Consider the following 144,179-nt stretch of genomic DNA (forward strand, 5'->3'; position numbering starts at 1 on the left):
ATGATTTGTAAATGCTATAATATGATATTGACTTATGTTGACCAATGTTAACTAATATTGATAGATGAAATATTTATATTACAAGAGTTATGAATTGCAATTGTTATAATACAATTATATTAGTATTGATTAGTATCAAAGTATTGCTATAAAATAATATTGACTAAATATAAAATGCTCAAATTATAGCAGTTATAAATTATAACTACTATAATATAATTTATTTGAGTTGATTAGAGTTAGTGTTCGTGTTGTAGTGAGCTTAAAAAATAAGAGCAATTTTGAAAAATAAAATATCTTGACATGGGATCTTTTATAATAAATGAAAATAAGATGCACCCTTTTGCATAATTTTTATCTCATTCGAGCCTTCCTATTGACTTGATAAAATTAAGTTAAAAAGTTTTAATTAAATGACAAAAACAAATGATTAGAACAAGGAAAAATTGGAACTAGACTAAAAATATCAGAACTAAAAGGTATAAATTTTAAAAATAATGATAGAAAAAAATTAAGGAGTGTTTGGTCCTCTCCTAACCTACCATAGAGGCTACCATCCTTATCTCATTTAAACATTTGGATGAGTTTGCATTGGTGACTACAATGAGGCTCTTATGATTTCCAACAAGAATTTTAGGCATTAAATTTGTGGGAGTTGATCCCCGCAAATTAAATAAATATGATTCTTATGATTGTACTTGGCCTTCGTACTCCACTTGCGGGCATTCTAATTATGGATTATACACTCAATCGATCCACTTAAATAAATAATAGTGCAATGTAATTAGCGATAACAATTTCCTCCAATTGTGATGGAAGATTCCATATCCTTCATATTTTTTTGACCCAATTAAATAATTGGGTAATCAATTATAAAAATTTATGAAAAAGGGTCTGATAAAATTCTATTCATATCCGATCCTTTGATGAATACGATGACGAAGATAAAAGGTGAATACTTGAGGATGAAAATGCGAAAAATGCAATGTAACTGATTGATTGATATTAAGAAGATAATTTCTAATAAAAAATATCAAACACAATGAAATTTACTTATGTAATATTTTCAAAAAGAACAAGATTTCATTCGACAAGCTTCTTATTTTTTCACTTACTATAAATTAAAAAATGAAATATATATATATATATAAGAACATAAAATTCTAGAGGTAAAATAAATAAAAATTATATTTTTCATTTTTTTAAAAACTTTTGCTTGAGGAGAGCGATAACAAATGTAACATTTAATTTGTCGTCGTTCCTCCAATCAAAGAAGGGATCACCATTAGGATGACGTGGATAAATACGCATTATCTATGTATTTATATGATTACTTTGTTTGGCAAAAAGAATCCATAACATGGGATGCGTACAGATCCCCGACATGGATCGTGTGTCTGCATGTGCATGTGGTTAGATTCTGGGCCCACTCCTTGGATACTGAAACTCGTCCTTTTTGGCCGCGCATGGCGGCAACATAAACTTTTTGCTGCTGAGATTAATATTTATTGCCATCCTTAATCATCAATATATCATAATTGAAAAAACAGGAAATTTGAATTAATTAAATAATTTATTTAACCCACCTTATTTAATTTATAGAATCCAACTGATTTAGCTTGCCATAACTCACCTGGGCAACGTGGCTTACTTCACCTGACAAACCTATCAAGTTGACTTGCTCCATTTATCTACAATGAACAAATTATTTAAAGATAGTAAAATTTTATTTATAATTTATTGAAAATATTGTTAAAATGTTATTAGTTAATGATCTGGTTTGAGATTAGTGGATAGGCTAACTCCTCGATGTATCAACGATCGAGCTTTTTTGGTAGGTCGGATGCATGCCAGGTCGACTCCTCTTGGATTGACCTATGTTGGATCGATTTATGTCAGGTCGATTTTTGTCGGATCAATAGTTATCGAGTCAAGAAATGCAAGAACTTTGGTAAAAAGTTTTGATGACAACTACCTTGTAAAGGAAATTGAAATGATTAAAAAAATATTCAAAGAGAGATTAAGATGGACCTTGACGAGACTCACGCTCAAGTCAAATTTAGGAGAGAAGATAGCAAAGAAGTAAAAATAATAATATCAATGTCATAATGTACCTCTCGATGTTGTCACCATTACTTTATATAGGGAGCGAAGAATTGACTAGGGTTTCCAAGGAATGTACATTTTTCCTCTTTACCAAAGGGCTCCCTTTTTGGTAACTGGTGTCATTATAACCGTCGTGTTGCGTTCAAACTCGGGAGCAATTTGATTTAAGTCAAATCTTAGATCTAACCGATTGGACTTAACTCGGATGTGACTCAGGCTAACTCGAATCGAGCTCAACCATGAGTCGGCTACTTGACCTGAGTTCGACCATGAGTTAACTGGCCCCTGCTATTTCCATTTCCACATCAGCAGTTAAGTTCGATAAAAGCTCCAACTCAACTAAGATTTTTACTAAATAAATTTAAACAAATTCGACAAGTAAATAAACAACCTAACTTACACTAATAATAAATGTGGTCAAGGTATCTTGAGCACGAGAGGGAAAAAAACCAGAAGCATAATGTTGCAAGTTCTTCCACAAATCAATCATCCATTGATTCATTTGATATTTTACATTCATCAATTATTGCATTGGTGCAATCCTGCCCACTTTTACCTACCCTGCCATTTCATGAACCAAAAGCGATTAATTATGCAATTCACTAAAGAGAACCCAACCTTGTTCTTGGCCCTCCTCACAAGCAAATCACTAATTGCAAGTTAAGTGTGTTATTTTCCCTGTACACGCACCATCACACATAACCCAACAAACTCATTGTTCTACATCTGCCTCTTCAGCAAGCTACTTGAATTGCTGCAATTATAGTTTGGATATTTTTGTTGGAGCCTCTGTGAGTTTCTGTTGTTGTTTCCATTTTCCATGGATGCAGTGGGTCGCCTTGGCTTGCCCTTCCTTCTTGGAGCAGTGGATTTGGGGATGAACACTCCAGTTCCTTTGCTCTCCCTTCTTTGGGCCACCTCATTTATGTATGGTGGCATCAACATCGTCATATGGGGCATGTATGCAATCTCCTGTTTATACTGAACATCGAATTAAAATTGATTTAAAACACAAAAATGGATTTTAAAAAAAGTATTTAATGTGAAAAAAGAGTCCTTGGTGGTCCTATCACAATGGATAACTTCAGCAAGGAAAATTTTTATTGGTGGAGAACCCTTTTCAGGTGAATATAGTTGAACTGCTTCCGAAAAAGAATCTAGTGAATCTCTCTTGATTGGTTGGGTTGTAGGTGCAATGGTTTAACAAATGAAATGGATTTTATGATGAACAGAAACAGTAAGAAAGCATGGATTCATGGCAGATCCTCTGATGAAGAAAAGAGAAAAGAAAAGAAAGATTGTCAGTAGTAATAATAATATACCTGAACTGGAAGGGGAGGATACTGAATTGGGAGTTCTTCCTCATCATCAGTGATAAGCATGGCGATTTGCTTGCTAAGCTCTGCAAAAAACACTTCATCTTCCACCTCTAGAGCCATATCCAACAGCTAGTGATGGAATTCTTTCACTGAAAAGAGGAGGAAAAGGGAGAGTTTGAGGAATTCAAGTCTACTGCTCAACTGCTCATTGCTCTTCTCTTCTACTTGTTTGGTTGGCGATGGACTTTAATAGGCGAAGGCATGTGGATTGGGAGCAATTTGGGGCCCAGTGTAAGTTGGCCAATCCCATTAAGGCCTAAAAGTATTTTAAGGTTTTCCATATATGTCCTTGGGCAGAGAATGTTGTTTCAATTTGATGTGTTTGTATGCACACCTATAAGTATGTGATCAGAGTATTCTTTTTGCACATCGATTCAAACCTAAGGATCAATCTATCGAGGTAATTGTGAGAGTGAGCCAAGGTTTCCTCTTTGGAACCTTCAATAGATAGCTAAAAGCCTATGTCACTTCCAAAATCAATTGACACATAACTTGTACTCATAGCACAAACTTTGTTGTCTCACCAATGTTATTTAATATGCTCTTCAAAGGGTTTGAAAGGTGATATTGAAACTTTTGGCTCCCTTGGCTATATAGTCTAAAGCCCTGCCCTCGAAGCTCCCGAACCGGAACCAAAAGGATTCTTCTGAATGGTGCATCCATGCTACTATTAAGCAAATTTGCAAATTTTTGGAAAGACGAGTAGTAAATGGACAAAGAAACTATTTCACAGGACTCCTAGTTAGAGTTTGAAATGGATGAGGGAGAAGCTTATGGTAACAAATGTAGCCAACAAAGACTCTCAAGTTCAAGAATTGATAGCCTTTCAAACTTTAAATGGCGGCCATTAAATGTTGCAGCTGATGCCAATCCAAGAAATTGGAGGCAAGCAAGTTACATAGAGTTTCTGACCACTAACTTCGATTGCTCAATTTTTGGACTACTTCATGGTGGATTATGTCAACAGACTCCACTTTTGTCCTGCTGAAAGTTTCACTAGAAAAGCTTCAGATGCTGCGTGTCCAGCTTGTGTTCTTTGATGGTTTGACATCCAGTCAAACATAGTCAAAATTGCCATAAACTATTGACCAAGTTTTCTTTTTTATTTTTAGGCAAAAGAATATTTCAAATATATTGTTAGCTTGGATGGCAAGGTTGCTAGTGATGAACAACCCAAATGAGCACCAGAGCTTTTGATAGGGATTTGACTGGATAACAAAAGTTGGTGTGAGAAGTTCAACCTCCTTTTCCAAAGTTTAGAGGGAATTAGGAATCCATGATCACCCAAATAATTGGAATGCCACGTTTCATTCAGATATAGGGTATGCATTGTTTACACGCCTGTATATTTGTTGATCAAATTGCAACTCGACCAAAGTTTACACAAGTTGTTCAACTACCTGTTCCTGGTGGCAAAAATTAAACAATTGCACCAAAGTAATCAATCCCTGCTATATTTCCTGATAGGTCAGGGAGAGAATGAGTGGATGCTGCAGCAGGTACTCGGCGCTATCAAGTATGGACAGCTGAGCTGCTACACAACCTACCTCATTTCTTTGTTATTTTTTTCTTGTTCTAAAAAAAAGTAATCATGCATTAAATTTGTTTGGCCTTCATGCTGCATGAAACTGGGACCAGTTAAGGCCCCAGTCTAATGACTCAGCCTAATGGCCAGCACTGACAGTGTTCTTTCAGTATTCGAAGAGACTTACAGATCATATGTAGCTGGCCTGACAAGAATAATGGAACCATAGCTGGGTCTACTTGTGTCTGACGTTTCTTCAACTTCAAGTGATGGAAACTAGTTGTGAATTCGTGATGGAGAATGGACTCAACTTGCAGTGGATTGCATCATAATATCACACCCACAATTATCATATCACAAACATCTGCAGGGAGCTCACTGTCTGGTGATGAACAGAACCATATTTCAACACTCTGGTGCTATTAGAATACTCTGCAAAAACAAGTAACTTGTTTTTCCATCATCTAATGGACTTAGAATACAATATTTATTCTGCTTAAACCTGTATGAAATTCATATGCATATATATTTCAGCCACAATGAAATACTAGTACAATCACAAGAAGAGTTACCTTGACATCATCAGAGATCTGTCGAGTTAAATTAGAAATCTTAACGTTTTAGCCAGTACTAGGCTACCTGTGCAATTCATAAAACAATCGTTTCCAAGGCTAAAGTTGATAATTTAACTCTCTTTATCTAAATCACACACACAAAAAAAGACTGAACATTACACTGAAGTAGGTTTACTTTTAGCTCTGCAAATAAAAAACTGAATGCCGACCCTAACTGTTGTTTGATTTGGGCTCGCATTCTGAAAACTCCTTGACCTACATAATTCCACATAATAAAGACAATGACATAGGAAGCCCAAAGAAAATACAAAAGTAGAATTTATAGCTGAGATAATTTATGAGCTCTCAGTGGTATCCATTTTTAAGGCCTCATCAGTAACCCCTTTGAAGACAACACGGAGTTTCCTCAGGCACGATGCTTTCTTGTCATTTTTCTCAGATATACCACTAACATGGAGAGTGTCCTTTGGAACTTTATCCATCAGGTCAAACATGGGAAGCTGGAGATTGGATCGTGTCATTTCTTCCAGTATCGGGGGAGATTGCATGTAAAGATTTTTGCCCCTGTATGTGACGCTAGCTTTTGACACAAGAAGCTTAGGGTGTTCGCCAAGCAGTCCAATGAACTATAATAGACAAAATAAAAATAAATAAATAAATCAAACAATGGAGCAATCAGGCAAAACAAAAAAACTTCCACAATTATAACATGAACATGTTGAAAAACATTTTTTTAAAGAAAAATGAGTTGCTTATGGAGCTACAGTAAACATATGCAGGGGAACCCAAAACTATTTTTTCTTGGAAGGTAAGGACAAGGGAACACCCAAAACTTTTCTCTGACACATTAATCTTCAATATAACCTTACTAGCATCAAGCTGTGAACACTCGAAGTGGAATGATTGTAAATCCACGGAAATACTTCAGTGGCTTTCTCTCTCCCTGTTTAATGCCTTTGATCAAAGAATTTTAAAGATATTTATAGGGTAAGATTTTCCATAGATTGAAAAAGGCGGGATGCATATGCTTTAAGATTCTTTGAATCGCAGACTAGTTAGTTGTCAAGCCATAGTATTAACATTTAATGAAGAAGAGTAACCATGATAAGATAGTCCAAAAAAGGAGAGAAAAAAAATCAAATATTATAACATCCAAAAAATTTCTAAGTACAAAATTAAAGGGCTTGGAATTACCAATCGATCCCCATTAGATATGACTAAATAGTTAATTACATAAATTCTAACTATATTCACATTGTATAGTGCGAAACAAATGCCAGACAAAGATTTCTTATAGGAAGAATAAGAGCAAAACCACTTTTTGCTAAAGGCAGAAGCAGGAGGACTCATGGTGAAAATTTCTTTCTCTATCACAACCCACTGAAGGATATCAACAATAACATTCTATGATGTAAACAATTATAGTTTAGAGAGAAAAACAATTATAGTTTAGAGAGAAAACAATATAATAGAAAAGTTCCAAGTATGAAGGAAGATAGTCAACACTCTGAAATTGTAATATTGAGAATACTACAGTGATTCAGAAGATTTCTGCAACTTGCTTTATAATAAATGTCCTTGAGAAATATGGCAAGAGCGCACCACCGAGGAACAGGGAGTGTTAACAATGCTACCACCACAAACTACAAAGAACTGTACTGTAATTTGATGAAGCTATAGTGATCAATCCAACACTCACTTGAAAACATGGTTATGCATGCATGAGCTTTGCATACATCGAACTGTAGTGCTTTCTAACTATTTCAGCAAGGGAGGCCTAGGTATTATACTTAGGAATTACCATTTACCACATCTCACATGGCCCAGTATCAGCCTTGCCTATTGTATCTAGAACCCAAAGTATACACCTTGAATCAAAGTCATATTCAGTGTCCAAAATTACTCATTAATTATTATCCAGTCAGTATCCATAGTCTAGCTCAAACTTAGATTTCCACACTATTAACCTTAGAATCGGGAATAGGACTTGCCTATCTCCAAAAAGTCATGAGAAATCATAAAGATTTCAATGTAGGATAGAGTGAAGAGGACACTTTTGTAAAATCAAAATACTGGAAGCAAAACCTCACACGTCTGCATGGATTATTGCATTGAGACAATTGCTGAACTTGTCACCAGCAATTACAATGGTCAAGTACACGTAATCACTCAGTCAAACCTTAACTTTGCAGATGGTTAGTTCGTTAATTGGCACATTTTGTTTTGCTACATGTTAATACTCAATCATTTTAAAAGATTGACACAATAGAAGTAAAATTGTTGTCTCCAAAATAAACTTTTTACATAGTTATGCTTCAAAATATGGGAATGAGAATGCAGAAAATATTTGGATACCTAAATATTCTCAGAAAATTAAAATCAATTAATTGGACAGCCCAATTAATCAACTGGCCATAGATCAGTGAAGACTTCAAGATAGCAGAAAAAAAAGACTTGACGTGAAATAGTCCCTCCCACTGATTATTAGAATTGGGCTGACCAAGTCAACCAATGGGACACAGGTTTGATTTGGATGACTAAGATTAGACTCCAGAATATGGCTTCACAAAAATGATAAGTATGAAAAATAAAAATAATGATGAATTCATGGTCCAATTAGATGCACATCACTTAAATCCTTTTATGCAAACCTTTATCTTGCAAAAAATGTCCAATTAGATCAAATTTCAAATTTGAGCCCTGTTTTCTTAGGTTTCATATTTTCCTCTATAACTAATTTAATTAGGTAGATCCACGAGATGTTTTTCACATGCATTCTTTTTTATTGGGGAAGAACAATGAAATCAAACAAAAAGTTCATCCATGAATTCCAAAAAGTTCATCTTGAATCCTTCATTCTGGAAGAACAAATTAAAGAGGGACCTGCAAGCTGCAAACATGAGTAAAGAAAGAGAATAATTGCATTATATATGATTGCAATATTTCTTGTACTTAAAAAAACAATTTTTTCATAAATAGTTCCTACTTCCTAGGGAGTCATCTCTCTATGTTTAGCAAATAGGAATGTGTCAATTAAGCAGATGGCATCTTCAGAAGCTCATGACAAAACCAAAGTGAAACAAACAATAAAAATCAATAGTGAAAATCTCAACAGAGAGAGAGCTCTTAAAAGGTTAAGTCACCTGCGAAAGAGTAGTGGAAGTGTCAAGTTCAAGGAGAGTTCCAGGTCCACACACAAGACAATCTGTGTCTCTGACAAAATCAGTTACTTTTATGTGTGTTCCATCCAGACCATTGTATCTGGAAAACATGGCAACAGAGTAGTTAGAAGAAATATGGTCTGTACATCTATTAATAACATAGCCACCAGGCAGGGAGAAATATGTGTCATCCTTTTTTATAACTCAACTAGACAAAGTGTTTAGGCAGTTCATATCATCCATACATAGTGTTTTGATCTAAGATTTCAATTCTTCCATGTTTCAGCAGTAGCATATTGTTCCATGGAGCTAAGGTCCAAAATATGGAATAAAAAGTGTTTCCACGACTCTACCACCCGGCCAATCCTGTTGGCCACATATCTTTACGGCTAAGGAATGGGAAATCTTTCTCCTGTTACATGAATCAAATGTTTCATTTCATCCGGGAAAAGCCATCCCCTTCTCAACACTGTCTTTGTCATTTGATACAATAGCGTTCCCTTAGATAGGAAGAGATTTGATAAATACTGATAACTCTCGGATAGAATATTAGAACGGAAAGATCCATTAGATAATGAACTCTTGCTTCTAAGCCATTTCTGGCGATGAATCAACAATTCGCAGTACTTTTCTTGCCTATTCCCGATGAACCAGCGTGTATACATAGATGTAGGAGAATCCGTTTGGGAAGTAATAAGCACCTTTGACATCTCTTCATATGCAAAGAATTCTCGACGTGAAAACACAGAGACAAAGGACTGATCTTTGAATAGGAAAAAGAATGGATCTGCAGGGTCCCAAATGAATTGGCTTATTCGAAAAAAGCCTTGTTCTTTGGAAAATCTATCTGGTGTCCGGTACTGCATGGTTCCCCTCTGCAAGAACTCCTCCTCATGCTCTTGAAGCTCATCCTCTTCATGATAAATGCTCCGCTTGCCCCGAAATGATCCGGCCCGATAGGGAAATCCCAATTCAGTGGGCCTTTCAATACAATCAAATAGATTGGTCCAAGGGCGCCATATTCTAGGAGCCCAAACTATGTGATCGAATAAATCCTCCTCCATTTGTTGCGGGTCGATGTCCTCTTCCTCTTCTTCAAACTCCGATTCGTATTTTTCATAGTTTTGAATCATATCTAACTGATTCCTTGGTTCGGACCGAAGAAGTAATGTCACTCGATTATTATCAAACTGACTGCAATCTTTTTCTGTCCGTGAGGATCCCAACAGAGCGCCTTCTAGTTCTAATAGGCCATGAACCGGCAGAACAATTCAAAAGATAAAGAAGTATCGTTAATTTCTTCATGCTCGTTCCAAGTTCGAAGTACCATTTGGTAAATGGGTTAGGCCCAGTCAAGCAAGATGCTAATATGCAGAACTAGGATTTGAGTAATGAATAAAGGTTGTTACTTCTCCTTTATTATAAAGCTAGTCAACTACAAAAAAGCCAACATCACAATGCTTATCATTCTTCTTTTACATGTTGTGATTTCAGCATTTTTGCTGCCAGAAAGTTATAAAAATTTAAAGATATCAGGATAGTCAAATGAATGAAAATGAAATGCCTCCACTTTATGTAAGTGAATAAGCATCACCAAGTAATTTATTAAGTACTCCATCAATTTAAACAAATAATATGCTTTAATTAGGACTAAACCATCCAAGTCATCAATTTATGCAACCATCAAAAGTATCACCTGGTACCCTAGTTACAGAGAGATTTTGGAAAGGTGCATAGATTGTCTTGAAAAGAAGTCTCTCTCAAGTAGCAAGAAGGCATTCTCTGCATCATTAATATATCACTTGTCCTCCTCCCTAGCAAAAATCTACAAAACCTCCATAGTTGCTCCTGAGCAAAAAAGGTCAAAAGGAAAGAAACTCGATGGGCATCCCCAATGTCACCACCCTATAAGAACTACAAGTTGAGACCAAGGAATGGACTATCCCCAATGTCGCCACCCTATAAGAACTACAAGTTGAGACCAAGGATGCTAAGTACTCCATCAATTTAAACAAATAATATGCTTTAATTAGGATTAAACCATCCAAGTCATCAATTTATGCAACCATCACCTGGTACCCTAGTTACAGAGAGATTTTGGAAAGGTGCATAGATTGTCTTGAAAAGAAGTCTCTCTCAAGCAGCAAGAAGGCATTCTCTGCATCATTAATATATCACTTGTCCTCCTCCCTAGCAAAAATCTACAAAACCTCCATAGTTGCTCCTGAGCAAAAAAGGTCAAAAGGAAAGAAACTCGATGGACATCCCCAATGTCACCACCATATAAGAACTACAAGTTGAGACCAAGGAATGGACTATCCCCAATGTCGCCACCCTATAAGAACTACAAGTTGAGACCAAGGATGCTAAGTACTCCATCAATTTAAACAAATAATATGCTTTAATTAGGATTAAACCATCCAAGTCATCAATTTATGCAACCATCACCTGGTACCCTAGTTACAAAGAGATTTTGGAAAGGTGCATAGATTGTCTTGAAAAGAAGTCTCTCTCAAGCGGCAAGAAGGCATTCTCTGCATCTTAATATATCACTTGACCTCCTCCCTAGCAAAAATCTACAAAACCTCCATTGTCGCCCCTGAGCAAAAAAGGTCAAAAGGAAAGAAACTCAATGAACTATCCCCAATGTCACCACCCTATAAGAACTACAAGTTGAGACCAAGGAATGGACTATCCCCAATGTCGCCACCCTATAAGAACTACAAGTTGAGACCAAGGATGCCTTCAGCATCCAAGGGTCATGCACCGACCATAGATCCTGTTAAAAGAGGTACACATTAGCTGTAGTGATGTCAAAATGGGTTGATCAGGTCAGGCACAGTAAGTGATCAACCCTGTATGTGTTGTGTCAAACCAAGTTCACCCCCCATTTGAATAAGATTCCAATTTAGCACATTTTAAGATTTGGAAAATAGTTGCTTTTTGGCAAGCATAACATAATGAAAATTGTAAGCCACTTGAAGGCATCCCACTAATGATCAACTGGGGTACTTTTTGGAATGGTGGAGAACGTTTTAGGGTGAGACATTCACATTTGCTGTATTCAGAGAGAAAATAGCGCAAGGGAAGATTCAAATAAACTCAATTTCTTCCTATATATAATATGCAATATATGATTAAATTAGGATACAAACAGTTTAATTTTTTATAGTTATAGTGTACAATAATCAAGCTTTTATTCCACTAAGTGGGATCGACTTATTTATAGTTACAGCATATAGTCAATTAATTTTCTGTAATTGTTCTATGAAATTTTAAATATACAATTACAGCATTTGCTCTACCCATCTGACCTTTCCTTTTCTATTCCGCCGCTTTATTATCGCTCTACCAATCTGCTACTCTTGCTCAACCTCCACATGTGTTAGTTGCTTTAGTGTTATGCTTAGTGTCATATTATTCTCAACTTCCATCTTCGCCCATTCGTCTAACACTTCTTCAAAGCCTAGACTCTGTAAATTTCCTTTGCTCCTCTCCTTTTCATGAGTCTTCTCCTTTCCCTTACCACTCCTTTTATAGATATAGATGTCCATTTTCCCGTAACCACCAAAATCTAGCATAGCCAAAGATTCTTCTGTCTTAACCCTCAACCAGTAAAGGTCAAGATGAGTGATATTCAATAGATAGGGATTGATAAGAGCAATACCCGTATACAGCATGTTCAGATTTTGCTTGATCTGCGGTACTGTAAGATTTGCCCATGCTATAAAAAATGGAACAATTTTGAACCCTGAACTAGCATTTTTTTGGTGTCTGATGTATGTGGAGGATGTGATGCACCCAAAAGGTAACTAGAGGGATAATGGTCTTTAATTAGTTCTAGAATTTCTATCCTCATTTGTCTATCTACATCTATCTTCCTATAAAGTGAACAGCTCTTGCATGGTTTCTTTCCCTCCAATATTCTATCCCTCCATCAATCTATACTTCCTACTACTATTCTCCAAGTAAACAGATCTAAGATTCTCTCAAAGAAAAAAAAGTAACAAGCATGAAAAAAAAGGAGAAAGGCACTAACGTGAGATAATTGGATAATGTTTTGCTGCATCCAGATACTATCTTCAATGCTTCCAATGCGCAGGCAGCAGAAACAATTGCATTCGTGGATGCAATAGCAGGAATTATATTCTTCACAACACCCTGCAAAATGGGAAGTTGAGTATACAATACAATGAACACTACAAGAGGCTGGTTGGAGCTAAAATAACACCACAATCATGTGCTGGCCTGCTTTCTGCTTTAAGATTTATATTTATGGAGATCAGGAATTTCTCATACTATAAAAGATGTGGTTATAGACTAGGATTGAGCATTTAATTAAGTCTTTGACCGAAAAACCACTACATTTCAACCTAATCAGTCAAATACAGCAAGGAGTTCAAGCTTTTGGGGGGATACAACTCAAAAAAAAAAAAAGTTCATTGCATGCATCAATCAAATATAAGTATGCTGTTGGTAAACCTGGTAAAGTGTTCAGATAGGATGACATTATTTTCAGAATCCTTCCCTGCTGATCCACCATATGTTAAATAAAAGGTAAATGGGATGCTCAAAATCAACTTGACTACCAAGTTCTAAACTTAAAATGTTAGTTTTTTATAATGCAAAGTCAAAATGACCATACAATGTAGACCTCTAATTTCATATAAGAACTCAGGTCACTTGAAAATATTCACTCTAGTAGACCATCTCTAATGAAGGTTGTTATTTTTGTTTAAATGAACCTAATAGCTTAGGTTTAGTTGTAATTTTCTCCAAAAATAACCCATAAGAAATGGACAAAGAACTCTCATATAAACACTAAATAGAAATAGGACTAGACAATGGAGTCCAGCTTGTGTTTTTCCTTCAACTGCTAGACAGTTATGTCTCCAAGAAAAGGCATTAGCTGAGGTCACTTCGACTGAACTCTTGACTAAATTAAAGAGATTTTTAATTAACGCTTCAATTCCCAAACGTTGGAAATTAAAAATCATCGGAATTGCTGGACTTTCAAAGCTTGGAATTGCTGGACTTTATATCACTTCCCACATAAGCTCATTGTTTTCCAATGTATGTCAAATTAAATTCAATTAGGCTTTGGAATCCTTATTTCTGCATTTATAAGCTTTTAGGGGAAACTGCTACATGTCTCCATCACTCCCACAACTATAATCCATCCAAATAACCAGCAATTTTAAAGCAACATTACAAATACCTACATGAAACCAACAATCACATGTATCAGGCAACGGGACATAAAATATCTACATTATATAGGTAGAGATGTCATCGCATATTAAATTCAAATAGTGTCTGTGACATATTCCATAATAACAAATTAATTTCAAATAGTGGCTGTTATGTATTCCATACAAACAAACTAATCTAAAGGAGAACTCATTCATCCATCAATAGAAATCATTGAACTAGAAAAAAAAAGCATATGGAAGCTTATCATACCTGTGTCAAAGAATATGTTACACCAGTAATGCCAAAAAGTTCAGCTCTCTTCAAAGCCTGTCAAGATATAAAGAAAACATAAATGAAAATTTCATATTAGTAAAAAAAAGATATACACCGTGAGCAATCAACCTCTAAGTAAACCCACTGCATATGCTCAGGATCATCAGCATCAAAAGATTTCCCATGATGGACCTATCAAACCAAAATAATGATAAGAATAGTGGAACTGAAACACAAAATACAAGAGATTGAAAGTAATATTGCAATACCTCCCCCCATTTGATCAGATGTGCATACTCAATACAGTGAGCAGCAGTTCTAGGGGTCTCTGCAAGAGTACATAATGGAAACTTCACTTGTGGTGGGAAAAGCCATATGTTGCATTCAAAACAAGGAGTTCTTCCTGGTAAGATTACTCTAGCATGACCCTTAAAGCCTTCAGTTCCACCATCAACAATAGGTTTAATTGTCTCGAGCAAAGGCTTGTCATCCTCATCATACTCTAGATTTCCCAGAAAAATGAGATATACAATGCCATATAGAGTAGTAAGAAATGTTAAAATAGAAGAAAAAAATGATTTACATCGAGTTGAGCATGCCATTATAGTGATATAGCTAAAGTATCCACTAAAATATAAAGAAGCAATCAAATGAGAACTGGATTGTGAAAATAAAATAACTAAAAAACTGATATTCAAAGAATACTAAGAAAACACATCTTATTAATACTCAACTGTGCATTGTGTAATCCTTGCCTTTTTGTTACTTAAAATCAATATTGTAATCATTACTACAACAACAATAATGAAGGCAGCATTATATACTTGTTGTCCTATTTTTTAATTGTACATTAACACAATGAACACTGTAACCCTTACTACAATAACAAGTCATGAATGCCAACTACATGAATCTCAACCTAACATTGAACTCTATGTAATAGGGCTATGTCCCATATCCAATGAATAGCATTTCATTCCTTGCTGACAAGTGTAATTTTTTGCATATTTTGTACAAATTTGTAAATTACCAACCAAACTTTATTTGTATCTAACTGTCTGACTTATTTATGTAAGTCTGAATCAGCAATAACCAGTTAGAACTGCATCTAATTTTAGAAACATATACTTAGTACCTTCACTAATGGTTTATATTTTGCTTATGATTGTATTCCAGGGTGTAATTGAGTTATTGCCTACATTCTAGCCCTAAATTACAAGAATTATGCAGTTGAGCTAGGTCTATTAAATATTTGGATAAAAGAACGCATTTAACTAGTACACCTATATTTCATTCTCAATTTAGATCTCATAAGAAAATCATCTCTTTTTGAGTAAGTGGCAGCATCACAACCATGGTAACTTAAGTCAACATAGCAATTAGATCACTTACCAAGGAAGCCACAAGCAATAGAATTTATGTAGCTTCGAGCTTCAATTGAATCAAGACCAAGGACAATTATATTGAAATCATTATAGAAGCTTAAGTCCTTGTCCTCAATCCTGCAGAAATGAGGTGTAATGTTCACTCCATTAATTCTTTTCATCACTCGTTCAGCTGCTACCTCTGCCTTGGACTTCCCGACATCGTGAATTCTAACACCAAAAATTAATAAGTAGATATAAATTGAGAAATGGTGATGAATTCCTAAACTATATAATTACATAATAAAGTTTTGCGTTTCAGAAATGTGGGGGAACTAAGCAAGTTTGCTAAGACCACTGACTGAGGTATGTTCATCTCTTAGCATTACTTGCATTTAAAACAAAAACATCCCGGTTCTTATCGGTACATGAGAAAGAACAGTTTGCCTGCTCGAAAAACCATGCAAACAAGGAATTAATATTCCCTCAGAACAAACAATTCCATCTTTTCAATCTCTGAATCCAAAATACCAAAGTAGAATCTTCAGGAAAAAAAACAGTGTGAAATGTACTATGCAAAGAAGAGAATAAAATTGCAAAAGCATATAAATGAATACTGATCGAATTATAGCTTCATCCGTCTAATGCACAAAACATCAAACAGTTAAGGGACATCGTACATAAACATTTGCGACTACTGTACAATCTAAATCCGAGACCTGAAAAGGAACTGGCGGTTCAGATTGGAGACCTCAATTGTATCCATGTCAATGACGTCGATGTTCTTGAACCCGGACAAGGCCAAGTCCTTCAGCAGCTCGCAGCCCAAGCCGCCGGCCCCAACCACGAGCACCCTCACGATATCTCCGATGTCCTCCCTAAGCTACGGCGATCGACCCAGAAAACGGTCACACCAAACCAGGAAGCCGAACGTGACGCGGATCGATTTCGGAATAATGATACTCACGGTGGGGCTGGGTTCGAAGTCCTGGCCGACGATGTTGCCGGGTCGGCTGAGGAGCTTGTCGACGTCCCTCCACCTTCGCGGATCAAAGGAGATCCCCTCCATTTGGTGAGCTCCCACGCAGTCTTCTCCTGCAACTCCTCGAGCCCTCGAGCAGGGCAAAGGCACCAATGCAGAATAAATTGCTCATCGGTACCATTTGAATTTTACAAATAGGACCCTCAAAGTTAAGTCCTGGTTGCACAGTGGAGCGGAGTGGGTGGGCCGGGCCTGCAGGTCAGGCCCAACAAAGAGGGCTACGTGTGATCTAAGATTGGCCCATTTGATTTATATGAAATAAAGAAACATAACCTTAAAAAATTAATAGGGAATTGCTTGTTGCAATGGACTAACGAACAAAAACTATACAACGTGAATTCGTTTTTCACTTTACAATTCTATTCCTCAGCGACAGGGAGACAATGAAGGTGTTCGTTATACCAGAAGAAGGCTACCATCTCCTCCGGAGCTCTAGTGGAGTAGCACTAGCCTCTAGCTCGAGAGGGTTTCACTGACTGACAGTAGTTTGTCTTCTGTTACTGGTAGCAGACGACTTTGAGATGACTGCTCATGAGCCGCCCATACCTCGAAGGAGAGAACAACCAGCACACAGAGGTTTTCACCTTCCCCTTTCACCCCGATCCGATTGATTGATTGATTGATGCAGGCTGATGGGTGCTCTTCTTTGTTCTTGCATGATTCTAAGCCAAATTGATCGAATCCTCTCCCTCAGTCCTTCCACGGCCTCCGCCATTATTACCCACCCCACTCCCCTCCATCTCCGTATTTTAAAGAGAAAAGAAAGGACCATTGATTGGATTGGACAGCCCTTGAACGAGTCCTCAAGGTTACTGTGGCGAACTTGACTGGTGCCCTCCGTACGTGCAAATACTGACACCGTTGCATGCCTAGATTCATGCACTAATGCACTAGATCACAGACTTGTTGCATGCTCTATCCTCCTCGTCCAGAGTCAAGATGCCCGTGCTCTCCCACCCTGTCCACCACCCTCGCCGACTCTTCGAGTTCCAGCGCGGTATCGATCGAAGGAGAGAGTGTCATGTTATGTATCAGCTGGGCAGTACGTTTTGGGTCAAAGTTCTGGGGAGGCGAGTTGCATGGAGGGGAGTGAGTAACTAAAGTAATGAAAGAAAACTGAAGAAAGGCATCATTCCATGCTCCTCAGCTCTTCCCCCAATGCTCGCAAAGCATCATTCTCTCGCTCTCTCTCTCTTTCTTTCTTTCTTTTCTTTTCTTTTTTGTTCCGTTTAAATATCTTGAGGAAATAGTCTCCGTGATTGCTTGGTCCAGAAACAAGTTTCTGACTTTTTCGTCTTCGAATTCACGGGGAGAATATGTGTCCATCTCGAAAACTGTTTACGTTTTTGTTCAGCTCGTTCTTATGATACAGACTATTCTTGGATCGAGACGGGTGAGCGAGCAGGCATCTGATCATTCCTGATGTGTAATGTTCTCTGAAATTGACTTTGTTGGATCTCTGCGAGAACCTGTGCTGCATGCTTGCAGGATTTGCGTTTAGCTGTGAATTAAAGGTCTAATAACTTTGAATCTAGATTTCATCTCTCAACTCCTCCCTGAATGTTTGATCCTGTTTGATACTGGACCTTGGACGTCACAGCCGGTGGGAAATGAGAAGACAGACACAGAAATGGAACAGAGTTGACTATTTTGCTTTTGCTGTCAATGTCGATCGTTATTACTGCGATTCTGAAACTTGCGAACCCAGACACATAAAGGAGAGCTTCAACGCTCTATATGAACAGTTTAAACTAGTTTTCAATCTAAACTTGCAGTTGAAATATATATATATATATATTGACTTTTACCTAGAACAAAGGTGAGAAATATGGGGGAAAATAGAAAATTACTGATTTTTCATGTGGTATTTGCAGCATGTAAAGATGACGCCCCACAATTTTCCTTTGGATGACAGTTTCCTCACCCGAAGAACTTGAAAAGAGAGATCAAACTGGATCATGGATGCAATCCAAGTGGCAAATTACAACAACACGAACAGCGAAGCACCGATCACAATTGAGAGCAATAAAGGTTGGATTTTTCACATGATTGTGCATCCGCCGTCGGTGTTCTCATCGCTGAAGTAGGTGTATGGGTCGCCGTGGTGCGGCGGCGCCATCGTCGGCGGGGGCAAATTCATGCTGTAGTACGCCGGGATCGGCGGCCGAGCATAACCCATCATGGGCGGCTGAAAGGCGCGATCTTGCGCGGCGTTCATCATCATCATCCTCTGCTGCTGCTGCTGCTGCTGTTGCATCATGGCGGCCATGTACTGCTGTTGCTGGTAAGGGTTGGCGGCCGCGATCGCCTCTGCTGGAGGCGGTGCCATGCCTACTTGGTAGTAGCCAGGGGGATGCGGCCCTCCGGCAGGGAGTCCTTGTAAGGCCGCGGCAGAGGCTGCAGCTGGAATGTTTCCCATATGACCCATGGCAGGATGGGGATGCATATTACCAGCGATCTGATTTCCCATGGCCATGCACGGGAAGCTTTGCCCCATCATCCTCGGATTGACCAATGGGTGGCCGCCGCCGCCGACGCCAGCCTCATTCTTACCGCCTCCTTTCTTACCTCCATTGCCGCCAGTGTTAGGGTTGTCGCTACCGGCCCCGTTAGCATTTCCCGTGCCCTTGTTATTATTTGCTCCGTTTTTGCCCTCTTGCGGTCCGCCGCCGCCGCCGCCATTACTCTTGGTGGCAGATCCACCTCCGCCGCCGCCCTTTTTACCGTTCTTCCCCTCATTATTATTCCCCACGGCTTTCCCCTGCACCGGAGCTTCTCCCCCTTTCTTCCCATTCCCACCCTTTTTATCTTGTGCCGGCACAGCGACCGCCGGCTTGATCTTGATGTCCTTGAAGTCGTCCTCAAGATCATCGTCGAAGCAGTCAAAGTCATCCATCTCGTCATCGTCGTCCTCATAATCGTCGTCGTAGTCGTCCTCGTCGTCGTAGTCGTCGTCGCAGCCCTTGGGGGGCAAGGCAAAGTTGGCGGCTTTAGGGTTTTTCTGCGGGGCGAAATTGAAGCCCCCCTTGAGTTGAGGAGGCGTCTGCAGGTCTTTGGCCCCCTTCATCTGCTGCAGTTGTTGCTGGAGCATCATCTGCTGCTGCGGTGTGAGCTGCGGAAGCTGGGCTTTCTGCTCCTTCCCGCCACCATTTCCACCACCGCCCTTTGGCGGCTTTCCGTTCTCCTTGGGCTGCCCCTTGCCGTTCTGTGGCTGAGCCTTCTGTCCCTCCTTGTTGTTGCCATTCCCACCACCAAGCAGCTCCGCATGCTTGCCAGCCTTCGCAAGCTTTTTGATGAGGGTTGCGGGATCAACATTGCCCGACACAGTCACCTTCCCCTGCTCTGCATCTATACTGGTTGTGTACACCCCTGCTCGCACAAGCAATCCAAACCAAAAACCATGAAACAAATGGAATCAAGCAAGAAGAAATCAGAACCAGATTATGCAATTGCGGAGAAAGAAGGCAATCAAACTGCAATCTTGCTGGTGCATCACCTTCAATTTTCTGGAGCAGTTTCTTAACCTTCTTCTTACACCCATCACAGTGAATGTTCACTTTAAGCGTGCACGTCTGCAAAGAACGAAAGCCATTGCAAGTCAACATCTTGATCAGTGCGAGAGACAGCAAGAGAGAGAAAGAGCATAAAGCATAGAGATCTACTTGTATCTTGAGGAACTTGATGTCTTCTTCTTTACTCATCCCTCACAGCTCCGAGAGACCTAGAGAAGGTGAGATGCGCTTCAAGACCAAGCGCAATTGCGCTGTGAAATGAAGACAAGAAGAAGAAGAGAGACAAGCGAAAAAGATCAAGAGACAAGCTCGGTGAAGCTTGTCAAGGAAGAACAGAGAAAAGGAATGAGAGAGAGATCATGAGATCACAAGTTCTATCAGCAAAGTTGCAGGCTTTGGGTTTTCAGAAATGCTGATACTTGACAAGTAACAATATGACAGCATGCTGCTGCCATTCCACAGCTGGTGAGGTGTGTACTTAACTATGTTCTTCATCACGTGACATGCACGTGGTATCTAGTCCTTTATTTCTCTTTTTTTATTTATTAATTTTTTCCCCACAAAATGATAAAAAAGAGTACCTGATATTATTTTTTAATAAAAAAAGCTCTGTGTTTATGAACAGATTATCAACAAGCTTTCCATCTCTCTGTTTTTTCCCATTTATTTATCTTTGTCTTCTCTAAATTATGAACGGAGGAAGGACTTTTGGATATTTGTATATTGTACCCGAGATTATAATTTATTATTATTATTATTTTTATTATTATTTTGACTGGGCTAATGCCAAAGAAGACATCTTCAGTGGAGATCTCTGCACAGTCCATAAACTTGTTTCCTCATTTCTGGAGGATCTCCTCGAACTGTGCATGAGCAAGGTCAAAGTCGAGAGTAGATTCAACTTACGACATGAACAAAAATAACTCCGAACAGTAGTAACCTTGGAAAGCATTAAAGCTCTGCATTAACTTGACAACTCGAATAATACAAACTTCCAACATTTCTAAGAGAAATCTCTCAGATTTTGTGCAGACTTTCACAAAGTTTGCGTCCATGACCTTGATCCTAGCTCATGGCGATGCACAGTTGCTGCCAGCAGCTGAGTCTGAGCATATCTGTGTCGCAACTACTCAACCCATTTCATGCTGCAATGGATTTATGCACTCTAACAAATATGACATCAGAACAATTTATACAGCATTAAAGGTTTCAGAGCTGTAATTAATGGCATGAGTTACTGAAACTGCAAGGGCTGTTGTTACTGTCTCATCCTGCAAAGGCTTTCAGGCTGATAAATAAACTTCCTAATTCATTTTCACAATCTACGTTCTATATCAGATTAACCTGTCCAAACCATGAGAAGCACAAAAGAAATAGAATTATTACACTTTACACTGCTCCAGAATTCATAAATAAAGAAGAATGATGCAATCAATCAAACACTTGCTTTCATGCAAAGCATAAAAGCCACTCATTTCTTTTTGTTGAAGAAAGGTAAATCTACAACAGATATTTATAGTTGTTTACCTTTATATATTTTGTAGAAATGGCTTCATTCAAGTTTTACTTCAGAAGGCAAAGGTATGTTCTTAATTGTTCATGTATTTGAACATACCACATGGGAGCCTGTAGAGACTAGGTGTGGGGATCCATAGCCCAAACCAAGTAAACAAAAACAAACCAACCATATCGAAAAATGTAATTTGTCACTTTACCGGTTTGGTTTCAATGGAATATCAGATAAATTTATCAGTTTCAACTTGAACTTGCACAAACTGTTTAAATCTAACCGAACCATTAATGTTTGTATGATATGTGTGTGTGTATTTCTTATTATAGTTTATTAGGTTTGCGATTAATTAATCAGATAGAAACTAAAATGAAGATTTCAGTTTGGTTTCACACAGGTATATTGTCAAGAATGAATGATCCTTTTGAGAAACATAAAGATTACATGAAATGATGCTGGCAAAAACGTAAAAAATTTACCAAAATAACTACAAACGTATTCATATATAGTCATTTAGATGTAACATTGTAAGAATCTATGCACACACTTCAAAATTTAGGTTTTAAAAGGATAAATACACGATGTCAGAAGAATGTAACATTGGTTTGGCCAAAACAAATAATTTTTTCTAAAGAAAAAAGATGCCAATCTGATCGCCACTGTTCATGCAAGTTGCCACCAGTTGAAGCGATCTCCTCCATATTATTAATTTTTGTTTCTTTAAACAACAAAACAGCAATTCCTAAACCACTTACAATCCATGGCATGCATATAATCAGTGAGGACATGAAATGGAACAGAGCATGGCATGCAGTGAATTCAAGCATTCATTTCACCTAAAAACTTTGTTGTACTCGCTTATAATAAATAAGGTGCACTTTCCCATGCACATATGCATATGGCTGCCTCAGTGGTCAAGTCAAACCATTGGACTAATGCTTCCCCATAGGGCCCCACCTAAATTGGCCTTCATGATTAATGTCCCAAGCGCATCATCCACTGCTGCCGCAATGCCACCTGGTCCTGATGGCCTGTGCAGCTCTGCCTTTTGCCTCGTTACATTGCTTCTTCTAAGCCTTTACTGGCAGGCAATCAGTCTAAATATACTGTCTAAATGTTATTGTGGCTTACCTCCTATATGAAGATCAACCATTATAGATGTTTGCAGTCTGTGGGACAAACATTAGAAGTTTTCAGGTAAAGAGTGAAATCATGGCTTTATAGAGGCATAAGAGTATAGTGTTTAGTGCTGCTTTATCTACTAATCCACCTTCACTTAGTGTGGCCGACACAACAATCCTAATGATGCCCAAACTTGGTAGTAGATTCAGAATAAGGTGGTAGGGCACAATGATCATGAGAGAAAGGATATGGTGGAATGGAAGAGATTAGTTTGCTAGTAGCTGGAGGTGGGACTGGCAAAGGCCAGTATGGGTGTCTCTGTTGCTCCTAATTCTAGATGGGGACATGCCACTGCCCAACCTCATGCCTCCTCTGTGGTTTTAATCATCTTTACTTTTTCTTTTTCCCCTCTCGCCACCCTTAATTATTTAAGCTGTTGGCAGTTCAGTGTCAAATCTACAATCTGCTAGAGCCATGCATGCATTGGACACTTGCACTGCCATCCCGCAAACACTCTGAGAGAATCTTTCAAGCAACAGATCACCTGTTTTATAATTCTAGGATAGAACTTGACTATACTTCATCTTGAAGAAATATTGGTTTAGGATGATGCAAGGGGAGCAGGGGAATTCAGAAACATCATGGACTTCTCCTGTGGTTCGCATCATTGGTTTTGGCATTCTTACAAACAAGTCTGGCGCAGTTCAGTGTCCGATCAATGTTCTGCTCCGGAGGAGCTGTGTGAGACACATGCATTCGTTGGCAGCTTGCGGTGGCAATCATGCAAGCGTTCTGAAAGAATCTTGATTGCAAGATATTTTTTTTTAATTTTTTGTTCAAGTCGGTCAGATTGACTTGTGCTGTGGATCGTTCATTTGTTCACAATTATCTCAAAGATGATGAAAAATTCACTCAAATTCATGAGCAGAAAAAAAAATAATAAACTAGTAAAGAAGAGGAGGAAGAATCTCTGACAGTGGAGTTGTTGACACGCGGTAAGGAGAGCATGCAGCGGCAACGCAGGCAGCTGACTGCCTTAGTTTTGTCGCCTGGCTTTCGTTTGGTTGTGAGTAAAAGGATTGTTTGCGGGTGGTGGAAGAAGGCGCGGCAGAGGAAAGCATTTATTTATTTACTGCATCAAGAAGGTAGATATTGAAGAAGGCTGCAGTAACTGGAACCTTGGAACAGCATGATAATTTGATTTAGAGCACTGCATTGATGACCTCAAAGTAGTAGGTGAGTTTGGACAAGTATATGAAGTAACTTATACATTTTAAACATGATGATTCATAAATATTCTTCAAGGTTTTTATTTGATTCATTTATGGTAGTCTTTTGCTACCCTACACTGCTGTGATCTTCAAATCTCAAGTTACATGATGGATGATAATTATAATTATTGCATGAAAAAAAAGTTAGGAAAAAGCCAAGTAGAGGAGGGGCCAATTTAGTCACTTTCATGCACTTGTAAAGTATTTGATTGAGTTTCTGGAATCATGTTCATCTTCCTCAATGATGAGCCTAACATGTTAAAGGAGAGATCACAGAGTTAATAAATAGCAAGTGCAAATTAGAAGGTTCCTGCCACTTGAAGCCTTCCAGGCTTAAAGAAGTTTGGGCTACCTGTTTGCCTTGCCGGTGTTCATATTTTTTAGCTGGTCAGAAAAGAAAGCTTAATTCTGGGAGAAACTTTCATGAGCTATTTTGAAATCTATGTATATATTCAGACTATTCATGTAAATATTTTCTTCCATGTAAAAAATTGTCCTCTTCAATCTGTTACACAGACAGTACCAACAGCCCCGGCAATGCAAAGGATCAATGCCGGCAGTCTTATCCTTGCAACCTCGGCGACGAGGAGGATGTTCATGTTTCAGTGGCCGAGGTCGGTAAAAGACGCGACCGGATCCCTGGGCTGGGCTGGGCTTCAGTGCAAGTCGCAGAGGATGCCTGCGCTGCCGGGGGCAAAGCACGAGAGATGCTTCTGCATGCCGCCGATACTTTAAAAGTTTCAATATCTGTGAAGTGAAAAATAAAAGACTTCTTTCAGGCATTCTCACAAACACCTGCCTGCCTCCGATGTTCTCAGTCTCGTGCAACGATGTGGACGGATGAGAGACAGTTTGGGGGAAGGGAAGCCCCTTTCAGTTCATCAGTCACCATTCTGTTATTTATTCCGTAGCAATCTAAAAGGCACATCGACATCGTTTCTTCTCATTAGCTCTAGTCATTATCACGACGAGTTCCATTAGTTTTCTGATTCCTGATCTACCTAAACATTAGTTGTTGGTCCTTTTCTCTATTGGATATTAGGGCCTTAAAAAGATCAATATAGATTTTGTGAAAAAAAAATCAGAATGTCATCAATCGATGAAAGTCAAAATTGATTTCAAAATTGAAATCTACGTTTCGCGTAAATAGATTTAGCCTATTAATTTGTTCAAAATTGATTAAAAATGAATGAAAAATTAATTATTTAAAAGGTTCAGAATAATATTAATTATTAATTAATGTTATATAAAGAAGTGCATGGGGAATATTTTCATATCGGAGAATTTCGATGGACTTTCCTTCCTTATTAATGTTGTTGTGTTAATGGAGTTAACACAAAAATTTCATGTGTTATCTTCTCACGGGCAAGTAGATACTTGCACCTATGAGTAGACCCGACCACGGTTCAAAATCGACGGTTCGGAACCGTCAGTTCGACGGTTCGGAACCGTCGCCCAAGACAGTTACGGTGGCAGGTCGACCGTTAACCTTAACCGCCCAAGACGGTTACGGTTCACGGTTCGGAACCGCCGGTTCACGGTTCGGTTCACAGTTCGCGACGGTTAGAGATTATTATATTAAAAATTTTAAAATTTTAAAATTTATTAAAAAAAGGGTTTGCACTTATTAAGTTGCCTACGTATCCCCTTAGGATATAGGGGAATCAAAGCTCACGTAGTTCTTTTACATTTTCACCTTTTTACATCACTCACTTTCATTTCCTCCCATTCCTCCCTATTTGTTCCTCGCTTAGGGTTCGGAACTGCCAGTTCACAGTTCGGAGCCGTTGGAACCGACGATTCAGAGCCGTTGAAACCGCTGGTTCCAACGGGAAAACGAAAAAATTAAAATTAAACTTTTAAACTGGCGGGCCGCCGGTTTCACACCCTCTTGAACCGGAACCGGCCTGGCATCCTGCCGGGCCGATTCCGGTTTGGCCCGGCTAACCAGGTCAACAGGCCACGGGCTGGACCCGGCCCGTGGTCGGGTCTACCTATGAGCCTGCGGCCTGTCACCTGCCACCCGTCATGCGCGCACGCGCGCAATAGATGCTTTGTTGACGCACTTTGCACCTGTGATCGAATGGATCTGACAACTGATGGGAGATCTGAGGATCACAACCCTCCAGATCTGATGGATGAGATTAAGAGGTTTGCTAGTGCTACTTTTTGAGTATATCGTTGTATCTCAAGCTAGTGTTACTATTCGCTAGTGCTACTATTTTGAAACATCGTCGTTGTATCTCGGGCTAGTGCTACTATTCCGTAAGCCTATGAGAAAGTTTGCTAGTGCTACTATTCTGAAAACATCATGAAATAAAGAAACACTAGCCTCAACGCAAAAATAAAGAAATTGCCCAAAGAATGGCCTCTAAACCACATAAAACAACAATAACAATCACTTTAAGATGTTACTCGTGCAATCAAAACCACATAGAACAACAATAACGACGACAATTATTGAAGAAAAATAAGAACAAAACGGTACATTTAATGTCTCTTCCTATTTTTCCAACGACATCATTTTAAGTGCATCTCTCGTCTGTCCGACGACGTTGAACACAGTCGCTGCGATATGAGACGGTGTCAATCCAGCTTCTGATAACTGATCGCTTGCCGATCCATGATCGATGTATCTATCAGGAAGAGCCAAAGGCCTCCACTGTTGCAAACAACAGCAACAACAATAATTCACAAAGTTTTTGATTGATCCTTTAATCATCACACTAATTAATCTGTTTAATTACCTTGAGTTTGCCATCGAGGAGGCCATCCAGAGCCATGAACTGAGCTACGTGAGAGCTAAAGCCGCCAATTGATGCTTCTTCCACGGTGATGAGAACCTCGTGCGACTTAGCCAAGCTCCGAATCAAGCTTCGGTCAAGCGGTTTGCAGAACCGCGCGTCGGCCACCGTGATCTTGAGGCCGTGGAGCTCCACCATGGAAGCCGCCGCCAAGCAACTCCGCACCGCCGTCCCATACCCCAGCAGCGCCACCCTTTCCCCTTCAATTAGTATCCTTCCTTTCCCAATCTGAGAAATAAGCAACTGATAATCAAACAAATGGAAGCACATAGAGATATGAACTCTGAAGATTATCAAATTATTAGTAATTAACCTCCAGAGGAACACCCTTGTTTCCCTGAGGAAGAGGAACGGCAACGCCGTTTCCTCTCGGGTACCGGAAGCACGACGGTCTGTCGTCAATGGCAGCCGCTGTGGCCACCATGTGGAACAGCTCTGCTTCGTCGGATGGCGCCATTACCACCATGTTCGGCAAGCAGGCCATGTAGGCCACGTCGAACGCCCCCGAGTGCGTCGGTCCGTCTGCCCCCACGAGGCCGGCGCGATCCAACGCGAACCTCACCGGAAGCTTCTGCAAGTCGACGTCGTGCACCACCTGATCGTAAGCTCTCTGCATGAAGGAGGAGTAGATGGCGCAGAACGGCTTAAGGCCTTCGCAAGTCAACCCAGCAGCAAACGTGACCGCGTGCTGCTCTGCTATTCCCACGTCGAAGCACCTGTCTGGGAACTTGCGAAGGAAGTGGTTGAGCCCGGTTCCACCTCCCATGGCTGCATGGATCGCCACAATGTCCTTGTCCACCTCCGCCTCTGCCACCAGCGCCTCGGCGAAGTAGTTGGTGTAAGATTTTGTCGGACAGCTTGATTTGAACTGCTTCCCAGTTGCCGGATCGAATTTGGTGACACCTTCAGAACCCAAACACAACAACAAAAAGTTAATTAGCAGAAGAATTTATATATTCTCAGTGAATGATCACCCACCGTGATACTTGTCTGCAGCTCTCTCAGCATAAGGGTATCCTCTTCCTTTCTCTGTGATGACATGAATGAGAACTGGACCTGTTGTCTTTGTGCTCTTGATCTCTTTGAGAATGGTAACGAGGTCATCTATGTTGTGCCCATCCACTGGGCCGATGTAGTAGAGGCCAAGCTCTTCGAACAAAGTCGAGCCGGATCCACTGATCATTCCTCGGGCGTATTCATCTACTTTAGACGCTATGTCGTGTACAGATCCACCGATTTGCTTTGTCACTCCCTGCAGCGTCAAGAGATGCTATTTCAGATTCTTACTGCTTGTTCGTTTAGTCACGACAAAGAGATTTCTGTGTTGACATGATTCGATGAGCAATATTCCTCTGAACGAGGACCAATGAAGAAAAGATCCTTCAACTTGTTTTAATCTGTATATTATAAGATTCACCAACTATATATTTGACTGCTTCCCTAAGGACAACAAGATTATCCAGAAGAATAAGGGATGATGATCGAACGGAATATCGCATGGGTACGTACTGACCTTAGCTACCTCCCTCAGCTCTCTCAGTGGCTTGCTCGACTGCAATCTGCTGAGGGCACTGCTCAATGCCCCAACAGGCGGCGCAGGGCCATCGAGAGTTGCGGTGGGAAGAGAGACTTGCTTGTTGTCATTTAATATCACAATCATATCGGTGTCCAAATATCCTGCGTTGTTCATGGCTTCGTATGCTTGCCCTGCAGTCATGGCTCCATCGCCAATCACTGCTATCACATTGTTCTTCCTTCCCTTCAGATCCCTCCCAACCGCCATCCCTGTTCGCTTGGAATTATGGCTCGATCGAACGAATTATTCGAAGAAAATCAATATTTTAATCCGAGTTTTTCTTACCGAGCGCTGCTGATATACTGGTTGAACTATGCCCTGCACCGAAGGCATCGTAATCGCTCTCGGAACGCTTAGTGAACCCAGATAAGCCATTAGTTTGTCTCAGAGTTTGCATCTTGTCTCGCCTTCCAGTTAATATCTTGTGAGGGTAAGACTGCAAACCGCTCCAATATTTAGAACTGATTCACTTAATTTCTTAAAATGCGAATAAAGAAGGAAACCTGGTGGCCAACATCCCAAAGGATCTTGTCTTCTGGAGCACTGAAGACAAAGTGGATGGCAACGGTGAGCTCGACGACGCCGAGGCTCGAACCGAGATGGCCTCCAGTATTGGAGACGTTGAAGATGATATCAGAACGGAGCTCATCCGATAACTGCTTAAGCTCCTGAAGCAATTCAAATCATCAAAAATCAACGAGTTGAGGAGCAAACGAACAGAGCATGCATGCTCATGAAGGAGAGACTGCGTTCAGTTTTTGGCTGCATACCCTGAGAGAGAGGTTTTTCATGTGAGCGGGATAGTTGACGGTGTCCAGCAGTGGAGTCGGAGGCCTCTGTGAATGGTACTCTCCAATCTCTGATAGCGATGCACGAACGGATGCCCTTCTCTTCTTCAATTGCTAGTCAATAAATTCAAACAAATCAATTAAGAGATCAAGGTCCAGCCTTTTCAGGTTGGAAGACCAACCTCGAGAGATCTTCTGTGATGTTGCTGGTAACGAAGTTCAGTAAGCAACATGGAACTCTTGTGGTGATTAGAGGCAGCTGCAACAAGAAGATGACAGGGGAAGGAGAATGTGGAGAGAGCCATGCGAAAGAACAAAGAACAAAGCACAAAGCACAATGAAGAAGATTGAGAAGACGGCTGCAAATTATTATAGGCCGGGGGATAAAAGCAATATGGACCATAATAGTTGTGTGAAAGCCATGTTACAGTAGTTAAGTTCGAGTGGATCTAAGAAGAATCAGCTCCTCTTAAATTCAACTGTTATAAAATGAGTTTTCATATAAAGCAAGATGAAGAATCTCATATTAGTTTTGTCCGGCAGGCGTTGCTGTTCAATTGCGACAGGGAGTTAGGTCAGTTGGCCTGCCTTGTCTGTGGAGTGTTCACTCCACTCTCTTTACTCTATTCCTCTGTCTCCTGAGCGGACAGTGCACCCTGAACAGATGTGCGTTTTACTGGGACACCTCTCAGTCGAGCATCGATCAGAACAAAGATAAAGTGCATCATCTTTTGGAAAAATATTTTGAAGAAGACTTTTTGCCTTCCATGGAGATTGGTCTGCCGTTTCTGCAACGTAGACAGTGAAAGAACGCGCTGTGGTCAAACTGAGAATTCTGAATCCAAACGTATAATGCAGAGAATCTAACCACTAACTGATTAAACGCAAAACAAAGAACAAGTAGGGATCGCAATCGAAGAGACAAATACTGAAAGAGAGGAAAGAAAACATGGAAGTGGAGGGAGCACTTGGCATTTCGTCGAGCAATTGGTGAGCGAAGTGGCGGAGCTCAGTTAGCGACACGTTACTCCGCCATTAATCAAGTGGGCTCGGCGGCGTCGTCGTCATCTTCGTCGGGTTGGTGGGCGGCGAGCGGAGGGAAGTGGGGGTTGGGAACTGGGGCGGTCCAAAGTGCAATGTCAACTCTGGAAATGACCGGAGAAGATGAGAAGAGATATTGACTGGTACTGACTAACGCCACCACCGCGACGGGGCATTCACTACTCCTACTACCGCACTATCCAGTGGTGCATGCATGCTTTTGACTTGTTCACGTTGGATTTGCTCCGCAAAGTTGCCAGCTGATTTGGTGAATCCTCTACGTAACAGCCGCTTCATTTGTGTTGATGTCATAATCAGCGATATCGAAAACAAGGAAATAGTATGGACAATGGCGGCGCCATCTACCCAGCTCATCCCGAACTGTAGGCCACGAGCATTGACATCATCATCGCTAACTATTTTCTTTTCTTTTCTCCTACAGTAAATGGGAGTTTATCTCCTCTTCAACATTGTCAGACCCGGGCTAGATTGAAAGAAAATTTTCTTACATGGTGAATTCATGTCTGAGAATTAATAGTTACCAAAGAGTTCATAACCTTTAAGAACAATAGTTTGAAACATTCATAAACTTTGAAAGCATTAGTCTTGAAACACTCATGCATGTATCATCTAATCATAAACAACCAACCTTAAGAACAATCATAAGTGTTTAGGGGGTGTAACCATGTGATAGATTTACCACATTAAATAATGGTCAATTTCCAATGAAGTCGAAGAATTACTCTTATGAGGGCCAACTTCAACTTTCTTATTTAATTCTCTATAGATAACTGTGAGATCAACTATATGAAACGCCTGCGGTCAACATATAACCTTTTGCCACGTAAGTGTCTATCCCTTTCCAAGACCAATGCTTTGTATTCAGAAACAATAGTCATGAAAAATCAAAATCATTTCTGGTACGATACCCAACTCGAAGGCAAAGGCATAATCTCTAGGATACTTGAAAATATCACAGATTGACGTACCTGATGGTTGAATCTACAAAATATTAGCGGAAAAGTAACAAAATCCTGCATTTAAATTATAATAGTTTCAGTGCTCCAAAAAGGATACACCAAGTACACGAGTTCGACTCTCATTGCATCTTCACCAATTGTAAAAGCATTCCGAGACAACTGATAATATTTTATCTACTTGGAAATCAATCATGAAGGGTCCCAAGAATGTCGTCCTCCGGGTAGAGGTGAAACCTGAAAATGGCCAGCAATGTATCAGATCAGGAAGATCCGCACTACCATATCAGATATGAAATACATTGGCAAGTAAATTAGGCAACTGACGTAAACACATTAGGTAAGTGTGTAACATCCGCTCAAGTTATAAAATCCTCAGTCTTTACGAGATGCTTTCCATATGGAATAGTTTACCATATAATCGTCATCCTCAAAAATTCAAAAGGCAATAAAAGAATCCAATCTATATAAATATTTCCCCTTTATGGGTTAATATTTCACTTGCCCAAAACTAAAAACTCAGTTGATGAAGTAACAGTTAGAATTGATTGGCAGCCACTTTGTCCCAGAACTTCCAGACTGTGAGGGATGAATGCATATACTATTCTTGATAGTCCAACAGAATAGATATGGACACTAAAGCACCTCGTGACGAAAACAAAATGTTCTGCAACACATTATCTCCTTATTCATGTCCAACCCATAATTAACAAGACCAAGGCAGCTAGGTGCAGCAATGTATTTGTCATCAACATGACCATATAGGATCATAAATAATGCAGAAGTTTTAACAACCGTCCAAGATTTTACTTCCGCATTATTTGTGGATTGCAATGATTCCACGTTCAAATGAACCTTCTATTGGCTAATTCTTTCATCTTAGTCAATTGAGGTATTCTTAAATTTGTGAACTAATTGAATAATGTTTATGATGAATTACTTTGGCCCCCATGCCAAAATGGATATTGAATGTGGATAACCAAGGAAAACATATAAAGCAAACAACAAAAACTTTGAAACAATGATAAACCCTCAGAACTTTTTGCCTACTTTCTTTACAATGCGAAGAGCTATAGAGAAGACAGATCATAAAGTAAGATAAGCATACTCTTTATCACCGAGCTTAACCTCAGTCCCTCCATATTCAGGCAGGAGAACAGTATCACCTTCCTTCACAGTAACTGGGATAAGTTTCCCATCCCTATCATGTGCTCCAGGGCCTACTGCTATAACTCTTCCAGAGTTTAACTGCAAATAGAGAACAAATAGATAAATAAAATATGCACTACTAAAAAAATGTCACCATCTCGCATATTATGAACTAAAATTACCGAGAATTGCTTACTCAACAGAATTAGTTAAATGAATGAAAGCCAGAATCTTCACAAGTATTACACAAAGAATAGTAGTATAATAACTGCTTTTCTGAAACTTAAGATGTATGTCACAACAAAACTTAAAGTGAGATGACCTGGTTCACATGTACAACGATAAATTAGAAGATCATATGAAGCAATTTGAGACATTGAACAAAATATTTTAATCAAACCTGCAAGAAAGAGTGATGTTGAACAAAAATTGCTGCAAGCTGGATTTACACAGCCTTAACTAGCTATTTAGTCTATTTTGCTGTTTTGAAGGGAACAGCTGTAAATTTTAGAGATGAAAAATAGAGAAGAGAAGATGACAGAGAAGAGGATAGAGACCTTATCTTAGAGGAGCTATTCAGTAAATTCATAGTCATAAATCTACAATGAAAGAAAACTAGTTTATAATTAGTGTCATCCTAAAATATGAAAATGTAGATAAGTTAACTAAACGAACAAACTTAAAAGACTTTTGATAATTTTTCCCTTACATCGGCATAGACTGACTAGGTGGGTCGGCTACATAGTCTGTTTGAACAAATTTTCACAAGGAACATCTAATAGGGACCACTTTGTCACTGAGCAAAATGGCCCCTTGGCAAAACTGTAGTCGCTTTTAAACTTTTCTGATAAATAATATAAAAGTAAATATATATAAATATATAGAACATATTTTTATGATAATATTTTCATGCAATTTTTGGTGTTTTCTTCATGATTGCATTCTAAGCATCTAAGTTATCTATAGTAGGTTATAGAAAGAATAAAATAAATAAGTGTCACTAACTGAATCGTATTTTAGTTATTTTTTAAGTATGACCCTGTCTTTGTTGAGCTTGATTTGTACTCCATAAAGATTTTTGATATTCAAGCTCCAACTCAATATGTTAAACTCAATTAACAATGATCTCAGCTTAGCTTTATTTTAAACTTGTTTTGCTAAATCCTGATAAAAAACTTGAATATCGTCAAGCTTGGCTGCCCTCTGCAAAACACAGCCTTGAACTTCACATGTTACTCATTCTGATACAAAGCTATAAATAACTTGATTGTTATCCCACAGAATCTCCTGACGATGCTAGCATGATTTATGAACATCAAATTTTAAATGTGCATGTATGTTTATAAAAAATTAGTAGGTCTAACTATCAGCACTAGCTGTTCATTAGACATGTTAAAGTTGCAACCAATTACTGTGTATGGTTATTGTAGCAAAGATCTACCAGACAAGGTCACAATTTCAATGAGATTCCTTTTTTCACAGACTTCTGAGTGGATTTAAACTAAGAGAACGGTGTAAGACATCTATGTGCGCATTGCAATATAGATCAAATTACAAGGAAAAACTGCTTTAATGGATAACCTTGTTTTAAGCCAACAGTAACTTTAAGTTATCATGCTGCTTCAAAATATCACCCATTGATGTACCTCTGCTAGATATCGACCTTTAACATACATTATGAAAATGGATTTGGGTCCTTTTTCTTACATCCAATTCCTCAACAACTGTATAAGCATGAGTAAGAAAACTAAAGAATGAGGCAGTTTGGACTAACAGACGAATCACCAAAATTGTGAACTGTTAGTGACCAACCTCATAACTCTGTAGCAAAACCTTCCGAGAATAAATCACAAAATAGAAACATCCGACTTTATATTTCTCACAAAAAACGTCATGAACCCTTATCTTTTAATCCCCGAGTTTGCATCCAACAAGGGGGAAAAATTGAGTCTTGTAGACTTTATCCACCTCTTAGGTAACGACGCAAAGTAAATCCTCGATAAAAATAGTACTTATGGAGCAAATTTCATCGATTAATTTAATTTCTTTGGGCATAAAAACGAAGCAATGCGCATAAATAACCACAGATTTTCAAATAAAAATCAAGACTCAATTTTACTCATCCAAATTACCAAATCAAGGCTCCATTAATCACCTTGTTCGTCTTCTCCGGCAGAAGGATCCCGACGCTGGTCTTGGAGGGAGGGACGATCTTCTCCACGAGAACACGGTTTAGGGAAGGAATGAGACGGCTCGCCATCGAAATGATCACGAGAAGCAGAGGCGACGGCGAACGATTTGAAAACACCCTTTTTGACGGTACTCGCCAAGACCTGCTTGAGCTAGATATCCAGAGGGGCGGCGGGCGGGGTTAAGGAGGGGTTATGGAAGCGTGAAATACCTTAAATACCCCTCAATAGCTTCTCGAATTACCCCCTCATTCTCATTTCGCTCGGCACAGGAGGAAGGGCAAATGTGGACTGCACGGTGACGGTCTTCGACTCCCTGTCGGAAATTTGATGTCTAGGGTTTTGGGACTGCATAGAACTGTCGAGAAGATGGGCTGGGCTTTTTATGGACTCGGCCCAAAACTTGTAATCGAACTGCCTAAAATGTCTTGATTGACTTGATTGTTCCTCCCAATCGATATAACTATTTTTGATCGTGATGAATATGTTGCACGTCCCGATTCGCCTAACCATCTCGCTCAATCAGATTGGCTCGACCCATTTCACCTAGCCGAGCTAACAGACTATCTCACCTGCATTGATCAAAATAACTTAATTCAACAGTGTCAAGACAAAGATCTTTGAACTTTGAACGTTGAACGTTGAACGCTGAACGTTGAACGCGCAGCTTTGTATCTTCTTTCCTTTCGGTTGTGGAGGTAGGCTCCATGCGATTTAACTTTTCTGTAACAAGGTGGAATCCGTCATCTTAGCGGTTCCACACGATCGGTTGTCGAGGTAGGCTCTATGCGAGTGCAGATAGTGACCATGCATGCATTTGTTGTTAGTTGTTTACGGCATTTACGGTTGTTGTACTTGCTATTATATGATTGTGGTTGTTGCGCTTGGTTGATATATATGTTTGTTGCATATCTTATTTGATTGACCTTGTTCATTAAATATCCTACTAAGACTGTATTCCTTTGATATCTATGCTTATATTTTTATGTTGTGCACTTCTGTCTAGTACCCACTGAGTATTTTTATACTCACCACCCAGACCGTGAGGTTTTCTGTCTCCTCAGGTAGCAGATAAGGATATTGAAGCTTGGAGTTCTACAGGACTACCCCCATCTCACAAAAGCAAGAGTCATTGGCATGGGCGGAGCCAAGGGGGGGCGCCTGGGGGCGGTCGCCCCCCCTGCCCCTGTGTGTAGATGAGCATTAATGAAATTTCAAATATTTTTTTTCTTGAAATTAATCGTGTGAGTAGGACTAAAAATTAATTAACAATGAGATTTAAGATTTACAGGAAGACTTCTTGATTGTGTAGAGAATAGTAAATTTTTATATATTTAATATGACATATCGAAAATTATAAAAAAAATCATTTAGAGCTCTAATAACACAAGGTCCTTTTGAATTAAAAATCTCAAACCTAAAGCTCACGAGTTTTTTTATTCAATTTTTTTTCACAAATCTCTCTAAAAATTTTACATTGGAGATGTCCTTTAAGCAAAAAAAAAAAGATATATTATATTATTATATTAATCAAAGTATGATCTGTAATCCACCGGATAAACATTGGAGTTAAAGCTAAGTCTTAACTCTTAATCAAGTTCTATAATCTAAAATTAATTGCAATATAATTGACAACAATTCTAATTTTACTGGTTCCATTTCTATGGTACATGTGCGTCTCCACTTGCATCCATTTAATTAAAAAAAATAAATTAAAAGCTCCCCACATTTCCGTATGTTCCATCTCATTTGGCGGCCCCACCTCATGGGTACCTCACAATTACACGGCATGAGAAATGAGAATGAAGACAAAAGAATCACAAATTTTATTTTATTTTATTTTTCATGGCTTTAACATTTTTATCGTCTGTGGACCTTCTATTTATTCATTTTTTCTGATTATTTTTATTTTCCTTATTGTTATTTAGTAATGTGGCATGAAAAAAATAAAAAATAAAATCGTTAAAGAAAAAAAAGGAAATTGAAAGAAAAAGGGCTGGGAAAAAGATAAGAAGCAAAAGAGGAGCTCTAGAACCGTTCATCTCAAGTGCTGACACACGGATGAAGTTTGACGTGGTGATGGTGGCTGCCGCAAGTATTAATATATAAGAAGGATATTGCTTGCAGTTTTGATGTCAATTCTGTCATAGATGAATTTGAGTCTATGAAAAAGCGAAGAGCACAACTTAGATTGCGTTGAATGTAACTTATTTCTTAGTTAATTCAAAATTTATTTTATTAGTAAGACAATGTGATGTTAAAAAATGGCCCCCCCTCGGCAAAAATTCTGACTCCGCCCCTGGTCGTTGGGTTCTTGTGTGTGGTTTTCGGTTGGTGTTTGTTTGTATCGTTCGGATTATTTTCGATGTGTGGTTTGTGGAGTTTTGTACGTATTTGCACAGTTTTTGTTATCGTAGATTTGTCAGATTTTCGTAGTTGTTATGATGGTTGTTATAGTTGATACTATGTTGTATATATATATGATGTGTGGCCGTGTGGGCCCTTATTTATGTGGTTTAGTCTTATGGATGTATATGTTGTATTGTAGAGTGGTCGTATGAGCCTGTAATTTAGTTTATATTAAAAAAAAGTTAAATTATTAAAGAGGAGACCATAAGAGAGTCTACGTTTTAAATTTAAATCGATAAGAATATATGTGACATTTTGACCAAAAACGACAAGGACTCTAACATTGAAAGGATGACAAAAGCTTTAAATAATATAACCTCCAAAATTGAATAGAATCACAAACTTCGTTGTCGATTGTCAATGTCGATGTAGGAAACCATTTTATTTTTACAATAAATATGAAGCGACAGTTTTGGATGGTGTGCGGATGCAAAGGCAAGAGTGTTGGAAATGACAAGGAAATTGCAATTATTTGCACGTTTAAAGACACTATTGTGCCTTTCAGTTTCTGGTTTCTCTTGAATTATGTCAATTCCACAATGTCAAAGCAAAGATCTTAATTAGATCTTTGAAAGTGGAACCCGCAGCTTCCTCGTATCCACATAAATTTGTAGATTTCTAGTCACTGGTTAGTCTAAGACACGCACAGACCTTCCTCTTCATGTCTCAATTGGTTAGTCAAGTCAATAGTTTTTTTTTTAATAAAAAAGTGATTGAATAATTAATTTAACAACTGCAGTGAAGGGGATCGCATAAAGTCTGTGAGAAATTAATTATGACAGTTTGTTAGAGGAAATAATCTGTTATTTATTTATTTCACACGATAATTAAACCCCCAAATTAAAGAAAGGTCAATTATCAGTTCAATATTGACGGTAAACTATCCAAATTAATCAGAATTTTTCAAGTATACCAACAAGCATATATCACAGCAGTGTATATCATTATGGATGCTAAAATAACAAAATCCTAATAGGTGTTATTCAAATTACAAGTGCCATGATCTTTCTCATTAATACAAACCAAACTTTTAAAGAACATAAATTAATTAATTAGTAAATTTCTAATCTACGTTCTGATGTCTGGACATGTTAATAGTAGAAAGGGATTTAATTTTTTGAGTGCTCTTATAGTGAGCAGAGATTATCTCCCACCTCCCAAGAGAGAATATGACTAACAATACTAGACATCAATGGCTTCTAAACAATTTTAAATACTTGTACAAAAGATCATATATGTATGGACAGACAATTTGTAATTTTAAATAATTAAAAGGATGTAGAATGTTTCTATGGTCAGTTCTTCACAGGAGACTTCAATTTTGTCATTGATTTAAGTCTTTGCAGAATAACACGGGTCAACTAGGACTCAGTGATGACTTTTCAAATATGGTAGAAAAATATACAAAGACATGCGTCAAGATATGGACAGACAGTAGGAATTGTTGTGGAAAATCCAGTTTAAAAATTAGCACACAAACCTCATCCTGGCGATGAGAGATCAGGAATTAGTTCATCAAAAATGGGATAAATTGGAGTCAATTATTGATCAGATAAGTTCCAATTAATGGAAAATAAATAAATCAAATAAAAATAACAGAATTGACATCATTAAATATACATCATGTCAAGTACTTCTCAATAATGTAAGCATGCCAAACTTTTTATTAAAATGGGGAAAAAATAAGATTGAAATTATAATAATTTTATTATAAAATATATTAGGTTTAAACTGTCCACTAGATTAATTACAAAACCTAAAAAAAAAAGGAATTGTCACATGTACTTACGACTATTTAAAATTATAAAGGATGCTATTATACAGTGGCAAAAGGGAACATAAGATATGGTTCATATTTGAGCTTTGAATAGTTTAGATACATACAACAATTTTAATCGAAATTATTGTATAAACTTAAATTAGGTCCAGGACATAAAGCAAGAATCTATATTTCAAATTTGGACCATATAAATATAAATATGTGTGACAATATATATATATATATATATATATATATATATATATATATATATATATATATATATATATATATATATAATTAACAGTGGAATGACATCAACAGCTTCAAATAATATAAAATCTAAAAAGATTTTGATATACTTTTCTTGAAAATGAAAAAATATTATTGAAATTATAATAATTTTATTTATAATATTAAAAAATATGCACTAGATTAATTACAAAACAAAAAAAAATGAAACTTATAAATTGTTAAAGCTGAATCTGGTGCTAGATTCCTAATCAGGGTCTAAAACGATTCTAGCAATTATCTCAATTTTTATTTAAAAAAAAATATGCGGTTGAGAAAAAAAATATTAAACTCCTATAAAGATATTTTTGTAGCTCCAAGTCCTAAATGAGGTTTAGGTTGAGGCTTATCCAGAGATAACTAAACTGAAGCTTATCTTAAAATTTATCGATGTTGTTGATAATTTAATTAAGACGGATCGACTCTATAAATAGACGACAATAGAGTTGTTAGAACTCCATCCCACACTTAATTGAGCTAGTAGCTAGTGTAGTACTGTATAGTGAAGTAGGATTGATAGATGGGAAAGGCGATTATTCCTTGTAGAATAATAACTAGGAACGATGGATCTCCTCTCCACTTCATTGCAGTTCCTCTCATCGTCTTCCTCATCACTTCTGCCCTCTTGCCGCCAACCATAGGACTCTATAAATAGACGACAATAGAGTTGTTAGAACTCCATCCCACACTTAATTGAGCTAGTAGCTAGTGTAGTACTGTATAGTGAAGTAGGATTGATAGATGGGAAAGGCGATTATTCCTTGTAGAATAATAACTAGGAACGATGGATCTCCTCTCCACTTCATTGCAGTTCCTCTCATCATCTTCCTCATCACTTCTGCCCTCTTGCCGCCGGCCATGGGAGCAGAAGTGTTACCGGCCCCGCCTTAGACCCTAACAAACGTTAGCAATCAGCTAGAATCATGTTAAAATTAATGCTTTAAGTTGATTTGTTTCCCATATGAATTAGTGTTAGTACTATTATATATTATTTATGCCTTCTTAGTTCTGCCTTGTGACTAACTATTAGCCTTCAACTGGCCATTGCAGCTGCATGCCATGGAAAGAATGGCCAACCATACAACTGCTACATCCTCCTCCAAGTATGCACTTATCTTGCAAATCACATCATGATTGCATAGGATTAAGTTTTACTCCAAAAGAATCTATTTGATATATATTTAATTTCTTGTTCATGCATGCTCAATCAATTAGTCTTCTCATTTATAAATATGTTGAAATTAATTAACCTTCTATTGTTGTTGCATGGACAGACTGTGGAGTCTACAAATGTCCCAGCCCTCCGCCTCCATGAGATTTCTTATGCATGTATATATACATGCATAGAGAGGAATAAGTTGCTACTCTAATTACAACAGATCGATGTGAAAGGCGAGCATCCCTCTTCATAATATATATATATATATCGAAGAAAAAATAAAATAATGCCAAGGAAGTTCATCAAACTATATGCAAATATGTAATGCATGGTCTTCTACGATCATATATATTGATAAATATAAAGACTACTTATCTCACTAGCTACTGAGGTACCATGTGCAAGTGGAGCTTGTTATGTTTGATGCATGCATGTTCTTTATAAATTAACATATATTAAGCTATATATATTTTTTCAAAGTAAAAGAAAAGATGGATAAAAATCAAAAAGTATCTTTTTATCATCAAAATTAGGGTACTCTAGCTTGTAGTTTTAGTAAGAATTAGCACACAATCCTCATCCTGGTGATGTGGTCAGGAATTAGTTCAGCAAAAATGGGATAAATTGGAGTGATCGATTATTGATCAGATAAGTTCCAATTTATAGAAAAATAAATAAATCAAATAATAATAACAGGATTGACATGATGAAATATACGTCATATCAAGTACTTCTCAATTATAATGTAAACATGCCAAACTTTTTTATGAAAATGGAAAAAAATAAGATTGAAATTATAATAATTTTATTACAAAATAAAAAATGTTGTTACAATATATTAGGTTTAAACTGTGCACTAGATGAATTACAAAACCAAAAAAAAAAGGTTTGAAACTTATAGATTGTTAAAGCTGAAGCTGGTGCTAGATTCCTAATTAGGATATAAATTTGAACTTATAGATTGTTAAAGGATCCTAGCAAAACTTGTAATTATCTCAACTTCTTTTTTTTTTAAAAAAAAATCTTTAATTTGAAAAATAAAACTCCTAGGTACCAAAAATTTTTCTAAATCCAAATTGTTCATAATGAGGCTTAGATTGAGGTTTTCCCATAGATACTGAAACTAAAAGCTTATTTTCATATTTGTCCTGTTGTGAAACAAATCAAGACTATATATATTCAATTCCCTGACACTATAAATAGATGAGAATATATATATTAGAGAAAGAAGGCGACAGTAAAATGATGAAGTATGAGAAATGATCGAGGAGAATTGATGTCACGCCTTAGGGTGTCATTCTTGTACATCGAGAGATATCCCACTCGGTGATAATATAATAAAAGAAATCATCTATACTATATAAATAGAATAATCAAAAAATTCATCAACTGTAATATATATCATATGTTTCATGGACAACAAACGATATATATAAAACGACATATGCAATAAAATGTAAATACAACAAAATAAAAATAAAATAAATCAGAAATCAACACGTCGAGATCTTTGAGCAACTCTAAAAAAGTTGAATCAAAATATATAATATCAAAAGCATGTCTGCGCCTGCAAAACAGGTCAAAGAATGCAGACAGTTAGCCAATGACTAAATAGATAATCAGAAAAAAAGTAGCAAATCTCCCAGGAAAAAAAGTTAGCCGACAAACCTCGCAGACATCCCACTCTAGACAGTAGAGTTGAGGTCGTCGACCCCCTGACCAGGATACTGTTAGGATACAATCAAAGTCCCTTATTGGAAATACATGGAAAAGTACATGAGTTTATAAGATGAAAAATATCTTCATTGGTATGAGTTCTTTTGGGTTGAGCTCAAGAATAAAATCATGAGAGCTTAGACCCAAAGTGAACAATATCATGTCATTGTGAAAATATTTTAATCCACATCGGTACTAACAATTGATATCAGAGCCATGGTCTATGTAGAGCCATGTGAGATCCTCATGAAAAAATGAAAGAGATAGGGGAGGCCCAGACCATGAGAATAATGGTAGGGAACTCTCAGTAGGAGGAGTTTAGACCCGGACCATGAGGATAATGATAGGGGGCTCTCAGCAGGAGGAGTCTAGACCCGAACCATGAGTATAATGGTAGGGGGCTCTCAGTAGGGGGAGTTTGGACTCGGATCATGAGTATAATGGTAGGAGGCTCTCAGTAGGGGGAGTTTGGACCCAGACTATGAGGATAATGATAGGGAGACTCTCAATAAGGGGAGTTTAGACCCGGATTATAAAAAAATGACAAGGGGGCTCTCAGTAGAGGAGTATGGGAGGCCCGAACCATGAGAAGAATAGCAGGAGGGCTCTCAATAGGGGGAGTAGGGGAGGCCCAGACCATGAAAAGAATGGCAAGGGGCTCTCCTCATGTCATTGTAGAAAAGATCATGAGTTTATAAGATAGGAAGATATCTCCATTAGATATGAGATCTTTTGAGTTAAGTCCAAAAATAAAACTACGAGAGTTTAGGCCCAGAGTGAACAATATCATACCATTGTAGAAATATTTTAATCCCATCAGTACCAACAGATACGACTAGAGAGTCTTCACGACCACAAAAGGTAGCTAAAGTATCACAAAGATCTAGCCGCCCACTCCCATCAGAGCAAGTCTAGATACTCTTGAAATGTTTTCAATGTGGTACACCAAATCAGCACATTTCTTGTCGATTCGTAGGACAAAATCTCTTAATCGTCTAGCAGAGCTATATTGTAAGAAAATTACTAAACTCCATGGTATTCCCCTCAATATTATTTTGGATCGAGATCCACATTTTACTTCGAGATTCTGACAGTGTTTCCAAAAGGTGTTGGATACTGAACTACGCTTTAGCACTATTTTTCATCCTCAGACTGATGGACAGTCAGAATGTACTATCCAGATTTTGGAGGATCTTTTATGTGCTTGTGTTTTAAAGAGGTAACCATGTCAGCAAGTAAAGGTTGAAAACGAAAGAAGGTTGCTAGCTAGTGAAGGAGAAAGGGAAAAATCTTGTCTCTTTATCGGTAGCCTCGACGAGTTTCAATGATAACCACAACACAAGCTTCAATGGGACTCCGATGGCTGCTTTTGTGGTTGTTGTTGTTGGTCGAAAAACCACAAAAGAAAGGGGAGGGAAGGTTGCTGCTATGCTTGAGAAGAAGGGGAAAGGGCTACTACGTTTTTTTTTTTTTTTCTATCATTGGAGAAGAGAAGAAGACGGAGGAGAGAAGAAATGGAAAGAGAAGAATGGGAGAAAAGAAAAGGGAGAGGGATGGACGGCGGCATGGCGAGGCGGCATGGGCAAGGTGTTGTTGCTTGCAGTGAGAGGCGAAAACGAAAAGAGAGAGAAGATTTTTTTCAAAAATATCTTAATTCATTTTAAATCGATCAAATTGATTTAAATCTAATACTTAATTCGACTATAACTTAACCAAATTAACCAAATCAAGTCTAAATTAATTTCAATTTAAACCAATGTAATCCTTATCTTTAAGCCTATCTATTGGATTTAATTTGAACTTGATCCGATTTTAATTTAGATCTCTCACATCATATCCGATGATTCAATTCATTCCCTTATTATTATTATATTTATTTATTTGAAAAAAAATTCAATCCTTAACAATCGAATTAGATTTTAAAAGGTGGCAGGATTATCACTATTGGATGCGGATTTATTAAATCCAAAATGAATTACCAAGAACCTTAAGCCATAAAGGTGCTTCAATGACTTATTAGGGGCTTCGATAATAAGTAAAGGAGAGAAATTTGGTTAAGGAAATTTTTTCATTTTTAAAAAATCTAGTCAGCCAGCTTTCATTCTCCTTCGACTAGATTTATAGAAAGGAGAATAGTGATCCAGGAGATAGAAATATTGACTTTGACTGTGTTATGGATTGATATATCATGGTCAAGAAAATCAAGATCTGGTCCCATTGACACCGATATGATAGAGGTAAGGCCCGATCCCATCGTCGATCGGTTCAGTTCAGTGCTCAACCCTCCAACTAGCTTGGCACATCATTTAGCTCAGCCTGAGGTCTCACATTCTAAGCCCAAGCTCTGGGGAAGCCATGTCCGAGCTAACAAAAGTCCTGAGTTCCATCTCAAATCATCTCAGTCCTAAGTCTCATCTCGAACCATATATGTCTCGGTCCTAAGTCTCCCACCTCAAAGATTATCTCCCACCTCCTAAGAAAGAATATGACTAACAATACTAGACATCGATGACTTCTAAACAATTAAAAATACTTGTACAAAAGATCATATATATATATATATATATATATATATATATATATATATATATATATATGTGGACGGACAATTTGTAATTTTATAAATTAAAAGGATGTAGAATATTTCTATGGTCAGTTTTTCACAGAGACTTCAATTTTGTCATTGATTTAAGTCTTTGTAGAATACCACAAATTCAAAGGATGTGGAATATTTCTAAGGCCAGTTCTTCACGGAGACTTCAATTTTGTCATTGATTTAAGTCTTTGCAGAATACCACGGATCAACCAAGACCCATTGATGACTTTTCAAATATCGCAGAAAAATATACAAAGACATGCATCAAAATATAGACAGACAGTAGTCATAAAAGAAAATTACAAGAATTGTTGTGGAAATTAAAACCCAATTTAAAAATTAGCACACAATCCTCATCCTGATGATGAGAGGTTAGGAATTAGTTCAGCAAAAATGGGATAAATTGGAGTCAATTATTGATCAGATAAGTTCCAATTAATAGAAAAATAAATAAAAAAAAAAATAAATCAATCAAATAAAAATAACAGAATTGACATCATAAATATACATCATGTCAAGTACTTCTCAATAATTTAAGCATGCCAAACTTTTTATGAAAATGGGGGAAAATATCAAATGAAAATATATTGAAAATTATCAAACATAATAATTTCTTGAAAATGAAAAAATATTATTGAAATTATAATACTATAAAAATATATTAGGTTTAAACTGTCCACTAGATTAATTACAAAACCAAAAACAAAAGGTTTGAAACTTATAGATTTTTAAAAAGCTGGTGCTAGATTCCTATTTAGGATATAAAGGATCCTTGCAATACTTGTAATTATCTCAACTTTTTTTAAAAAATATACCTTTAATTTGAAAAATAAAACTCCTACGTACCAAAAAAAAATTCAAAGTCCAAATTGTTCATAATGAGGTTTACTTCATTGCAGATTGTTCCTCATCACTTCTGCGCTCTTGCCGCCGGCCATGGGAGCAACAGCTAGCAACCCTGCCTACAGGGCCTTAGTCCCTAACAAACGTAAGTAATCACAACCATTTTAAAATTAATTAATGCTTTACGTTAATTTGTTTTCGACATGAATTAGTGTTGATGCTATTTGTAGCTTCCTCGTTCTGCCCTGTGACTAACTGTTGATTAACCTTCAATTGGTTGTTGCAGCTGCATGCCAAGTAAAGCCTGGTCAACCATACACTAACTGCCCGATCAGGAGTACACCTCCTTCAAGTACTTATGATAATTAATTTTTTGTTCATGCTAGCTTAATTAATAATTAGCTTTCTCATTTTTATGTTGAAATAATTAATTAACTTTCTATTGGTATTAATGCAGCAGGCAGACCAAGCATGCTCTATTTACAAACCAGGTTGTAGGGCAGCTCCATCTCCATGAAGTCTCTCATACATGTATGTATGCACTAGAGGGATAATTAAACTGCGAGCCTAATTACAATAGATGTGAAAGAGGAGCATCCCTCTCCATGATATCGTTCATATATATATATATATATATATATATATATATGCACCTAGGTTCATGTGGCATCGTATATATATCCTGTTATGTTGTTAATGGTGATGATGAAGTAAAATAAATGTAAATATATATGTAATGCATGGTCTTCACGCATGGCATATATATATTGATTAATATAAAGACTTTATCTATCTACTGAGGTATCCATCATGTTTCATTCATGAATATCTTCTTTATAAATTAACATACTATAATTCTACATATTTTTAATCTCAAAAAATAAAAAGGAAAATTTAAAAGGTACCACTTTAATTTACTGAATAGTTAAAGGGGGTGCGTTTCAGCCTATATTTTCAATCCAACAGATGTTCGTCTAAATCTTCAACATGACTATGTATTCCACTACGCTTATTATGTATACTTTATATTTTTTAATTTAGAATAAATAGGACCACGTGTATAATTATTTCAGCTAAAACTATTAAACTTGTAGTTGTAGACCCTAATTTCACAAATAAATACTCTTCTAAATTCTTTTAACCCTTTAAATTTTTACTCCACCTTTCTTATCCAATTTTTACCATAAAAACTATTTAGCAGTCCACAGAGATCCAGGTCGGATCCCACAGCTAAATCCTCATAAAAAAAAAACTTGAATATCGTCAAGCTTAGCTGCCCTCTGCAAAACACAGCCTTGAACTTCACATGTTACTCATTCTGTTACAAAGCTATAAATAACTTAATTGTTATCCCCAAAGATTCTCCTAACGATGCTAGCATGATTTATGAACATCAAATTTTAAATGTGCATGTATGTTTATAAAAAAATAGTAGGTCTAACTATCAGCCCTAGCTGTTCATTAGACATGTTAAAGTTGCAACCAATTACTGTGTATGGTTATTGTAGCAAAGATCTACCAGACAAGGTCACAATTTCAATGAGATTCCTTTTTTCACAGACTTCTGAGTGGATTTAAACTAAGAGAACGGTGTAAGACATCTATGTGCGCATTGCAATATAGATCAAATTACAAGGATAACCTTGTTTTAAGCCAACAGTAACTTTAAGTTATTATGCTGCTTCAAAATTTCACCCATTGATGTACCTCTGCTAGATATCGACCTTTAACATACATTATGAAAATGGATTTGGGTCCTTTTTCTTACATCCAATTCCTCAACAACTGTATAAGCATGAGTAAGAAAACTAAAGAATGAGGCAGTTTGGACTAACAGACGAATCACCAAAATTGTGAACTGTTAGTGACCAACCTCATAACTCTGTAGCAAAACCTTCCGAGAATAAATCACAAAATAGAAACATCCGACTTTATATTTCTCACAAAAAACGTCATGAACCCTTATCTTTTAATCCCCGAGTTTGCATCCAACAAGGGGGAAAAAATTGAGTCTTGTAGACTTTATCCACTTCTTAGGTAATGACGAAAAGTAAATCCTCAATAAAATAGTACTTATGGAGCAAATTTCATCGATTAATTTAATTTCTTTGGGCATAAAAACGAAGCAATGCGCATAAATAACCACAGATTTTCAAATAAAAATCAAGACTCAATTTTACTCATCCCAATTACCAAATCAAGGCTCCATTAATCACCTTGTTCGTCTTCTCCGGCAGAAGGATCCCGACGCTGGTCTTGGAGGGAGGGACGATCTTCTCCACGAGAACACGGTTTAGGGAAGGAATGAGACGGCTCGCCATCGAAATGATCACGAGAAGCAGAGGCGACGGCGAACGACTTGAAAACACCCTTTTTGACGGTACTCGCCAAGACCTGCTTGAGCTAGATATCCAGAGGGGCGGCGGGCGGGCTTAAGGAGGGGTTATGGAGGCGTGAAATACCGTAAATACCCCTCAATAGCTTCTCGAATTACCCCCTCATTCTCATTTCGCTCGGCACAGGATGAAGGGCAAATGTGGACTGCACGGTGACGGTCTTCGCCTCCCTGTCGGAAATTTGATGTCTAGGGTTTTGGGACTGCATAGAACTCTCGAGAAGATGGGCTGAGCTATTTATGGACTCGGCCCAAAACTTGTAATCGAACTGCCTCAAATGTCTTGATTGACTTGATTGTTCCTTCCAATCGATTTAACTATTTTTGATCGTGATGATCATGTTGCACGTCCCGATTCGCCTAACCATCTCGATCAATCCGATTGGCTCGACCCATTTCACCTAGCCGAGCTAACAGACTATCTCACCTGCATTGATCAGCCTAATCAACTTGACGGTTCTGTCCTATTTGATCGACTCGATTGTGCCACCTAGCTTAACTATCAAAATAAACCAAATCACTCGATCGGTCAAGCCCAACTTAAACAATCAGAACGGTTCTTTTCACACAGTTTGACCATCTTCAATCGACTGTTAAATCCTTAAATAAATCCTAGTAGTTCGACTGCTGAATCCTGATCCATTAGACTCGATTGCTTAGCCGATTTCGAAGTCTTCTATTTGGGTAAACAATGACAATAATCGATTGATAAATTTTAACAATCGATTGTTAGTGAACAATTGAGTTGAATAATCGATTTTGTAACGCTTTATTCACTACTACAATGTCAACCATCGATTGCTGAAAATCCAACAATCGGATGGTACTATAGCAGAGAAATCCTAAACCCTATTATTATAGCAAATACCCCTAAGTTATTGTACAAACCCAACAGTGGAAATTCTAAATTCTGTTATTGTAACAAACCCCGAAGTTAGTCTAGCAAGCTTTGAAATTATTGTAGCAAATCTTAAAAATATATCAAATCTCAATTCAGAGTTTAGAGTTAATCGATCAATTGATATACTCTATCATAAGAGGCAAGACGGAGAAAAGAGAGCATAGTAAGGACATGAGCAGGGGCGGCTCAAGTCTTTTGGAGGCCCTAGGCGAATTTTTTTAAAAATAATTATTATTATTTTAAAAAATTTTCTCTCATCCTTTTTTATTTGGACTTAGATCGAAAATGATGGATTTAAAATTTTTTTAAAATAAATTAAAATATTAATTTTAAAAATAAATTTTTTATATAAAATTAAATTTTCTAGATGCAAAATTATTAATTAAAATTTCATATTCAAGTTTTAATAATAAATTTTTTTTCCAATTGATAACATTGCTAAATTATTTTTTCCCCTATAATATTATCTTTTAATTCAATTATTTTTTTATTTAAATTTTTAATTATATTATTTTTAAAGTTTTGATTTTTATTATTAATAACAAATTTACCAAGTGCACCTTTTTGAGATTGATTAAATTCTTTTATTTTTCTTTTTTTCATGCGTTTTGTATATTCAGAATCATATTTTTTAGCAGACATATTTATATTCAAATAATAATAATAAAAATATAAGTCGCTACTATTTTATGGAAATAAAAATAATAAAACCTAATTTATGTCTTATAATTTTATTCTGATGATATTTCAAAGTTTGACAAATGACATGTGAAATGTGAAATTAGAATTATTATATTGATAAAATTTTATCATAATTAAAATATGAGAGTAATTTAGTAAATAAAGATGAAATATTCAGAATAAAAAAATCTAAAATTTTAAGAATAAAGATGAAATATGAAGATAAATCATAAATTTCTAATGTGAACTGATAAAATTACAAGTTTACAACATGAATCATTAATAAAAAAATAAGAAATTAACAAAAATATATAAAAAAAATTGATAGGGAAATGAGGAAGACGATATTTTTAGATTTTAAGATCACCGAAAAATTTATAATAAAAGATTGTTCCTCTCCTTGCGCCCCCTTGTGATGATCTCAGAAATGTCTTGAGAAAAAGAAAAAACTATCAAATAAGTAAAATGTTTGAAGTTGAATTAAATAGATTATTAGATTAATAAGGAAGGAAGTAGAGTAATATAAAGAAACTAATAAATTATAGTTTTGAGTATTAAAAAATATTAAATATATTGGAATTATGCCAAAATCTTTATGAAATCTAATGAATGTCAAATCTTTATAAAATCTAATGATTTCTTCAAAATCTAATAAAGATATTTTAAAAAATTATTATTCTGTCAAAATATATAGATATATAATAATTAAAATTTTTAAAAAAATGGGCCCCTAGGAAATTGGGGCCCTAGGCATAGGCCTTAGTGGCCTATGCCTAGAGCCGGCCCTGGACATGAGAAAACTTATTGATAAGATAAGTGCGTTGAAGATAGGAAGCAGGATTGAAAGAGAGACACCGGAGAAAGAAGGTGACTGTAAAATGCGGGAGTAAGAGAAATGATCGAGGATAATCAAATTAAGTTTTAAAAGGCGGCAAGATTATCACCGTTGGAGGTGGATTTATTAAATTCAAAATGAATTACCAAGAACCTTAAGCTATAAAGGCGCTTCAATGACTTATTAGAGACTTCAATAATAAATATAGGGGAAAAATTTGATTAAGAGAATTTTTTTGATCCTCCTACTAGATTTAAAAAAGAGGCTAGTGATCCCAGAAGTAGAAATTGATTTTGACTAGTTCAAGGGTAATATTTCAATCATGTGGACACATTAATTTTAATAATGGTTTAAGGGAAAGGTAGTAGAAGTAGTTGGAATCATCTCTTCTTTATTGTGATTTGTTACTAAAAGCAGTTGGATTATCTCTTCGTTATTGTTATCCGTTATCAAAAGTAATCGGATCGTTTCTTTCATATTCCTATTCGATAGCAGAAGTAGTTGGATCATCTCTTCTTTAATGTGATCCGTTACTAAAAGTAATCGGATCATCTCTTCTATATTGTTATTCATTACCAAAAGTAGTTAGATTGTCTCTTTCTTATGGCTATCCATTACTAAAAGTAATCAGATCATCTCATCCTTATTTAGACTCATTATGAGAAGAAGTCAGATCATATCTCCTTTGTTCTGAATCATTACAGAAATGAGTAGAAACATCTCAACCTACCCCAGATTATTTATCAAAGGAAGTCAAATTAAAACTAAAAACTGTGAAATTCTATCGGCTTTGAGGATATTTTCATCTAAACAGTCACACCTTCAATATGATTAGTTATGACAACAATTATATAGCTCAAGTGAAAGGTTGTGTCAGTTACAACTATTTTGATAGCAATTATAAGATTTAAATGAAAAATTACATCAGTTACGAGTATTTAAAAGAAGGTAATTGTGCAATCTCAACCAACGGATGGTTTTCTCGATCTCTAAAAGAATTGAACAGTTACCATCAAATGAAAAGACACACTCATTGAAAAATTACTTCAATCAATGAAGAGACAGATTCGTTCATCTTTATAAGAGCTGTGTTAGCTCTCTGATAGAGATATGTAATCTCAAAAATCGACGCTAGAATCTAAATTACTCTAATTAAGTTTATTTCTCTACTACTCTACTCAATATATATCTCCCTTTCAGTTTCTGATTTCTCTTTGAATCACTTAATTCAACAGTGTCAAGACAAAGATCTTCTTTGAACTTTGAACGTTGAACGGTGAACGTTGAACGCGCAGCTTTGTATCTTCTTTCCTTTCGGTTGTCGAGGTAGGCTCCATGCGATTTAACAACTACAGTGAAGGGGGTCGCATGAAATCTCTGAATAACTTAATTGATCTGACAGTTTATTGAATTCATTGATTCGACTACGAACGCAGGAAACAATCTTCTAAAATCTATTAATTTAAAAAAATAATAAGAGATACAGAAATAAACAGTATTACCGAAACTATTATTAAACTAAAATTTCTTCTCTCTAAACATTAATTTATAAGATGTTTATATAGACCCAAACTCATTTTTAATAAAAAATTTCTTAATAAATTCAAAAAAAATATTTCTAATAACAAAGAAAATTTCTTAACAAATTAAATTTAAAAAGAAATATTCCTAATAATAATCCTAAAAATCCTAAATTTATATTAAAATCGAGAGCAACTATGCATATTTTAAAAAATTTTAAATTAAAAAAGATAGAACTTTTCAAAACTACTCTAAATATCAAAAACACTAAAAATTACTAAAAATAAAATTATAAAAATTATTAATAAAAATCTTTAAATCCTCTTGCATCACAGTTTGATAGAGGAAATAATCTGTTATTTATTTATTTCACACGATAATTAAACCCCTAAAGAAAGGTCGATTATCAGTTCAATATTGACAGTAAACTACCCAAATTAATCAGAGTTTTTCAAGTATACCAACAAGCATATATCACAGCAGTGTATATCATTATGGATGCAAAAATAACAAAATCCTAATAGGTATTATTCAAATTACGAGTGCCATGATCTTTCTCATTAATACAAACCAAACTTTTAAAGAACATAAATTAATTAATTAGTAGCGAGCAGAGAATCTCCCACCTCTCAAGAAATACGTTCTAAAGAGATGGAAAGTATGTTAATAGTAGAAAGGGATTTAATTTTTTGAGTACTCTTATAGCGAGCAGAGATTATCTCCCACCTCCCAAGCAAAAAATCCTAGAAGATATATGACTAACAATACTAGACATCAAAAATGGCTTCTAAACAAGTCCTTTGTTTGAGGGGAGGAATTGGGTTTGTTAAAAATACTTGTACAAAAGATCATAGGTTAAAAGGATGGAAAGTATCTATATGAAGCCTTTTATGGACAGATAATTTGGAGATAATTTTATAAATTAAAAGGATAAAAGATGTATTTGTAATTTTATATATTAAAAGGATGTAAAATATTTCTATGGTCATTTCTTCACAAAGACTTCAATTTTGTCATTGATTTAAGTCTTTGCAGAATATCATGGATCATCCAAAACTCAGTGATGACTTTTCAAATATGGCAGAAAAATATACAAAGACATGCGTCAAGATATGGACAGACAGTAGGAATTGTTGTGGAAAATCCAGTTTAAAAATTAGCACACAAACCTCATCCTGGCGATGAGAGATAAGGAATTAGTTCATCAAAAATGGGATAAATTGGAGTCAATTATTGATCAGATAAGTTCCAATTAATGGAAAAATAAATAAATCAAATAAAAATAACAGAATTGACATCATTAAATATACATCATGTCAAGTACTTCTCAATAATGTAAGCATGCCAAACTTTTTATGAAAATGGGGAAAAATAAGATTGAAATTATAATAATTTTATTATAAAAATATATTATAGAAAAATAATGCAGCTATTTAATTTCCACAATTTGTCAAGACACTACTCTCTCCCTTTCAGTTTCTTTCTGGTTTCTCTTGAATCACTTCGATTCCACAATTTAGCGTAAAGCTAATCCAATTGAGCGTGCGCTTAAGATTTTGTTGATCAACAAAAATAAGCTAAGCTCCAGTAAATTATTGATCAACAAATTAAATCAAATGAAAATAATGAAATGGACATCATGTCAAATATATATATATATATATATATATATATATATACTTTTATTGAAAATGAAAAAATATTATTGAAATTTTAATGTTATAATAATTTTATTTATAATATTAAAAAATATGCACTAGATTAATTACAAAACAAAAAAAAAGAAACTTATAGCTTTTAATCTGGTGCTAGATTCCTAATCAGGGTCTAAAACTATTCCAGCAATTATCTCAATTTTTATTTTAAAAAAATATGCGGTTGAGAAAAAAAATATTAAACTCCTATAAAGATATTTTTGTGGCTCCAAGACCTAGATGAGGTTTAGGTTGAGGCTTATCCAGAGATAACTAAACTGAAGCTTATCTTTTCTTAAAATTTATCGATGTTGTTGATAATTGAAGACGGATCGACTCTATAAATAGACGACTATAGAGTTGTTATAACTCCATCCCACACTTAATTGAGCTGGTAGCTAGTGTAGTGTATAGTGAAGTAGGATTGATAGATGGGAAAGGCGATATCTCCTTGTAGAATAACTAGGAGCGATGGATCTCCTCTCCACTTCATTGCAGTTCCTCTCATCATCTTCCTCATCACTTCTGCCCTCTTGCTGCCAACCATAAGAGCAGCAGTTAGCGGCGGAGCCTTAGACCCTAACAAACGTTAGTAATCAGAATCATTTTAAAATTAATGCTCTACGTTAATTTGTTTCCCATATGAATCAGTGTTAGTGTTATATATTATATGTATGCCTTCTTAGTTCTGCCTTGTGACTAACTATTACCCTTCAACTGGCCATTGCAGCTGTATGCCAAGGAAAGAATGGGCAACGATACAATTGCAAACCTCCTCCAGGTACCATCAAGTTTTACTTCAAAAGAAACATTTGATAATTATTTTCTTGTTTATATATGCTAGCTAGCTTAATTAATTAGCTTTCTCATTTTTTATGTTGAAATTAATTATCTTTCTATTGGTGTTGCAGCTGGGAAAAAGGGAAAATGCAACCTTAATTAAAACAAATGTGAAAGAAGAACATCCCTCTCCACGAATCCGCTCGTGTGTGTGTCTATATATATATATATATATATATATATATATATATATGGTTATGTCTTATCATGTTGTTGATGGCAATAAAAAAGTGAGAGGGAAATCTTAATGAACATCAAAATAAATGTATACATGTAATGCATGGTCTACTATGTATTTTGATAAATATAAAGATTACTTATCTAATTACCAACTTGTATTAATTAATCTAATTCCACAAACAACTACTCTTTTATATTCTTTGAATTCTATGGACTTGTATAATGTTTTATCCAATTTAAGTAGTCTAATTTCACAAACAAGCACTCCTCTTGCATACAACATCTGAATATAGAAAAAGAAATTTTGTGACACAAACATATTTTATGATTGTGTTTCGTTTGTAAGTTATAGAGTACACAACTTTGCCTCTTTATATATATATATATATATATATATATATATATATATATATATATATATATATATATATATAGTCTATATATCTTCAAATGTTGAAACTATAGTTAGCTAGAAACAACATCTACATGCATAAAAAATACCACTCTTTCATATGGTAGTCCTAGGATGAGTACAACATCCTTCTTTGTGAAACTCAATTGAACATTTAGGAATTAAGATAAAACACTTGGTTTCATATAGTCTAAACTATTAAATATGTTTTGGATACGACCTCTTTTGTTGGAATTCTTTGAGAGGTTCAAAACCCATGGAAAATAGAGTTTTGCCAATCAGTCTAATGTAACAATTTGATTAGGTTTAACAATGTCAATAAAAGACTTAAATTGGAAGAGAGAATTTTTCTACTATATCTTCTTTTGTAACAATGCCAATATGCTTCTTATGTTGTCATGAGAATTTCTAGTTGATTTTGAAGAATTTATAGTCATCTAGTATCATAGAATAGGAACATATATATTATTAAATTAGACCTATAATTACAAAACTGATACATAAATCTAAATTGATCAAAATTAATAAGAAAGGCATTTTATGAGTTCATAGAGTTCAAGGAAAAAAACAAAGAGCTTATGTTAGAATTCGAGACCACTTTTAGCCAAAACTTTTATATAAACTAAGTTATTCAATATTGGAGTTCTGGATAATCTAAATTCATGCAATATACTTTTGGTTGAAACTTTTATATATATTTAAATTGTTCAAAATTGAATAAGAAAGATATAAGTGTAGAGGATAGATTAAAGGGCACATATTCATATAACAATTATATAGACCTAAATTATTTATAATTATTAAATACAGTGATTCCAGGAGTCCATAGGGTCGGTCAAGAGAACAAAACATATATTGATATTTAGGATTGGATAATTTAGATCACATGTTGTATTTTTGACAAAAAAATTATCACATGTACTTAAACTATTTAAAGTTAATTAGTAAAGAAAGGTATTATACGATGCCAGAGGGTTCAAGAAACAAAAGATAAAATTCATATTTGAGTTTTGGACGATTTAAGTTCATGTAATAATTTTGACCGAAACTTCTATATAAACTTAAATTATTTAAAATTTAATAAAAGAGATATTGTATAAGTCCAAAGGATATTTAAGTGCATATATATATATATATATATATATATATATATATATATATATATATATAGCATCAAAACTGCTACATAAATTGAAATTATTTAAAATTATAAAACAAACACAATGTACAAGTCCATGAGTTTAAAAAATAAAATAAAGCAATATGAGTCTATATTTAAAATTTAGATTATATGGAATATATATATGCGACAGTTTGACCAAATTAAAAATGACATATATATTCGTCTTCTATGACTCTAACAGTGACATATGATAACAAAATCTTTAAATAATATATATAATCTCTAAAAGGGACAAGGTCCGCATGGCTATACCGAACTCCACCGGATCGAGCAGTCAATTCATCGTCGAGTTAATATTAACCGGACCTAAATAAACATGGCCAATCCATCCATATAAGTTTCCAACAGTCTCTATTGACCGGAGTGCTCCACTGCAGTCTCTATTGACGGGAGTGCTCCACTGCAGTCTCTATCGATGGGAGTACTGTTGTCTCCGAGGCATAGCTGAGTTGGTTACAACTCAGCAGAGTTGTTACAACTCAGCAGAGTTGTAGAAGAAAGCAAAGGTTTGAATCCTGGCAATACCCTCCTGCGTCGTGATCAATTGCAATTTTTTGATTTACCTCCTTACAAATGGTCGTGGCGCCGATTGTAGAGGCCGCTAAGGTGGTGGATTCCACCTTTTTGCATAAGATGGGAGTACTGCTCTGTGCTCATATTTCCACACTTTGTCAAGACCCTGCACTTCCTTTGAATCACTTCAATTCAATTCCACAGTGTCGAGCCAATCTGCTGCTTCTTCTCAGCAGCCACACTATCTCCGATGATTTAATACTGGTTGTTTGTTAGAGAACGATTAAGAAAATAATCTGTAATTAGTTATTTATTTAATTTCACACGGCAATTAAACCCCAAAAGAAATTAAGTTAATTATGAGATAAGCTAACTAATCCAGATTAATCAGAATACCAAGAAACAATAAAAATGAGATAAGCTCGATCGAGTAATTAAATTATTGATCAGATAAATTGCGATAAATGAATTATCAAATTAAAATAATATAATGGAATTGACTTCATGAAATATATTAATGATCATGGCAAGTACTTTTAAGATAAACTTTTGTGGAAAATAAAATATATAATTGCGATTATATTATAAAATAAGGATATTATACAATATAGTAAGTCTTTAAAGTTAATATGCACTAGATTAATTAATTATAAACAACTAAAATATGAATGTTATGGATTGTTGAACGAAGCTGAAGTCAAGACCAGACCGCGCCGATCAACTCTATAAATAGACGACGACAATAGAGTTGTTATAACTTCACCCGGCCAGTAATTAAGCTAGTAGCTAGTGCAGTGTATAGTGAAGTGAAGTAGGATTGATAGATGGGAAAGGCGATTCCTTGTAGAATAATAACTAGGAACGATGGATCTCCTCTCCACTTCATTGCACTTCCTCTCATCATCTTCCTCATCACTTCTGCCCTCTCGCCGCCGGCCATGGGAGCAACAACAGCGACGACGACCCTGGCCACCGAGCCTTAGACCCTAACAGACGTTAGTAATCAGAATCATTTTAAAATTAATGCTTTACGTTAATTTGTCTCCCATATGAATTAGTACTGCTAGTGCTATTATTATATTTATGCCTTCTTAGTTCTGCCTCGTGACTAACTATTAGCCTTCGACTGGCCATTGCAGCTGTATGCCAAGGAAAGAATGGCCAACCATACAATTGCGTCAAACCTCCTTCAGGTAGCATCAAGTTTTACTTCAAAAGAAACATTTGATAATTATTTTCTTGTTTATATATGCTAGCTAGCTTAATTAATTAGCTTTCTCATTTTTTATGTTGAAATTAATTATCTTTCTATTGGTGTTGCATGCAGGTGAGAGAACATGCGATCCTAAAATCTACAGATGTCCTCCATAGTGCAACCCTAATTCAAACAAATGTGAAAGAAGAACATCCCTCTCCACGAATCCGCTCGTGTGTCTATATATATATATATATGGTTGTCTTATCATGTTGTTGATGGCAATAAAAAAGTGAGAGCGTAATCTTAATGAACATCAAAATAAATGTATACATGTAATGCATGGTCTACTATGTACGTATTTTGATAAATATGTACTTATCTAACTACCAACTTATATTAATTAATCTAATTCCACAAACAACTACTCTTTTATATTCTTTGAATTCTATGGACTTGTATAATGTTTTATCCAATTTAAGAAGTCTAATTTCACAAACAATCACTCCTCTTGCATATATACAACATCTGAATATAGAAAAAGAAATTTTGTGACACAACTTGTACGCATATATTGTAAGATACCATAAAATTGTGAAGGAGCTAGTCAGTGGTTAGTCTAAGACACAGACCTTCCTCTTCATGCATGTCTCAATTGGTTAGTCAAGTCAATAGTTTTTCTTTATAAAAAAGTGATTGAATAATTAATTTAATGACTCCAAAAAAAATGCTTAACTTAGTTTTTTTTTTAATTACTATGCTTTACATTAGTCTGTTTCTAATATGAATCAGTGGTCGTGCTATTTGTGGCTTCCTCGTTCCGTTCTGTAACTAACTATTAACCTTCAACTAAGAGTTACAACTGGAGAAGCAAATATATACATATATACACTGATGTTGTGCAGAAAGCGCAACGTCCATGATAAAAAATTTAAGAAAGTTGTTCGTAGAGTGTGCGAGATAAAAAAATCGAATAATAATTCGGCATATTTAATGAGTAATTAATTTTTTTATTTTAATTTTTTTACTTAATATTATAATCTAATTTCTAATCTTTAAAACAATAATAAAATAATATTGTTCCTAATTCGGCCGTCCAAAATTGATCCAGACGACATTCGGAATCATGACAAAGTGAAGTTTGAAAGTGCTCATATTTCCACACTTTTGTCAAGGCACTGCTCTTCCTTCAAAGTTTTTGGTTTCTCTTTGAATCATTTCAATTCAACAGTGTCAAGACAAAGATCTTCTTAATGGCCAAAAAACTAGTGTCGTCTTTGTTGTTCATTAGCAGAGCTGATGGATTATGGCATGGCTCTATACTAACGGGAGACAGAAAAACAAAATTAAGAGAATGCACAATTTCTGGAGGCAAATTAGATAGCAAATAGCACATGTACACTTGGTTCAATAAGACAGTACTACTCTTCTGCGCAGCTCTTCATGCAGATCATGCAATTTCACAATCCACGCAGTTAAGCAAAAGCCTGTAGCATGTGTCTAGGAACATGTACACATCCAAACAGGAACCCACACCAAAGTTCCATCGGAATAAATACATTAAACTTGCTCCCAGATGGTGGTCAGGTAGCTTCTAGCTTATAGGCATATATGCATCATTAAAGCATCAAAATGTTTTGGCTCCAAGACTTGCCTGTCATCACGTAATCTTGTACCAAGATGAGAAAGCTGAGAGTGGAAGCTCTTAGAGTAGAAAGAAATGGTCAACTTCATTAGGCAGAAATAGTTTTTGTGCGTACAGCATATCTGAATCAAAAATCCATGCACTTCATTTTATTCCGATCTAAAACAAATATTTACAAATAGCAATCATCTTGTAACAATTTTATGTCTAAAGCAGTTTTTAACGTGCATTAATTAGAGTGTCTAAACCTATTGACATTGATCTTTAATGGTTGTAGGATTCATCTAGCCAACTCTAAATAGTGGAGATTTACATGGTTTGAGCATAAAAAGACAGCAGAGATACATGATTAAAATTTCCAGTACTATGGAATTGTGTTACTAAGTTGAATTGCTCTGAAATCCTCAAAGTAGCTACTATTCAATGAAAAAATATTTACCAGTATAATAGTTGTTAAAAGTATAGTTAGATTAAGGTGGTTGTGAAATGGTGAATCTTCAACTTTCATGATTGGTTAAAAGAGAAGAAAATGCTTAGTACCTTGACTCTTGGGAAAAATGATATTGCTCCTAGATGCAATACTACCAAGGAGTTCCAGTTCTAGAAATAACTGTAGCACCAACACCAATTTTCTTCCTGTGTCTGATATTGCTGGCTTCAAAATTTGGAATGAGCACATCAAGGTCTCATCCACACTCATCATAGCACCAGCATTGTCAAATTCACCACAGTAATTTGGAGCCGAGAAGATTGTTACAAGTTGCCTGTCAGCAAAAAATTCATATCCATCCTCCACCACCTAATGCCAAAGAAAAAGACCTAGTGCTGAACAAGGTGGGCATTGTGTACATGCGATTTAATAACTGCAGTGAAGGGGATCGCATAAAGTCTTTGAATAACTTAATTCTGACAGTTTGTTAGAGGAAATAATCTGTTATTTATTTATTTCACACGATAGTTAAACCCCCAAAGAAAGGTCAATTATATCAGTGCAATATTGACAGTAATTAACTATCCAAATTAATCAGAGTTTTTCAAGTATACCAACAAGCATATATCACAGCAGTGTATATATATCATTATATATGGATGCAAAAATAACAAAATCCTAATGGGTATTATATTATTCAACTTACAACTGCCATGATCTTTCTCATTAATACAAACCAAACTTTTAAAGAACATAAATAATTAATTAGTAAATTTCTAGTCGACGTTCTGATGTCTGGATCGGACTTTTAATGGAAGTTGCAGCTTTCAATCCATGTTATTACTAGAAAGGGATTTAATTTTTTGAGTGCTCTTATAGCAAGCAGAGATTATCTCCCACCTCCCAAGAAAGAATATGACTAACAATACTAGACATCAATGGCTTCTAAACAATTTTAAATACTTGTACAAAAGATCGTATATGTATAGACAGACAATTTATAATTTTATAAATAATTAAAAGGATGTCGAATATTTCTATGGTAAGTTCTTCACAGACTTCAATTTTATCATTGATTTAAGTCTTTGCAAAATATCACGGATCAACTAGGACTCAGTGATGACTTTTCAAATATGACAGAAAAATATACGAAGACATACATCAAGATATGGACAATAGTAGTCATATAAGAAAAATACAGGTACTGTTGTGGAAAACCCAATTTAAAAATTAGCTATAATTAGTTCTTCACATATACTTCAATTTTGTCATTGATTTAAGTCTTTGCAGAATATCACAGATCAACTAGCTCAGTGATGACTTTTCAAATATAGCAAAAAATATACAAAGACATGCATCAAGATATGGACAGACAGTAGTCATATAAGAAAAATACAGGTATTATTGTGGAAAATCCAATTTAAAAATTAGCTATCAATTCTTGACAAAGACTTCAATTTTGTCATTGATTTAAGTCTTTGCAGAATATCACGGATCAACTAGGACTCAGTGATGACTTTTTAAATATGACAGAAAATATACGAAGACATACATCAAGATATGGACAGACAGTAGTCATATAAGAAAAATACAAGTATTGTTGTGGAAAACCCAATTTAAAAATTAGCTATTAGTTCTTCACAGAGACTTCAATTTTGTCATTGATTTAAGTCTTTACAGAATATCACGGATCAACTAAGACTCAGTGATGACTTTTCAAATATGGCAGAAAAATATACAAACACATGCATCAAGATATGGACAGACAGTAGTCATATAAGAAAAATACAGGTATTATTGTGGAAAACCTAATTTAAAAATTAGCTATTAGTTCTTCACAGAGACTTCAATTTTGTCATTGATTTAAGTCTTTATAGAATATCACGGATCAACTAGGATTCAGTGATGACTTTTCAAATATGGCAGAAAAATATACGAAGACATGCATCAAGATATGGACAGACAGTAGTCATATAAGAAAAATACAGGAATTATTGTGGAAATTAAAATCCAATTTAAAAATTAGCACACAATCCTCATCCTGGTGATAGATTCCTAATCACCAGGATGAGGATTGTTGTGGAAAACCCAATTTAAACAATATGCACTAGTTTAATTACAAACAAAAAAATGAAACTTATAAATTGTTAAAGCTGAATTTAGTGCTAGATTCCTAATCAGGGTCTAAAAACGATTCTAGCAATTATCTCAACTTTATATATATATATATATATATATATATATATATATATATATATATATATATATATATATAAAATTTAAGACGGATCGACTCTATAAATAGACGACAATAGAGTTGTTAGAACTCCATCCCACACTTAATTGAGCTAGTAGCTAGTGTAGTACTGTATAGTGAAGTAGGATTGATAGATGGGAAAGGCGATTCCTTGTAGAATATTAACTAGGAACGATGGATCTCCTCTCCACTTCATTGCAGTTCCTCTCATCATCTTCCTCATCACTTCTGCCCTCTCGCCGCCAGCCATGGGAGCAACAGCCCCTGGCTACAGAGCCTTAGACCCTAACAAACGTTAGCAATCAGCTAGAATCATGTTAAAATTAATATATGCTTTAAGTTGATTTATTTCCCATATGACTTAGTGTTAGTGCTATTATATATTATTTATGCCTTCTTAGTTCTGCCTTGTGACTAACTATTAGCCTTCAATTGTCCATTGCAGCTGTATGCCAAGGAAAGAATGGCCAACCATACAACTGCTACACTCCTCCTACTCCTCCAAGTATGCACTTATCTTGCAAATCACATCATGATTGCATAGGATTAAGTTTTACTCCAAAAGAATCTATTTGATATATATATAATTAATTTCTTGTTCATGCATGCTCAATCAATTAGTCTTCTCATTTATAAATATGTTGAAATTAATTATCCTTCTATTGTTGTTGCATGGAAAGACTGTGGAGTCTACAGATCATGTCCCAGCCCTCCGCCTCCATGAGATTTCTTATGCATGTATATATACATGCATAGAGAGGAATAAGTTGCTACTCTAATTACAACAGATAATCCATGTGAAAGGCGAGCAGAGATAATATATATATATATATATATATATATATCACAAGATAAAATAACGCCAAGGAAGTTCATATATATGCAAATATGTAATGCATGGTCTTCTACGATCATATATATTGATAAATATAAAGACTACTTATCTCACTAGCTACTGAGGTACCATGTGCAAGTGGAGCTTGTTATGTTTGATGCATGCATGCATGTTCTTTATAAATTAACATATATTAAGCTATATATATTTTTCAAAGTAAAAGAAAAGATGGATAAATATCAAAAAGTATCTTTTTAAAACGTGAAAAAAGCCGACACATAATAGAAAGAAAGTGCTCCACTATGAGTGACGATAAGAACGAATGATAAGAACAGATCCATGTGAAAGGCGAGCAGAGCATCCCTCTTCTCTTCACAAGATAAGAACGAATGATTCACTTGAGTAACGATAGAAAGAATCTTAGTGGACACACAGACTCAAAAAAACTTCCTCTTTGAGCAAAGAAGACCTTCATACTATCTATATATACCTCCTCTCAATAAGAAGTCAAGTAAGTACATCCTACCTACTCTCCTCTTACAAGTGTAAGTGATTTTATATTAAACTTATAAGCTAAATGTGCTAAGAGTTTATTTAAGTTTGTTCGAGTATATGTAAATAGTCATTTTCAATAATTTCCTTATTAGTTCTCAATTTGTAGATATATACGTGTGCTTTATTTTAATTATGACAACTTAACTCTTTTTCTAAGTCAAGAGAGAGGGCTCTATTTTCTTGACAATTTTCTTCTTTGTCCTTTAGTCCTTATCTAAGTAGTCATTAGATGAACATTAACTATAACAAACCGATAATTTTTATTAATAAGACCTATGCTGATTAAGTACTAATGCAGTAAATAGAAGTTGTTTTAAAACCTGAAAAAAGCCGAGACATAATAGAAAGAATCTGATTCTATATAGACTATATAAGGCTCACTAAAAGAAAAAAAAACTAATCTCTAGAAAAGCACCTAAACCCATGACTAATTAGACTTTTTCAGCCCTAAATCAAAAACTTATATTATCTCCATGAATTTTGATATGGTGGACATCGTCCGTGAACATCATCGTATGTATTAAGTATAAAAACAATTTAATTTTATCGTAGGGTTTAGTGTGTGTATATGTACGTTTCTTATCGTACCAAATGCAAAAATTATATATATATATATATATATATATATAGAAATAATATTTTGCGCGTCTATTTCCTGCGTGCCTGTGCGCGACGCCGAATCCACCGTTCATCATGCGATTGCAAGTCAGATTGACCGTCCAAATGTGGGAATGCATAGTATTTTTGCCCGCCCGACCCCCGCCGCTTTCGGCCGCCCTCGCCTCGTCGTCTGATCACTGCCGGCCGCTGGATCGGGTTCGATCGACACGCCACTCGTCTGCGCGTCGGCCGACGTCGGATTCTGATCGGATTGTGGTCGGAATCCGGTGAAATTTGATCGGAACGCGACCGACAGTAGCATGCGGCGTTTCCGACCAGATTGCAATTGGATTCCGACCAAATCGCGGCTGGAGACCGGCCGAGAAGGACTGCCATCGCACGCCGATCCTTCCACCGCCGGTCTTTCCCCGGCCAGTCTCCGATCGCGATTTGGCCTGAAATGCCGCGTGCCACTGCCAGCCATGTTCCGACCAAATTGCGCCTGATTCCGATCGGAATCCGACATCGGCTGACGCGCCGGCAAGTGACACGTCGACCTGGCCCGATCCGATGGTCGGCGGTGTCGCGCACGGGGTCGCGCAATGTCGGTCACGCAGAATATCAATTTCCTATATATATATATATATATATATATATATATAGAAATGGGATGCAGAAATATATATGATATGATATAAAGATCAATTTGAGTTTAGCACTATACATTTACGTTTTAGGACTAATACAGTGCATGATTAAGCTGAAATAGTCAATTGTATAATGTAAAGAAAAGAAAGATCGGAATCGAAGTACGAAACGTTTCCTATGACTTGAACTGTCGAAGACAAAGCTAAGACTGACATCATAAGATTCAAATATATAATAATATAATGGTTAAGTTTTAAAAAAAAAACTAGTGATTTTATGTCAATTCTAAAGGTAATTTTTCTGGAATCCATTAAATTATCTTCTCGATCATTTTCTTTGGAAAAAAAAAACTATTTACATGACTTTCCACATCTACTTCCACATAGCAAATATTGAAGTATTTTAGAAATGCATACCAAAAGTCGAGACATCATGAAGTCTAACATCAACAACTGACTAAAAATCTACAATTTTATGGTTTCTAGAAATTTGGTTTAAATTAATCTGAAATTATTTTTTCAAAGTTTTTGAAAAGTAAAATTACGAATAAAATTTATTATTCAAATTTTGATAATAATTTTTTTAATTAATAAAATTACTAAATTATTTAATTTTTAGATTTTATTAAAAACATTATTAATTTTAATTTAAAATTTTTAAATATACTGAAAATATACTAACCGATATTATAAATAGTATTCTATTATAAATAATATTTTATAAGTTATTTATATATTAGGAAAAAATATTTTTTTATAAAATTTAATATCTAAACTATCAATATCATATGTCATGTTTTAAAAAAATTTCAAGATTCAAACATGTTAAGTTGTTAACTGTAAAATTTTTTCATCTAAAAATACCAAGATAAATTACAAGTATAGTCATTTTTAAGTTTAGATAATACAAAAATCAATTTGATGTTTCAAACCTAAAATAAAGAACTACTTTTTACTATTATCGAGAAAGAAAAAGAAAGAACAAGGAAGTGAGATCATCAAGGAGAAGAGTGAGAGTATCTCTAATGATACGATGGAATCGTTGAGCTGCCGCGTGGTGGGATCACCGCATGGCCTTAAAGAAAAAAGTCAGATTTTAAAGTAGGATCGAGGAGGATTAAATAAAGAGCCTAAGGGCTGTCAGCTGATAGCCTCCGCCCCCTGGGTTTCGACTTTTGTGGCTACTCGACCCCATATATCGATCTTGTGTCAGCCTTGGTTTTGACCTCGGCATCTGCCTCACGTGCCGACAGTATCTCAGCCTTGATTTCGATTTTGGTATCTGTTCAGTTTCATGTGCTGAACTCATATCGGCCTTGGTTCAGACCTCGACATTTGCTCGACCTGACATGCCGATCTCGTTTCAACCTTGATTCCAACCTCGATGTTTGTTCGGTCTGACGTGCCAATCTCATATTAGTATTGGTTGCAATCTCGGTGTTTATTTGGCTTGATGTGTCGACCTCATCTAAGCTAAGCCTTGGTTCCGGCCTCAGCATTTGCTCAATCTCATGTGTCGACCTCGTTTCAGCCTCAGTTTCGATCTTGGCGTCTGTCCGACCTCACGTGCTCTGCTCGTTTCAGCCTTAGTTCCAACCTCGGTGTTAGCCTGGCCTCACATGTTGTACTTGTCTCAGTCTTGGTTTCGACGTCGACGTCGACGTCTGCTCGGCTTCACATGTCAACCTTATCTTAGCCTTGGTCCCAACCTCGACGTCTGTCTAACCTCACGTACCGACCTCATATCAGCCTTAGTTCTGACCTCGGTGTCTACTCGTCCTCACGTGCCAACCTCATCTCAATCTTGGTTCCGACCTCGGCGTCTGCTTAACCTCACGTGCCGATCTTATCTCAACCTCGGGTCTCAACTTCGGTGTCTTGTGCTGACTTTATATCAGTCTCAAGCTGTGTCCAAGGAATGAGTTTGCTTGCAAGATCAAGAAATCCTAAGACTGTTTCTCCCAAAGAAATAAAAACAAATATCCCAGAAGACACGTGAACATGGAACAAATATATCGGAATGGAAGCACATATTTCAAAATTGTTCTAAATTAGAATGCAAATTTCAGAACCTTTCTAAAACATATCTTGACAATTCTATAAAAGGGTGCTCATACTCATGGGCACAGGTATGTACATACAAAATTCATTTCCCCAAGTCCTTAATCTCCTTCCTCACATAAAATTTTAAATGTCGAAGTGGACTTATCGGGATCCATACCCGGCACCATTCTAACTCTCTTTTTCAATGATTTTTAAATTTTTTAAATCTTTTCTAGTGACCATTTTTGACGAATGTGCACATCAATAGTTCGTTAGTCGATGACTTGATTATCCATGATATTTGACCAAAACAACTAGTAAACAAGGAGAATGACATGATATCAATGGACGAGAGAAGAATAAAACACAAAAACATCGACGAAAGAGATAAAAGACACAAGATTACTGACGACACACATTTTGAGAGATCAACGTGGAAAAAAAATCAATTAGGTTTTAAAAAATAATATATATAATTAAAATATCAATAATAAATAAAATTAAAATTATATAAAATTAAAAATAGATGTCTTTTTAAATTAATCTAAAATTGTGAATATTTTTTAAAAATTTAAATTTAAATAATATAAAAAAAATAGGGCTCAATAAATTGGGGCTTTATTATGGCCTATGTCTTAAGACGACACACATCTCTTTTGCAAAAAGATAGAATCTATCATACTAATGGTTTCTCATGGTTAGTCTCACGATCATCTGTGAGGAGGTAAATCGAGAAACTGCAGTTGGCCACGACAGAGGAGAGTATTATCTCGGCTTCGTCGAGATTCGAATTCTTATTATCTTCTACAATTTTACTCAATCGTAACCAACTCAATTATGTCTCGGAGGCTTACAGTGACACACATCTGCTACCTAGGTCATTGACGATGTGGATGATTTAATAGACTCAAAAAATAAAAAAAATTCTTAAACTTTTTTATTAATCCAAATATCTAATTTTAGAATTTATTATTTTTAAAAATAATTAATTCGGTCCCACATAAATTTTTCATATAGTCATCAATATAAATCTAGAGATGCAAATGATACGTCACTCCGTAGCTAATATTTTAAGATTATCTGTTTATAAAAAAAATTAATTTAAAATATATTACAGTTAAAAATCAACAAAAAAAATTAATGAGAAAATTGGGATCGCATCAGCTCATACGCCAATGTGACGCAGCGGTACGGTCTGCTTCCTCATCTCGCGATCACTCGTCCAATGTGACTTTTCCTCGCCATGCAATTTACCCCAAAAGTCGCAATTCAATTCGCAAGACGGTCCCTTTTTCTAGCAACAGGTTTGACATAGTATAATGTCCAATGAATAGTCAACTTTTGAAATGTCAGATGTGACGACAATATACGACTTGTTCTCTTACTAGAAGATATTTAGATTGTCACTCAGTATCTATGATTCAATTCTCAATTTCGATTCAATCCTCAGCTAAGATATTTAGATTTCAGGTCCCTTTTTCTAGCAACAGGTTGGACATAGTACAATGTCCAATGAATACTCAACTTTTTAAATGTCAGCGAGCACATGTGATGACAATATACGACTTCTTCTCTTACTAGAAGGAGGATACAAACGGATTGCTGCGTGTCCGTACGCCCCCGCGGCAGCTATATAACGCCCATGGAGCTAGCTACCAGTAAGGCAGTAACCGGTGCTATGTACTGCGGCATGGACATCGATCCTTACTTTACGGCTGCCGCGGCGGCCGCTGCCACCGCTCTCTTCGTTGCTCTCCAACTCCTTTTCGGCTTCAGGAGACGATCGTTGCGCCTCCCCTTGCCGCCTGGCCCCCGAGGTGTCCCCATCTTCGGTGCCCTCCACCTGATCGGTGCCCACGCGCACGTCAGCCTCGCCAGCCTTGCCGCCAAACACGGCCCTGTTATGTTCCTCCGCTTGGGCTCCCACGGCTGCGTCGTTGCTTCAGACTCCGCCGCCGCAGGCAGTTTCCTCAAGGCCCTCGACCTTCAGTTTGCCAACCGCCCCGACATCATCAGCGCCCGAGACATCAGCTACAACCGCCAGAACCTCGTCATGGCCGACTACACGCCCACTTGGAAGCTCCTCCGTCGCGCCTGCACTCTCCACTTCCTCGGAGGCAAGGCCCTCGCCGAATGGGGCCATGTCCGCCACCGCGAGATCGCCCTCATGGTTCGGTCCCTGAGCGCCCAGGCTGGCCCCGTGGCGCTTCCGGACGTGCTGGTGTGCGCGCTGGCCAACGTTATCGGCGTGGTCGTGATGAGCAAACGAGTGTTCGACTCGCAGGGCGAGGAGTCGAACCAGTTCAAGGAGATGGTGCTGGCGGTGGCCACCGGCGGGGGGCAGTTCAATTTGGGAGATTTCTTCCCGTCGATCGCGTGGATGGACCTGCAGGGAATACAGGGAAAGATGAAGCGGGCGCAGGTGGCGTTCGACGAGATACTAACGAAGTTACTGGCGGAGCACGAGGCGAGGAAGGAGGAACGGGAGCGCGAGGGGCGGCCAGACTTCCTCGACAAGATCATGAACGGCACCAAGGACGGCGAGGCCCTCACAGATGCCAACATCAGGTCGCTCATCGTTGTAAGTTGAAATAATCATTCTCTCTCTCCCTCTGTTTAAATTTTTAAGTTTTACAGTTTCACTTTTCCAGTTCGATAGAAATTTGTTCACAATTATTCTTGATTTAATGAGTCAATTTTTCACTATGTTTTGGCCGATAGTCAAAACAGATCATATTAATTGAGGTATAGTAAAACAAGGATATCCATCAACAGCGAGAAAGATTGAAATATAATCTAGTATAGATTTATTAGCTCCTCATAACTGCAGTGAGACAGTGACTCTTCGAATGGGTCTTGATTTGCCAATTAATATGGGTTAGCCAAATCAATATGGGTCAGTCTATAGTCGATTTGGTCTCGCCAATCTGCGAAGGCCCGACAAGCCAATCAAACTTAGAACACGACCTATTTTTGATTTGGAGTAGTATATATATGGTTTACACTACACTAAAATACCTTATTTAATAAAATTAATAACACAATATAAATATCATAAAAATAATATAAAAGCTTATCTTTTATTTCATTCAGTTTATTTTTTAATAAAAAATAATTTTTTATTTTCAAAATACTCTCAATATTTTAAAACTAATAACTTTTAATAAATATTTCACTCTTAACCATTAATTCACTCAGGGAGAGTAATGGTCTAAATACATTTTTGTTTCCCTTTATTGGTGAAATTATCTAAATAGATACCACGTGTACTACTGCAGGACTTGTTCGTGGCCGGCAGCGACACCACGGCGATCGTCGTCGAATGGGCGATCGCCGAGATGCTGAAGAACCCGTCCATCCTGAAGCGCGCGCAGGAGGAGGCCGACGCCGCCATCGGCCACGGTCGCCTGCTGCGGGAGTCCGACCTCCCCAACCTCCCCTTTCTTCACGCCATCTGCAAGGAGGCGCTGCGCCTGCACCCGCCCACGCCGCTCGCCCTCCCCCACTTCTCCTACGAGCCCTGCGAGGTCAACGGCTTCCATGTCCCCGCCAACACCCGTCTCCTCGTCAACATCTGGGCCATCGGCCGCGACCCTCGGGTGTGGCCCGACCCGCTCCGGTTCGACCCGGATAGGTTCATGGGCCAGCAGGCAACGAAGTACGACCCGCTGGGGAGCGACTTCGAGTTGATCCCGTTCGGCGCAGGCCGGAGGGTTTGCACCGGCAAAGCAGCGGCCATGTTGCTGCTGCAGTACATGCTTGGAGTGCTGGTCCACGCATTTGATTGGAGGCTGCCGGAGGGGGAGAAGCTCGACATGGAGGAGAAGTACGGACTGACGACGCCCAAGCTGGTGCCGCTCAAGGCATTGTTGACTCCACGGTTGTCTCCGACGGCCTACGACGCCGCCTGATGTACTTTGTGCTCCTCTTAATTTTATATATATATATATATATATATATATATATATATATATATATATATATATATATATATATATATATATGCAGAAATCTTTCAATAAAGGGATATGTAGATGCAGACTATGCAAGAGATTTGGATGACAAAAGGTCTACTATAAGATATGTGTTCACTCTCGTGGGATAACCTATTTGTTGGAAGGCCATGATAAAACATATATTTGCATCATCTACTATTGAATTAGAGTATATGATAGTAACAAAAGCCGTCAAAAAAGTATTGTGGCTTACAGAACTAGTTAATGAATTGGGTGTTCAACAAGGTGAAATTAAATTATATTGTGATAGACAAAGTGTCACTTATTTGTCAAGAAATCAAGTATATCATGCGAGAAACAAACATATAGATATAAGATTTCACAAGATCAGAGAACTAATTTCTTCTAATGAAATATTACTTGAGAAGGTTTACACTTCTGAAAATATTTTGTTAACAAAGCCAGTTACTGCAAAGAAGTTCAAGCATTGCTTAAACTTACTCAATGTCTCTAGTTGCTAGAGAAGATGCATCCACACTCAGTATCTTAGATGGAATTCTCATATGTATATTTTTCTCTTAAAGGGTGGATATTCGTCAAGGTGGAAATTATTGGATATGTGGCTCCTCTCCAATACAGATGTGATGGGAAGCACGGGCGTGTTCGAAGTCGTGCGTCATTCTAAAAATCTACGTTCAACATGACACGACCATCATGGGAAGCACCACCAGGCCGTGTCAGTTGCTAGAGTTCTAGAATGCCCATGGCATGGTCGTGCCACAAAGCATGCCCAAGTCTTGCTTCATACGGGAGATGTTGATTATTTAGGGATGCAAATTATATAGGAGTATTTCCATCATAATGTCTTTATATGATTAGGTTTGTATAAATAGAGCATATATATATATATATATATATATTCGACGCCGGCTGCGATGGAGAGAGGATGGCGTCGTCGCTCGAGACGGCTGCTAGGGTTTGAGCGACGGCCGACGTGCAGGAGGTACGACGGTGACGGGGAAACAAACTCCGCAGGCCAGAAAGCAAGCGGAGCAGAATCGGGACGACGTGGAGCGGAGGAGGCCGATTTTGGGATCTCAGAATCGCCGTGGAGAGCAGACGAGGGAGAGGGAAGCCGGGCGATTTTGAGGTTTGGCTGCGCGATTTGGGAGAGGCGGGATTTTGTAGGGTTTTCCTTCGTTTCGGCGGCCACGGTGGACGATGCACAGTGAAACTCCTCGCCACGTCAGATGTCGCGGACGGAGTCGCGCAAATCACTCGCGCAGGATTATATATATATATATATATATATATATATATATAGGAAATTGATCAGCCGCGCACCTTCCCTACGCGATCCCGTCCGCACCTTCTCCTACCCACGCCCACTGCCGCCGCGATTTCATCGCCGTCCGGCCATCTCCGGCCGCCGGACCGGACCCAATCGACGCGCCACTGGCCGGCACGTCGACCGGCGTCGGTCCGGCGGCCGGAGATGGCCGGACGGCGGCGAATTTGGCCGGAAACCGAGACCACAGTGACTGGCGCCGTTTCCGGCCAAATCGCGGCCGGAATCCGGCCAAATTCCGGCCGGAGACCGGCCGGGGAAGGACCGCCCGGCGCCGGTGGTCCTTCCCCGGCCGGTCTCCGGCCGGAATTCGCCGGATTCCGGCCGCGATTTGGCCGGAAACGGCGCCAGTCACTGTGGTCTCGGTTTCCGGCCAAATTCGCCGCCGTCCGGCCATCTCCGGCCGCCGGACCGACGCCGGTCGACGCGCCAACGAGTGGCGCGTCGATCGGGCCTGGTCCGGCGGCCGGAGATGGCCGGACGGCGATGAAATCGCGGCGGCAGTGGCTGTGGGTGGCAGAGCTGCGGATTCCGGCCGAATTCGCGGCCGTCCGGTCACCGGAGGCCGCCGGACCGACGCCGGTCGATGCGCCGGCAAGTGGTGCGTCGATCGGGCCCGGTCCGGTCGCCGGAGGTGGCCGGACGGCGGAACGGCAGCGGCGGCAGTGGGCGTGGGTCGGGTGTCGCGCACGGTTCGCGGACGGGAATTCGCGCAGTAGATCACTTCTCTATATATATATATATATATATATATATATATATATATATATATATATATATATATAACCCTTAGGGCTGAGCAAAATTTCGGTTAAACCAAATAAACCGATCAAATCAAACCGAATTTTTAATTCGGTTCAGTTTTTTCAGAATTTTGATTTTATTTAATAAAAAATTGGGTTTTTCGGTTTAATCAGTTCGGGTTCGGTTTTTAAAGTTCTTATTCAGTTTACCCGAATAAACCGAATAATTGCGGCACAAGTCTGAACCCGCAGTAAAAAAAACTCTACCCTTTCGCAGTTTCACCTCACTCGCGATTCCCTCCCGCTCCCGAAGTTCGCAGACGGCAGACCTTGCCTCTTCATCGCGATTCCCTCATTGTCGCGAGTTCGCTGCCGCGACTCTCCACAGACCGCAGCTTTGTTACGCCGTCGCGACTCTCCAACTTTCCTCTTCGGTTCTTCCCCTCATTCTCACTCCTCAGCGCCGTCGCGAGTCGCGATTCTCCTCGCGACCTCGCGCGATTCGTGTCCCGGTCTTGGCCTCTTCTGTCTTTTCGCGTCCCACGCTCCCACTCGCCTGATCCCCTCTCCCGCCGACCGCTCGATCTCGCCTGTGCTCACTAGTCGCCGCCGACTTACCCTAAACCTAAAACCTCATTCTACAGCCACCGAGACTCGAGTCAAACCTCAGTCTACAGCCACCGCCTCTTTTGTCTTTTCTCCCGAGACTCGAGTCTCTCCTCAAGTCTACAGCCACGGCCGCCCACGGCCACAGATTACAGGTATATTTCTATGTCCATAATATCTACAGCCACTATTCCATGATATCTATGTTATTTTTTTTCGCTTCCCGATTTACTCTGGTGGTCGGTGGGAAACTTTCGTGGGACCGGGCCGACCACCCTAGGGATTGAGTCCATGAGACTGACTGGGATTTATCATTTTTTTTATGTTATTTTTTTCCATAATATATTTCTTATTGAATTCAACTATTTAACTATGTAGATATCAAATCCTGATAGTATCATCATGTTTTTAGTTTTAGAGTCATTGAGTTTCATATTTATCTTTTAATAGTATTCTGTATTTGTGCATTCTGTAATTATATTTGAATAGTATGATAACATCTTATTATATTTTTTAACAGCATTCTGTATCTGTGCATATCACACTGATGGAAAGAGATTTATCAAATATGGATATATGTTAATAATAGTTGTTCAATACCACAATCTAATATTGGTCCTTCAGTGGGAACAAAAGCTACTGTAGAATCTAAAGAAAAGGCAGTGAAAAGAAAAGCAATGAAACCAAGAAGTGAAGTATGGGATCATGTTATAAAGTTTACTAATGATCAATCGGAGATCAAAGCCAAATGTAAATATTGTGATAAAGAATTTTTCTGTGATCCATACAAGAATGGAATAACAAATTTGAAATCTCATATGACCTCATGTAGAAAACACCCTCATGTTGTTGAAACAACTCAAGCACAGTTAAGTTTACGATTAGGTTCAAAAGAGGGTGTGGTGCATTTGACTTCTTGGAAATTTGATCAAGATGCATCTAGAAAAGCATTGGCTAGAATGATTATAATGGATGAACTCCCTTTCAAATTTGTAGAAAGAGAAGGATTTAAAGCATTTATGGCCATGGTATGTCCAAAGTTTCGAATTCCTTCATGATGAATGGTTGCACATGATTGTGTTGAATTATATACAGTTGAAAGGAAAAAATTAAAAAATTTGTTGCATGATTCAACACAAAGAATTTCTTTAACCACTGATACATGGACATCGATTCAAAAAATCAACTATATGTGTCTAACAGCTCATTTTATTGATACCAATTGAAATTTACAGAAAATAATTCTCAATTTTTGTCCAATTATAAGTCATAAAGGCGAGGCTAACAGTTTAGCTATTGAAAAATGCTTGAGGGGTTGGGGAATTAATAGAATTTTCACTATTACAGTTGATAATGCAAGTTCAAATGACGTTGTTATCAATAGTTTCAGAAAAAATATGATTAATTGGGATTCTACTATTTTGAAGGGAGAATATGTCCATAAGAGATGTGTAGCTCATATAATCAATTTGATTGTTGCTGATGGCTTAAAAGATATAATCAATCTGTGATGAGGGTTAGGAATGTGATTAAATATGTTAAGCAATCTCCCTCTAGATTAAGCAAGTTCAAAGAATGTGTAGAGATTGAAAAAATTGAAAGCAAGAACTCATTATGTTTAGATGTACCAACCAGATGGAACTCAACTTTCTTGATGTTGAATACAGCTCAAAAATTTGAAAGAGCTTTTGATAGGTTTGATGAACAAGATCCATGTTTTAAATTAGATCTTCAATATACAGATTGACATATTGTTTTGAATGAAAATGGAGAGATGATACTTGAATCAGATGGTAAACCTAAAAAAGAGTTGAAGACTTTTGATGGGAAGCCAACAAGTGCAGATTGGAATAATGTTAGACTTTTTGCATCTTTACTGCAAGTTTTTTATGAGCTAACATTAAAAGTTTCAGGATCTTTATATGTCACATCTAATATTTTTGCACATGAGATTAGTTCTATTCATACCATATTGAAGGATTGGCAAGAAAGTGATTATATTGATGTGTATTCAATGGGAATTAAAATGAAAAATAAATTTGACAAGTATTGGGGAGATCCTGAGAAGATGAATAAATTGCTTTATATTGCGGTGGTGCTTGATCCAAGGCATAAATTGGATTTTGTAGAATTTATATTGATTGAATTATATTCATGAGAAGGGTATAGGAAAGATAATAAAGGACACTTTATTTGCTTTGTACAAGAATTATAAGGAAAAAATGGAGCCTCAATGCAATACTTCAAGTGTTCCATCTATTTCAGAATCAGTTGACAAAGGCAATGCTTCAAAAAATATGAGTTAAATGGATTTGAAAAGACAATCAATCGTTGCAAAGTATAAAAAATAAAAGGCACAAATTTTTGATAATGGAAATATGTCAGAATTAGACAAGTATCTCAATGAAATAGTTGAAGAGTATTGTGATACTTTTGACATTTTGAGATGGTGGAAGCAAAATTGTCACAGATTTTCTATACTTGCTCAAATTGCTTGTGATGTATTAGCTATTCCAATATCAACAGTTGCTTCAGAATCCGCATTCAGTACTGGAGGTCGGGTACTTCATTGTTTTAGGAGTTCATTGACTCCTAGGGTGGTAGAATATCTTATTTGTACTCAAGATCGATTAAGTTTGAAACCACTCGACATTGAAGAAATTTTAGAAGATGTAGAATAACTTGAAAGGGGTAAGTTTTTATTTTTAAGAAAAATACAATTAGATTTTTATTTATAATTTATTTATTTAACTTGTATTTTTTTGTTAGAATTCTCAAAAATTATAATGGACTCGTCTTCTTCAACAACATCGGTGCATGATGGCTGCTGTTGAGTAATGTATTTTTGAGTAATGTATTTTGTTCAGGTATTTTATTTTTCTCCTTTTTGATTCTTGTATTTTTCCTCTATTTACTGATTTAAGAGCATTCAATAATACAACACTAGGATTAGTTTTGTATATTAGGGTTGCTGTTGGTAGGGTTGCTGGTGGCTGCTGTTGGTAGGGTTGCTGTTGGTGGATGCTGTTGGTAGGGTTGCTGTTAGTGGTGCTGGTGGCTGCTGTTGGTTTTGTCGTAGGGTTGCTGTTGGTGGATGCTGGTGGCTGCTGTTGGTAGGGCTGCTATTGTGATACTTTTGACATTTTGTAATGGGTGATTCATCTGTGTGGTTGTGGTGTTTTGAATTTGCACGTTGTAGTGCTTACATGTCTTTTGTGATGGTTTTTTTTGTGATGTGTGGTTCATGTGATATGGGTGGTGTGTAGTTGTGGTGTTTTAGTATTGGTTGTGCACTGGTTTTGTAGTGAAGTCATAAGGGTTGGTTTGTGAGTGTATGTTGAGCAATGAATGGTTGTTTGTATTGTGTGATGTTGGTTTTTGATTGTACAAATGACTAAATGAGGGATCTAATCTCTCTTTTATTTATATATGTATCATTTTATGTTATTTGTGATTGTATCATTTTATGTGATTTGTGTACTTCAATTACTAATATCTTTATTCCTGTGATCAATCTCATTGGATTCTTTCTCTATTCGACTCAAACAAATGGGTCCTAGGCTCCTAGCTTAGTTTTTCCAACCTGCAGAATGCAACCTGAGGCTCTAACCGGTGGGGTGGAGATCTTAATAAAATCTGCTTGATGCACCTCTGGAGTCCGAATATTGTATGGACTTGTCCATCTTCTTTTTGAGTTTATGTCTTGTTTCGACTTGCGCCTTGCAGAACTACTCACCACTCGAAATGCTCTACTAAACTCTGAATCGTAATGAGGTCTGTATTTGGGCTGACTTGCTTTTGAAATGAAAGACGTGTTCCTTCAAATAATTCTCGTTCTGATAAGATTATCAATTGAATGTATTTATAGCAAAATTGAATAAGAAATTAAAAAGGAAGATAAAAATTACTTGTATTAAATACCGTCCTTGATAATTAGGGAAAATTATTTGTGTATAAAAATGTGTAAATGTACTTAGGTAGAGCTCTTTCATTTCACAATTAATTTTTTGAAAACAGGTTGATCATCTAACTAGATGACCTAGTCGGTTGAGGGTCTCATGGTTTGACTGGATTGATTCAGCCAAAAACAAACTGTTTATCTTCTGATGCTGTGATATACTTATAAAACCAGGGAAATAGGAAAATTGGAAAAGTCTTTCAAGCTCCGCAAGCAATGCCTTCTACATTAACTAATGCTCCCAAGTTTAGTGCACAACAAACATCAAGTTCCATTTTGGTATCCTTTCCATATAATCACTGCTCACAGATTGCTCCGAAAATTCACAGTTGATAGAGATGAATAAATCTCCCATTTCACTGTCAAGCAGAACATTTGAATTCCTAATAGCTACATGTAGTAAGGAATGAATTAACATTGGAGACCCTCGACCATTAGCATGAGAATACACAAATCAAGGTTTAAAAAGTTCTGCAGGCAATATTTAGCTGATCCACGGCATAGCATATGCACCATGGATCTAACTCTGAGACAAATGAGAAACACACAAACAACCAAAACCTTATTTGGTTCTCTTATAGTGCGAAAAATGAAGCTGTTATCCCAACTATTTTCATAAAAATAGGTTCCAAGTTTATCCTGTATATTTTGATTAGGAGAAGCATAATAATAGGTCTTTAAAACAAACTTAAAAAATAAACTCATTACGGCATTATTCTCCCCCACCAAGAACATCTTCACTATTCTATGGAGATTGGAAAATCTTGATCGAGACTTTCATCGTCAAGCATAGGTATGGAGCCGTCAATCAAGGGTTGTCTTTGAGAAGTTGACTCCAGCACTTTGTTTGATCTTATAGAATATTTTTGGTGTGATTTATTGAACTTCGTCTTCTATGATCCATGTTGTTTTCGGGAGTCCTCTACTATGGATTAGGTACCTCTAAGAGCTTTCATCAAGAACTAACATTGTCTATGTGCCAACTATTTGCTTGACTTATGGTATTGATGACGTGTAGCGACGAGTGAATCCACTAGAGATGAGGGTGCTCAATTTGTGGGTAAATCAATAGATAATGAAGAAGGATCAAATAATTAAGTTCTCTACATAATGTTTAATTCTATTGGATAGTTAATAACATAAGCACTAGTTTTGATTTTTCTTCAATGGGAAAGAGATTCGTTGGTACTATAATGCTTGTGGAGTGAGCGTAAAGCTTTTGGAAAAGAGCTTTGAAAATATAAATAAGACTAGTCTTTGACACTGTTCTCCTTAATGCAAATTAGCATATATCTTATAAGATTCATCACTCGGTACAATTCTATTGGCATTGGCATGAATTTCTCGAATATGCTAATTTATACAATAAAGTATTTATTAATCAATACATATATTCATACTTCCATATAGAGAAAATATTTTGTCTATCATACTACATAAAATATATGAAATTAGCAAGCAATAGCAATCAACAAAACAATGTCTAATAGATAATATATAAGGAACATGCATGTCATTAATATCTAAAGTGTTTATTACTTGCAAAATAAATGTACAAGCTGTCAAGTAGGGTAGTATGTGGTTGTAAGTCAACTTGGTTAACAATAAACAATTTAAAAATGAAGCATATGCAAACTTTTTATATCCTATTATCATTATGCGGTCGGCTTCCAAATCTGCTTAGGCTGCTGATTTGTAAAACCAATACCCTACTTTATGAAGATCATATGTAGCAGGTAATGATTCTTATAAGATCAATCATACTTTTTTAAAGATCAATTATAATGATCCAATGATGATTCTTAGATAAACAAATAAAACATACATAGCAAGCTGGTGAGAAAAGTGAGAGGAGTGATTGTGTGAGAAATGGGAAGGGAAAGGAGTAATCACGTAGTTGCATTCCATCCCTCATTGAAGAAGAGATTACTATGTGACTGCAAATGCTGGTTGAGGGTTGGAAGGACAGCGGCTGGACCACATGGTGAAGGGTGCAAAAAATAGTGGGAGGGAGGTGATTGGGATGATTATTATCAAATGGTTATGCCTTTCCCAATCTAATTGGGTTCAGTGAGAAATTACATTTGGTCATTATCAAACATGACCAATCGCGTGAATCCAGATCCTTTATCTCAGTTTTGACCTGATTTGACCACTTTTAAGATTTCCCAAGTCTTTCTTTGTACCAGTTAGATAAAAATAAAAAAATATGTTTATGCCATTCCTACTTTTATGCTTATGTTTTAAATAGAATTAAACATTTGGATAAAATTAATAATTTTTATATTGTCTATAAATTCATGTAATTAGTCACTATCAAAAATATTGCAACATAATATTTTAGCTCTACATGTTATGTTATTTAACTTAGCTTATGGCGTAACTAATTTATACCTATGTTTTAAATAGAATTAGTATGTTTAAGAATTTTATATTGAGTCTATAGATACAAAGAATTATTTATTAAAATATTACACTACAATATTTTATTTCTACATTATGAAGTCAGAATTGTGTTTGCCTACTGGTTAGACCAGTGCACTTCTCAGAACATGTAAATAATTAGCAGCTACAGCTGAGCTTCTATACTTGAGGTCTTTGTTATTCCTGCTCTTTTAATACAGCATGCTTCTAATCTACGAAACGGAAGCTATGAGTTATCTTTTTTTCTTCATCTAAACATAGAGTGTTAAATAGATAAATGACCGACTCTTTTCAGGTTCGTCCAACAAAAATTAGGTGGTCCATCAATTTCTGACTATGAAAAGCTACAAGCTGAGAAGTCAGATTTGCAAATGAAGTATGATGAGTTATTGGAAGCTCACAGAGAAACATGTAGACAGGTTAGCGTTCTATTAATATTGTCCTGAGCAGTTTCTACTTTCTTGAACCTTGCAACATTTTGTATCACTCTGTATCCAAAGCCATATTACTCTATCCCAAATCAAGTCTGAACATTGTTTACTTCAAGATTTAAAATATCGAGCCGTGTTGGAGTTTCGGTCCTGAATCGGAACGATACAGTTTCGATACCATATCGTACCGTACCGGTATAGTTTCGGTATTTTTAAAATATAAAATATATTAATTAAAATAAAAAATTTAATCTAAATATTTAAAAATAAAAAATAAATTTTTTTGATAATTTTATAGGTTTTAATAAAGCCTATTTAAATTATCCCAAATTATAATTTTGAACTATAGCTAGGAATTGATTATTAAAATTTAAGTTTTAAAAACAAAAAAAAAAAAGAAAAATCGCGTGCCGCGCGATCGGTGCGCGCGGCCCACGGAGCGTCACCAGGCCCCGGCGGCATCGCCGGTCCGGCGACGCTCGCCCTGGGCGACGCCGTCCCCGAGCGGCGCCTCCGGCGGCGTCGCCGGCCCCGGGCGGCGTCGCCGAGGCCGGGCGACGCCTCCGGAGACGTTTCCCGCGCTGATCGCGAGGAGCAACGGGAAGACGGCGCTGCACTCGGCGTCGACGATCGGTGCCGGAATTCTTGTGCCAGCGCTGTGCCGGTGCCGGATGTCGCGGCGGAACGAAATTTTTCGTGCGTATCGGGCGATACGGCACGAGATTTCAATACTTGGTTTACTTATTGCTTAGTTTGTTTCTCTGTTCTTTTCTGATGTTGCATAAGCTAATACTAATGATTTGATATGGTCAAATAAGATAGAGAAGCAAATGATGACGTATTTTCCTAAAAGGAAATACTAATATGATTTGAAGAGAAGGAACCATGTAACTAAAAGGAAAGAGTAGAGATTTTTTTTTAAAAAAAATTCCAGGTTACTATATTATTACACGAAGGTTTGGCTTGATATTACGAGACCTATTAAGGTCTCTGAACTCCAAAATGAACATGAATACAGCCACATCTATATCGGGGTTTTGATGTGGTATGGCATCAGAATGTGTCCTTGTTTTGTCATATGGTAAAAAGTGTCAACCTTGGTGATTGGTGTAACCTCTTTTCCCAATCCATCCTGCATGCACACTCCATTAGTTGTCTGCATTTAGGATTGAATTCAACACATGTCCCACATACTAATTCAACACATGCCCCACATATTGTTTGGCTGATACAAATTAGAGTGGGATGAATAGCATTTTTGCTTGTAACACAGTGCAGGATGATTAATGGGTAGATCATGTTCCCACATGAGCAAAAGCCAATCTTGTTAAGTCTGTAGCGACATCACAATTTTAAGCTGCACAATCCATGCTATTGCTGGGTGTATTTTGGGACGTCAAAATCATTTGTGGAAAAGACCTCATAGATGTGGTTGGTGTATTTATTGATCTGCTTACTGCTTAGTATGAATTTAAAGCCGTGGACCATTTGGTAGGTCTTATAGTTCCAGGCCAGGTACCTTGAACACCTTACTGGTACTTGAATACTCATTGAACAAATTTGGGGGCTATGAAAGTTAGTTATATGGTCAAACCAAGGATTGAAAGCTGTCAGTGTTTTGGTCTTCAACTAGAATGATATTATTTTAGTATCGTGTCAATGTTTCAATTTATTGTGCCAGTGGCGAATTGGAGGTGAAAGAAAGAAAGAGATAAGAAGAAAAGACAAGATAACTATATAATGAATTCGATGTTTGTTTTCTATTTGGAATGCTATGATTTTAATATCATCTTATATGGGGACACACTTAAAAGAATAATATTATCTCAATTTTAGCATATCAAGAGTTGTTGAGTGTTGATAATAAATGGTATTCATTGACTTGATTGATATAACAACACAGGAGACATTGTTTCAGTGTCAAATAACATTTAGTATCAAGTTTTGCTAATTTATTGGAATAATATGTTTCAACCTTTTCACCCGATACGGTATTAGATTTCAAACCATGCTTGTGACAATTATGGCACGGGTTTGGGTTTAAAGGTTTGGTTATGAGGTGCTCAAATAAATAAATGAATTTTATAAAACATGTATGACAATACATTATTAAAATTTATATTTTTTTTCATTTTCTTTGTTGTAGGATTTATATTTGATGGGTCTTCTTCCTGTTCCTTCAATGAACCTGGAATATTTTTGGTTTTCCACTATCAATAGTTTATTTCATGGATCCTCAAGAAAATACTTACCCTACCTTCGTTTTGCATCAGTTGTTCTGTAAATGATTATTCATTACTTCAGTGCTCCTCGTAAGATTCCATCTCAGTCCATGATCATCCACTATAGCTCAATGAAAAATAATTAAACAGAGGAAGAATGAATCTGCATTTTTTACGATATGATTCTGAATTTTTGTGCTCAATTGCAGCTTGAAGAACTACGGAGCTTGAAGGTGTCAACCAACAAGAACTTTGCTGATGGAGATAAACAGAAAGATGGATTATGAAGGACTCACCTGGAATTTATTACAAGCTGTTATAACAAATTCTAGAATTTGTTTGTGGGATCATTTTTATGCAATAGATCACAGGAAAGGAAAACCAAGTATATATGTATCCAGAACGTTATTCATCAATTGTTCCCAAACTTTCCCTGTTGTGAGCAGCTATCAGATTTTGAAAGTAATGAATGATATAGACATTCCCTTCAATTACTGCCATTATACATGTTCATCTTAATAGTTGGATTCCGGTTGAGTTGACATGAGAGCAATAATACTGGTGTGTTTGGTTCAACTAAATAAGTAATAAAATAACTATTTCTATAAAATGAAATAGTAAATCAATGGAATAGAAATAGATAATTTGGAATGAAACATCTATATTAGAGTAATGATTTTTTACAATTGATTCATAGAAATTTATTAGGAATAGTTATAAAATAATTTTTAAAATGAAAAATAATCTTTATATTCTTCAAACTATTTAACTTGCTCAGCCCATCTCATCCAATTTCTCTACCTCAATTCGTTTGACTTTGACTAGTTTATCCATTAAAGAAATGTTATTCCTGAAATAGAGAATCGTAGTTTTTAAGAACATTGATATTCTAAATTTATTGTATATTGTTTTTTTTAATTTTCAAACCACAGAGAAATTTGTTACTAGATTTTCATAATTCACATGCACAATTTCTTTTCAATCTCAAGTATGAGATTTTTGTATCTAGCATAGGGCCAAGGTTGACTAAGTTCGATGACATGCCAATCGACCAATATGGCTCCATATTGAAACAATAGGAAAGGGGGTACCGGTTAGTTTTCGCTTGTTTTCCGAATCCTAGAAGTATGCCTTATATGATGTATATATTATTCTCCATATGGAAATGATAAAAAAGAGATATAGATGAGTTTTCATTTGTTTTCTTAATTCTATTGTGGTAAAAAATGATATCCTCGTCTTGAGAGCCCTTCCTTCCAGTACTGTCCCAAGTGGGGATCCTTCACTTTGATTGTTTTCTCAATCCTACAAGTACATCTCATGTGATGTGTTCTCTTGTTGCTCTTTACTAGATGACAAATTAGGATGATTGGATATGGGCATCAAAGACAAGAATAATAGAAGGAGATCATCAAAAGTTAGCCACGTAACCCAACTTTGTATTAGTAGCTTTGTCAATTTCTCATCTTTTATGACGATGACATTTCGATTTATATATGCTTGTTATTATCTATTATGTGTAGGTGTTCGTAGATGGAAATAATTTTTAAAAAGTTCTAGAGGATTTTATCATATTAAAAGTCTGTGAGATTAGACACACGAAGAAGACTAGAAGCAAGAAAATAAAATCTACTTGCAAAGTTAAGCCTTATGATTAGCGAATTGTTGTTAGAAGAGTCAAAATAAAATTACATCATTGTGTTTAACGTAACAAACTACATATTTGGTTGGAACCAATTTGAGAAATGAATGAAACATTAAAAGTTTGCAATAATTCTTGGATTCTTGTTGAGATTCAAGAATAGCTAAAGATCAAACAATGATTAATGGACACGGGAATTATGCTATCATACAATAACTAGATAATAGTGCATGTAAGGTCTTTATTCAATGAACATTTCGTTGGAGATATTTTTGTCGGAGATAATTACAAAATACAAATGAAATTTTGAATATAAAATTCAGACTTTATGATCGGCCGAGATAGCCTTGATTTGCTGAGCCCAAGCAGGGAAGGCAGGACGAGTGGATGACCGTGCTACTTGGCAAGTGTGGGCTGTTTTGTATGGTTGAGTTGAGTCGAGATGCCGAGTGTTTGAGCTGGTCAAGAGCCTGAGTTGTCGAATGCTTGAGTTGACTGAGTGCCGAGTCAGTCGAGTGCTAACTATCGAGTGTTGACTGTTGAGTGTTGAATGCTGAGTGTCGACTGAGCCTAGTGACCTCAATGCCGAGTTTGAGTGGGAATCCGAGTCGAGTTCTACCGAAGCTTGTGTTAGACACAATTTCCTTGAAACAAATTCATCCCCTATGACGGTGCTTCGAGGTTACATTGGATGATTGTTTCTCAGGATGCAACAGTAAGACCATGATCACAACCAAGTATCAATTGTTCATGGTAAATAAAATTGTACCCGAATGCTATCATAGAGAAGTGAAAAGAATTACTCAGCGAATCACTTTGCAGAGAGGTGGAGATCGTGGGGGAAAGAATGTCGATGAAATTTGCACATGTTCGTTTGTTTTGTCCAAGGTAGGAGCTCCTTATATAGGCCCCAATTTATGATAGTATTAAATTTACTAATTAATGGTCGAATAAAGACCATTATTGCCTTTGTCTGCCTAGCTTGAAATGCCAGTAACCAGTTATTAATGGATGGTCATTTTGCTTGGGCGGTTAAAAATTCACCATTAACATTCGACCGTTTCAGATTGAACATTAATATGTCTATTACACTCTTGAGCAGGCAAGAAAAAATTAATTTGGAAGACAAAACATAGGTTGATTCGGTTGGATAGTAAGTTTTAACCGTCTTGGCTTACAACCACCTAGATTGTAATCAAGTACATCTGTTTGTATTTGCCTCTTACTAGATTTTTTTTAAAATTTATGTTGGATTTATTTAATTATTGAAACTAACGTTTATCCTTGTAAAGTTATGCAAGAGATACAATTTTATTTACCGGGACAATTCACCACCCCTCTTGCCAATCTACATCGATCCAACAAGTGGTATCAGAGTCGGGATGCTGCAGAAGGACTAACTGCCAACTGCAGCAAATTCTAAGAAAATGGTTGGACCAGTGATCTACCCACCAAAGTTTGAGGGGGAGTTCGCAGCGTCGAAAAGGAAGATGAAGGTTTTTTTTATAGATTATGTACTGTTACTAACAATGAAAAACCGATTTTTAGCTCCGAAAGATAATGAAGGCAAAACTAAAGAACCTGATTCCTGAACCAAGAAGGAGTAAGCGGACACCATTGCAAACGGTAAAGCAGAATTCCATCTGTTAACCATCCTCCCCGAACAAGATATCAACCGGATCAGGAAGTATGACTCGGCGAAGGAACTTTGGGAAAAGTTTCTGAAACTGCACGAAGGCACCTCAGAGGCAAAATTGGCGCAACGAGATATCCTTTGAAGTCAACTTATCAACCTCCGGATGGAAAACGAAGAATCAGTTGCCAAGTTGCACGCCAAAGTAAAAGAGTTAATCACGAGCCTCAAAAATCTCGGAGAAAAGGTGGCAAACTGCGATGCTCAAAGGTACGGTCTAAACGCGTTCTCGAGAACTCTAGAATGGACCCCGGTAATCGACGCATACTATATTTCAAAAGATTTAGAGGTGAGTACGTTAGAGCAATTATTTTCTACACTAGAACTTCACGAATATCAATGTGTAGAAAAGAACAAGAAAATGGACAACGTCGCGCTGAACACGAGGAAGATCCAACTCGACGAAGAATCTTCAATGGACGATGAAGAAACAACGCTAATGGTAAGAAATTTGCCTAAATTTATTAAAGCTAACCGTTTTAACAAAGTGCAAAGAAAGAAGAAAAGAACAGTCCGGTGCTACAACTACAATGAGGAAAGTCACCTAAAAGACCAGTGTCCCAAGCTGAAGAACCAATCAAAGAAGAAAAAAGCCCTGAAAGCCACCTAGGATGACACATCATCCGATGAATCAGAAGTGCAAGAATACGCTGGACTTGCGCTGATGGCAAGTCACCAAGATGAAGATGAAGAAAGCACCTCAAAAGAAAGCAGCGACGAAGGGACAGTCTCTAACTTCGAAAACGACCTGGTAAGTATGGTATGCCTACTTCCACCTGATAAAATTTATTCAATTATAAAATCCATGGTGAAATCTATGTGCAAAGTAGAAGAAGAAAACTCTGAATTGAAAGAGAAATTAACCACTCCATGTTCATCTGATTTATCTGACAAACTAAAAATAGAAAATAAAAATTTAAGAAATCAAATTGAAAAATTGAAAATTAACATTGCATGTTTACGTATGAAAAAGAATACTTTTCCTAGAGGTGTAAATTGATATATTAAAAATCATAGGGGCCAAATTAAAAAAAGTGCCAAGAATTACATCCCTCCAAAATTTCTAGTTAATCCGGTAAATAGAAACTTGTTTTGGGTTCCTACATCATTTTAAAAATTAATTTTTTGCTATTATATATATTTTTACTAATATTTTTTATTCTTCATTATTAATTTTATAAATTCAGTTTGACAAAATTCTGTTTGATAAAAATTCAGTATATATTTTTTTCCAATGCACAAATATGTTATCTACGTACTCTGAATTTTTTAGAATTTTTTGGATGATTTTTGAATTTTCATGAATTTTTATTCAAAATTTGAATATTTAATTCTAAAAATTGAAAAAAATCTTTTCTACTAGATCCGAATTTTTCAGATATACACATCATTAGTTGACCTAAAGAAAATTTTTTCTGAATTTTTTTAATGTAATTTTTTATTTTTAAAAAATACATCTTTAATTTTTAACTCTGAAAAGTATTTAATTTATTTTCAAATGCTGAGAATAGTTTTGCATTTGATAATTTTTTTGTGCAATGTCAATACTTTATCTTTCACCTGTACATAAATTTTTGAATTTTTTCAATGGACAAATTATTTTCTATGAATTTTTAATTAAAATTTATATTTTTAACTTTAAAAATATGTAGAAAATTTATTTTTAAAAAATTAAAATTTTGTTATCTATACTTAACCTATTCAATACTTAGAAAAACTTCATATTTTTCTAACTCAAATCATTTTTTTTTCATTCTCTAATTTTTTTGTTCCCTTGTTTTTGCTATGATCAAAAGGAGAGTAGCTTAAGTTTAGGGGAGGTTATAGTTCTTAATTGCAATATTTTTTTACAAATATATATTTTTGCTTATTTGTTACAATATTTATTTATTATTTTTATTTTTTTAACCTTAATTGAGCTTAAGTTGATGCACATCAAAAAGGGAGAGATTATTGGTGTCCCGATTGATTTTGATGTGATCAACCAAGTTAGGTTAGGTCCTGTTGTGGTCTGATCCCTCTGTCTAAGTGTGCAGGAGTTTAGGAGCAGAGGAAATCGAGCAGAGGATGCAGTGGTCGAGAAGGATGACATGGAGGAGTGAGCCGACAGGCTCGGTGCATCCGAGGGACATGGAAGCTGCGGAAGAGTACATCGGTAGAGCGAGAAGGACGTGCATGGCGTCCGAGGAACGAGAAGCTAGGAGGAAGGACGCTCGAGGGGCGAAAGACCAGATTCGAGTTCGGGTGAGCCTAACTTTAGTTGGTCAGAAATCACCCAAACGATGTTTCTAAAAAAAGTCAACTCTATTGACTTTGACCAAGTCAAAATTTGACTTGGTCTTGCACTCCAACTTTTAATCATCGACCAAATTAAGGATAGAGATTATCCTTAATCTAGGATGATTCAAACATTGATAAACGTTTATTTTTAAAGGATAATATTTATCATTTATCAAAGATTAATGATCAAGATCAAATCCTATCTATGATCAACGGTCAAGATTAATTTGTATAGGTTATAAATAGGCTTAGAAGCTAAAGAGAAAAATAACACTTTAATTGTAATATTTTTCTTAGCTTCCGTCTTGTGCTACAAACGTCTGTAAGAGGCTTTTCCGCCTACAAGGAGTTTTTGATAGTAAGCTTCAACTGCCTTAGCTTACAACTATCTAGGTTGTAACTAAGTACATCTGTTTGTATTCGTCTCTTACTAGGTTTATTTCATTTAATTTATGTTGGATTTATTTAATTGTTGAAACTGATGTTTATCCTTGTAAAGTTGTACAAGAGATCCAGTTTTATTTATAGGGGCAACACCCCCCCCTCTTGCCGGTCCACATCGATCCAACATGTTAGAGATATTTTTGTTGGAGATAATTACAAAATTGTAAATGAAATTCTGAATTTCAAATTTAGACTTATATGACCTGCTGAGGAACACAAAGGCAGGATGTTTGCGCTGCCTAGGAAGGCTGGGCTGCTTGGTATGACCAAGTTGAGCGGAGCTGCCAAGTGCTTGAGCTGGCCAAGTGCTCATGCTGATCGAGGGTCTAGCTGAGCTGAGCTACCGAGTGGTTGAGTTGGTTGAGTGCCAAGCTGCCGAATGCTCGAGTTGATCGAGTGTCGAGTCGGCCTAGTAACTGATTGCCGAGTGCCAACTGTCAAGTGTCAACTATCGAGTGCCAACTACCGAGTGTCGACTGAGCTGACTGACTCGAGTGTTGAATCTAAGTGGGAATCTGAGCTGAGTTTTGTCGAGGCCTGTGTTAGACATAATTTTTTTGAAACAGATTCATTCCCTTCGATAGTGCTTCGAGATTACGTTGGACAACTAGTTCCAAAATATAACGACAAGATCATGATCACAACCAAGCAACAATTGTTCATGAAGAAAAGAATTGCACTTGAATGCTATCACAGGGAAGTGAAAAGAATTGTTGAGCCAATTGTTCTATAGAGTGGTGGAGATCATGGGGGAAAGAAGGTGGATGGAATTTACACACACTCTTCTGTTTTGCACAAGGTAAGAGCTCCTTATATAGGCTCTGATTTACTACAGTATTAAATTTGTTGATTAATGGGCGAATAAAGGTCATTACTACCTTCGCCTCCCTGGCTTGAAACCCCAACAGCCGACCATCAATGGTTGACCATTTTGCCTGGGAAGTTATGGATTTGCCATTAGTATCCCACCATTTTAGATCAAACATTAATGCGTCCATTACACTATTGAGCGGGCAAGAAAAATAATTTGGGGTGGCAAAATATAGGTTGATCTGCTTGGGCAATTTTTGTCCTAACTTGTTTGACATTCGACACGTATAGGTTGCGCTTGTACATGAGTCAATTGAATTTAGTGCAATTTAGGCTTTAGATCTGCACCTATACAAGCTAGCTAAAAAGGAAAGCATACAATAAATATTTGACATTATTACATCAAGATAAATAAAAAAATAATGATGTAACGCCCGCCCTTATCAGAGCCTTGACGGACGCTACAGTTTGCTTTTTCATTCATTCATACTAATATCACATACGAAAATCCCAAAATTTTGCAGCGGAAAAACATAAAATATATAACATGATAGGGAATTTCATATATGATAAATAAAACATCATATGCATGCATTGTCTAGATTGTTAAGTTCTACTTCAAACATCATAGCATATCAAGTCTTAAACCAAAACAGTTAATAATCCAAACATCCAACATGCAAATATTAAATTTCATATTCAGTCTGTTACGGCACTACCACACACATCTTTTATCTCAGCCTTGTCCTGCTGCCTCCCATTGCCTAATGACTTCGGTTTGGCTCTGCAACATAAGAAGAAAACTATAAGCACAAGGCTTAGTAAGCTCCTTTCCTACTCACCAAAAACCAATCGTCAATTCAAGCATAACATTATATCATGTGAAAAACACATAAACATAAAAGCACATTAGCACATTAGCATTAGCACATTAGCATTAAGCACATAAACATTCCTTAAGCTTAACATTGAAATCATATGCATATAAATGATGAAAATGCTTTTGAAAACTTATTATCATAATAGATAAACATAATCATCATCATTCATTGGGGTCCCCTGCTTGTACCCATTCATTCATTCATTTGCGCGCCATTCCAAGTAGTACGAGGTAGCAAATCTCGACTACTCGGTTACTAGGTCTTCTGTCTTTCGACCTAGGGGCGTTCATTAGGTGCCCATCCCTTGGATCCCTTTCGGGTTCCGGTACAAGCCATTCATTAAAGTAAAATAATGTACATGCTTTCACTTTTCCTTTTGTCATGAATGTTCCTTATCATTTCATCTTTCATCATCCATTTAACATGGTGAACATTCAGACATCATTTCATGCAACATGTTATAACATAACATGATTTCATTTCATATCATTAGCATGAGATAAACATATATCATGGATAACATCATTGAAACCCTTGTTTGACCTAAACCCTAACCTTTCCTTAGGGTTAAGCAAAACTTATAGGTTTCTTTTCCTTAGGCCTTGTAAATTCTTACTACATGAAACTTAAACAAGTTTAATCATAGTTATCCATTTCATAGTTGATCACATAAGAAACCCTAGACCCAACCAAAACCCTAATTTCTTAAGGTTGGATCGAATCATCTTAGAGTCCCCTTTAGATTCTTAATCTTATCATGAAACCCTAATCCATTTTATCATCATAGGAGAACATCAAGTAATATTTAAACCTATTAACTAGATTTAAACCATCACTTGAGTTCCCTACATGGTTTGGCCGAACCCTCATGGCTTGAAACCCTAGGTTAGGCTTAACCACTTGATACCCTAAGTCTTGTTAAAGTTTCTCTAATCCTTTGAAACCATTTGTTAGGGTTAGAACATCACTTAACTTCCTTGTTTCAAGGTTGGCCGAAACCCTACATTTGGCATGAACCCATTGATTAGTTTTAAATCTAACCACATGAGACCTTAAACCATAATAGGAGTTTATTACATAGCATTTACAACCTTAGTTAGGTTTGAAACCTAACTTATTCCTTTTAATCTTCAATCTGGCCGAAACCTTACAATTCCCATGGAACCATTGATTAACTTTAAACCTAGCCACATAAAACCTTATATCATGCTAGGAATTCATTACATAGCATTTGAAACCATAACCAAGTTTGAAACCTTAACCTAATCCTCTTATACATGGCTTGGCCGAATACTTTAAAAACCAAATAACATGGAGTAGATCCAACCAAATGAACCCTAAAACATGTTAAACATCATCTAGCATATTCAATCATTATCTAGGTTAAAACCCATAACAAAAACCCTAAGGTTTTTTCTTTACATGGCCGAACCCTATCATGGCATGAAATTTAAAAGTTTTTATTCACACAAAAACTAACCATATAAACTTTATCATTATCATAACTTTTACAACCATAGCATGCTTAAAAACAAAACTTTGAAACCCTAACATAACATAGCCGAAACTTTAAAATTTACAATATGAAACCCTAAACTTTAACCACATGGAAAACAACCAAGTTCTTACTTAAACATCTTCATGAATCATATGGAACATAACTTATTCAAAACATGCTTTTAAAACCCTAACTTAACCATCATGGCCGAAACTTTAAAAAAAGGTTTCTTCATGCTTTTTCAACAATAAACATAAAACATTAAGAAATCATGGAAACCATCATCATAGCTATTATGTTGCAGGGTGAGGGAACTTACCTAGCCTTTAGAGAATTTTTTTACCCTAAAGAAGAAGAAGAAGATGAAGCCTTTGAAAATCCTTAACCCCTTCCTTGTTTCAAAACCCTAGACTCTCCTAGCCCTTTTTCCTTTCCTAGAGCCCCTCCCTTTGCTCCCTTAGCTTGGTTGATGAGGAAACCTCCCAAGAGAGCTCTCGGCCACACAAGAGAAGAGAGAAGGAGAGAAGAGAATTTCGGTGACAAGAATGAGAGGAACAAAAGATTTCGGGAGAAAAGGAATTAAGGTTATAAGGAATTCATGGAGTGGAGGTTACCATTCCTCTCTGAAACTCAACATTTAAGCCTTCGGCTACAATCATGAAAAGAAAGGAAAATGAAGGAGAAAAATGGAAAAGGAGGTTACCATTTAACTCCTGAAAACTCCTCTCTTAATCCTCTATAACCCCCATTTCATGATGAAGTTAACTCCACCCCTTAATCCATAAAATCATGAACATTTTCGTTAAAGGCAAAAAAGGAAAATGCCTTTCACTTGTCATTTGTAACCCCTTTCATTAAATGACCCTGATGTCATCTCTCATTCAAACATTTCCCCTTATGTCTTTAACAAGAAAACTTGCTATCCCATTTGGTTATCCCATGCTTCTACTAGGCTTGCCATTTCCTTGAGGTCCAAGGATCAATCCTTGGTTCCTCCATTTTTTTCTCTTTTATTTTTGCAAAGCCCACATGGAATTAAGCCCATTTAATTTATCCATTCTTTAAGGCCCAATTTCATTCCATTTTATCATTAGCTAGCCCATATAGGAGAAGCCCATTAAGAAAACATTTAAACCATAAAGCCCATTAGGACAATTATCCTACTAATGGCCCATTAAAGCTAAAAGCCCATTTAATCATCAAGGCCCATTTAGAAATTTTACTAAATTTCTTTAAATCAATCATTCATCATTATCCAAGAATTATTGAAGGAAAATTGCGGGTATTACAATCCTCCATACCTTCTGAAAAGTTCGTCCTCGAACTTAGAATAATTCCGGATATCTTCGTTTCATGTCATCTTCACGTTCCCATGTCATTTCTTCAGACCGTTGATTTCGCCACAAGACTTTGACTAAAGGAACCTCTTTGTTCCTTAATCTCTTGACATCCCGCTCCAGGATCCGTATAGGTTTACTTTCGTAACTCAGATCCTCCTGGATTTGAACGGCTTGCGGCTCAATCACCTTGTCTGGATTCGGAATACATTTCTTCAGCATTGATACATGGAACACATTATGAATAGCTGCCATTTCTGGAGGTAACTCGAGCTCATAAGCCACCTTACCAACTCTATTCAGAATTTTGTATGGTCCCACATATCGCGGACTTAACTTTCCTTTCTTTCCGAATCGCATAATCCCTTTCATAGGAGCTACTCGGAGAAAAACCAGGTCTCCGACATTGAACTCCAAAGGCCTCCGTCGTTTATCAGCATAATTCTTCTGACGGCTTTGGCAGTCTCTATCCGTTGGCGGATATTCTGTATCGCTTGAGTGGTATCATTTATGAAATCCGTCTGGATTCCCATTTCCTTCTTTTCACCACCTTCGAACCAACAGATAGGAGATCTACATTTCCTTCCATATAAGGCTTCATAAGGTGCCATGCCGATAGTAGCTTGATAACTATTGTTATAAGCGAATTCCGCTAAACATAAGTATCGACACCAGCTTCCTTTGAAATCCAAGGCACAAGCTCTTAACATATCTTCTAGTATCTGGTTCACCCTTTCTGTTTGCCCATCTGTTTGAGGGTGAAACGCAGTACTGAACTTTAGCTTCGTGCCTAGAGCCTTATGAACACATTCCCAAAACTGTGAAGTAAATCGACCATCTCTATCAGAGATAATGGTCTTGGGAATACCATGCAATCTGATGATCTCTTTAACATATAATTGAGCCAGTTGCTCAATAGAATAAGTCATCTTGATTGCTAGGAAATGTGCTGACTTTGTTAATCTATCCACTATAACCCATATCGCATCATATCCATTAGTAGTCCTGGGAAGACCTGATATGAAATCCATAGAAATATCTTCCCATTTCCACTCTGGAATTTGAATGGGTTGCAGAACTCCTCCTGGTCTTTGATGTTCTGCTTTGACTTGTTGACATGTCAGGCAGGTACTGACATGCTGGGCTACATCCCTCTTCATACCGGACCACCAGAATCTTCCTTTCAAATCTTGATACATCTTGGTGGATCCCGGGTGCATAGCATAGGGAGTCCCATGAGCCTCTTCTAATATCTTCTTGCGTAGTTCCGGATCGTTAGGGATGCATAGACGATCCCTAAGGTATAATACCCCATCATCAGCAATCCGAAAACCTTCGCCTTTTCCTTCTTGGATCTCTTGCTTGATCTTCTGAAGACTTGGATCACCATTTTGTTTTACCAATATATCATCGAACAATGATGGCACTATGGCCAGGGTCGAGAGTTGTCCAGAGATAACTTCGATCCCATAGCTCATAATCTCCTTTTCCAATGGTCGAGATAATACCGATAAAGACATCAAAGTGGCACTAGATTTTCTGCTGAGTGCATCCGCCACTTTGTTTGCCTTTCCCGGATGGTAAAAGATCTCACAGTCATAATCTTTTACTAATTCAAGCCATCTACGCTGTCTCATATTGAGATCCTTCTGCGTAAAGAAATACCGCAGACTCTGGTGATCTGTGTAAATTTTACACTGTGCTCCATAAAGATAATGTCTCCATACCTTCAGAGCGAAGACCACAGCTGCTAATTCTAAATCATGAGTGGGATAATTCTTTTCATGCTCCTTTAATTGCCTAGAGGCATAGGCAATCACTTTCCCACTTTGCATAAGTACAGCTCCGAGTCCCAGTCGGGAGGCATCGCTGTACATATCGAAGCTCTTATCATTCTCTGGAAGAGTAAGAATTGGAGCATTTGTAAGTCTTCTTTTCAATTCTAAGAAGCTCTTCTCACAATCCTCTGTCCATATATATTTCTTATTCTTCTTGGTAAGAGCTGTCATAGGTGCTGCGATTCTGGAGAAGTCTTCCACGAACTTACGGTAATAACCCGCTAATCCGAGAAAACTCCTTACTTCGCTAGCATTCTTTGGCCTGCTCCAGTTACTCACAGCTTCTATCTTTCTTGGGTCCACCATGACTCCATCTTTGGAAATAATATGGCCCAGAAAAGATACTTGCTCCAACGTCGCCAATTGGCGACGAATTTGGCAACGAATCTTGAATTCGTTGCAAATTACGATAAATAGTAAACTTACGATATATTTGTGACGAACTGGTATTCGTTGCTAATTTCGTCGTAAATTGGCGACGAATCCTATATTCGTCGCAGATTTCGTTGCAAAAAAAAAAAAAAATTTCAATGCAATATTTATTTTGGTGATTATCCTGTATATACAAACAATATCGATCCAATCGGATCGATTCATAAATACATGTAACCTGTAACAAACAAGCATATCAAATCTAATACAAATAAAGCAATAACATCCATTCATTTCATCCAAATATCCATAACATACATGAATCCATAACAACCAAATCATCCATATCCATAACATCCAAATATCCATAACATCTACAATCCATAAAAATCATAATACAATCCAGCAAATAACTACATTAGACATGTATGTACATGTCTATAAGTCTAACCAAGTCACATCATCATAATACAGGAAAGAAGCTACAAAGTACTGGTACAAACAAATCAGAAGATATATGAAGACAAGATAGAAGAGATCATCGTGGTCCGCCGGAAACTCTGCTTGATTCTTCGTCACTATCTTGTCTTCGCCTGCATAGAAAAATAAGATAAAGAGAAAGTATCATTCTAAAAATTAAAACTAATACTAAAACCTATAAATTAAATATGTAAAGACTAACCTTTTTTTTTTGATTTGTTTATAAAAACCTGTGTAACAAAAAAACAAACAGTATTATTAACAATATATAAATTATTAACTTGCAGCTGTAATAAAAAGCATGTCACATAAATAAAATAATGCTTAAAAAAATGCATACACAAAAAAACTCATGAAGGATCACCACCATCGTCGCTGTCGTCGTCGTCGTCATCGTCGTCGTCGTCACCAAGTTGCAACTGAAAATGTTGCAAAATCCGCTCTTGTTGTTTTTGCAATTTTTTAATTTGGTTATCTCTTCGTATCATTTCCTCGTCCCTCACTACTAAAAAATCATGATTTTACGGCAGTTATTTAGCGGCGGTTCGTAAAACCGCCGCTATTTTCCTTTTTCCCGGCGGTTTTCGATTAACCGCCGCAAAAACAAATTTTTAGCGGCGGTTATTTAGCGGCGGTTTTAACAACCGCCGCTATTTTTTAATTTTTGTGGCGGTTTTGTTTAACCGCCGCTATTTGTAATTTTTAGCGGCGGTTTAAATATGATTTGCGGCGGTTTAAATTTTAATCGTAATTTCTACGTGGTTTTAATTATTCACAATGGTTTAAAATTTAATTTATTGTTTAATCACCGCTAAACCTTATTTCTTCCGCTAAACCTTATTTCTACGAGCCCTAGCCCTTCGCGATTTCTTCGCCGCCGCACTCCCGATCCACGACCGTTCTCCCGATCACCCTCTTCGACAGTCGCCAGACACCGACACCGGCCTCTCATTCCGACGGCCGCCGGACACCGACACCGTCGTCTTCCTCGCGCACTCCGAACGGAGCCCTAGCCCACGATCGTCTCTTTCTCGCGCACGAGAGGTATGCGTTCTCCCTTTTGTTTTAGCAATAAGGCTCTTCCGAACGGAGCCCTAGCCTCTCATTCCTACTCACCTGGTCCTGCTCTTTTCCATTTCACCATAAGATGGCAAAGTGTAAAGAGTGTGTTTACCTGAAACTTGGCTTGGCTGGGCACGATGGCATCGTTGATGCTTGGGATCAGTCATGTGGAAGGACACTACAAGTCATGCTTGTCTGCATACGCTACCTAGAACTCGACCGCTGCATTTCTATCCTTTTTCTCACTCTTTTCCTATCCCTAATATCTTTCCCTCTATATTGCCAGATCTTTTTGGGGCTATTCTAGTGATGGGTTCTGAGATACACATCCATATGAAAATGGCCTTTTTCCCCCTCCTCATTGGCTCTATTTTGTTGCCCACCCTTCATGGTTGTGGTTTGTGGTGATTAGATTTGGCTCCTTATTTGTTTGCACCCATTGTAGCTCTCATCAACTGTGGAGGTAGATCCTACTTAACCCTTTCTAGCTTGTCTTGTTTGTCCATGTTGTAGTTTGCGGTGGATCTATTTGACATGTTGCTTCTTTTGATTTTTATACATTATTTTGAACCAAAACAATCACTGTTATTGATATAATGCTGTTATCTATATATTCACTGTTGACATTTGATAAGAGTGCCTAATAGAAACATGCTTCTGAAGTAATATGAGATCGTGATGAAGCAAAATGTTGCAATTTCATCATGAATTAAGCTAGGTAAGTAAAATTCAGTGAATCTATAAAGAAGAGAATAAAAGGTGCAGAACCACATGGCACATCCAGAGCATTTAACTAAACTTTGTTAAATATTTGTGTGATATGCTTTCAGGTATAGAGTTATTGACTTATTCTAGCATTAGTCATTGTGCCATGTGAGATGCTTGCATCATTAAGGACATAAAAGTGATAAGTGCTTAGCCAATGTCTATTATATGTCTTGCTTGTCTATTTTGTATAGCTTTTGACAGTTCAAATGAACATAATATATTGGAACTCGTAGCCTGCTTGAGTTGGACAATGTCTGACTAAAGGTATATATTGGAGATTTTAATTAAAAGCTTAAACTACTTGTCTTTAATCTTTACTCCCTATGAAGTGTGACATTCCTTTGAAATTTCAGGAGAACAAGGAAGGTCTTGAGTCCTGTGGAGTTTAAGAGCTATTGAAACAATGTTTGATGATTGATGACGGATAAGAAAACTTGAAGCTATAGGTATGATATTTTAAAGGAGTTATGAATTGAGTGTTTTGCGAGGGATCAAATCACTTATAGTGATTCAGAATCATATCTTAAAAATGGGATGTCATGTTTGCAGATCCCTTTCCTTTCAATTCATAGCAGGATTCCTTTCACGACCAATTCATTGGCAGGCTTTTTACACCTTCAGTTTTAATTCGATTGCATTGTTGTCAGTATGTTCTTTTATTGCCTACACAGTGATGAATATCAGCTATTAATATTTGCACAATTAGGTTTTAATTTACTGTACCATGATGAATGCTAAAATGTCTGCTAGTTGAACGTCATAATGATACATCTGAAAGTTCTCTACCCATAATTTTCTGGTCTGATGTTGCTTTTTCATATATATGAGCTGTTGACCCCAAACGTGAGGCAAACATTACACAGGATATGAATGTATCTGGCTTTTTACTGCGAATGATCCAAAATGTCAATAACTCTGAATCCAATTTGTGGATGATTGAGTTGAATCATCTTACACTTGTTTCCTGTGGTCGATTTAATTTAAGATCTGCAAAATGATGTCCCATGCATTACCGTGTTCCTTTTAGCACCATCTGAAAATGATGTCCCATGCATTACCGTGTTCCTTTTACACAGGATCTTCTGTTGTTCTAATACTTTAGTCATTCGAAATGTTCTGTATTCTTGCATTTTTGGTTCACAATTTTCTACTGTGATAGAATATTGGCCATCATGGTCAGAACATCTTCAAATATTCATGGCGAGGCGAGAAGACAAATCCTCATTGGATCATCACTGGTATTACCAAATCTGAAATTTGATACATGGCAACGTATCAAATTTTTTACTTGTTCTCACAACAGGAAGATGCATCATTTCACCTGCTACTTGATATGCTTGCAGGTACCCATACATTGCAATTGTGATCAATTTTAGTCAAATGTGGGCTCTTTACTGCCTCATCAAGTTCTACAATGTCACACATCATCGATTGCAAGCTATTAAGCCATTATCAAAGTTCATAAGCTTTAAAGCCATTGTGTTTGCGACTTGGTGGCAAGGGGTCGGAATAGCTTTGATATGTGACTTTGACATTCTGCCAAAGCAAGGCAAAGTTCAAAATGGTATCCAGGACTTTCTTATCTGTATCGAAGTGAGTTCTGAAGTTGCAAATTGTTTTTTGTTTCCCTCCATTTTCTTGATGAGATGAAGATCCTCAATACGCACTGTGTTTCGCTGTTCTCTGCTCATCCACTTCAAACAAAAGTTCAAATTTCCTTTTTGCAGATGACCATCGCAGCAGTTGCCCATGTATATGTTTTCTCTGCAGAAACTTACAAATACCTGCCAGTTACTGAACATTGCAGATTCGCATCTGTAGATTCTAAGACTGAAATTACGTCAGATAAGAATGGATCATCTGCAGTTGAGCAGAAGGAAGCACAGGCTGTATCTCCTCCAACACGAATCGCCGAGAGTGTTCAGGACGTTGTTCTAGGAGGTGGGGAGCATGTGAGTTCTCCAATCCTATAGCAGTGAATTGCTGTCTACCTAAAGTTGACAATGGAGGTCTTTTATATGATTTGGCATTGTTTCCTCTTGAAGAGAATCCGTTCGCTGCTATAGCTTTCGACTGTTTTGCAGCTAGAAATGAGATGTTAGCTTCCGTGCAGGTGGTGAAGGATGTAGCATCAATCATATCGCAAGCAATGGAACCAGTAGAGAAGTGTGTCACCAAGATACAAGAGTCCTTGAACCACATTTCGTTGCGATCTCCCACAGTACTGTAATTCTGTTGGCTGCAACTTGATAAATGATAACAATGTATTATACCTGTTGATAAATGATAACTGTATGTGATTTGATATTTGACAAATTTGATATCCATGTGTAATGAATATTTGTTCACTAGTTTTGCAAGAAATTAATGCAAGTAAAATTTTTAATTTTTTATAATTTTTGGGTTAATTTTTTTATTGTAAAAACTATCGCAGGTTGAAAATTATGTAATTGCACACTAAAAGCTAAAACTGTCGGGAAATTATTTTGCGGCAGTTTTAGCAAACCGCCGGGAAACCATTTTGCGGCAGTTTTAGCAAACCGCCGGGAATATATTTCAAACTGCTGGTAAATAAAACCGCCGGGAAATAAATTCGAACCGCCGCAAAAAAATAACCGCCGGGAAATCATTTCTAACCGCCGTTAAAAGAACCGCCGGGAAATTATCTCGAACCGCCGCAAAAACAACCGCCGAAAAATCATTTCTAACCGCCACTAAACAAACCGCCGGGAAATATTTCGAACCGCCGCAAAAACAACCGCCGGGAAATCTATTTTAGTGGCGTTATTTTATGAATTTGAACTTCATGAACAAGCTAACTTGTCTTCGAAGGAGAAAGGTATTGCTTTATTTGTAGAAAAGAAGGAGAAAAAGAAGAAGAAGGAGAAGGAGTCCTCATCCGAATCCGAGCAAGAGACATCTGATAGTGATGAGGAGATGTCTCCCAAGCAAGTGGCACATTATGTGAAAAAGATGATGGGAAAATCAAGAAGGTTCACACAAAGAAATGTGAAAAAGTTGTTCACTCCACCATCCCAAGGTAAAAGTCAAAGTTCTAATTTCAATCCTAACGTGACTTGTTTTGAGTGCAACAAAAAGGGGCATATCAAGCCAAATTGCCCAAAGCTAAAGAAGAAGGAGGAGTTCAAGAAGAAGGATAAGAAGAAGAAGGAAGTCATGGTGGCTCAAGCTTCGTGGGATTCCTCAAGTAGCGAGTCATCCGATGACGAGGAGGAATTGTGCCACATAACCCGACACATGGCTCTTATGGCAAGAGGAAGTGACAATGATACATCAAGTGAAGAAGAGCATTCAAGTGACGATGAATCCTCATCTAGCGAGGAAGAGGTAATGGACAAGGTAAAACAAAAATTTCTTTATCGCACTATTGCTTATCTTAAGAATGCACTAGTTAAGTCAAAGACAAAGGTCAAGGCACTAAAAGAAGCACTTAGGAACACAAGAAATATTTGTGATCATGTTGACCTAGGAGATGAAAATGAGAAACTGAAAAATGAGATTGTTGACTTGAGGAAATGCTTAGAAAAATTCACACTAGGATCAAAAAATCTTGATATGGTGCTAAACAGTCAAAGGGCAGTGTATAACAAGGCAGGAATAGGATATAAACCTAAGGAAGCTTCTTACATTTCTCTAGTTGGAAGGCAAGGGTCACTTAGTCAACAAACATCAAAGGGCAAATCTAGACTAGCTTGGGTTCCCAAGAAATACTTAGAAAACATTAGTGAATCTAGCTTTTGGGTACCTAAAAGTGATGTGTTTTATGTTGTCTAGGTGAGAGAAAAGAAGGACACAAACATGTGGATTATGGACAGCGGGTGTTCAAGCCACATGACGGGGGATGTAAGTAAATTTACAAAGTTAAAATACATGAAGAGAGGAAAGGTGTCTTTTGGAAATAGTGGGAAACTCAAAATTATAGGAAGAGGAACAATTGAGGTTTCACCCACAATTACCATTCACAAGGTGCTCTTAGTCAAAGGTATGGAGTTCAATTTGCTTAGTGTGAGTCAACTATGTGATTCAGGCTATCAAGTTGAGTTCCACTCCAATAAATGCTTGGTTAGGAAAATTGACTTGAAAAATATTATCCTAGAAGGGTATAGAAATCAAAATCTTTACTTTATGGATTTATCTTGTGCTACTAACCCTTCTGTTAAGTGTTTCATGTCAAAAGAAGAGGAAAGTTGGCTATGGCACAGAAGACTTGGACATACCAACATGAAGAACATAGCAAGAGTAGCAAAAATGGAGCTTGTGAAGGGACTACCAAAGATCAAGTTTGTCAAGGACAAAATGTGTGATGCATGCCAAGAGGGTAAGCAATTTAAATCATCACACAAAGGTAAAACTCTAACTAGTACTTCCTTACCACTAGAACTTTTGCATTTGGATTTATTTGATTGTCATAGTACACCTTCATTAAATGGTAACAAATATTGCTTGGTTATTGTAGATGATTACTCTAGGTTCACTTGGGTGTATTTCATGAAACATAAGGATGATACCCTAGAATTGTTTGTTGGGTTTAGTAAAAGGGTAGAGAACGAACGAACCTTGAAAATCAATAGGATTAGGAGTGATCATGGTGGAGAGTTTGAAAACTCAAACTTCTCTAAATTCTGTCTAGAAAATGGGTACAAGCATGAATTTTCATGCCCAAGGACTCCTCAACAAAATGGGATTGTTGAAAGGAGAAATAGAGCTTTGCAAGAAGCAGCTAGAACGATGCTAAATGCATACTCACTACCCACCTATCTATGGGCAGAAGCGGTTAACACCGCTTGCTACATACAAAATAGGGTAGTAGTTCATCGGTTCTTGGGTAAAACTCCATTTGAGCTATGGAGTGGAAAAATACCCAAAATTCACTACTTTAGAGTATTTGGATGCAAAGTCTATATCTTGAACACTAAGGATGATCTACGAAAATTCGAGGCAAAAGCGGATGAAGGAATCCTAGTTGGCTACTCATCCACTAGCAAGGGTTATAGGGTTTATAATAAAAGAACTCAAACAATTGAAGAGTCTTCAAATGTTGAGTTTGATGAATCAACCATCACCTACCCTAGAAAATCACCTATTGATGATGACATAAATGAAAGAACACAAGAAATTACAAACGAATTTAAGAACTTGCAATTAGAGAGCAACAATGTAGGGGGAGGAAAAGATGATGAGTCTTCACATGAAAATAATGAGAGTGAGGAGCCTACAAGACCTAGAAATCTTAGACATCATCAAAATCACCCCATCGATCAAATTGTAGGAGACATTGAACATTATAGTGAGAACTAGATCTCAAGTTAGAAATCAATCTAACAAAATTGCTTGAATTCACAAATTTAAAAAATACTTTACATCTCACAAGACCATAAGATGACTCTTGATGTGCATGGGCTTGATTGAACTAAGTGTGAGATGCTAGGACGATACTCATGTTTCACTTATGCTCTTTAGCATCTAGATGAAACATAATTTGTATCAATCTATTATATTTTAGACTAACTATGGGAAAGGCAAATGTCTAATTAATGGACATCTTGCTCATCGATCATAGTTGGACATTTTAAAGAATTCCCCACCATTTCAATGATTAACTAAGGATGGGAAGACAAGAGACCAAAATTGAAATCACAACAAATCCTAAACTTGATACTAAATGGATACATTTGTGCCAAAATTCCAAGTTCGTATCAAACCATGGAAACAAGGACATTTTTCACAAAATAATATTTTTCCCAAGTAGATAATATCAAAACAAACATGTCTGCAAAATTTCAGATTTTTCTGAATTTTGTGGAATTTTCTACGCATTTCTGAAGTTCGTATCAGAATATGCATGGGCTGATTTTCAGACCATCAGTCGACTGACACAGAACCATCAGTCGACTGGTGCAATTCGGCAAACAACATCAAAGACATCAGTCGACTGCCAGTCGACTGGTGCACTCGACTGATCTTTCTGTGAGTTTTCAGAAAAGCATCAGTCGACTGCCAGTCGACTGCTTCACTCGACTGATCTTTCTGTGAGTTTTCACAAAAAGCATCAGTCGACTGCCAGTCGACTGGTGCACTCGACTGATCTTTCTGAGAGTTTTTCAACAAAGGGCATCAGTCGACTGCTAATGGCTCAGTCGACTGATAACAGTCGACTGGCAACCCATCAGTCGACTGACGCCGCGATTTCTATATAAGCAATCATAAACGGCGGTCGACTGCTAACCCTAGGGTTGCGTCGTACCGGCCGTTCTTCGTCTCCCAAGCCTTCCTCCAGCCTTCTAGAGCCCTTAAACCTCCTTATTTCTCCTTCCTACAACCTTACTTCCTCTTTTCAAGACAAAACTAGGGTTTTTGAAGTCAAAATGGCAGAACAACCAAGTGGAAGAAGGTATACTTCTGAAAAATGACTTCTCCTTGATTCTTTTCGCATAAAATCTAATATTTGGTCTAACTTGCTCATGTTTTCATGTCCTTGCATCATATATTGCATCACATTTAGAGTTAAGCATGTAGTATCCAAACGCCCTAGGACTACAATTCCTCAACAAACTCAAGCACCTCAATATCCAGATCCTGCTCCTGAACCTAGATTTTATTCCCAGGGAGCCAAAAATCTATTTGAAACAACTGACTTTCATCTTATGGATGTTAGGTTTTTAAACAAATCTTTCTTTCAAACTTATGCACCTGGGTTGGTCGAACTCATCACGTACTATCAGTTGGATGCTCTTGTTTACTGCAAGTGCAATGTTAATCTTGACCTTTGCAAGGAATTCTTTGTAAACCTTCGTCCCATAGATGCCAATGCAAACAACTATAAAACCACTGTTGCAGGAAGATCATTTGATTTTAACCCTGAAGTCCTTACGATCTTTTCTACGTCTTCGTGAATCAACAAACCCTTTTGTATGCTTTCCTGATGTTCCAGGTCCTATCACTGGTACCTTCTCCCACATCACAATCAATCAAATCCATGAGCATTATTTTGGTATTCCAAGAAATCCTTTCATACGAATCTTTCAGGGAAGTGATATGTCTGCAATTCATTATACCTGGTATAGGATAGTCCTGGATTGCATTCTTCCACTAGTCACCCGAGGTCGGTCAAAAGTTAGAATTCCTCATCTCATCATGATGTATGCATTAGAACACCATCTAGACATCGACATTGCCCTTCATGTCTTTGCTGTCATTATTCATCACTCTGGTGTTTCAAAAGGCAAGTTGTACATGCCTTTTGGAAACATCATTACTCAACTCATTGCATCAAAAGGCATTGACACATCTCTAGGTACCATTCATCCTCTCTCCAAGGATTATGATCAGCTAGGAGCCAAACACCTAAAGCTAGCCAAGATTGAGCCTCATGGTGGAACTCTAGCATGGAAGCGTGACATTGAGCGAGGTGCTGCACAGCCTGCTGAGGCTCCGGCCCATGAGGAGGGTGCTGATGCACCTCCTAATCCTGGACTTGCCAGAGGATCACTCATCTTGAAGGGGTAATGGATGATATCGGCTGGATACCCGTATGAAGGAACGAATGGAGTCCAAACCTACCAAGATTCGGGACTATCATAAGGGTGTCCAAGGCTTTTATAGGAGGTGAGGCCACGTCAGGATTGGTCGGCTACTTTTCAGCGAGGTTGGAGCCTTATCAGCAGCAGCAGCAGATGTTCGAGATGATGAGCCAGATGCATATGTATTATCAGCCTCCTCCTCCACCTCCTCCAGCAGACGATGATGATGCTGCTTAGATTGGATGTTTTTGATTTGATGAAGTTTGTGAAAACCTAAAACTTGATGGGCCTATATTTTTGTAAACCTCTAAAACTTTGCTTGTGATTTTGATGGATACTTTGGATACTTTTGATTGATGATGGTTTTGAAAACCTTTTTATGATAATTTGAGTATTTGTGCGATTAAACTTTGCTTGATATGGATTACTTTTGGCTGTAAAACTCTTTATTATTACCTATCTTTTAGTGAATGTTATGTGTTCTTGCGATATTGATTGATTGATTTTTGAAATAATGGTTATGACAAATTAAGGTTTTCATGAATCTAGGGGGAGTGTATTGTTTTAAAGTTATCCATATTGATTTTAGGGGGAGGATTTCAACTTTAAGAGCTAATCATGGATTTTAGGGGGAGAATGAAAATGGTTTAAGAAATATTGCATGGTTTTAGGGGGAGCTTATATTTTAAGTGGATTGTAAAAACCAATTTATGTAGGGGGAGCATATTGGATTAAAATTATTCTATAAGATAAAGGAAAATTAAAGAAATTCTTTGAAATTATCAAGATATAAATATCCCATACCAATTCTATTATAACATCAAATATCTTAGATCCATTAAAGAGAGAAACAAATTACTCACTTGAAATGTTGATACTTAACTTAAACTCAAAGTTTCACACTTTTGATACATAGTATCAAAACGACCTTCTGGTGATGATAAAATTTTGAAACTATTTTTCTCTCACAAATAATAGTCCAAGAAATTACATTGTCAAATTTCAGAATTTTTGGACGAAAATTGAATTAGTTTTGAATTTCTAAAGTTGGGCTGAAAAATCAGAATTCAGCCATCAGTCGACTGAGACAGATACCAGTCGACTGATAATTCTGTAACTTTGTGAGTTTGATCTGTTTTCTTGAAAATTGACCACAACTTGACATCAAATGCTCTATATATGCTCTAAAATTGGTCTACTAGTAATAAGGGTTGGTGCAAACAACATTTCAATACCCAAATGTATTTTGATACTTATGCATGGTAATTGAAAATTCTAATTTCTTGGCACATAGTATCAAAATAATATTTTAGAATTGAACATATGGTGAAACAATTTTTCACATTTACTTATGGATCATAAAAATCACATGGTCAAATCACATATTTTTCTGAATTAATATGAATTTGTTATGGTTTTTCGAAGTTGGCACTGATAATCAGTTTATCAGGCATCAGTCGACTGGTGCTAATGACAGTCGACTGATCTCTCTGTTTCCTGAATTATGCTGATTTTTTAATGAATATCTGATTCCATGTTGCAATATTTATTATACTCCTTGTTCACTGATGTGCTTGTGTGGTTCATTTCATGGTTTTAATGCGTGAACAAAGGAGACGTATGGATTCAGGGGGAGAAATCTTAGCATTTGCCATAATTCATTTCTCTTGAAACGATTGAATTCTTATCCATTACTTGCTCTGATATTCCCTATTTCTTTTTGCTGTATGTCAAAAAGGGGGAGAATGAAATGGAAAGTTAGGCTTTAATGCTTTAATGATCATTTATTCATGCTAAATGTTTATGCTCACTTGATTAACCTTGATTATGCATGGTGATATTATACATGTTGTATTTAAAGACCTAACTTAAATGATTTTTGCCAAACATCAAAAAGGGGGAGATTGTTGGTGCAATCGTGCCCCAAGTGATTGGATTTTAATGTTTGGCTAAATCAGTTAAGTTAGGCAATGTGGTGTTATCTAACATGTGTGTTTGAGTTCACAGGAAAGTCCAGGAATGGAGTCTTGGCAATTGGTGAAGTCCCGGAGGCGCGGCCTCTTGGCAAGGTGAAGTCCCGGAGGCGCGGCCTCTTGGCAATTGGTGAAGTCCCGGAGGCGCGGCCTCTTGGCAAGGATGAAGTCCCGGAGGCGCGGCCTCTTGGCAAGGATGTCTTAGCACGATGAAGTCGAGGGAAATGTCTCAAGCTAGTGCAAGGAAGAGCACGAGGCTTGTGGAAGACGTTTGAAGGCTTGCATCAAGGCTAAGGAGTGAAGAGAAGCTGAAAAGGGAAGTTTTCAGCTATGGCAGTCGACTGGCCCTGCCAGCAGTCGACTGGGGTTGATCCGGAGCACACACAGACAAGCACAGAAAAATCAGTCGAGTTGACAGTCGACTGGAGCAGTCGACTGGCCATGGAGCAGTCGACTGATATACTGCCGTTGGGGTGACAACTGGCGAATTAAATGCATATTTAATTCCCGTTGAAGCCCATCAGTCGACTGGCCTTAGGAGCAGTCGACTGGGGCACTGAAATTCATAAAAAGAGCGGTCAACGTCGCAGAGAAAAAGAATTCATTCTTTCATCTTCTTTACTGTTCTCTGACATCTGAAAAAGCTCTTTTCTTCCTCTCTTACTTCATAAAAGATCTTGTACGAGGAAGACATCGATTGTGAGGGTTTCTCCGCCTTCGAAGTGTGATTCGAAAAGGAGAGTTTTTCTCATAGTGGAATCGTCGGGCTGTGTGTGTGGATCCTTGGATTAGTCACCTCGTTGAGGTGGATACCAAGTAAATCGAACGGGTTAGCGTTTGGTTCTTTGCAATCTATTCTTTATCTTTTTGCTTCCGCTAACAAATTTGCAGAGAAAGTCAAAAATCGCTATTCACCCCCCTCTAGCGAACGCACCGATCCTAACAAACATCAATTGGATTTGATTTTTGTAGGACTCGAGTTGAACCAATATGGAACTCAAATTGAGATCAAGTTAAATTGAGCCAAGTTTGACCAAATTGATGGATCCAACCTCATGAATCAAGACCCAAGTTTGATTTGGACTGAACCCATGTGAATTTGACTCGAACCGAAGTCGAATTGGAGCTGAACCAGATTGAATTGGAGCTGAACCGGCGCTAAACCACAATAAAACCCAGCTCAAACAGTACTGAACCGGCTGATTTCAAATCCCAGTTATAACTAGAAGTTTCACTGTAGCACCGGTGTCGCGGTCACTGTAGCATTTTCTTCTTCGTGAGTTTCCGCCCCTGTTTCTGATCTCGTGCAGCCAGAACTTCACATTTTTCCCTTCCAATTGATTTCCGGATCTCTAAGAAAGATTACTAGCTAAGTTCAATCACAATTTCAAAGGAAGATCGGTTGTTGAGGGTTTCTTCAGCTCATCTGTTTCCGCCGCGTATTCTAAAATTAGAGCAGTGTAACGGTTAGAAAAATTCGTTATTCATGTTAGAAATCGAATTAAGCTATCTGTGTTAGAAAAAATCGGTTAATTCGGTTAAAAACCAAATTAACCGATATTTAATCGGTTCGGTTTATTCAGTTATTATCGAAAAATTCAGTCGGTTCGGTTTCGTCAAAAAAATCTAGTTTATTCGATTTTCGATTTATTCAATTCAGTTTGATTCAATTTTAACCGAATACTCACCCCTAATAACCCTTATTCATGATCCTGGAGAGTTCTTATCGTTGCTTCCGTGCAGTAGATACTTAAATTCTTACATTCCGTTTTCGCTTCTTTCGTTCTTCTTTTCCATTTCTTCATAATTATTGCAGATAATGACAACAACCCGTTTTCTCCACTGAAACTGATGCGCCAATTTCCCATTGGGCCATTGATCCTTATAGTTCTCCAACTTGTTTAGAAATAATCGCTTGCACATAAATCTTTCAGAAACCATGTCGACATCGTCATTATGCCGCCAATCTGATGGGGCGGTAGTTCGACGGTCTGTTTCCTCATCTGACGATCACTTTTCGTCGCCTCCGAATTGTCCGCAAAAGTCGCAATCCTAAGTTGCCTTTCTTCATAACTGACCCTGGAGCTACCAGTAAGGCAGTAGCTGCTGCTATGTACTGCGACCACCCTTACTTTCCGGCTGCCGCGGCGGCCGCTGCCACCGCTCTCTTCGTTGCTCTCCACCTCCTTTTCAGCTTCAGGAGACGATCGTTGCGCCTCCCCTTGCCGCCTGGCCCCCGAGGTGTCCCCATCCTCGGTGCCCTCCACCTGATCGGTGCCCACGCGCACGTCAGCCTCGCCCGCCTTGCCGCCAAACACGGCCCTGTTATGTTCCTCCGCTTGGGCTCCCACGGCTGCGTCGTTGCTTCAGACTCCGCCGCCGCAGGCAGTTTCCTCAAGGCCCTCGACCTTCAGTTTGCCAACCGCCCCGACATCATCAGCGCCCGAGACATCAGCTACAACCGCCAGAACCTCGTCATGGCCGACTACACGCCCACTTGGAAGCTCCTCCGTCGCGCCTGCACTCTCCACTTCCTCGGAGGCAAGGCCCTCGCCGAATGGGGCCATGTCCGCCACCGCGAGATCGCCCTCATGGTTCGGTCCCTGAGCGCCCAGGCTGGTCCCGTGGCGCTTCCGGACGTGCTGGTGTGCGCGCTGGCCAACGTTATCGGCGTGGTCGTGATGAGCAAACGAGTGTTCGACTCGCAGGGCGAGGAGTCAAACCGGTTCAAGGAGATGGTGCTGGCGGTGGCCACCGGCGGGGGGCAGTTCAACTTGGGAGATTTCTTCCCGTCGATCGCGTGGATGGACCTGCAGGGAATACAGGGAAAGATGAAGCGGGCGCAGGTGGCGTTCGACGAGATACTAACGAAGTTACTGGCAGAGCACGAGGCGAGGAAGGAGGAACGGGAGCGCGAGGGGCGGCCAGACTTCCTCGACAAGATCATGAACGGCACCAAGGACGGCGAGGCCCTCACAGATGCCAACATCAGGTCGCTCATCATCGTAAGTTGAAATAATCATTCTCTCTCCCTCTGTTTAAATTTTTAAGTTTTACAGTTTTACTTTTCCAGTTCGATAGAAATTTTTTCACAATTATTCTTGATTTAATATGAGTCAATTTTTCACTCTGTAAGATAAAACAGATCAAATTAATTGAGGTATAATAAAACAAGGATATCCATCAACAGCGAGAAAGATTGAAATATAATCTAGTATGGACTTATTAGCTCCTCATAACTGCAGGGAGACAGTGACTCTTCGGATCTTGATTACCTACTCAAGTGTATCCAAAGTAGAAAGGCTTCTTTTATTCTTACATCTTATCGGAAGATAATGATCAATCAATCTTAGAACACGACCTAATTGGTCATTCAGCAACCCAAAGCAGTCTAGATCTATCGATATAGGTTAACCATGTCAGTTTATCAATGGGGCAAGTGGTCTGGTTAATCCAATCTAAATGGGTGGATGGGCAGGCTAACCAGTCCAATTTTGGGAGGTGACGTCTATGATAGTCCATTTGTTTAATATATATAAGTTAATGGGTGACAATGCAGGGCTTAGGATAAAAGTAGAAGTGTAATCAAGGAGGTAGTAATGGTCTAAATACATTTTTGTTTCCCTTTATTGGTGAAATTATCTAAATAGATGCCACGTGTACTACTGCAGGACCTGTTCGTCGCCGGCACCGACACCACGGCCATCGTAGTCGAATGGGCGATCGCCGAGATGCTGAAGAACCCGTCCATCCTGAAGCGCGCGCAGGAGGAGGCCGACGCCGCCATCGGCCACGGTCGCCTGCTGCGGGAGTCCGACCTCCCCAACCTCCCCTTTCTTCACGCCATCTGCAAGGAGGCGCTGCGCCTGCACCCGCCCACGCCGCTCGCCCTCCCCCACTTCTCCTACGAGCCCTGCGAGGTCAACGGCTTCCATGTCCCCGCCAACACCCGTCTCCTCGTCAACATCTGGGCCATCGGCCGCGACCCTCGGGTGTGGCCCGACCCGCTCCGGTTCGACCCGGATAGGTTCATGGGCCAGCGGGCAGCCAAGTACGACCCGCTGGGGAGCGACTTCGAGTTAATCCCGTTCGGCGCAGGCCGGAGGGTTTGCACCGGCAAAGCAGCGGCCATGTTGCTGCTGCAGTACATGCTTGGAGTGCTGGTCCACGCATTTGATTGGAGGCTTCCGGAGGGGGAGAAGCTCGACATGGAGGAGAAGTACGGACTGACGACGCCCAAGCTGGTGCCGCTCAAGGCATTGTTGACTCCACGGTTGTCTCCGACGGCCTACGACGCCGCCTGATGTACTTTGTGCTCCTCTCCGACGGTTGTGCATTTGATTTAGAGCGCAGTCCTTGATAGAATGCCCAGGATGCTTACAATAATAGCAGATCGATTGATTTGACGGACAATCTCTTATATTATGACTATGGGATCCACACCGAAAGCACTTTCTATCCGTAATATCCTTATTTTGGTTTCGTCAGAACTCACTCGAAGGTCCTGAATATGGTCGTTTACCCTTAGATTGTCTTGAAGAATCCCCAGTCTCTGATTCCTGAGCTTGCCTCTTCTGAGAGTTCCGATCCTTCGACTTCTCTGTGTCTTTTTCCCGAGCCACCTGTCACTGGGTCATCTCAATAGCGAGAGCTCGATCCAATGCCTCTCTGTAGGTGGTGACGGTGCAACTGGACACCGCTAACCGAATAGATGCAGCCAGTCCCTGAATAAACTGATGCATCCGACTACGGTCATGCGCTACCATCTGTGGGCAGAACTCCAAAAGTTTCGAGAACTTTGTATAGTATTTGTTAATCGAACGATCACCCTGCTTAAGGTTCTGAAATTTCTGACGTTGTGTCATACAGAATGCTTCTGAAAAGCATTCCCCCTCGAAAGCCTCTCGGAACGCTGACCACGATGAGCTCCGATCTCCGAGTACTGTCCTTTGAGTCTTCCACCACGTGACAGCCTGATCACGCAGGTGAAATACAGCTAACTCAACTTGTTCCGCCTCAGTGCAAGTGATATACGTGAAAGTATCAATCACGTTCTCTAACCAAGAACGTGCAAGCCATGGGTCAGATCCCCCATGGAACATAGTCATCCGGTCCTTTACTGATTTTGCTAACGCTAGAATCCGGCTCCTATCCCCCGTCCTACTAACCGTAGGCGATATCAGGTCCGTCGACGGTATTTCCGGAACTTGAGAACTTCGCCTTACAGTTGGGGAGTTACGAGTCTGCTCTCGATTATCCCGATCATCTTCGGAACTCTCCGTCTCTACGAATCTAGCGGGGCGTCTCCGTGGTCGACCACGTGCTTGATTTTGTTCATAAACCATAACAAAATTAAATATCACCTGATGGACATAACTACTATAAGTTTCTAGAAATGAATTAGATATACAAAATGACTTTACTTACAATTGCTTAGAGAATTCTTATCGTTGTCTGTTCATCTCACAACTCGGATCGAATACCAAAACTCGACAAAATCGATACGACAACAAGTTCAAAAGAAACCACGACGAATTTGAAAATAAACTAAACCTAAACCCTAAACTACTGTGATGAAAAATTCTAAACCTAAACACTTAACCTAATAAATCTACAATGAAATGCTAACTTCTGAAGCCTACAAATACGCAATAAATCCAATGATAAATCTCACAGACGCTGGAAAATGAACACAAATGCAACGATAAATCCAACCTAAAGTCACGAACGCAACGAAAAGTCAAAGTAAATGCACCTAGGCTTGGACCCGTGGGTTATGGGTCCCCCACGCTTCCGCTACACTACTCTTGATACCGCTAAATTGGTATTGGATAAGCTACCATGCAACGAAAATCTGAAAACTATACATGGACCATAATACACTTCGGCATGCACTGGCTGTGGCGGCCATAGTGCGACAGGAATGGCAAAACATGGGGACGACAGACACAAAAAGGAGGGAAGAGCACCTTAGGGTTCTTGCCTCGATGCTTCTCCTCCTTTGAGCGCTCGCGGAGGGCGAAGGGTTGGTTGCTCGGCCGAGTTGCTCTGGGGGTTGGGACTACCGCAGCTGTGGGCTTCGCGTGAGGCAGACGGAAGGAGGTGGCGGCGGTTTGTGGCAATAGGGGCAGCGACGTGGGTTGGGTGAGAACGAAGAGGAGAAGCGGCGCGGAGGGGAAAAGAGATTAAAGGTTTAGTTATAACAATGAACTACAGCGAATCGGGGTTAGGATAGGGTTAATCGGCGCAATTAAACTAGGTTTACAGGGCTAAACCAACTTAAAAACCTAGGTTTTAGTATGACGATTGAACTGATTACTGTAGCAACCAGGTTCAATCTTGGTTCACTTGGTTTACTAACCAAACGACCTCCGATTTGACTCAAACAATTTTGTTGGATTCGTCTTCGCAAGATGAATCTTTTCATCTATTTTATTTTATCAAAACCTCTTCCAGTACGAACCAAACCAACTTGATTCAGTTTGGTTCAATCTTGGTTCATTTGATTCACTAACCAAACGATCTTCGATTTGACCTAACCCAGTTTTGTTTGATTCGTCTTAGCGAGACGAATCTTCTCATCCCCTTTATTTTATCATAGTCTTAGCCTAATTCTAAATCTGACCTAGTTAACCTAAATGGTTGGCTAATTTAGATTTCAACCCACTTAACTCGAACTAATTAGGACTTGGTTTTCAATTGGTTAGTTCAAACCCTACAATTTCTTGGATATTACAATGTCCATTTCAACAAAAGGTGGAATCAGCCACCCCAACGGCCCCACACGGTCGACTCCACGACCATCTGTGAGGAGGTAAATCGAGAAGTTGTAGTTGACCACGACGGGGGAGGGCATTGCTTCGACTTTGCCGAGATTAGACCTTTGCCCACTTTAACAAGTTTGTCCGATCGTAACCAACTCAACTATGCCTCGAGGGCAAAAAATAACTTATATTATGATCTCCATAAATTTTGATATGATGGACATCATCCGTGAGCATCATCGTAAGTACCAAGTGTAAAAAAAAAAATTATCATAGATGGTCATGGGACCGACCGTGTGAGGTCGCTAAGGTGGCGGATTCACCTTTTTTTACAGAAATATAAAAAAAATTAATTTTTTCTTAGGGTTTAATGTGTGTATATATATATATAATTTTTTGCATTTGGTACGTAATGCAAATATATATATATGATATAAAGATCAATTTGAGTTTAGCACTGTACATTTACGTTTTAGGATTGAAGCTGAAACAGTCAATTGTATAATGCAAAGAAAAGAAAGGTCGATCATTAAAGAAGTACGAAACGTTTCCTATGACTTGAACAAACTAAGACTGACATCATAAGATTCAAATATATATACCATAATGGTTAAGTTTTTTTTAAAAAAAAAATATATTAGTGATTTTATGTCAATTCTAAAGGCAATTTTTCTAGAAAAAAAATTTATTTACATGACTTTCAAAAAAAAATGATAATCCCAGTAGCCACATCTCGGGAGTGATCGATCCGGTCCCACGGAAGTTTTCCACCGACCACCAGGATAAATCGGGAAGCGTATACGGCGGCCAATCCAGATGCCCAGCATCCTTTGATTGCGTTCCCCATTTGAAGGAAAATTCCTACAAATACGCCGTAGCTAGGGATCGAACCACGGGTCCCTGAATTATAATCCGGATGTCCTACCGTTGCACCATTACCCCGGAGACATTTACATAACTTTCCAGATCTACTTCCACATTGCAATTATTGAAGTATTTTAGGGATGCATATGAAAAGTCGTGAGGTCTAACATCTACTGACGACGACTGATTAGAAATCTACAATTTTATGGTTTCTAGAAATTTGGTTTAAATTAATCTGAAATTATTTTTCAAAGTTTTTGAAAAGTAAAATTACTAATAAAATTTATTATTCAAAATTTGAATAATAAAATTACTAAATTATTTATTTTTTAGATTTTATTAAAAACCTATTAATTTTAATTTAAAATTTTTAAATATACTAACCGCTATTATAAATAGTATTCTATTATAAATAATATTTTATAAGTTATTTATGTATTAGAAAAAAATATTTTTTATAAAATTTAATATCTCACCTACTGTTTTTAATTTTGAATTTATTATTTTAAAAAAATATTTAATTTTAAAAATAAATCTAAACTATCAATATCACATGTCATGTTTAATATCTCATCCTTTCAGCAAGACCGAACTACTCAAAATTTTACATCAAACTCCAACATAAGACATTACAATTACCTATGAAGCAAAATTTAGCTTCAAGTTAAAATGTCAAAATCTTTCAAAACATTATATAGACTCAAAAAATTTTGAGTGTCCTTGTCGATTATATATCCTATTCCATACAAAGAGCCAATATTGGTTATGAGAAATTTGTTCCACGCAACTTCAGAGGAAGATTAATTACTCGTTTCACTTTTATAGATTATTACATAAATTTTGGGTACAAGATCTAGACTCTACCCAAATGTTTCCACACAAATTTAGCACTATACTAGACATGTTGTAGAGGAGAAACCTTCGTCATTTGTACATTTAACAATTCTCCTCTTGAATGGATTGATATGAAGATCGAACTAGCAAATACACTTAATCCGAATAGATATTCATGAAGTGAATGGATTTCAACTGAAACTTGAAGACTATGCTTCTAATCCAGATAAAGATTGGATAACAAGAACAAACTTAGTGGAGCAATTAAACCAGTGGAGAGCTTCTATTCAAAAAAGCTAATGGTTTTGGGGCAAACATCAAAATCCCTCAAAATAAGTCTAGCAGAAGAAACTTTCACTAAAAAAATTTATTAGCCAAAAGATATGAGAGTCATATTTTCCCCTTTCAATACACAACTCAACATGAAGTCCTATGTCAAAAATACAAAAAAGAAGCATGATCATTGGGCTTCTAAAAGATTATCTAGCTCTGTCCACATAGCTAATGTTTACTTAATCCGAAACTACAAAGAACCCTCTCCCAGGCCTTTTAGTCCATCTAGAGCCACTTCATTGGACTCAGTTGGAGAACATAATCTTGACAATATGATAAAAGGATGACATAAGCACTTATGTCATAACACCCTACTTTACTTCAGTGTTCCACTATAAGTAAAGATAAGAACTAATGACTCTGATTCCACTAACTTTCTTAGTAGACACACAGACTCAAAAAACTTCCTACTTAAGCAAAGAAGACCTTCACACCATCTATATATACCCCCTTTCAATAATAAGTAAGGGCATCCTATCTACTCTCCTCTTACAAGTGTGAGTGATTTTATAAGCTTGTGAGCTAAATGTGATAAGAGTTTGTTCAAGTATTTGTAAATAGTCATTTTCAGTCATTTCCTTATTAGTTCTCAGTTGATATACATGCATGCTTTATTTTAATTATGACAACTTAACTCCTTTTCTAAGTCAAGAGAGAGGGCTCTGCTTTCTTTAAATTTTTCTTCTTCGTCCTTTCCTTATCTAAGTGATCGTCAGATGAACATTAACTGTAACGAATAGATAATTTTTATTGATAAGATCTGTGATGATTGCGTAAGACAGTAAACAGAAGCTATTTTAAAACCTGAAAAAAATTAGGACATAACAGAAAGAATCTGATTCTATTTAGGTGAGGCTCACTAAGAGAAAAATCTAACCCTTAGAAAAAGCTCCCCAAATGCATGACTAATTAGACCATTTCAGCCCTAGATCAAAAACTTATATTATCTCCATTTCAACAAAAGGTGGAATCAGCCACTCCAGCGGCCCCACACGGTCGACTCCATGACCATCTGTGAGGAGGTAAATCGAGAAGCTGCAGTTGACCACGACGGAGGAGGGCATTGCTTCGGCTTCGCCGAGATTCGACCCTTGCCTACTTCAGCAAGTCTGCCCGATCGTAACCAATTCAACTATTCCTCGGGGGCAAAAAATAACTTATATTATCTCCATGAATTTTGATATGATGGACATCATCCGTGAGCATCATCATAAGTACCAAGTGTAAAAAAAAATTATCACAGATGGTCGTGGAGCCGACCGTGTGAGGTCGCTAAGGTGGCGGATTCCACCTTTTTTGCAGAAATGTAAAAAAATTTTAATTTTTTCTTAGGGTTTAGTGTGTATATATATATATATATATATATATATATATATATATATATATACAGCTCTGATATCGTGCCCGACGCCCCCACGCGACCCCGTTGCGCGACCGCCGGACCTCCCCGTGTTCATCGCCGTCGTTCGTCGTCGTCCGGTCACCGCCGGCCACCATCCCGGGCTCGTTGGAAGCGCAACTCGACGGCGCACACATCGGCACAGGATTCCGTCCGGATTGGGCCGGAATCCGTTCGGGATTCCGGCCGAAACAGAGCAGACGCGCTGGTGGCCGATTTCGCCGGAATCCAGTCGGATTTCGGCCGAATCGGGGCCGGACTCCGGCCGAAATCGGCCGCCAGCGTCTGGCGATGATTTCGGTCGGAATCCGGTCGGATTCCGGCCGAATCGGGGCCGGACTCCGGCACACCGCCGGACCGCCGGTGAGTTGCGGTTCCAACGGGTCCAGTCCGGCGGCAATCGGTGGTCGGACGGCGATGAACGGACGTCGGGAAGCGGCAAAGGTCCGAGGAGAAATACTGTACAATCGCGATTTTTGGACGGCTGCTGTTGATCGCGATCGGGCGTGGACGGCGTGGATCGATCGCGCACGGGGTCGCGTTTTTTTCGTCGCGCAGTATATCAAATATATATATATATATATATATATATATATAATTTTTGCATTTGATGCGTAAGAAATGGGATCCAAAAATATATATGATATAAAGATCAATTTGAGTTTAGCACTGTACATTTAGGTTTTAGGATTGAAGCTGAAACAGTCAATTGTATAATGCAAAGAAAAGAAAGATCGATCATTAAAGAAGTACGAAACGTTTCCTATGACTTGAACAAACCTATAAGACTGACATCATAAGATTCAAATATATATACCATAATGGTTAAGTTTTTTTTAAAAAAAAAATATTAGTGATTTTATGTCAATTCTAAAGGCAATTTTTCTAGAAGCCATTAAATTATCTTCTCGATCATTTTCTTTGGAAAAAAAACTATTTACATGACTTTCCAGATCTACTTCCACATTGCAATTATTGAAGTATTTTAGGGATGCATACGAAAAGTCGTGAGGTCTAACATCTACTGACGACGACTGACTAGAAATCTACAATTTTATGGTTTCTAGAAATTTGGTTTAAATTAATCTGAAATTATTTTTCAAAGTTTTTGAAAAGTAAAATTACTAATAAAATTTATTATTCAAAATTTGAATAATAAATTTTTTAATTAATAAAATTACTAAATTATTTAATTTTTAGATTTTATTAAAAACTTATTAATTTTAATTTAAAATTTTTAAATATACTGAAAATATACTAACCGATATTATAAATAGTATTCTATTATAAATAATATTTTATAAGTTATTTATGTATTAGGAAAAAAATTTAATAAAATTTAATATCTCACTTACTGTTTTTAATTTTGAATTTATTATTTAAAAAATATTTAATTTTAAAAATAAATCTAAACTATCAATATCACATGTCATGTTTTAAAAAAAAATCAAGATTCAAACATGTTAAGTTGCGAACTGTACAAATTTTCATTTAAAAGGACGAAGAGAAATTAAAATTATTGTCAATTTTTAATTTATATAATAAAAAATTCAATTTGATGTTTATAAAACAAGCATACTGCTTTACGTTGACTGAATAAAGAACTCTTATTATTATTATTTTTATTACGAAGAAAAGAAGAAAGAGTAAGAAAGTAAAATTATCGATGAAAGAGAAAAAAAAAAGTCTCCTTTAAGAAGGAGAAAACTATGATATCAATTGGCGAAGAAAAAAATATATAGAAATATCGACGAGAGAGAGATAAAAAAATATGGAATTATCAAGGATGCGTATATTTTTAAAAGATCAATACGAAAAAAATCGATTAGATTAAAATAATAAGATGTACAATTAAAAAATAATAATAAATAAAATTAAAATAATATAAAATTAAAAATAGATGTCTTTTTTAAAATTCATCTAAAATTGTGAATATTTTTTCTAATTAAATATAAAAATAAAATTAAAAAAATAGGGTTCAATAAATTGAGGCTTAAACATGCTTTAGGCCATTATAAATGTGCATGATTAAATAGAATGCAGAAAATTCTCCAGTATCAAAGATTAATCTAATTATATATTTAATTTTTTAAATCGATTAATTTTGAAAATGATTAATTTGATTTTACATAAATTTTTCATGGATCATCTCTATAAATCTAGAGATGTGAATGATAAATCGCTCCCTAACTAATATTTTAGGATTATCTTTCTATCCAAAAATATTAATTTAAAATATATTACAATAATTCAAAATATATTAAAGTTAAAAATCTATTCATGAATATCAATTCAACAAAAATTATAAAGAAAATTGGGATCATGAATATCTAATCAACAAAAATTATAAAGAAAATTGGGATCGCATCAAATCATACGCCAATCCGACGCACTGTTGTTGGACGGTCTGTTTCCCCACCTCGCGATCACTCCACTAGTGTGACTTTTCCTCGGCACGCAATTAACCCCGAGAGTCGCGTGCACCCTTTTTCTAGCAACAGGTTTGACTTAGCATAGTATCCAATGAAAAGTCAACCTTTTAAATGTCAGCAAGCACGTGTGATGTCAATGCGACTTGTAAGGCAGATATATTACGCCCGCACATATTCTTTGGTACACCAATAACTCATTGCCACGCGTGTCTGTAGGCCCCCGCGGCGGATATATAAGGACCAAAGAGCTACCAGGAAGGCAGTAACAGCTGCGCTATGTACTGCGACATGGACATCCATCCTTACTTTTCGGCCGCCGCGGCGGCTGCTGCCACCGCTCTCTTCCTTGCTCTCCACCTCCTTTTCAGCTTCAGGAGACGATCGTTGCGCCTCCCCTTGCCGCCTGGCCCCCGAGGTGTCCCCATCCTCGGTGCCCTCCACCTGATCGGTGCTCACGCGCACGTCAACCTCGCCCGCCTTTCCGCCAAGCACGGTCCTGTTATGTTCCTCCGCTTGGGCTCCCACGGCTGCGTCGTTGCTTCGGACTCCGCCGCCGCAGGCAGTTTCCTCAAGGCCCTCGACCTTCAGTTTGCCAACCGCCCCGACAGCATCAGCGTCCGAGACATCAGCTACAACCGCCAGAACCTCATCATGGCCGACTACACGCCCACTTGGAAGCTCCTCCGTCGCGCCTGCACTCTCCACTTCCTCGGAAGCAAGGCCATCGCTGAATGGGGCCATGTCCGCCACCGCGAGATCGCCCTCATGGTTCGGTCCCTGTGCGCCCAGGCTGGTCCCGTGGCGCTTCCGGACGTGCTGGTGTGCGCGCTGGCCAACGTTATCGGCGTGGTCGTGATGAGCAAACGAGTGTTCGACTCGCGGGGCGAGGAGTCGAACCGGTTCAAGGAGTTGGTACTGGCGGTGACCACCGGCGGGGGGCAGTTCAACTTGGGAGATTTCTTCCCGTGGATAGCGTGGATGGACCTGCAGGGAATACAGGGAAAGCTGAAGCGGGCGCGGGTGGCGTTCGACGAGATACTAACGAAGTTACTGGCGGAGCACGAGGCGAGGAAGGAGGAACGGGAGCGCGAGGGGCGGCCAGACTTCCTCGACAAGATCATGAACGGCACCAAGGACGGCGAGGCCCTCACAGATGCAAACATCAGGTCGCTCATCATCGTAAGTTGAAATAATCATTCTCTCTCCCTCTGTTTTAATTTTTAATACAGTTTGACTTTTCCAGTTCGATAGCAATTTTTCACAATTATTCTTGATTTAATATGAGTCAATTTTTCACTCTGTAAGATAAAACAGATCAAATTAATTGAGGTATAATAAAACAAGGATATCCATCAACAGCGAGAAAGATTGAAATATAATCTAGTATAGAATTATTAGCTCCTCGTAACTGCAGTGTGACTCTCAGTGACTCAGTTTATTTTTTTAATAAAAAATAATTTTTTATTATCAAAATACTCTCAATATTTTAAAACTAATATTATTTCACTCTTAACCATTAATTCACTCAGGGGAGCTAGTAATGGTCTAAATACATTTTTGTTTCCCTTTATTGGTGAAATTATCTAAATAGATACCACTTGAAATACTGCAGGACTTGTTCGTGGCCGGCAGCGACACCACGGCCATCGTCGTCGAATGGGCGATCGCCGAGATGCTGAAGAACCCGTCCATCCTGAAGCGCGCGCAGGAGGAGGCCGACGCCGCCATCGGCCACGGTCGCCTGCTGCGGGAGTCCGACCTCCCCAACCTCCCCTTTCTTCACGCCATCTGCAAGGAGGCGCTGCGCCTGCACCCGCCCACGCCGCTCGCCCTCCCCCACTTCTCCTACGAGCCCTGCGAGGTCAACGGCTTCCATGTCCCCGCCAACACCCGTCTCCTCGTCAACATCTGGGCCATCGGCCGCGACCCTCGGGTGTGGCCCGACCCGCTCCGGTTCGACCCGGACAGGTTCATGGGCCAGCGGGCAGCCAAGTACGACCCGCTGGGGAGCGACTTCGAGTTAATCCCGTTCGGCGCAGGCCGGAGGGTTTGCACAGGCAAGGCAGCGGCCATGTTGCTGCTGCAGTACATGCTCGGCGTGCTGGTCCACGCATTTGATTGGAGGCTGCCGGAGGGGGAGAAGCTCGACATGGAGGAGAAGCACGGACTGACGACGCCCAAGCTGGTGCCGCTCAAGGCATTGTTGACTCCACGGTTGTCTCCGACGGCCTACGACGCCGCCTGATGTACTTTGTGTATATATATATATATATGCAGAAATATATGTATGATAATAAAGATCAATTTGAGTTTAGCAGTATAAATTTGTATTTTAGGATTGATATAGATATGAATATATTTTTCCCTGCATGATTAAGATGAAACACTCAATTGTATACTGCAAAGAAAAGAAACGAAAGATCAAAAAAAGAAATATGAAACATTTCCTGCGGCTTGAATTGATGAAGACAAACCTAAGACTGACATGATAAGGTTTAAATATATAATATAATGGTTAATTTTTTTAAAAAAAAATATTAATGATTTTATGTCAATTCTAAAGATAATTTAATTTTTTTGAAGCCATTAAATTATCTTCTCGATCCTTCTTTCAAAAAAAACAAACTATTGCCTTGACTTCCAGTCTTCTACGTTGCAAATTGAAGTATTTTAAGGATCGATGCATACGGAAAATACAGACATCACGAGGTTTGACTAACTCGACTGATTAGAAATCTACAAATTTATTTTATATGTAATAAAATAAAAATATTTGAATTTGGACTCAATTAATCCCAGACGCATATGGATTGCTTTCTATTTAATTCACCTATTGAATAAATTTAAAAACACGAGAAAAATATCTTAAAATTTTCATTTTATAAAAAAATAAATAAATATTTAAATAGTCTATTGATACCGCTGCAACACCCGGGGCAAAAATCTACAACTTTAATCTGAAATAAATAAATAACAGATTATTTTCTTTCCAGGCTGACGACGCACGCAGGATCGAGCTTAGATTCTGTGACTGCTGAGAGACTTGGATTCCGCGTTCACACTACACTGGGATTGAGAGAGATTCGTTGGAAACCTGGAACTGAAAGGGACAGTCTCTCTTCTCTTGACAAAGTGTGGAAAATACTTACACTTTCCTTGTCTCTTTCGACACTCCTTGACTTTGTCAGCTACTTCTAGATTTTTTATTTTTTTCAATGGTGGATTTTGTGCCCCGATGCGTAGATCCTCTCAGCACCATCCAAACTAGCTACATAATTTGTATCCTCAATAATTAAACTTATTCTAGAGAGAGAAACAAACACACACAGATGAATTCAACCAAGAACAAACAGTAGCAGTTGCATCAATGTAATTCATCACGCATTCACACTGCTGAGATGCGTTTCCACCACGGTATGCATGGTGCTTCCTATGCATCCGAACAGTTATGTCTCTTTCTGCCATTAAACTTTGCTAGTGCCGTGGCTACTTGGCGGCTAAGTGAGAAGGTAAATATCATCTCTTTTAGTAAATATCATCTCTTTCAACTAGAATTGAGTTGACTATTATAATAGTCGTGAAATTTATTGGGTAGGACGTTAAAGTGATGAATTTTATTTTTATAAAAAAGTTATCATTACAAGACATATATTATTACAGAGGAATGTTATGTTGCACGACGAGGAGTCTGTGATCCGTGTGCGACACCCGTGATCCACTATCGTTGTCGTCGTCATCGCCGCACCGTTCGGCCACCGCCGCCCTCCGCCTCGGGCGCAATCGATGCGCCACTCACTGGTGCTTCGTCTGACATCGAATTCCGATCGGATAATAGTCGGAATCCGATGGAATTCAGCAAAACAGGATCAGCAGTGCGCGCGCGTCGTTTTAGCCAAATCACGGTCGGATTCCGACCAAATCGCGGTCGGAGACCGACCGAGGAAGGACCGATATGCGATGCTGGTCCTTCCTCGGTCGCGATTTGGCCAGAATCCGACTGTGATTTGGCCGGAAACGGCGCACGCCACTGTCGACGGCGATCAGGCCGGATTCCGACCGAATCACGGTCGGAGACCGGGAAGGACCGACGTCCGACGCCGGTCCTTCCTCAGTCGGTCTCCGTCGCAATTCGACCGGAATCTAGCCCGATCGCCGTCGACAGTGGCGCACAGTGGGGGGTGGTGTTTTCGGATAAATTATGCCGGATTTCGACCACTATCCGGCCGAAATCTGACGCCGGACGAAGCACTAGCAAGTGGCACGTCGATCGCGGCCGAAGCAATGGTCGGACGGTGCGGCGAAGGTGGCAACAACGGCAATGAGTCAGGGAGTCACACACGGATCGCGTACGAATTTGTCGTGCAGCGTAGCAAACCTCTATTATTATAATAAATAAAGATTAAATCTTGATAAAGTTATAAAAATATTTTTAACCTATTCCCAGATACTATTTTATTTTTCGGAAAGGGAGGAGTAGGGCGGCTTTAAATGTAGTGGGGCCATAGATAGATCATAAGAGAGAGACAAATTTTCATCCGTATTCATGCCTTGCCTTTTTTTCAGGACTACGTCACCGTGGGCCCAACCCTCTCTGTCCATCTTATCTTCCGGGAAGAAGGCCACACAGCAACCACCATTGACATTCATTGCTGGGCCTCTAAAGCTACCTCCTTCCTTCCTCCCTCCCTCCTTCCCAATCCCGTTGCTTTCCAGGAAGTAGCCAGTGCTCCGGCGACCACGGCCCAGCCTCAACCCCTATAAAGCTCCCAGCTCCCTCCCCTCTCCTCTCCATTAACCATTTTTGCGTCTGATCGATCGGCATGGAGAAGATGGTTATTGGCCGCCATCGCCAGTGCCTCGCGGGGTCGATTGCTAAGAAGAAGCCCGTCAAGGTGGTGTACATCTCCAACCCCATGAGGTTCACCACCAGCGCCGCCGCCTTCCGCGGCCTCGTGCAGAAGCTCACCGGCCGGGATTCCGACCCCGACGCCAAATCGCGTCGTCGCTGTCGCCCAACAGCACCGAGTCGACGACGTCGGTGGAGCCGTGCAACAGTTTGGTGGCTCCGAGCGAAGTGTTCGACGAGGGCTTCGACGCGCAGATGCTCATGGAGGGCTTCTGCGAATTCTTGTCGTCGTCGTCGTCTACGTCGATGGCGCCGCCGCCGTATTGCATCCAGTGAATTGTCACAGAATCAAGCGGGAGAGCTTGGATATATATATACTATATATAGATAACAGAATCTATAGATTTGGTGATCAAATCTATCTAATATATATATATGAGATCTCCCGCGATCGAGGTTCTGATAGTGTTTAATTTGTCATGTGTACAGGATATTGTTTAATTATGTTTCCACTATATATATTATTTCATAGTTGCTGAGATTTCCATTTTTTAATATTCATAGTAAATTTCTATAAATAAGGCCATGCACATTTTACAAATTTCTGACAACAAAAAAAGGTACGTCATATGCTATGTATTGTGATTTTGCAAGGCAAAAGACATTAATAAATGCAAGCTTCTTTGTTATAATTTCAAATATAAGAAAATAAATGTAGAATAGAAAAAACTTAGAGAAATAAATATTGCCTTAATCAATCAATTTGTGAAATGCTAGCAAAGGTTATATAATTATTTATAGGCAAATAGGGACGTTTGATCAACAATATTAATTACCTAGCTCCTAACTGATAAAAGAACTTATTTGTCCTAATAATTATTTTATTTTAGGGATAATAAATTTAACTTAATGGAGTAAGTTTGAATAATTCTTTAGGATCGGAGGTGTCCAATATTGAGTTTATTTACTAAACTACTAAAATGTTGTCTAAATATTTTGGTGAAATGTAAATCACATGTTTGTAAATGAATTAAAAATTAATTTTCAAATATTTTTATGACTTGGAGAGAAAGATGTCGTCAACGATCATCACTACATTCTAGCAAACATATGTACATGACTTAAAATTAAGTCACATATGATATAGTCCTAGCTTGGTGAAAAGGGAAAAAATTTATTAATTTAGATACCATATAAAAATAAATAAAAAGAGACACATAATTCTCTTTGTTAATTTGTTAAAAAGTTACATTCTTATACTTATAAGGCATATAAGAGACTCTCTAGAATTAATTGCTGACTAATAAAATTTTTATTTATTTTAAAAATAACATTTTTAAGATAAAATAATTCTGAACAATTTCCTTTTGTTAATTAGCTACTCAGACAATAACTTGTAAATGTAATAAATAAATTATTAAAAAACATATTAGACTCCATTTTGATTAAATTATTCTTTGATACTTCTTATGTGTCAATCTCGAACTATTTAGGTCATTTTTTCTTGCACTATCCATTTTAGGTGAGAAGTCATTCTCACTTTTCATTTTCATTTTGAAACATAAATGAACAATTGTTTCACTAACCTTTTTTAGCAATATTTTTCTATTATTCTTTTCCTCTACTCATTTGACAATATATGACGATCATGAATTCACATAGAATGCTCAAATTTCTTTTCAGTAAATTAATTATTCTCTAATTTTGAAATCGAAATTATATTTAAATAATTTAGAAAGTCAAATAAACAAGTTAACTTTCCCTATAATATAACTAAATAACAACAAATAAATTCATTAACATATGAAAATTTACCATATGATAGGTGATTGATCAAATCCATTAATCGACTGATGACACCAGTTAAGTTTCCAATCGAATTTTGAAGCTTTTGTACGCTACTACAATGCCTATTAGTCGACTGATTGAACCTATCAATCGATTGTTATTGCGACAAAACACTGTAGAAAAATACATTTCACAGCCACTGTAATAATACTGTAGCAATGCTATAAAAATCATATTTTTGAAGTTTTGCATCCGTTTGTCGATCGATATACCACATCAATCGACTAATACTCCTGTTTTAGTCTTACAAAATCAATTTCTCGTCTTGTCTAGTGTCGGTTGACATCAACCTACCAGAATATTTTTTGCTCGGCATCTGGTCAACTTTGATCTGTCGAGACTTCATATTGTCTTACATTCGATTAACCTTGATATGCTAGGACTTTCTCGTTGCCTAACATCTGATCTACCTTGATCTGTCGAGACTTTCTCGTCGTCTACCATTCGATCAATCTTGATCTGCCGAGACTTCCTTGTTACCTGATATCCTATCAGCCTTGATATGCCGAGACTTCACACATCTCATGCTAACTTTCTATTGAACTTCCGATCGCTAAGTGTTTGATCAACCATAATTCACTTAGACTTTCTTTTTATGTCAATTTCATGTTGGACTTCTGATCACCAAGTGTTCAATCACCTATGATTTACTTGGACTTCTCACTTGCTAACTCCTTGTTGGAGTGTGTGATCAACCACGATCCACTTGGACTTTGCATCTCGTGTCAACTTCCAATTGAACTTCTGATCACCAAGTGTTCAGTCAACTGTGATTCACTTGGACTTTCCACTTCTTTATCAAGTATCCAGACAATCTTAACTTACTTAACTTTTACTCAATCAAATTAACGTATTGATCAACTATGAAGTATCAGATTAATTTTAATATGTTTGACGTTTTACTCGACTAACTAACATATTGATCAAACATCGAAACTCAATTTGAGTTAACTTGAACTTAGTTAACCTAATCAATCTTGACTAGAGATCGATTGCACCAATAAGATTAAATTGTCATTTGTATCCCTTATACATTTAATGATAATATGATATTATATTGATCTAAGTATTGGAAGTAATAATAATTATAAAATAATATGATAAATTAAATGAGATGCAAGATAACTCGACTAAGAATTAACATGCAAATAAACAAATTATATTTATAATAGTATGTTATTTATTTATTTATTTATAAAATGATGACTAAAATAAAGAACTCTGCAGGTGTCGCTCGAGATCATCAAACTTAGAAGATTTCCAGTTTGCTCATCTTCTCTAGCTAGCAAACCTCCCCACTGTCCCAGCTTGGTGTCAAACCTCCTCCCAGAGATGGTGACTCAAAGCTCCTGTTCAGTAACCTTGTATCAGCAAGGGAGCTAGCAAAAGAACGATTCAAATTCTACCTAGCTAATTAAGAGATCAATAAATGAAACTTTTATAGAAAGAAAAGATTAATTACCAAAGTGTTTGAAGATATATAAGCAGGGATGGATACAGAAATTAGAGTTATGAGGGGTTTGACTTAATATAATGAATTATATATTATAATAATATAATAATATATAATAATAATATAATAATAATAATAATAATAAGTCATTTACACTATACCATTCAATAAAGTTGTGCCTTACGAGATTTTGAAACATAAAATTCATCTATAATAGAATCTAAATCTATATCCTTAGTTAAATCTCGTTCAATATAGTGTGTCAAGCAATCTTTAAAAAAAATCATCCTCCATTTTATTGCGAAGTAATAGTTAATCAATGGATCCAAAAGTATAATAAATCATATGTGAAGATGAAATGAAATATAAGTTATGAACATACTCAAAAATAAAATCCTAAAAGTTACAAAACATAAAAAAAATAACATATATAATTTATAAAAAGAAAAATAATAATTGATCACAACTCATATTAAAAATTAATAAAATTATAAATAATGAGTAAAAAAGATAAAAGTACTTACTTTTTGGGATTATAATTTAAAGTAAGAAAACCTCGATGTCCAACTAAGATCGTAGTTGTGTTTAGAATTTTAAACCTAGAATGCAAGAGATAAAAATGAATGAGTATAAGAAAAAAAAAAATCAAATGAATAATAAATAATAATAATAATTTCAATTAATTTTTTTTACAACATCTTCATTCTCCACCAAATTCAATTAAAAAAGATGTGACACATATCTCCTATTTGTTTAATAAATTATCAAACAAATCAATTACTAATTAATTTACATATTGGTATAACAAATCACTCAATATTAAACTGGTTTCACATTATCACAAAATTATTAATCAAATTATGAAATAAATCATTAATCACTCAATTTTCACTGGTCATGAAAAATTGAAAAGCAGTCTCTTGGTCTAGCGGCAATAGCAGGCCGACAGCGATCACGGCGGCAGGCGGCGACAGCAGCGGCCGCGACGGCAGTAGGCGGGCAGTAGTAGGTGGCAACAGCAGTCGCAGCGGCAGGCGACAGGAGCAGGGCAGCGGCCCGGCCGGCAGGTTCCACATATCACAGCGGCAGGCCGGCAGCGGCCGCGCGATTTGATCACGCTTGGCGCTCGCACTGGTGAACGCGCCGACGCGGTAAGAACTAAGAAGGGAAATCTCAATAAGCTGGATCGAAAGAGGAGAAGAACGGAAAAAATACTTGAGATTTGAGATTACTCGCCGTCATCGCCGTCACGCCGTAGAGTTCCTCGTCGCCGTCATGTCGTGGAGAAGTTGTCGTGCACTCCGCACTCGCGTGGGTCAAGAACCAACGAAAAAAACCTAAACTCCTAAAAAAAATTACGGAAAACAGGGCTGGGCTACAGCCCAGTACAGCCCTAGTATTGCCTCCGTCTAATATAAGAATCAAAGCCTTTAAGCTTGTTCCAGCTCTTGAGCATATCCTTTAGCATCTGATAACTTAGCCTATAGATGATCAAAGAATTATGCGATGCGAGTAACTTCCGAATCTTGCATGGGACGAAGGCAAAGATATGCCAAGGAGAAGATCGTCAAAGAGAAGGATTGATCGACACGAAAAAGGAATATAGAGGTTGCAATAAATGAATAATCAAACATCACCCCCGGCCACAATCTCTAAAATATATTCTAATATTCCACACTCGATATGTGCTGATAATTAAGAGAAATTCTTTCTTTCCTTCACGATCGAACTAATTGGTCAACCATTTATTATAATTAATCATTCATTTCGATGGTGGTTGGATATGATGCTACTTTTCTGGGAAAGATATAATTAATTAAGCTGCAATAAACAGGAGAATAATACGATGCGTCTTTGTCTTTGTCTTTGTCTTTTGTCTTTTGAGGGCCCATGACACTACGCATGGTTCCTGCTACAACCACACACAATAATGAATTGAAAAAAAAAGCTCAAGACCTAACTTAATGATACCATCGATTTCTATACACAAAACTAGAAGACAGAGCAAAATCAACGGGGCAATATTAAGTATTATTTAGCACAAGATCTGATGGACACTTTATGGAACAAATCCAACAATGCAGTTTTATTTATTATTATTATTATTATTGTATATATTTTAGTCTTTAACTTTAGATTTTAGTTTGAGATTCGAGCGTCGTTGGATTGGGCGAAGACAAATTGTCTCTCTGTTTTGCTGCTTGTTTGTGGATTCGCTTGTTGGTGGCGGAGGGAATATTAAGTGAAGGAATTAGCAGGGCATTTTATCAAACCACACCCTCAATTTTATTTTATTAAAGAGTACATCTAATTTCGAAAATATCCTTCCCATTTATTTCAATCCTAAATTAAATTAAAAAATGAATTTTTTTTTATTTAAACCGAATCAAATTGAATTGAATTGGATCAGAAAAAAACAATTATTTTATCAAGAAATTTCATATAAAAGTCATCAATGGCAATAGAATATTTATTATCATTATTTTAAATTATGCCATTCAATTTATCTATATTCTTATTTGAAAAAACTTTAATTTTTTAAATTTAATATCTAACTATAAGAAAATAAATAAAAGTAAATTATTAATTCTTATTAACATTCTTTTGTACGTTTAAAATTTTTTAAAATTTCAAAAATAAAAATATGAATAAATTTAGAAGATCATTATTATTGTGTTTAATGTTATAATTTTTTTAAAAAATAAATTTTTTAATATCCTCGATGACTTTTGTAAGAAACTCCTTGGTGAAATAATTAAGTTTTTATTTTTTTTCTTAATCCGATTTGATTTAATTTAGTTTGATTCGATTTAAAATTAGTTTTTATTTTAATTTGGGGCTTAAATAGACCGGAAGGATATTTTAAAAATTAGATGTGTCAATTCAAAAAATTTAGTGCTAGTGTTTAGACTGCTTTAGTAGAAATATAGAAGGCACCAAATAAGGAAAAGCATATCTATGGAATGATAAAATATTTAAAAGGTAAATAAGAAAATAAAAGTTTGAATTTTAATGAAAATAATTTTAAAAATATTGACCTTTGAATTTATCTGAATTGCTTCAAAATCGTTTACCTTCGGAATCATTCCCATAAGAAAATGAAAGCAATAAAGGTTCTGAGGATTGATGGAGATAAAAGGGTATCTTTTATTTTTATTATTGTTATTTTTTTCCATTTCTTTAAAAAGTATTTTATCCTTTTTATTGTAGTATTTTACCAAAACTATTATAAACTCTAGGTGAATTTAGTCAAATTAATAATTTTGACTAAAACAGTAGTTAACTGAGTTAAAATAAATTTAGTTAATATTAAAAATAATTTTTATTTATTTTGAAGTAATTTTGATTAAAATTATCTGCAGCAAACTGGATCAAAATTTTATTTGAAAAGATTTTATTTACGGTTTGACAGTGCATTAATTGAAAAAAATATAGATAATTTTTGAAATTCACTTTTTAAAAAAAAAAATAAGAAAAAATAATTTTAAAAATGATATGGAAAAAACTCACTTTTAATCCTCTTCAAGTCAGCCGATCTTAAAATTCCACCAACGGCTCGAAAGCTGTATCAAGTCATCTTGTTGCACAAGGCTTTCTTACAATATGGGTTGCAATTGATCCGTCAACCACTACGTCCGATGCCATTGCAGGTTACTGCTTAGGTTAACTTAACACGGCGGTACAACTTATCTACCAGCTTTCCTTTTTGGTTTGCGCTGCTTTTAATTCCCTCAACGCCTTCCAGTTCCCACTGAAACCTACCCACCTCGGAGCAGCACTGAAACCCTAACTTCAGATCTTGTTGCGTGTGAGCCTTTATCCTGGGGGAGGAGCCATGGCCATCGCCGGCGATGTAGCCACAGGAATCATAGTGGTGGTCGTGGCGGCGGCTTTGCTCTCGCAGTCGTTGGTCTCGTCCAACTCCGAGGGGGATGCTCTGTACGCGCTGCGGAAGAGTCTTTCGGATCCTGACAACGTGCTTCAGAGTTGGGATCCGACGCTTGTGAATCCCTGCACTTGGTTCCATATCACTTGCAACCAGGACAATCGCGTCACTCGAGTGTAGGCCTTCTTTCGCCTTTTTTGTTTCCTGCTGGCCTTTTGAGTTAGCTTTTGGTTTCTCTTAATTTTGGAACTTTGTCCTGATTTTTTTTTAAGGAAAGATTGTAAATTTGTAATACACGTTGATCTGTGCAATAAGTGTATTTTGCCCCCGAAATCTCGTGTGTTTCATATTTGAATGACTTCAATTTTGAAATGATTTTCCAGATTAAGTCATCTTAGCTATCTTGATATGAAGGGCATCTAGGAATACCAAGTATAAATTTGAGGTGGCAGCGTTAAGATGGTTAAGTTGCACTTTTCATGTCAATATTTTGTGAATACCGCAGTTCTTTTCTTTTCAGACACACAGCCTTGATATTCCTCTTCCAATGTGTTACTCATGAATGCAGCTGATTGAGAGAGGATTTTTGTTTTTTAGAATCATATTTCGATAAGGCTCCTTAGTGCACTCACAAGTAGTAGATTAGTTGGAAGAGTTTCTCCATTTCTTCTAGCTGTGGCTAACAGTTCTGCAACATGTACAAATAGACACTCAAAGATTATGTTCAAGGGTAGTCATAAGTTTGAGTCAATGTAAAACTTGACAAAGGTGCAAAAAATCCTCTTTAAGCCTGTCATTAGTTGAAAATGTAAGAGAAGAAGGAAAATATGCAATTTTCTGTTTTCCCCCTAATTGGCTGAAAATAGTTTTTTAGTTGCTCTTATTCTTTCGTAGTCATATTTATAGTTATTTTTTACTATAACCACCTCAAACATGCAAATTTGAGTTTAAGATGGTGTGTTTCCTTCATTTAACTCACAATTAGTGGGTGCTAGTTGCAAGTTTTGTTATTTCAATTACTTGGTATCATATCTAACATTTCTAATAAGACTTGAATATGTTAATTTAATCGATTTTTTTTGTTGCGTGTGTGTTCTCATGATTTTGTTACTAGTATTTTTTTTTGTTATTCACAAATTGTTTTTTGCAGGGACTTGGGCAATTCAAATTTATCTGGCCATCTTGTTCCTGAACTTGGACATCTTGAACGCCTGCAATATTTGTAAGAATCACATATCTTTAGCAGTGACTTTTCTAGTTGATATGCCAATCTCTGTTCCTGTGTGTTTCCTTTTTTTTTTTGTCTTCATAAAATACATATTATTTTCCTATTTCTCTGAATGTGGTTTAAACATGCTAGTCAAAGTACTCATTATTAGATTGTGATTAAGGAAAATTAGTTGACTATTTTATTTGCACCAGGAACCCATTGGATTGGAAATTCTGTTTAGTTATCCTTAGACAATTGTCTAGGTTTTGTATCAGTAATCCTTGTCTCGTATGTATAGAGGAACTGTAGTGGGGAGTGATGTTAGTATTACTTAGTGATTATCATACACACTTAGTGATTATCATAAACAAAATATCTAGAGAGAAGACATCAGTTGATTAATTTATCATTTTTTATCACTTGTTTGTTTTGTCCTTCCAACACATGCTTGCATCTTGTGTCCAATGCAAAAGCAATTACTTACCAGCAAAGCATACTTATATATGCACATATTAGGGTGATAGTTCCGTAGAATTCAGTCGTATTGCTAGTGGTTACTCTTAAACATGGCATATCATCGTTTTGCTGATAGGCTCTGTTTGCTCCAATACCAAATTGTGAGACACCATATAGTTGTCAACAACAAGGTGTTATTAGATTCAACCAATATCCTATGCTGTTAGTATCATAGTTTTATCCAGTGGTGAAAAGTGTGGAGTTTCATAGGAGATCAGCCATCCCAAAGTTGCTCTATGCTGAGCACACTTAGCATCAGACTTCTTATGAAGAACCAAACCAATTTCACCAAGAGATATCTTAGTTATTGAGAGTATGTAAATCCATTTTAAAGCATGTCACACTCATTGGCGTAGTTACACTTTTTCTTTTGATCATTTTCTTCTGCTAAGAACATATCTGCAATGCTCTCCTCATCTACAATTTAGTGGTTTTTTTCTTCTAATTTTCTCAATTGCACATTTCATATTAGCAAACAAACATGGGCAATAATTGTATAGAACCGAAAACTAGTTAACTCAATTTGTTAACAATGAGCTTGCAAACATTTTATAACAAACTTAGTTATTTACTTTTCCTAAATTTTGATAATGGCCATATTTCTTTATTCTTTATTAGGATATATACAAAATATAATATTTTTATAATTTCAAATTATCTATAATAGGACAACAAAAATGTGAAAATGATATGTAACTTAGCATCAGACTTCAGCAGAACCAACTTTTATTTCAAATTCTAAACATTGAGAGTATGTTCATTTTAAAGCATGTCACACATGCGTAGTTGCACTTTTTCATTATAGCATTTTCTTCTGCTAAGAACATATCTGCAATGCTCCCCTCATCTACAAGTTGTTTATGTTCATTTGCACATTTCATATTAGCAAACAAACATGGGCAATAATTGTATAGAACTCGAAAACTAGTTAACTCAATTTGTTAACATTTATGAGATTGCAAACATTTTATAAACAAACTTAGTTATTTACTTTTCTAAATTTTGATAATGGTCATATTTCTTTATTCTTTATTTGGATATATACAAAATATAATATTTTTATAATTTCAAATTATCTATAATAGGACAACAAAAATGTGAAAATGATATGTATCATTTGTTTGGTCAATGTTTTAACTAAATATAAAGACAACAGTATCGCTAGTTAAGCTAATTAAACAGCTCGAGCTTGGCTTGAGCTCAATAAGATTTTGAATATGCAAGTTTGATAAGAAAATAAACAGTCAAGCTCAGCTTGGCTTAGCATGTCTTGTTTACACTCCTACCTAACATGGGATCCTACTCATGTGTCATAATCTGTGGAATCAAATCTGAATGCAATATATCCTAGCTAGATCCCATGAACTGATCAACAATTGAATTGTTTATTTTGTACTACCAGATGTTCTGTTTTTGTTTATTTGAAAACTGGAATGAATTGGGGCAGGTATTCATTCCATATCCCAATCTATTGTCTAAACTCTAGGTTTAGACAGTTAATCATGTTCCTGGATTGACTGATCAGATTTGGATGAAGATTTGTTAGATCCTTTCTTGAAAATTATAGTTACTGGGAAGTAAAATTGTAATCGAGCAATCTTACTAATTTAGATTGGCCCTTCTTGATGATTTAATTTGATCAATTGCAGAATATTGGATCGAGTAGAATTCAGTATTTTTTTTCTAAGTAATTCAAGTCAGATAAGTTTTATTTGCCTCTTTGCAACTCTTTTAGGTGATTTTGTTCATTTCGCTGATTCTGGTCTATTTTGATATTTAGCACAAGATTCGTAATCTAATCCTTCAACGAATTACCATCTTTACTTATGAGGAGTGAAGTTTCTCAGATCAAGTATAGATAAGAATGCTACTTCTTGCCTGCATATTATGGTCGATAAGCTTCAAATATTTCTTGATCTTCATGTTAGATATCGTAGAATTTATCATGGTTGCTGGATGAACTTTCACTTTAGTTTTTTTGGCTAATGAAGAGCACTGTAATGATGTTTGCTAAAGTATAGTACTTTTCTTTGGTGTGTTTATGGTGAAGAAAACTAATACTTCTTAGTATCAGCCAAAGTCTATAATACTTCTGTAACCCCGCTCTTGCAGGGAGCTCTACAAAAACAATATTCAAGGAACAATACCAGCAGAATTTGGTAATCTGAAGAGTCTCATTAGCCTAGACTTGTATAATAACAATATCTCCGGTGTCATCCCTCCGATGCTAGGGAAGCTGAAGTCCCTAGTGTTCTTGTAAGTTATCAATTTTTAGCTTTTATTTTGGTATGAAAATCATCCATAAAAAAAGTTATTTGTTATTGTTGGCGGGATCATTACTAAACAGATGTTTCATTAGCCCGTGTTCAAGTAAATTGTTAACTAGGACAATGAACAGTATTTTTTATTTTCAATATTTTAGTTTTAATCTGTAGAAAATTATATCTTTCTGTGTCTTGTTTTAGATTGCTTTCCATCTATTTGTATCACTATCAACAATAATACATTTAATGCTTGCGCTTTCCAGACGGCTCAATGATAACCATTTGACTGGTCAAATTCCAAGAGAACTGGTTAAAATTTCTACACTTAAAGTTGTGTAAGTGCATCAATTTGGTTAATATACATCATGTTATTCATTGCAGGACTTAGGTTTGATATTCATTAGTTTATTCCCTACAATACTTACTTTTTCTAGTTATGGTGTGCTTACTTTTGTTGCTTTCAGGGATGTATCAAACAATGACCTTTGTGGAACAATTCCCACTACTGGGCCATTTGAACACTTCCCCTTAAACAAGTACCATCGTGTTCTCAATGTTTCTTCCTTATTTATTATTCTTTACCTATAGTTCTCTGCTATTTATGTGCTGGTTGTTTTGAGCTAAGATAAATTCTTTTGCTAGCAAATTATGTGAATGAATGTCAGCTCTCATATATAGTTAAAGGCAGTGACTTGAACTATACTGTTCTTTATATCGCTGAATTAGGAAGAAAAAATGTTGCAGCAAAATTTGGAGTGAAGTCGACCTCTCTAACTAATTTATGTAGTTGATTATATCAACAATAAAACTTCCAAGTAAAGTTGGTTTAAGTTTCGACTGTGTGATTAATGTAAAGGGCTCACTTACTATTTATAAAGTTAAAATTCAAGTTGAAGAAAAATGTAATAAAATTGCTTAATAAGCTGATAGTTTTAACTTACGGATGTAGGCCTACTTTAGAAGTCAACCTTCATTAAGTCCAACTCACACTGGGACTAAGCAAGCATTGACGATGTTGTAAGAATGGGTGTTAAACTTGCAATCTGGATCTTAGGAGTCTGTGATCCTAAGAACCAAATTGGCCTTAACAATCCAGGTGTCATGTTGCATCTTAATTTGATTAGCATCTCATGAACCTACAATCTGATCATTTATTCACTCATGCTTCTAGATAGCATCTTGATCTTCACAAGGATGACTTAATACCTTGTGAAGGTCATTGAGATTCACATATATATTCAATAGGGAAGGTAAATTACCTCTGAATCTCCCTTGTGAGAATGTACTCCTTATCCTTAACATAGTCATTTTTTTAACTGAGTCTCTTTCCTGTTGCTGTCATAAATGGATCTCAAATAGTTAGTAATTGCTATTCACTTCTAAGTCCTTGTGACGAATGAAACCATTAATTCCTGTCTAGGTGTTTTTTTTTTTCAGAATTCATTAAAAATCATGTCTAGGAAATCATGTAGGAGTATGGATTAATTGCTAAGTATGACTCATTGTTGAAGTTTACAAGAGCAGGACATTTTTGGCAATGAATCATCTTTGATTGTGGAATAGTCATGCAGATGTCCCATGGACACACCTACTTTGACAATAAGCTGATTGATGATAATAGTTCCATACCTAGTGGATTGGTTATTTAGGTAGATGAACTGAGGGGAAAAGGTATTTTGAGAAAAAGGAACGTGTTTGTGCATGACTTATGCATGATATTGAGCCTACATTTGTGTTTAGTATATTTTCACCATTTTCACCTAGCTATATTAGTCCCGATTCCTAACTATTTAGCAACTATTTAGGGTTGATTACATAGATCTTATCCATCCATTGAACTTTATTGAAGACTAATGGTAATAAGATTCAAATCAATTAAATTATATTGTATTGTAAACTGTGATCTAGGCAGAGCGAACTCAATCTTGCTTAGAGGCCCACGGAGAGCAATTGAACGTCATCCCTCTTATGAGCATCATTATTTATCAAAAATGTTAGATCAATGTGTTGAGAAGAGCCACTACAACTACTTTGAGAGATGAGGGATATTGATGAGCCACTACTATGAGAGAGATGAGAGAGATGCTAGTAATCAAAATGCAAGATGAGCTTAAATTTATGAAAACTAGAATAGAAAATGCAGATAACTTGAGGAACATTACCCTTTATATATTAACAAACTATGGATTATAGAAATTTGCATCGTTAATCACATTATCCTATGTATATAGAAAAGTCAAATCACTTTCTTGAAAATAATAATCATTATGAGCCTAAACATATTTGAACAACCAGCATTTTGTTTGATGAAAGAATGAATTCTGATGTATTCATTGATTGGTTAATTGAAATAATAGACTTGATTATCATAACATGGCCTCTATTGAAGAAGTACAATTTGCCAAATTCATACTTGATGGATTTACTAGAACATATTGGCAATGTGTCTAAACCAATACCAATTGATAAAGATCAAAATCTATCAAATATTGGCTTGAAATAAAATGTAGACTTGGAGAAAGGTATGTACCACATACTTTGACGATGATCCATACAACAAATTTACAGGTCGATAGTTATCATAGTTATGTATAGTAGAATACTAATCACAATTTGAAATTTATGTAGGTGTTGTCATATTAGCCAAGAACCTGGATTGACATTTCCACTCACTAATGGACTTTGACAAAAAAAAAGCGAGATATTTTCATTTACAAGTAGAGGATGTCTTTTTTAAAGCCAAAAGGATTGAATATACTCTTGAGCATAAGGAAACTTTATAGGATGATTACCATTTTACATCTAGAACATCGATGACCAAAAACACATGACTTCAAAGGGAAGAAGATTATCAAAATGTATCAACACTAAGAGCTCCAACCTTACCTAAATTCATGGACCTATAATGGTGGTACGAGATCTGAGAAAATTCCTGAATTGACTTTATCATAGAAGATCCTTTTAATGATTTGATTTTAAAGGACTTCTCTTACAATTTTTTACTTGAGTCTTCTCAGGATCTCACTAACTATTCTCTACTTAAACCTTATAAAGAAGAGCTTTCTGGCAGTCCTTTATATGGCAGTCCTTTGCATGAGCCTTCTAAAGAGTCTTCTAATGATCTGCACTTAAAACTTCTCAACGGCTCTTTGATGATCCTTCACCTAGACCTAGGGAACCCTTTAACAATCCGTTTTTTAGCCTTTAAAGAGCCCTCACCTTTTTTACTTTAGTATTCTGCAAAATCCTCAACTTAAGTGGCACTCAATGTAACAGAAATTGTGCTTTCGGAGTCTGTTGGTTATCCTTTCAATTGGAACTCACTGCAAATACATCCTCTGGGGTTTAATTTTGTTTTTTTTTGTTTGCTTTTCTGTTTCCTACCTCTAACTGTTCCCGTATGTGCAGTTTTGAAAACAATCCACGTCTGGAAGGTCCAGAGTTGCAGGGCCTTGCATTGTATGACACAAACTGCTGAAAAGGAATTGATGAAATCAAATCATGGTTGGCGTTAACGTGATGTGTGAGAGTAGGTTTAAACATTAAACTCGAGCTTTAATGTAGGTGCAACCTATCTTGTTTGTAATCGTACCTTAAGACATATTTTATTTGTATGCTTATGTAGATAAGTCTATCCCGAACGAATGCTTGTTGTCAATAAAAGTTGGATTATGTTAGTGTAATTAAATTTGAATCTGGGGATTTGGTGATCTGATCATTGCAATAGACCTCATTTCTTATAAAGTTCTATTTTTTCCCCCACTAGATTACACAGATGTAAAATCTCTTCATCAATGGTCATGTAACGAAGTCACTGAAACTACTAGATGATGGCTTCTAGTTGGAAGCATGGATTAGCTTTGATCTCTTTGGATGTGTGTTAGAACACGTTTTGTGAAGACGAGTGTCAACTCTGTTCCTTTCCTATGAGTGAACAACGGTGTTAGTTTTTTTTTTTTTTGTAGTTGGGTATCAGTTTTTGGAGTAGATTAATCTCAGGATGGATGGTCCTGGATTTATATTCCGTCCGTTAAATAAATCGGGAAGGGAAGTGTTTGTGATTGTCTATTCGGAGTTGATTAATCTTAGAGTAGATGGTTTAGATTCGTATTAAATTGAAAAGTGCTTGTGATTGTATGTCTGAAGTGGTCAGGATCCAATTTTAAGTGTCTTATTAACCGTTAAAGTGTCTAACCTTCCATCAAATTCCCGGGACAACAATGGTGTTAGATGAAACAATAAAAAAGAAATAATGATTTGTATACTCTTTAGTAAAAAGTGAAATTCGCTATCTAGTAGTTTCACACGATTGGTTCCATGACCATCTATGAGGAGGTAAATCGAGAAAAACCAGTTGGCTACGATGAAGGAGGGCATTGCTTTGATTTCGTCGAAATTCGATCCTTGTCTATTTCAAATAACTCTGTTCCATCATAATTAGCTCAACTATGTCTCCGGAACAATAATTTGTATACTCCATTACGACTTATATGACAAAATTTGTAAGGATCTAGCGACCCATTATTTGACAAACGTGTCGAAAAAAAGCAGCACATGCAAGTGCAACATAGATTCTTCCAACTTGTCATCCATGAAGAATTAGAATACAAATAACTATTTTTCTCTTCAAGCCAATATTTATTTATTTATTTATTTTATATAAATTAGATTCATAAACAAGAGCAAATACAAACGAACCTCGGAAGGGCTCCTATAAATTTGTCTCCTTTAAATCATCTCTATTGTATACAAATAATGATATTATTGGCCTTAATCTATGTTTTTTTAAAATCTTAATTATAAGTGTAATTATCTATTTATTGTATACAAGTCAATTTGAACTTTACCTGCTCTAATAATGCACATTTATTTATATTATTGGCCTTAATCCTTTTCTTTATATTTATTTGTTTTTTATTTTTTTAAATTTTTATTTAATTTTATTTTTTATTAATTTTATTTAAAAATAGCTCTCATATATATTTTTTAAGTGTAATTTTTATTTAATTATTTTTTAATCAATTTTGTTTATTATTTTTTATCAATACTATTTTTGAATTCTATAGATCTCAAATATAAAAAAGTCATCGGTCCATTTTAACTACAAGTCAATTTGAACTTTACCTGCTCTATTACGGGTCATACCAGCTAGCACATTTATTTTTTTATATTTTTAAAAAATATAAATATTTATTAATATAAAAAATAAGGGCATAATTTGAAAGAACCGTGATGGCGTAAGGCTCTGTAGAAGTTGGGTACCGATTTTTCCAACCAGATGCGACGCGCAGCGACGGACGTCTGTCGCCACGATCTCGCGCTTTCGCAAGATCCATCAGCCGCCATGGTCCCTGCGGTTCTCTTTTCCCCTCGCTGTTCCATTGGCCGTTCCCAGAAGCTTCAGATGTTACAGCTCGGTGACGCACGCACGAGCTATTCAGCGGTTTGTCTTCGTCAGACTGGAAAAGCTTTTAAATTGCGGTAGGCTTTAGAAATTTTATAGGCTGGATTGGTGTTGTTTTCAGGTTGTAGCTAGTTAGGGCGGCTTCTCTGGAGCAGTGTTTGAAATGGATGATGCTAAAGGGGATACGAGGCCTCTGTTGAAGGTGTACCATGAGAATTGTCCCGGATGCAAGCAGGAGCAGAAGAATGAGGTTCGCAGAGGAGTTCCATATAGGGATTTCATCTTCATTTGGGTCGTCTCACTGTGTTCTGGTAAGTCGATATTCACTCTGCCCTCTGGACACTAGAGTTCAATCTGTCAAAATTAAAATGCCCTTGGTAGATTTGGTGCGTGTTAGTGTCAGATTCCTATGCCAGAAGAACCAGCTGCAAATGGAAAAGTGCCGGGAAAAAAGTTTTACCCGGCTTTGTTTCTCACTTTTTCATTGGACGTGAATGGGAGGAAGCGGTTGGGATTTCCAATTTCATCCTAGATAGCATTACTTTTCATATGTTTTCATCCGGTTGATGGTAAAAAAATCTTGGCCAATTGCATAAAAAGCCTAGGCCCCAGGCCGCAAATGGTCATAACATAACAAACATTAAACATTAAGGATACCGTATCTATAAACATCACATATCAAGAAGTAATACAAAGTTAAGTGTTGACAAAAAATTTAGTATCAAAATATGATAAGATGCTTACAATCATCGACCATATAAAAATATGACATTTGCTGTAACAATAACATTTCAAAAGAGTCATTGGCCAAGGCTGACTTATTTTAACACTCAACCAAGTTTTGGTCACTAAGCATAGTGGCCAAAATTTGTTTGAGCACCAAAGTATAATATAAAATTGTTGAAAATCACATCATAGGTAATAAATAACCATAACATTCATAGGTTTGTTTTTTTTCTCTCTTTTGACACTCAACTAAATTTTGATCAAAACTTAGTTACTGTAACGGGTGGAAGGGGAGATGGTGCTGTTGAAGGTAGTCTGAGAAGAGGGGCATGAGGGGGTAATTAAATGAAAAAGCAGGGTGAAGTTTAAAAATAGGGACCTTTACAAGGCAATTAGCTAAAATTTTAAGCAAAAACTTATATTTTTTAATCACTTACTTTAATATAGTTTTAAACATTCAATTGTAAAACTCTCCTTTTCCACTTCAAAGAATCACAAATAAGGAAATCTTTCTTTATTCGTGTTTTAGTACTTTATAGCATGCCTGTGTATCAAAATAAGAGGAACTTTTTTGGATGAAACTGGCTATATTTTTGGATGAACATTTTTGGAGAATAAAAGGTAATCCCTGCCAGTGTATTAGAATATACTGGTACAATGTTAATTTAGAAAATCCAGGCCAAACTAAAATTAAAAAAAAAAGAATCATAATTGTTCTGCACTCATATTTGAGGAGTTTCTGCATGACTGTTCGAAATTATTTGCAGCTTTATTTTGCTTTCTAGGAAAATATTCGAGTAAGTTGTGTTAGTTCAGTGAATCGGACTAAACAAGTTCATGTAGATTTTTTATTTAATTTCTTATAATTCAATTTCTTTGATAATGAGTTAATTTGTGTTTGGTTTAACTGCTTGTATTTTTTTTCCAGCTTTACCAATATCATCCTCATTTCCTTTCTTGTACTTCATGGTATGTACAACAAAACTTGATTACAAATTTCTTGTTGAAGTTGCATTAATACTGAGCCTCGTGTTTGCTTCATAACATCCAATCTATATTGAAATGATGGATAAGAGAAGCTTAAATCAGTTTTTCATCTCATATGATTTAGTTTTGGAACAAATGGTGATCCGAACTGCCTGTAACTAAAACATTATTCCATGTGATTTTCATCATGAATATTGACTGGATAGTCAGCATTATAACACCTCTGAACATCCATATTTTCAAGATAGATTGTAAGGAAATAAAGATGAGGTGTTTGATATTTGTGAAGCTAAATTTAAGACTTTCCTTGAACCAAAACTCAATGTTGGAAATTACTGACTTTCAAAGAAATCTCTGAACACATGTTGTGACCTATAGAAGCACGTTATTGACCACCACCTACCCTAATCCACAGTTGGAGCCAAAAAATTGCAACTAAAACTTTTTGATGCCAAGGACTCAATTGGTGCAATTTTATAAATAAACTCTGTATTTCATGAAAATTCTGTCTCCTATTTGATCCTTCAGAAGCTACCTCACCTATTTTAGTACTAAAGAAGTAGAGTGCATGGGATGCTCTCGATTAGTGTTTATTAGTTCTTGATTTCATATATTGAGTAGATAATGTATTTGATCAGAAGTACATCAATCTGCAATTTTCAATCAGTATTCTGGAAGGACCATGATTGTTGATACAGATTTCTCAAGGATATTGTTTCTGCAATTGCTGCTATAATTTCGATCCACATTTTATGATCTTTTTACATGCTTCTTGATGTATACTTGAAAGGACACTGTGTTGAGGATGTTTTCCTATGTTCCTTCTAGTTATTTATGTCATGATGTTGAATATTATTTTCTGATTCTATAATACACTAATTCAAACTGTAATAAGTTTGCTAGAAATGTTGTTATCCCTGGATTTTGAGACTGGACTATCTCATTAGCCTTCTCCATTATAACATGTTAGATAAGAGACTTGCACATTGCGAAAACAGATGAAGATATTGGATTTTATGCTGGATTTATAGGTAATACTTCTAAAGACTCCATTCTTATTCCTCCATTAGTATGGATGATATATCACATATGACGGTAATACTTCTATAAGCTCCATTCATTATTCCTCTTAATATCTTGCATATCACTCTCTATATGATAAAGGTCAAAGAAAACAATCTTTTCTTGGAGTATAACTGAAGTATTGAATATCTGTGGAGATATTATTTGAAATATAGATCTGTTTCTGATTGAAGGATCTTCATTTATGATTGGAAGAGCCTTGACCTCAATATTTTGGGGAGTTGTGGCAGATCGTCATGGAAGAAAACCAGTTATAGTCATTAGTATCTTTTCAGTGTATGAATTATGTGACTCCTTGTTCATTAATTAAATCAATTCTTAATTTTTCTGA

General features: G+C 37.0%; 12 protein-coding genes and 4 long non-coding RNA genes across 19 annotated transcripts in view; 11 read left to right on the plus strand and 5 right to left on the minus strand.

The window, feature by feature from the left end:
• Positions 1-2,594: 2,594 nt before the first annotated feature.
• Positions 2,595-3,630, minus strand: LOC141841743 (uncharacterized). Its single transcript, XM_074729937.1, has 2 exons — positions 3,429-3,630; positions 2,595-3,087 (listed from the first exon to the last, which is right to left on the minus strand). The coding sequence occupies exons 1-2, from the start codon at positions 3,543-3,545 to the stop codon at positions 2,827-2,829; spliced, it is 378 nt and encodes a 125-aa protein (XP_074586038.1). The 5' UTR covers positions 3,546-3,630; the 3' UTR covers positions 2,595-2,826.
• Positions 3,631-5,691: 2,061 nt separating this feature from the next.
• LOC141839897 (NEDD8-activating enzyme E1 catalytic subunit) lies at positions 5,692-16,698 on the minus strand. The gene is made up of 9 exons (XM_074727747.1): positions 16,544-16,698; positions 16,296-16,459; positions 15,605-15,807; positions 14,482-14,714; positions 14,342-14,404; positions 14,210-14,266; positions 12,786-12,907; positions 8,729-8,846; positions 5,692-6,211 (listed from the first exon to the last, which is right to left on the minus strand). Exons 1-9 carry the CDS (start codon positions 16,643-16,645, stop codon positions 5,921-5,923), a joined length of 1,353 nt encoding a protein of 450 aa, XP_074583848.1. The 5' UTR covers positions 16,646-16,698; the 3' UTR covers positions 5,692-5,920.
• A 1,700-nt stretch (positions 16,699-18,398) lies between these two features.
• LOC141839529 (uncharacterized) lies at positions 18,399-20,568 on the minus strand. Its single transcript, XM_074727289.1, has 3 exons — positions 20,281-20,568; positions 20,115-20,190; positions 18,399-19,987 (listed from the first exon to the last, which is right to left on the minus strand). The coding sequence occupies exons 1-3, from the start codon at positions 20,317-20,319 to the stop codon at positions 18,660-18,662; spliced, it is 1,443 nt and encodes a 480-aa protein (XP_074583390.1). The 5' UTR covers positions 20,320-20,568; the 3' UTR covers positions 18,399-18,659.
• Positions 20,569-24,355: 3,787 nt separating this feature from the next.
• Positions 24,356-24,971, plus strand: LOC141838003 (uncharacterized). The gene is made up of 2 exons (XR_012602609.1): positions 24,356-24,420; positions 24,550-24,971. It is a non-coding gene; the product is annotated as an uncharacterized LOC141838003 (long non-coding RNA).
• A 1,443-nt stretch (positions 24,972-26,414) lies between these two features.
• LOC141839387 (1-deoxy-D-xylulose-5-phosphate synthase 1, chloroplastic-like) lies at positions 26,415-29,521 on the minus strand. The gene is made up of 9 exons (XM_074727124.1): positions 29,384-29,521; positions 29,184-29,315; positions 28,917-29,081; positions 28,699-28,849; positions 28,351-28,622; positions 27,816-28,089; positions 27,151-27,740; positions 26,781-27,065; positions 26,415-26,695 (listed from the first exon to the last, which is right to left on the minus strand). Exons 1-9 carry the CDS (start codon positions 29,504-29,506, stop codon positions 26,537-26,539), a joined length of 2,151 nt encoding a protein of 716 aa, XP_074583225.1. The 5' UTR covers positions 29,507-29,521; the 3' UTR covers positions 26,415-26,536.
• Positions 29,522-31,254: 1,733 nt separating this feature from the next.
• LOC141840746 (10 kDa chaperonin, mitochondrial-like) lies at positions 31,255-34,734 on the minus strand. The gene is made up of 3 exons (XM_074728809.1): positions 34,524-34,734; positions 32,328-32,467; positions 31,255-31,456 (listed from the first exon to the last, which is right to left on the minus strand). Exons 1-3 carry the CDS (start codon positions 34,626-34,628, stop codon positions 31,408-31,410), a joined length of 294 nt encoding a protein of 97 aa, XP_074584910.1. The 5' UTR covers positions 34,629-34,734; the 3' UTR covers positions 31,255-31,407.
• Positions 34,735-57,261: 22,527 nt separating this feature from the next.
• Positions 57,262-57,931, plus strand: LOC141837868 (uncharacterized). Its single transcript, XR_012602589.1, has 3 exons — positions 57,262-57,480; positions 57,625-57,678; positions 57,813-57,931. It is a non-coding gene; the product is annotated as an uncharacterized LOC141837868 (long non-coding RNA).
• Positions 57,932-62,106: 4,175 nt separating this feature from the next.
• Positions 62,107-63,230, plus strand: LOC141837825 (uncharacterized). The gene is made up of 4 exons (XR_012602583.1): positions 62,107-62,306; positions 62,458-62,517; positions 62,693-62,816; positions 63,196-63,230. It is a non-coding gene; the product is annotated as an uncharacterized LOC141837825 (long non-coding RNA).
• Positions 63,231-68,370: 5,140 nt separating this feature from the next.
• LOC141840429 (flavonoid 3',5'-hydroxylase 1-like) lies at positions 68,371-70,620 on the plus strand. Its single transcript, XM_074728411.1, has 2 exons — positions 68,371-69,273; positions 69,971-70,620. The coding sequence occupies exons 1-2, from the start codon at positions 68,371-68,373 to the stop codon at positions 70,601-70,603; spliced, it is 1,536 nt and encodes a 511-aa protein (XP_074584512.1). The 3' UTR covers positions 70,604-70,620.
• Positions 70,621-80,022: 9,402 nt separating this feature from the next.
• LOC141842339 (uncharacterized) lies at positions 80,023-82,829 on the plus strand. Its single transcript, XR_012602880.1, has 2 exons — positions 80,023-80,146; positions 82,590-82,829. It is a non-coding gene; the product is annotated as an uncharacterized LOC141842339 (long non-coding RNA).
• Positions 82,830-96,560: 13,731 nt separating this feature from the next.
• LOC141841220 (protein LAZ1 homolog 2-like) lies at positions 96,561-99,810 on the plus strand. Of its 4 annotated transcripts, XM_074729358.1 has the most exons (7): positions 96,561-96,699; positions 97,004-97,749; positions 97,839-97,931; positions 98,645-98,723; positions 98,829-99,078; positions 99,213-99,437; positions 99,599-99,810. In XM_074729358.1, exons 4-7 carry the CDS (start codon positions 98,683-98,685, stop codon positions 99,713-99,715), a joined length of 633 nt encoding a protein of 210 aa, XP_074585459.1. In that variant the 5' UTR covers positions 96,561-96,699; positions 97,004-97,749; positions 97,839-97,931; positions 98,645-98,682; the 3' UTR covers positions 99,716-99,810. The 4 variants fall into 4 exon arrangements, with proteins under 4 accessions (XP_074585459.1, XP_074585458.1, XP_074585457.1 ...); XM_074729357.1 differs by having other exon boundaries at positions 96,561-97,749; positions 98,035-98,723; XM_074729356.1 differs by having other exon boundaries at positions 96,561-97,749.
• A 9,184-nt stretch (positions 99,811-108,994) lies between these two features.
• On the plus strand, positions 108,995-111,434 carry LOC141839542 (flavonoid 3',5'-hydroxylase 1-like). The gene is made up of 2 exons (XM_074727317.1): positions 108,995-110,004; positions 110,671-111,434. The coding sequence occupies exons 1-2, from the start codon at positions 109,111-109,113 to the stop codon at positions 111,301-111,303; spliced, it is 1,527 nt and encodes a 508-aa protein (XP_074583418.1). The 5' UTR covers positions 108,995-109,110; the 3' UTR covers positions 111,304-111,434.
• An 8,476-nt stretch (positions 111,435-119,910) lies between these two features.
• LOC141841080 (flavonoid 3',5'-hydroxylase 1-like) lies at positions 119,911-121,875 on the plus strand. Its single transcript, XM_074729205.1, has 2 exons — positions 119,911-120,804; positions 121,238-121,875. The coding sequence occupies exons 1-2, from the start codon at positions 119,914-119,916 to the stop codon at positions 121,868-121,870; spliced, it is 1,524 nt and encodes a 507-aa protein (XP_074585306.1). The 5' UTR covers positions 119,911-119,913; the 3' UTR covers positions 121,871-121,875.
• Positions 121,876-124,271: 2,396 nt separating this feature from the next.
• On the plus strand, positions 124,272-125,012 carry LOC141841312 (sigma factor binding protein 2, chloroplastic-like). Its single transcript, XM_074729456.1, is given in 2 exon segments — positions 124,272-124,616; positions 124,619-125,012. Coding segments are annotated over 2 exon segments (360 nt in total). The 5' UTR covers positions 124,272-124,445; the 3' UTR covers positions 124,808-125,012.
• Positions 125,013-131,507: 6,495 nt separating this feature from the next.
• LOC141838869 (leucine-rich repeat protein 1-like) lies at positions 131,508-139,358 on the plus strand. Its single transcript, XM_074726472.1, has 6 exons — positions 131,508-131,834; positions 132,809-132,880; positions 135,497-135,640; positions 135,912-135,983; positions 136,113-136,184; positions 139,057-139,358. Exons 1-6 carry the CDS (start codon positions 131,608-131,610, stop codon positions 139,124-139,126), a joined length of 657 nt encoding a protein of 218 aa, XP_074582573.1. The 5' UTR covers positions 131,508-131,607; the 3' UTR covers positions 139,127-139,358.
• Positions 139,359-140,982: 1,624 nt separating this feature from the next.
• LOC141838150 (putative peptide/nitrate transporter At3g43790) overlaps positions 140,983-144,179 on the plus strand; it is a 9,942-nt gene continuing 6,745 nt past the window's right edge. The window contains exons 1-5 of the mRNA XM_074725553.1: positions 140,983-141,091; positions 141,174-141,363; positions 142,707-142,747; positions 143,736-143,796; positions 144,022-144,124. Coding sequence (XP_074581654.1) covers positions 141,216-141,363; positions 142,707-142,747; positions 143,736-143,796; positions 144,022-144,124 — 353 coding nt within the window. The 5' untranslated portion in view covers positions 140,983-141,091; positions 141,174-141,215. The remainder of the gene's footprint in view (positions 141,092-141,173; positions 141,364-142,706; positions 142,748-143,735; positions 143,797-144,021; positions 144,125-144,179) is intronic.

Source organism: Curcuma longa, chromosome 11, assembly GCF_044706935.1.
Source record: "Curcuma longa cultivar G26 ecotype Majalengka, Jawa Barat chromosome 11, ITB_CL_G26_1.1, whole genome shotgun sequence".
NCBI lineage: Eukaryota > Viridiplantae > Streptophyta > Magnoliopsida > Zingiberales > Zingiberaceae > Curcuma > Curcuma longa.

Bases quoted from the DNA above. Each gene is read 5' to 3' on its own strand.
- LOC141841743 (XM_074729937.1), bottom strand. From the start codon at position 3,545: ATGGCTCTAGAGGTGGAAGATGAAGTGTTTTTTGCAGAGCTTAGCAAG. The intron at 3,088-3,428 runs GTATATTATTAT...TTCGATGTTCAG, and splicing joins ATCCTCCCCTTCCAGTTCAG to TATAAACAGGAGATTGCATA.
- LOC141839897 (XM_074727747.1), bottom strand. From the start codon at position 16,645: ATGGAGGGGATCTCCTTTGATCCGCGAAGGTGGAGGGACGTCGACAAG. The intron at 16,460-16,543 runs GTGAGTATCATT...CGATCGCCGTAG, and splicing joins ACTTCGAACCCAGCCCCACC to CTTAGGGAGGACATCGGAGA. The intron at 14,715-15,604 runs GTAAGTGATCTA...TGGGAAATCTAG, and splicing joins TATTGCTTGTGGCTTCCTTG to AGTATGATGAGGATGACAAG.
- LOC141839529 (XM_074727289.1), bottom strand. From the start codon at position 20,319: ATGAGTAAAGAAGAAGACATCAAGTTCCTCAAGATACAA. The intron at 20,191-20,280 runs GTAGATCTCTAT...CGTTCTTTGCAG, and splicing joins TCAAGTTCCTCAAGATACAA to ACGTGCACGCTTAAAGTGAA. The intron at 19,988-20,114 runs GTGATGCACCAG...TTGTGCGAGCAG, and splicing joins ACTGCTCCAGAAAATTGAAG to GGGTGTACACAACCAGTATA.
- LOC141839387 (XM_074727124.1), bottom strand. From the start codon at position 29,506: ATGGCTCTCTCCACATTCTCCTTCCCCTGTCATCTTCTTGTTGCAGCT. The intron at 27,741-27,815 runs GTGGGTGATCAT...TGGGTTCTGAAG, and splicing joins AGCTGCAGACAAGTATCACG to GTGTCACCAAATTCGATCCG. The intron at 26,696-26,780 runs GTAATTAAACAG...TGTTTGCAACAG, and splicing joins TCCTCGATGGCAAACTCAAG to TGGAGGCCTTTGGCTCTTCC.
- LOC141840746 (XM_074728809.1), bottom strand. From the start codon at position 34,628: ATGGCGAGCCGTCTCATTCCTTCCCTAAACCGTGTTCTCGTGGAGAAG. The intron at 32,468-34,523 runs GTGATTAATGGA...CTCTATTTGCAG, and splicing joins TGCCGGAGAAGACGAACAAG to TTAAACTCTGGAAGAGTTAT. The intron at 31,457-32,327 runs GTATGCTTATCT...GGCCATTTTCAG, and splicing joins GTTAAGCTCGGTGATAAAGA to GTTTCACCTCTACCCGGAGG.
- LOC141840429 (XM_074728411.1), top strand. From the start codon at position 68,371: ATGTACTGCGGCATGGACATCGATCCTTACTTTACGGCTGCCGCGGCG. The intron at 69,274-69,970 runs GTAAGTTGAAAT...GTACTACTGCAG, and splicing joins ACATCAGGTCGCTCATCGTT to GACTTGTTCGTGGCCGGCAG.
- LOC141841220 (XM_074729357.1), top strand. From the start codon at position 98,683: ATGGCGAGGCGAGAAGACAAATCCTCATTGGATCATCACTG. The intron at 99,079-99,212 runs GTGAGTTCTGAA...TCCTTTTTGCAG, and splicing joins ACTTTCTTATCTGTATCGAA to ATGACCATCGCAGCAGTTGC. The intron at 99,438-99,598 runs GTGAGTTCTCCA...GCTTCCGTGCAG, and splicing joins TTCTAGGAGGTGGGGAGCAT to GTGGTGAAGGATGTAGCATC.
- LOC141839542 (XM_074727317.1), top strand. From the start codon at position 109,111: ATGTACTGCGACCACCCTTACTTTCCGGCTGCCGCGGCGGCCGCTGCC. The intron at 110,005-110,670 runs GTAAGTTGAAAT...GTACTACTGCAG, and splicing joins ACATCAGGTCGCTCATCATC to GACCTGTTCGTCGCCGGCAC.
- LOC141841080 (XM_074729205.1), top strand. From the start codon at position 119,914: ATGGACATCCATCCTTACTTTTCGGCCGCCGCGGCGGCTGCTGCCACC. The intron at 120,805-121,237 runs GTAAGTTGAAAT...GAAATACTGCAG, and splicing joins ACATCAGGTCGCTCATCATC to GACTTGTTCGTGGCCGGCAG.
- LOC141838869 (XM_074726472.1), top strand. From the start codon at position 131,608: ATGGCCATCGCCGGCGATGTAGCCACAGGAATCATAGTGGTGGTCGTG. The intron at 131,835-132,808 runs GTAGGCCTTCTT...TGTTTTTTGCAG, and splicing joins GACAATCGCGTCACTCGAGT to GGACTTGGGCAATTCAAATT. The intron at 135,984-136,112 runs GTAAGTGCATCA...TGTTGCTTTCAG, and splicing joins ATTTCTACACTTAAAGTTGT to GGATGTATCAAACAATGACC.